This window comes from Capsicum annuum, chromosome 9, assembly GCF_002878395.1.
Source record: "Capsicum annuum cultivar UCD-10X-F1 chromosome 9, UCD10Xv1.1, whole genome shotgun sequence".
NCBI lineage: Eukaryota > Viridiplantae > Streptophyta > Magnoliopsida > Solanales > Solanaceae > Capsicum > Capsicum annuum.
Window position 1 is genome coordinate 85668959 of NC_061119.1, and position 144179 is coordinate 85813137.

General features: G+C 33.0%; 1 pseudogene; it reads right to left on the bottom strand.

Annotated features, from left to right (window-relative positions):
* Nucleotides 1-27509: 27509 nt before the first annotated feature.
* LOC107841347 lies at nt 27510-103065 on the bottom strand (annotated as a pseudogene).
* Between the last annotated feature and the right edge of the window lie 41114 nt (nt 103066-144179).

The window sequence follows — 144179 nt, forward strand, 5'->3', positions numbered from 1 at the left end:
TCCTTCTTTGTATCTGTGGTTGAGGGCCCACATTTGTGAAGAAGGGTGAGTGCGCCAGATATCAGCTATGCACCAACTGAATCCAAGGCTAAAAAGTTTCTGAACGGACGCTCAGAATTCATTTAGGACCCTAAAAATTTAAACCATATATGCTACTAGGATATTTTTTATGTTTCAAAATCACTGACATCGTTGGCATTATAAAAAGAGGTTGTTTACAATAAATTTCCCTGTGAACCCCTTTAGGCTTATTTCTTCTAGTTTTCATTACAAGGGTCAAAATGCAAAATAAATGATAGATAACCAAACTAATTACTTTCCTAATCCAAAATTGACATTCTAAATCTAATGGAACTATCTGAATCATCATCTGATGCACAACACACAAAATGTTTACCAAAGTCAAACTCAAGGCTTTAAAAGCCTCTACAAGCCTCATACGAACCCAAATCATATCCGAATACATCGAGAATAATGCCAACGAACCCAAAACTCACAAATAGCATACATAAACTATAGGAAAGGGTAAAATGGTCAAAATGCATAAAAAGGTAAAAGCACAACTACAGTTGTTATGTTATCATCCACCACTAAAACATAAGTTCGTCTTCAAACTAAAAAGCAAATAAAGTATCAAAGTAGTGAAAAACTGGGGGTATCTATGCTCCATATCGAACTTGATCTCCCAAGTATCCTCTTCTATACGGCAATGTCTGTACTGGAGATTTACCGAATCAACACTCTTAGACCCCAATTTTCTAATCTACATGTCTAAGATAACAATAGACTATTCCTCGAATGATAAATCATGGTCTAAGAATACAGAATCCCTCAAGATCACTTGTGCATAATTTGGATGGTGTCTCTTCAACATGGAAATATGGAATACCGATAGACACCTGATTGATGGGGAGGAAAAGCTAACTTACATGCCAATTTCCATATTTTTCAAGGATCTCAAAAGGGATAATAAACCTTAGACTGAGCTTCCCTTACTTTACAAACCTAACAACACCCCTCATGGGCGAAACCTTCAATAAAACCTGATATCTAACCATGAAGAAAATGTCATTAGATCGATGGTCAGCATAACTCTTATGCCTGCTCAAGCCAGCCACTAGCCATTGCTGAATCAGTCTTACACAATCCATTAAATTTCTTAATAAATATATACCCAAAGGCCTCACCTTAAATGAGACTGGGGATCTATACCTCCGCCCATATAAAACCTTAAAAGGTACCATCTGAATGCTGAAATAATAATTGTTGTTGTAGGAAAACTCCACCAAAGGTAAGTACTAGTCCCAATGACCACCAAAATCTATAACATATGCTCAAAGCATTTCCAGCAATACTTGAATGGTCCTCTCAGACTGATCATCCATCTAAGGATGAAAAGATATGCTCAAGTCAAGTTGAGTACCCAACTTCATTGAATACCACTCCAAAACCTAGATACAAACTGAGTATCTATTAGAAATAATAGATATCAGGACACCATGTAATCGAACAATCTTTCTAGTAAAGATGTTGGGTAATTTCTCTGCATTATAATTCACTCTTAGAGGTAAAAAATCCATTTTATGGTTAATCCATCCATACTCATCCCAATAGGGTCAAACTTTCCCATAGTTGGGGTAGGTCAACTATGAATCCATTGTGACCCGCTTTTACTTCTACTCGGGAATGGGCATTCTCTGCGTCGTGCCACCTGATCGCTGGTGCTCGTGCTTCACCTACTGGTAATTCAAACACTTAGCCAAGAAATTCACAATATCCTTATTTATACCAAGCCACCAAAAATGATTTTTGGGTCATGATACATGTTAGTCACTTTTGCCTGAATGGAAAATCTATAATAATAAGCCTTCTTCGATATCAATCTAAACATTCTACTAACTCTTGGTATGCAAACTCGAACACTAATCCTCAAACACCATTGAAATTAAGAGATTCCATATTCACCTTGTACTCAATGCCTTGTTCAAAATCACTCTCAATCTATCATCATCGACCTGATGAGCTTGAATCTAATTCATCAAAGAAAACTTAGCCTCAACAAAGTCTATAACATGCCTAGGTGATAAAATATCACTCCTGACCAACTGGTTAGCTAAAAACTAAACCTCCAAGGCCAAAGGTCGCTCTCAAGTCCAGAGATGAGCTAAACTCCCCATACTAGCCGCCTTTGACTCATGGCATCTTCTACCACGTTAGCCTTGCTCGGATGATATAGAATAGTGAGATCATAGTCCTTAAGAAACTTGAGCCAATGTCATTGTCTCATATTAAGTTCTTGCCGGGTGAAGAAGTACTGTAGGCTATAATAATTGGAGAAAATCTCATATTAGACTCAATATAAGTAATGGTGTCACAACTTCAATGCAACAACAACCGTGGACAACTACAGATCATAGGTAGGGTAATTATTCTTATGAGGCTTTAATTAAAAAGAATCATAAGCAATCACCTTACCCTCTTGCATTAATACAACACCCAAGCGAACCTCAAAAGCATCACAAAACATAGAAAACCCTGCACCCTCTTTTGATAAGGCTAAAGATAGGATCCAAAGTCAACAACTTTTTAAGCTTTTGAAAGCTATCCTCAAATGCCTTTGATCATTAAAAATGATCTTCTTCTGAGTTAACTTAGTCAAAGGAGCCACAATAGAAGAGAAACCTTGCATAAAACATTGATAATAACCCGTTAAACCAATAAAGCTCTAAATTTTGATAGGAGATGTGGGTCTAGCCCATCACAAACCACAGCTACCTTAGTTGGATCGATATAATACTATCCTTGGTCACTCCATGATGTAATAAAGAAATATCCAAAACTCACACTTGGATAACCTGACATATAACTTCTCATTCACAGCCTCTAATGTATAGTCCTCAAATGTATCATATAATTGGTCTCATTCTTGGAATAAATCAAGATATCATAGATAAATACAATTTCAAAGGAATTAGTATAAGTTCAGAATAATCGATTTATCAACTCTATGAATGTTTTTGGTGCATTAGCTAACCCAAAAGACATGACCAAGAAATCATAATGACTATATCGAGTCTACCAAGTCATCTTTGGAACATCCAAAGCTCTAATCATCAACTAATGATAATTAAATCTCAAGTAAATTTTAAAAGAACACCCAGTCACCTTGAAATTGTTCAAATAAATCATCAACGCGAGAAAGAGAATAATTATTCTTGACGTTCACCTTGTTCAGTTTCAATAGTCAATACACATGTGCATAGATCCATCTTACTTCTTCACAAATAAGATAGAAACACCCAAAGGAGACACACTAGATCTAATGAATCCCATATCCAACAAATCATGCAAGTGTTTTTTCAATTCCTTCAACTTAGTTGGGGCCATCCTATAAAGAGAAATGGAGATAGGCTTGGTGCTTGGCTCAACATCAATGAAAAAATCATTATCCTATTTCAAAGGCATACTTGGTAAGTCTTAGCCAAAGACTGAACCTCCAATCCCAAAAGTTACTCCTGAGTGAAAGATAAGCTAAAGTTCTCATACCCACTACCTTCTAACTAAAGGCATCTGCTACCACATTAGCCTTACCTGAATGGTATAAAATAATTAAATCATAGTCCTTAAGCAACTCAAGCAAACCTCACTATCTTATATTAAGATCTTACTAAGTGAAGAAGTATAAAGGCTATGATTATTTGAGAAAATCTCACAATGGACTCTATACAAGTAATATCACCATAACTTCAGCACAAACACAACCACGACCAACACCAAATCTTGGGTAGGGTAATTCTTCTCATGATATTTTAATTATCAAAAAGCAAAAGCAATAACCTTACCCACCTACATCAACACACCACCCAAGGTGACTCTCAAAGTATCATAGAACATGGAACATCCCATAACCTCCTTGCCAAGGTCAAGATAGGAGCCAAAGTCAATAGCTCCTTGAGCTTTAAAAATCTCTTCACACATATATTCAACCACTAAAAAATAATTTTCGTCTAAGTCAACTTGGTCAAAGGTTCTGTAACAAAAGAGAAACCTTATACGAAGAGCTAATAATCGCCTACTAACCTAATAAAACTCTAAATCTTGGTAGGAAAAGAGGGTCTCAATCACAAATTACAACTATCTGTGTTGGATAGATCATAATACCATCCTTGGTCACTACATGGCCTAAGAAAGAAACCTAATCCAACTAAACCTTACACTTAGAGAGCTTAGCATATAGCTTCTCACCTTGCAATCTCTAAAGTGCATGCCTTAAGTATCTCAAATGGTTAATCTCATTCTTGGAATAAACCAAGATAACATCGATGAGTACAATCATAAAGGAATCAAGATAAGGTTGACGTACTCTATTAATCAACGATATGAACGCTGCTATGGCATTAGTCAGCCTAAAATACATGACTAAGAACTCATAACTCCCATACTGAGTCTGAAAAGTCATCTTTAAAATATGTAAAGTTCTATTCCTATACTGATGATAACTGAATCTCAAGTCAATCTTAGAAAACACCAAATCATCCTAAAGTAGATAAAATAAATTATCAATGCGATACTCATTCTTGATCATCACTTTGTTTAATTATCGATACTATACATATGCATATAGATCCATTATTTTTCTTCACAAACAAGACATGAGTATCCCAAGGAGATATACTCAATCTAATAAAACCTTTACACAACAAATCTTACAGCTGCTTCTTTAATTTCTTCAACTCTGCTGGGTCTATCCTATAAGGAGAAATGGAAATGAGCTTAGTTTTTGGCTCATTATTAACAGAAAAATCAATATCTTGCTTTAGAGGCATACCAGATAAATCCATAAGAACACATCCTAAAATTTTGTAACAACTCAAACATAATCCAAAGAAAGTGATAAAGCAACACTAATATATGAATATAAGCCAAATAATAAAGACACCCTTTCTGTACCATATGACGAGAACAAAAAATTAATCATATCTAGGATAATCAAGTCTTCCAAGGTGTCATTCCCCATAAAGGTCACTACATATAATTCGTACACCCAATCCACCACTAAAGAATCTCCTGCTAGGGTAGAAACATGAATATAAACTATAAGAGACTCATATGTAGCATCAAAACTAGTTTTAAATTATTTCGATACAAAAGAGAATATAGACCCACGGTCAAATAACATGGAGAAATAATGATGACAAACAAGGATAATACATATGATTAATGCATTAAAGGCCTCTATCTCAAGTTGTAACGCCCCTAATTTTTCTCAACTTGATGTCACTTAGAAACATGTTTGAGAGGCTAGCAACACAAAATTTTTCTAAGTGTGAAGAAGGGCTTAGTCGTATTTTAAGCTCCTATCTTGTGTGATGTTTAATTTGATTTTCCCAACCTAGAGGTATGAATTTTTGAGTTGATTCATGTTTGGGGGAGTGAAGGGGATGTCTTAGAGAAGTTTTGGAATTTTTGGACATCGTTAGAGTGGTGTTGGGATTTTGAAAGCAGTGGCCCGACGCGAAGTCGGCGCACCGTATTGAGTATCGCATTCGTAAAGCAGTGAACTGATGTAAAGTCAATGCGCCACATCGATAAAATAGTGGACCAATGCGATCTCGATGTATCTTATTGGGTAATGCATCAGTGCCCAGTTCGTGAATTTTTTTAAATAAACCGGCCTTGGAGAGGGTAACTTAGTCTTTTTCTCTCATCATAATTCTGCATAACACGAAATTTATGAGTATTGAGGGCTCATAACATCAGAAAACTACTCTTCCTCTCAAAACTCTAACTCTTTTCTCAAAGATCAAGAACTCACCATTAAAGCCAAGAATTTCAAGAACTACGATGTGTTTCGGGTTCCTCTCCCTCTACTAGACAAAATAAGGTACATGGGATTTTCCTAAAACTACATGGGCTGATTTAAACACTTTAAATATGATTTAAAGTTTAGAATTCATGAATTTACAAAGGAGTTTTGGAATTTACATCTCGATTGTGCATTATGGACTCTTAAATGGAATTATTGTTCTGGTCTTGAGGCCTTTCCCCCAAATTTATTTGTAATATTATATATGCATGTATGAAATTAAGATGAATATTTAATAGAGAGTATGAATATTTATGCTCTCTCTCATGGTTCAATACTTATTGATTTTTGAATGCCATGAGTTGAAGAATGTTATTTAGAAGCATGATATAAATGTTCTTAACTAGTGTTGAATGATTTAAGGTTGATTTTCAAATTGATGAGAGGGAGGTATTGCATGTTGATAAATGTTGAGTATATATATCATGAAAGAATTTCATGGTTTGCCAAAAATATATGACCACCACATGTTTGTGAAATGATTAAAAAGAATGATTTTTTTTTTGCATAGTTTGATAAATGTATTGAAGAATGAATCTTTCTTAAATTATTGGAAGCATGGTGGTCTGAACTTCATGTTTTGAAAGAGAAAATTTTGATATAATTTTATGGCTCAGGATCATGACTTGCAAGTCTTGGTATAACGATACCAAATTCAGATAATGCAATAGCAGATTTTGAACAGAGTAAAAATACAGATTTTTGCTTCAAATTTTAGAATTTGATTTCAGAATGACGTATGTTTAGAACATATTAAAAATGGACTAAAGATATGTTAGGTGGTTACCCGAAGAAGGCATGATCGATAAAAACTCATTGCCTGAAATTGTGTTTTGCCGATACGGGTATATTATTATTTTACGCTGGCGATGGCCCTGTGGCATTGTAGATTCAGATACTCCAACCCTTACGGAATAGTTAGGTTGGGGGATTGCCCGCCGAGTTAAGGGCGGATCCCATATAGCCCATGGGGTAGCAGATATGTAGGGTACACCACCTAGCTCAGAAGTAACACAAAGTATAGAACTGCATTGACAAGAAGGATTTATGATTACAAAAGAATACCCATGTGTTTTAAACTATATCATGCATGATGTTTTCATGAATTTCTCTCATCTATTTTACATATACAAATGCATTATTTTAGATTTCTCTACATACCAGTATAATTGTATTGACCCCCTTATCTTTTAGGGTCTGAGGATCAGTCTAGGGGTCATGCTAAGCCTTAGACTTATTCCGATAGAAGAGAAGTGTGTGCAATTGGTGAGCCTTTTTTATTCCAGAAGGCCTATTTCTTTTTAGTCAGTTGTGATTTAATTTAGTTTAGGTCCACTGGGGGCTTTATCCCAGATTCTGATAAGTTATTGATGTCTTATGTAGTAGAGATTTTGCAGATTGAGAAAGATGTTGTTTAGATATTGAAAAACTTATTTTTTTTGTATTGTCGAACAGATTTCAGATTTATGACCATGATTTCGTTTATTATAATTCTGCATCTTTTATTTAGTATTTGAATATTGTGTATGATTACCAGATGTAGAAGGGCGCTAGAACTCCACGATTTGGGATACTTGTCATGGCCAGAGCCCCAGCTCTGACCGTGACAAACTTGGTATCATAGCACAGTTCATGGTCCTAGGGTGTCTGTAAAATCAAGTCGTGTAGAGTATTATTTATGGATGTGTAGTGCGCCACACTTATAGATAGGAGGCTACTAGGCATTTAGGAATATTTCCTTTCTTTGTGGTTTAGTTCGTGTCGTAGAGTCTGAATGCCCTCTAATCAATGGTCTCTTTTATTTCAGAAAGTCATCATGCCTCCATGTCACTCTAATGATTATAATTCCTAAACTGAAGATGTCCGTTTGACCTACGAGATAAGGACATGTAATAGGGCTCACACTTCTAATTTTGTTGCTGCTCTGGAAGGCTTTCCTATCCATACTAGCCCAACTTGGGCACCTAGGGCTCCCCGGTCTGGGACAGATCACACCCAACCTCCCCAGAGAGAGATATTGAATGCCAAGTTCAGACAGTCGATGCATATAATTGCACAGTTGGTAGCTTCACAGGCTCGATGGTTGGAAGATGTTGAGTCTGCGTTTGTCACATCTGATGCTACATGGGCAGTTCAGTTTATGAAGATGAACCCGCCTAAGTTTACTGGTAAAAGGTATAGGAGGATCCATAAGAGTTCATAGATGAGATAGAGAAGATTTTAGAGTGATGCATGTAGATGAAGTGAAAGGGGTTGAACTAGCATCTTATCAACTAAAGGAGGAAGAAAATCAGTGGTACAATGAGTGAGAGGAATTGAGGGGTGAGAATGCTGAGCCTTCTGTGTGGGGAAAATTTGTGGAAGCCTTTCTAGAATGATTCTTTCCTTAGGAGTTAAGGGCGTCCAAGGATGAAGAGTTCGTGAAATTAAAACAAGGAAAGATAATCGTCAAACAGTACACCTTGAAGTTCAATCAACTATCTAGTTATGCTCTGGAGTTGGCAGGATATATGAGAGACTGTATGAGAAAGTTTGCATCTAGCCATTCAGATAACTTGGCGTTAGAGTGCAAAGGGTCAATGTTGAAACGAGATATGGACTTCTCCAGATTATCTATTCACATGCAACAGGTGGAGGAACAGAAAAAGAGGGTTGCTGAAGCAAGGGAGAAAGATAGGTAGGACAAGAGAGCCAGACCAGCAGACCAGAACTTTAGTCAGCATCAAGACGATAATTGGGGTAACAAGTGGCCAAAGAAAAAGTTTAAGAATAATTCTTAGCCCGCAGCCAACGCTTCCGCGCCTAGACCTCTAGTGTATTTATGGTTTTAGAATTTCCAGCCTAGCCATGGGCCGAGAGTGCAGGGTACTCAGTCTCAGGGGAGTGTAGCTCATACTCCTCGGTCGTACCCATACCGTGGGAAGTATAAGAGGAATCATCCGGGGCCATATCAGCTTGGTAATCTTGGTTGCTACTCCTGTGGCCAGCCAGGTCATATAAAAAGGGATTTCCCACTAGCGAGAGAAAATATTGGGGGTACGATGTCTCAAAAAAATTCTTCGTGCCACCACCACCTCCAAAAGACGCTGATTTTGCTACCGGGGGCGGTCGTAACTGATGGTATGCTTTGTACAATCACCAGGAGGCAGAGGCCTCACCAAATATAATCACGGGTATGTTATAAATCTTCTCCCGTGATGTATATGTGTTACTTGATCGTAGGTCTACCTTGTCTTATGTGACCCCATATGTGACAGTCGATTTTGGGTTTGAGCCTGAAATTATTGTAGAACCTTTCTCTATTTTTACTCCTGTAGGTGATCCTATTGTGTCTAGGAGGGTATATAAAAATTATATGGTATCTGTTTGTAGCTGGGGTATTATGGCTGACCTCATAGAGCTTAATATGATTTATTTTGATGCTATCTTAGGAATAGACTGGCTCTATTTGTGTTGTGCCACGCTAGATTGTAGAACTTGAAAGGTTACTTTCTCTTTTCTGAACGAACCAGTGATAGAATGGAAGGGTCATTCTTTAGCACCTAGAGGGAAATTCATCTCTTACCTTAGAGCCCGCAAACTTATATCTAAGGGTTGTTTGTATCATTTTATTCGGGTAAAATATTCTAATACTGAGAGTCTTTATCTTCAGTCTGTCCCTGTGGTTAATGAGTTCCCAGAAGTCTTTCCCGATGATCTTCCAGGGATACCACCAGATAGGGAGATAGATTTTGACATTGATTTGTCATTTGTTACTGGATACCCATCCTATTTCTATTATGCCTTATATAATGGCTCATGTTGAGTTGAAAAAGTTGAAAGAACAACTTGCAGATCTTCTTGATAAATGCTTTATTCGTCCTAGTGTTTTTCTCTGGGGTGCACCTGTATTCTTTATGTGTAAGAAAGATGGTTCCCTACGCATGTGTATAGACTATCATCAGTTAAATAAGGTCACTATAAAAAACAAGTACTCTCTTCCTAGAATTGATGATCTCTTTGACCAGTTTCAGGGTGCTAGGTGTTTTTCAAAAATAGACCTTCATTCGGGGTATCATCAGTTGAAGGTTAGGGAGGCTGACATTTCCAAAATAGCTTTTTGAGCCCGATATAGCCACTATGAGTTCTTAGTTATGTCCTTCGAATTGACTAACGTCCCTGCAGCTTTCATGGATCTAATGAATAGGGTGTTCAATCAATTTCTAGATCTTTTTGTCATAGTTTTCATTGATGACATTCTGATTTATTCTAAGAATGAGGAGGATCATTCCAATCACCTCTGAATTATCCTTCAAACCCTCAAAGATCATAAGTTGTATGCAAAATTTTCCAAGTGTGAATTTTGGATTAATTCTATTGCTTTCTTAGGGCATATTGTGTCTAGTGAGGGAATTAAGGTTGATCCTCAAAAGATTGAGGTAGTAAGGAAATGGACCAGACCCATGACTCCAATCTACATTCGAAGCTTCTTAGGTTTGGCGGGGTATTACAGAAGGTTTGTAGAGAGTTTTTCTTCCATAGCTACTCCACTTACCAAGTTGAATTAGAAAAAGGTGAAATTTGTGTGGTCTGACTCTTGTGAGAATAGCTTTGAAAAATTGAAGGGCAAGTTGACTACTGCACCTTTTTTGACCCTTCTTGAGGGCACAGAGGATTTTGTTGTGTACTGTGATGCGTCCCGAGTGGGACTTGGATGTGTACTTATGCAGCATGGTAAGGTGGTAGCTTATGCATCTTGGCAGTTGAAGGTGCACGAGCGAAACTACCCTACCCATGACTTAGAACTATCGGCTGTGGTGTTTGTACTTAAAATCTGGTGGCATTATCTTTACGAGGTGTATGTTGGTATTTTCACTAACCATAAAAGTTTACAGTATGTTTTCTCGCAGAAAGAATTAAATCTCAGGCAGAGGCGTTGGTTGGAACTGTTTAAGGATTATGACATGAGCCTGCACTATTATATGGGCAAGGCAAATATGGTGGCCGACGCCTTCAGTAGATTATCTATGGGAAGTCTTTCTCATGTTGAGAAAGGAAAAAGAGAGATGGTGAAGGATATTTACCAGCTTGCAAATCTGGAGGTGCGACTTTTGGATTTTGAAGTTAGAAGGGTAGTTGTTCATGAAATAGCTAAATCTTCGTTATGTGCAGAAGTTAAGGAGAAGCAGGCTGAGGATCCCATCTTGATACAGATTAAGAAAGATGTGGGTCAACATAAGGTGTTGTTCTTTGAAATTGGTGGTGATGGCATTTTGAGATATCATGGTAGGCTATGTGTGCCAAATATGGATGGATTGTGAGAAAGAATTCTTGACGAGGCTCACACATCAAGGTACGTTGTTCATCTAGGCTCTACTAAGATGTACCATGATCTTAAAGCTATATATTGGTGGAATAATATGAAGTGTGATGTGGCTGACTTTGTTTCTAAGTATTTGAATTGCCAACAAGTTAAAGTGGAACATTTAAAGTCAGGTGGTACTTCCCAAGAGATAGCTTTGCCTATGTGGAAGTGGGAGATGGTCAACATAGATTGCATCACGGGGCTTCCAAGGTCCTGAAACCAATATGATTCCATTTGGGTAATTATAGATTGGCTGACCAAGTCAACTCATTTTTTGCCTATGAGGACTAACTATTCGGGAGATGATTATGCCAAGCTATACATTGAAGAGATAGTCCGTTTGCATGGAGCACCTGTATCCATTATATCCGATTGAGGTACGCAATTTTCTTTGCAATTTTGGAGATCTTTTCAGAGGGGTTTAGGTACCCAAGTGAACCTAAGTACTGCATTCCACCCTCAGATGGATGGGCAAGCTGAACACACCATTCAGGCCCTTGAGGATATGCTGAGGTCTTGGGTAATTGACTTCAAAGGTAGTTGGGTAGATCACTTGCCATTGGTAGAGTTCACATATAATAATAGCTACAATGTCAATATTAAGATGACACCTTTTGAGGAACTTTATGGGAGAAGATGTAGATCACCAATTGGGTGGTATAAAGTAGGTGAAACGTGGTTGTTTGGGCCTGATCTTATTCACCAAGCAATGGAGAAGGTAAAAATCATTAGAGAATGACTCAAGACAGCTCAGAGTCATCAGAAGTCCTACGTAAATGTTAGAAGGAGAGATTTGGAATTTGAGGTTGGTGATTGGGTGTTTCTAAAAGTCTCCCATATGAAGGGAGTCATGCATTTCGGGAAGAAAAGAAAGTTGAGTCCTTGCTATATAGGACCATATCAGATTGTGAGAAGGATAGATGAAGTTGCTTATGAGTTAGAATTGTCTACAAGTCTGGGTTCTATTCATCCAGTATTTCATGTGTCCATGTTGAAAAAGTGCATTGGAGATCATTCCCTAGTTTTACCCATAAAGTAAATCCATGTGAAAGACTCCTTGTGATACGAAGAAGAACCCGTTGCTATTTTGGATCGTCAGATCCGAAAGTAGAGAAATAAGGAAATAGTTTCGATTAAGGTAAGGTGGAAAAATCAGAAAGTTGAGGAAGCTACTTGGGAGTCAGAGGGCGATATGCGTACAAGATACCCAAATCTTTTTGATCCAGTGAATGACGAAATGGAAGGTACAATGATGAAATGGAAGGTTCAATCTTTGACTTATTCATTTTGCCTTCTATTCGCTGAGATAAATTGTGCTTACCTGTGTCCTGCATCATCATTCGGGGATGAATGATCCCAAGAGGGGATAATGTAACGCCCCTAGTTTTTCTCGCAATGATGTCACCTAGAAACATGTTTAAGAGGCTAGCAACTTGAAATTTTTCTAAGTGTGAAGAAGGACTTAGTCACATTTTAAGCTCCTAATCTTGTGTGATGTTTAATTTGATTTTCCCAACCTAGAGGTATGAATTTTTGAGTTGATTCATGTTTGGGGGAGTGAAGGGGATGTCTCGGAGAAGTTTTGGAATTTTCAGACATCATTAGAGTGGTGTTGGGATTTTGAAAGCAGTGACCCAACGCGAAGTCGACACGCCACGCCGACTATCGCATCGGTGAAGCAGTGAAGCGAAGTAAAGTCAACGCTCCACATCGATGATTGCATTGATGAAATAGTGGACCAACGCGATCTCGATGCATAATATCGGGTAACACGTTGGTGCCCAGTTTGCAATTTTTTTAAATAAACCGGCCTTAGGAAGGGTAACTTAGTCTTGTTCCATCGTCATAACTCTGCATAACACAAAATTTATGAGTATTAAGGGCTCATAACATTAGAAAACTACTCTTCCTCTCAAAACCATAACTCCTTCCCCAAAGATCAAGAACTCACCATTAAAGCCAAGAATTTCAAGAACTAAGGTGTGTTTTGGGTTCCTCTCCCTCTACTAGAAAGAATAAGGTATGTGGGGTTTTTCTAAAACTACATGGGGTGGTTTAAACACTTTGAATATGATTTAAAGTTTAGAATTCATGAATCTACAAAGGGGTTTTGGAATTTACATCTTGATTGTGCATTATGGACTCTTAAATGGAATTATTGGTTTTGTTTTGAGGCCTTTCTCCCAAATTTATTTGTAATCTTATATATGTATGTATGAAATTGAGTTGAGTATTTAATTGAGAACATGACTATTTACGCTCCCTCTCATGTTGCAAAACTTCTTGATTTTTGAATGCCTTGAGTTGAAGAATGTTATTTAGAAGCATGGTATCAATGTTCTTAACTAGTGTTGAGTGATTTAAGGTTGATTTTCAAATTAAGGAGAGGGAGGTTTTGCATGTTGATAAATGTTGAGTATATATATCATGAAAGAATTGCATGGTTTGCAAAAAATATATGACCACCACATGTTTGTGAAAAGATTGAAAAAATGATATTTTTTGTATAGTTTGATAAATGTATTGAAGAATGAATCTTTCTTGAATTATTGGAAGTATGGTGGTCTGAACTTCATGTTTTGAAAGAGAAAACTGTGATATGATTTTATGGCTCAGGATCATGACTTGCAAGTCCTGATATAACGATACCAAATTCAGATAATGCCATAGCAGATTTAGAATAGATTAAAGATACAGATTTTCGCTTCAAATTTCAGAATGATGCATGTTAAGAACATATTAAAAATGGGCTTAAGAGATGTTAGGTGGTTACCCAAATAAGGCATAAGCCATAAAAACTCATTTCCCGAAAACATATTTTGCCGATATGGGTATATTATTATTGTACGCTGGCGATGGCCCTGTGGCGTACTAGATTCGGATACTCCAACCCTTGTGGCAAACTTCGATTGGGGGCTTGGCCGCCGAGTTAAGGGCGGATCCTATATAGCTCATGGGGTAGCAGATATGTAGGGTGTACCACCTAGATCAGAAGTAACACAAATTATAGAACTGCATTGACAAGAAGGTTTTATGATTACCAAAGAATGCCCTTGTGTTTTAAACTATATCATGCATGATGTTTTCATTACTTGCTCTCATCTATTTTACATATACAAATGCATTATTTTGGATTTCTCTGCGTACCAGCACAATTGTATTGACCCCCTATCTGTCAGGGTCTGAGGCTCAGTCTAGGGGTCCTGCTAAGCTGTAGACTTGTTCCGACAGAAGAGAAGTGTGTGCAGTTGGTGAGCCTTCTTTATTCTGGAAGGCCTATTTTTTTCAGTTAGTTGTGATTTAATTTGGTTTAGGTCCATTAGGGGACTTGTCCCAGATTCTGACAAGTTATTGATGTCTTATGTAATAGAGATTTCGCAGACTGAGAAAGATGTTATTTAGATGTTGAAAAACTTATTTTTTTCGTATTGTCAAAAAAATTTCAGATTTATGACCATGATTCCATTTATTATAATTCCGTATCTTTTATTTAGTATTCGAGTATTGTGCATGATTACCAGATGTAGAAGGGTGCTCGGGCCTTCACTGTTCGGAATGCTCATCACGGCTAGGGCCCTAGCTCAGGTTGAGACACAGGTCTTTCCAGTATTGCAAGCACTGACCTCGTCCACCACCAAACTATGTAACTTTTTCCCCCTACCACAAGATCTATGAGATAGGCCTTGAGAACTCCTAGAACCAATCCTGTCACTCTACGAATCACCTCTAACAATGGAAAAAGGAACGAGGCAAATCTGAATCTGAGAATCCAGCTAGGCTGGACTAAATGATCATCAAGGACTCTCCCTCGCATAATGAACTGGCTCACCATATACATAATACACCATACTACCTGACATATACTGAGAGGGCCTAGAAGAGCCAGAATGATCCCTATAACCTGAAGAACCAAAACTAGAGCCTCTACCTGCTTGACCTCATCTCTGGCTGCCTGAAACCCCAAAACTACATATCTACTATTGGTACCCTACAAAGCTACCTAAACTTGTTTGTCCTGATAATCTTGAGTGCCTCTATAGGAGAAACTTCAACCTTGAGATGCATGTCCAGTAAACTCACCCTATTAGAGGATCCTCTTAGCACCATTAGTACCCTAAAAAATCAACTCAATAAACTTAATATGCTCTATAATAAACTAGAAAGACGCTCCTGAAACCTAAACTAGGATATCAACTTATCACTCATATGATTCCTTGAATTGTAAGGCATGAACCTCTTTAGAAATGCCTTAGAAAATGATGTCCATATGATGGCAGGTTAACCCAATGGTCTTTAATTAGCAAGAGATCTCCATCATTGTTTGGCCATGTTAGTTAATTTATAAGTTATATAGGCAACACCATAAGACTCAATGGATCCAAGGTTATGCAACCTCTCCAAGCAGTCAAGAAAGAACTTATAGGGATTTTCTCGAATGGCATAGGTAAACTTAGGAGGAGCAAAGCGAATTAATCTCTCAAATATCTTTTAATCAACAGCTGACATTGATATCACCCAAAACTACATCTCCTTAGAAGTATATAGAGATTGATGTCAAAATATAGTAACCCAACTAGGTTGGGGTCGAACCCACAAGGAATATGGCATAACTATCTTTCAAACTTGTTGAAAGGCCAGGCAGTGCAGAAAAGTAAATGGACGGATTTGTTTTGAACAAAAGAAAGTAACAAAACTCGAATGCTTTTGGTTTTAAATAATCTAAAACAAACACTAGGACTGTATTCCCCTCAACTTTCTAAATCCACAAGTTTATCGTGCTTCGTTGAACTAACCCAATATCTTGCATGCAGAATGTGATAAGTTATGTATCACTAACCATCTAGTGAACGCCTTTAGTGAATTTCACTCTTTACCTTTTAAGTCTCAGAGTCTCTCCGTACTAACCCTTATCCTAGATCCTAGATTAACTATTACCATTTGAGTCTCTAGTTAATTAGATGATATGACAGAATTACAAGATTGGGGTAAATCTTAAATTACTATCATGATCTTTTTTTCCTAATCTCTACCTCTTTTTTGAATTAAGTTATGAATACAAGCAGGTTCTTAATGTTTGCAATCGCTAACAAATCTATTAAACTGGAGATGATCATAATACATGCAAGAATATTGGTTGGGAACAACGTTGCACTTCCCCTACTTTGTTATTCAATCAGGGTTCCCACAACCGTAGCTAAGAGATTTAGCCACTCATAGTTGTGAAACAATCTATGGAATTCATAAGTGAAAGCATAGAATCAATTTCACAAAAATATATGAATCAAACCCAAATTATCAAATCAATAAATAAACCAAAAACTAAGAACAAAAGAATCCCAAGATCAAAATCCAATCTTGGAATCAAAATATATGTTTATGAATAGTATGAGTGCGTAAACTTTCCCTCAAGGGCATGTCTAATACACAAATGTCATAAGGGTATTTATAGATTGCATGGAAACCCTAGAAGTCAAATCCTACACAAAAGAGGAAAACTTGGGTCAGTGGCCACCTACGGTGCCACTTACGAGTCGTAGATGGCACCTATGACCAGTAGATGGCAGGCCGTATGTAGTAGATCAAAATTGTAGCTTCTTATTCTCTGAACTTTAGTCTTCTAGAACCTATGGTAAATTACCTATGGCCAATAGGTGGTAATTGGCCATGTCACGACTCGAACTAGGGTCTAGCTATGAAGGGTATCTCAAGTCCACCGAGGACCGGAGACCACCCCCTTTTCCTAACCACACAAGGCATAGAATACCTAACAGTAGCTGAAATTCAAATATATAACAAGATAGATGATAGTAACTCAAGACAACTAATAGTGTCAATCATCATGACAACCCAATCCACAGTAATATCCAAAAGCCTCTAAACAATATCTAAAATAAATGTAAATCGGGACATGCCCCCAACCCTGATAGTGACAATGAAAATAATAATGATAATGTGAACTCTCAATTATAGTCTGTGAAAGGAAACATGAAGAAATGTCCAAGTTTGTTGGAGAATGAAAGCTTATCACTTCACCACCAACGATCGACAAACCGAGCCGATCTACCTAACACTGTGCAGGAAAGTAAAAGTATCTATAGTGCCTACATTGTGTGGGGATACAACATTCGGTGATGGTTAGTGGGCTGAGCACTAGCATGCAACTCAGGAATAGGGGACAAAATAATGCCAAGCCAGATCCAATTCAAATCCATATAAACATCATTATACATACACATAAACATATGTAATATGCCAGGGTAGGGAACAGGGTGTAGCATAAAGTAAAACTTTATTCTTGATCGTGTAGCTCAACCATAATAATAGGCACCCATGGGCTTTATGGGTTCAGCTCCCCCTACTGAAAGGGCCCCAGTGCGTGTTAGTCACACATACCAGATATAATTCACGGGAATGCTAAAGCCATCAAGGTAACTAGCCATCCCAAAATGTATATCAAGTGTGACACATGCACACAGTTATCAAGACCAAACCTCACATCGGCAAACATGGGTTTCCAGTATAAGTTATTCCAAGACCCACTCCTTCACGGCTTCACTACATAATCCTCATTAAGCCTAATTCAAAAGCAAGTTTCACATAACCCAGTTATTAACCACAAAACCAACCATTAAGGCACACCATGGGTATCGTCATACCCTTATACTTGCAAGCTTATCTCTATGCCATAACAATCACATTAAATCTTTAGGGGATCTCCTCGCCCCCTTTGTTTATTAAATCAAACCACAACCAACAAGTTCTTCAAAATCCATGTTCATTGTTTAACCTTTCTATGCAATGCAATAACATAGGTGAGTAAGTCATACCAAATGATAATCTCACAATTCAAAGCCATTTACATAAATTGGTTGAGGGAACACAATTATTTCAAAACCAATTCCAATTTTAGAGCATCAATTTAGGAAAACCATGACCCCTTAGTATATTTACTAAACCCATGCACCCCACAAGTTCAAAACCATTAGTAAAGTATAAACAATGCATAATAAATCATGGGAAAGTAATTTAAGAACCATCCATTCCAAAACCCTCAACCATGTTGAAAACCCACATTCAAAACCATCCAATTAAACCATGTAAAACACATGTTTTTCATAAATTGAGAATTAGGGAAGATTAACATGCCTGAAACAACAAGATATATGGAGAAAAATCAACCCTAGAGCCCTTGGATGACCTACTTCTTGGAAATCCTAAGTATCTTGCTTGAGAGAATTTGAGAAAAAAGGAAGAGTTTTTTTATTACATTATGAATGAGAAATAACCTCTTGGAGTGCTTTATGGACGTGGGGTTTTAATTGGGTAAGAAGGGAATTGTCCAAAGTACCCTCAACTTAAAAGCTAAAAATTATCGCCAGCCGTTACGGTTAACCTTGCGACTCGTGGGTTCACTTATGACTCGTATGGTCCCACTCGTAGTCTGAATAGTGTCCATAATCATCAACACTGACTTGCCTAAGAGTCAAACCATACAACTTATAATCAGTTATATGACTCGCACGGTCTAATCATTATCTAAACAAAAACAGTTAGGCATCACATTGGTTAGGCTACGGAAGACACCATACAACTCGTTTCGAGTCTTCATGACTCATAACCCCCTAGTCGTAGTCATTGCAGAAACTCAAAGCCAACCTACCGATCAGGCTATGATTGGGTCCCAAAGACCCGACAAGAATCCCTACGACTCATAAGGGAAGTCGTAGTCTAGGCATTAAGGATATATTTTCAAAAATTTTCAAGGACATCTGAGGAGTTACTGGCCAGTAGGTAGCCAAAAATTTCAGCTTTCAACTTTTTCTTTCGATTATGTCCCAGGACCTAGTTTCCTGCAAAATCAACTCAAAAACACATCATATCCCCCCAAATATACCTAAGTACTTGCATATTTATTGGTTTTAAGCATCAAAAGTGCTATGAAACCATAGCACATCAACATCCTCAACTTAGAATGTTTGCATGTCTGCACACAACAAAACACAATGAAATGACACAATGATGCTTAACCAAGAGAAACCTAAGATACGTATGACAGTCAATCTCAAATTTAGCTAAAATCCATTACTCTCTCCAATCTAACACTTTAAAAACCAACTGTGTGAATCTATAAGGCACAACAATGTGACACAAAGGAATCAAGCTATGGCATTACATTAGCAACAAATAAGCATGCATATGTACAAATTACACTACCCAAACTGATATGCAGCTAGCAACACAACCCAAATGCTTTCACAAAAAAGAAGTCCCACTCACTCAATATAATTATACATGTTAATGCAGAGACGATCACGAGACATTCACACTCACAAAGAAGTTCCAACAAGGTGCATGGAATACCATAAGCTTGCCCTTATTTTCTTTACCTTAGTTTTCAAATAGTTGGGTTAGGATCACTATAGGACTTTACTCGACTTATAATGTAGGCTTGGGGGATGGTATGACATATTTAGGAATTTAGTGACTAAGCCTCCTTGGCATTATACTCACTTATTTTAGGGGTCCACTTATCAACCAACCTTTTCTTATATTCCACCCTTATTTCTCTCTTTTTATTCTTTTACAACTCATTCAAGTTGGGTGTGGTTTCTTTTATTCTCTTTATTTTTCTTTTATTTTTATTTTTGTTTTTCTTTTCTGTACTTTTTTTGCTTTTACCACACCTAACCCTACTTTCTTTGTCTCTTATATATACCCTTCTTCATACCGACTTCTAATGACGCACCTTTATGATAGCCACCCTCAACTTAGGCGATTTTCCTGAGTTGAGGTTCACAATATCCAAGGAATACTAGGGATAAAATAGGTTCATTATAATACAAATAGAAAGGTGAAAGGTAAAAATAATAAAAGTAGTCTGTACAGACTCAAAATAGGGATCAAGTAATACATATTCACATTTGGAAGGTCATTTATCCTAGAAGTGGACTAATTTCAAGAACGACCTATGATCCTTTCCTAAGCGACTATCCTACAACCTAGGTAAGACTAAACAGACAAGTTCTAAATTCAACACACAAAGGAAACAAAGTAGGCATCTCACACACACAAGGTACAGGGTTGCATCACAAACTACCACTTATCCGGTTCATGTAAATATTAGCTATGATTATTATATCCCTAATCCTAATGCCATAACGAGAGTCACAATGGTCACACATATATACATATCACATAATTCAAAAATAGTTTTTTTTTGAAGGGTATCATTTTTCTCAAAAAATCAAAACAAAATACCTCAACTGCCTTAGATACTTATTTTTCTCCTAGTTAAAAAAACACAATACAATATGAAACAAAACACAATACGTCCTAAACATGCCATCTCTTCTAAAGATAAAATTTTAGGAAAAAGATACACAACAACAAAAACCCCAAGATGACATCTAGACCCACAAACAACCCCACCCCTATCAAATAAACATACATTGTTCCCAATGCATTGTGCCTCTACAAAGCAGAAGAGTTAGGAACATACCTATGGCACCTTAGGTGTGCAGATCTGACGTCAATAACACTAACATGAATGAATACAAAATTAACAAGATACCTTGGGTTGCCTTCAAAGCAGCACCTGATTTACCATCATGGGATGACTCGACTATGTTGGTTACTCAGACTTCACCAACAAGCCTATGGGCTACCTACCATACAACGCTTGATTCAATGGCATAACACGATATGGTTACCTTGATTACTCAAACTTTATCAAGGTAGCCAAAGGTTGGCCTCCAATTTTTTTTTTCCATTCTGAACTTATGAATTGTACCCCTAATTTTTTTTTCTAATCTTCTACCATGCTCCAGGGTTGTGGTATAAAAATAAAGGAACCAAGCAATAGATGTGGCATGTTGAAATTCTTGGCCCTTAAGTGAGGAATGTAATTTTGTAATTTTTGTACAATAAATTCAAGAATATAGATATTTGTTTCCTCCTCTTTTTGCATTCTTACATAAGCTCATATGGCTCGATTCATATCTTACTATCCAAACATAAAGAGGAAAAATGATTTGAATGAGGTCTAATACGTCCCAACACGTGAATTGTCGTTTTACTTACATCCTCACATAAATCTAGTGTACTATTCTAAATAGTGACAACTTCTATAAAAGTATAATCAAGTGTTGAATCCTCCAATTTTAGATCCTCAATTTGGATTATAAGAAATTTTTTAATCTCACACAAATTATAACTAAATTGTTGGGCATTACACGCATCAACCTTCACATTCAAGTATCCTTTTAAGTTGTAAATAAACAAGCCAAACCTATCAACCTTTTGATTGAAATCCTCTTTATGTTTTTCCAGGGGAGTCAACGTGTCTAGCATACTCTCATTATGCTCCCACAATATATCTATCACACTCCTACAGTAAGACACTATATCAAAAGGATAAGGATCAATAAATAAGGAGTCATCATCACTCCACACTTTCTCTTGTAAATAATTCATATCTAGAAGAGTAGCCATATATATCCAAAAATAAAACCCGAAAACTTCAACAATTTCAGCCGATCAATCCAGAACCGTATTCCCTATCAACGGCGCCAAAATTTTAATGTTGCCCAAAAGCATAGCTCCTTAGAAGTATATAACAATTGATGTCAAAATATAGTAACCCAACTAGGTTGGGTCGAACCCGCAGGGAATAGGGCATAACTATCTCTTGAACTTGTTGAACAGTCGGGCAATGCAGAAAAGTAAATGAGGGGATCTATTTTTAATAGAAGAAAGTAACAAAATTCGAATGCTTTTGGTTATAAACGATCTGAAACAAACACTAGGACTCTATTCCTCCCGACTTTATAACTTTGTAGGTTTATCGTGCTTTGTTGAACTAACCCAATATCTTGCATGCAAAATCTAATAAGTTATGTATCACTAACTGTCTTGTGAAAGCTTGTAGTGAACTTCATTCTTTTCCTTTTGAGTTTCAAATTGTCGCCTTACAAACCCTTATCCTAGATCCCATATTAACTATTACCTTTTGAGTCTCTAGTTAATTAGATGAAATGGTTGAATAATAAGATAGAGGTGAAGCTCAAATTACTATCGTGATCTTCTTTTCTTAATCTCTACCTCTCTTTTGAAGTAAGTAGTGAATATAGGCGGGTTCTTAACATTTGCAACCACTAAGAAATCTATTAAACTAAAGATGATCACAATACATGCAAGAATATTGGTTGGAAACAACATTGCATTCCCTTACTTTGTTATTCAACCAGGGTTCCTACAACCCTAGCTAAGGGATTTATCCGCTCATATTTGTGAAACAATTCATGAACTTCATAAGTGAAAGCATAGAATCAATCTCACAATAATATAGGAAGAAAACCCAAAGTATCAAATCAATAAATTAACCAAAAACTAAGAACAAAAGAATCCCAAGATCAAAATCCAATCTTAGAATCAAAATATATGTTTGTGAATAGTATGAGTGCGTAAACTTACCCCCAAGGGTATATCTTTCATAAGGGTATTTACAGATTACATGAAAATCCTAGAAATCAAATCCTAAATAAAAGAGGAAAACTTAAGTCGGTGGCCACCTATGGTGCCACTTAAGGGCAGTAGGTGGCATGCCGTAAGTAGCAGGACAAAATTACAGCTTCTTATTCTCTGAAATTCAGTCTTCTGGTACCTACGGTCTGTCACCTACAGCCAGTAGGTGGTATCTAATGTTAATAGGTGCCAAAGTAGGTAGCAGAAAATTTCAGCTTTCAACTTTTTCTTCTGGTTAGCTCTCAGGACCTAGTTTCCAGCAAAATAAACTCAAAACACATCATATCCCCCAAAATACACCTAAGTAATTGCATATTCTTTGTTTTAAGCATCGAAATTGCTTTGAAACCATAGCACATCAGACATCACAAGACTCAAAGCAATAAAAGGTACAATGAGCCTAGAAAGCAGTGAATCAACATGATGGGGTACCATAGTAGATGGTTGTACCCCCAAAGTTGGTAAAACATAAGTATGAGCCTAACTTGATGGTGGAGTATCTCCTAGAGTATGAGAAATACCAAACAAAGTTAGTGAAATACCTATCCGGGGATATCATTAAATGACCTGACAGATGAATCAGCAAGTGCTATAACATTGAGGTAGCAACTGAACTTTGGGGTATCTGATCTAGCCCCTTATCCTCTATTAGATTATCCTAATCATTATAATAACTTTTAAGATCGAAAGAGGCCGCCTTATCCCATCATCTGGCTAAAGCATCTACTCGTGCCCGACTTTTACATCTAGCTCGACCATGACCTCTACCTTGCCCCCTGACTGAGGCTCTAACAGTGGATGTTGGGTTAGAATCCTCAACATCTCTAAATATATTCCTCACCATATATGTAGAACATAATGGAAATAAAGTTTATAATATTGGGTAAGAATAACCCACACTATAAGGAATCAAACTAGAGAAGTTTTTTTGAAGATTTCTTATAGCCTTTTGAAGATAGAATCAAACATCAATATATTGATCCACGAGACTCTACTACACATTCTGCTCCTACAGTTATGAGAATGGTGAACCTAACACTCTGATACCACCTGTCACGATCCAAAATTGAGGTTTTGATGGCACCTACCTTGACTTAGTCTGGGTAGGTAAGCCGATACCCCACAATAGAACAACAAATTGAAAAGAAACAAATTAGATAAATACAAGACTTCTAAAGTAAAGTCAGGCCATAATACTCATAAATAACATAAACATCCAAGGAAATAAAACAATCCCCAAAACCTAGTATTATAAGCGTAAAAGTATCTAATACAAAACCAAAATCTAAAATACATAAATTTATCTCTGAAAGTATATAAATACAAGATAGAATAAGAGGAGGTCTAAAATATTCCCCAAACTCTGGAGCTCACTATAACTTAAATATCCATCTTTCATAACATAAGATCATTCATCGCGAGTAAAACATATACTAGGATATACACCGAAAGGGCGCATAAGTAGGAGTGAGTATGATCTACCTATACTCAGTAGGTATCATAGGTTGACAAATCAAAGTAGAAAATGAATAAGTAAAGATACTATGAGCATGTTCACTTGCATGTAGAATATTTTTCAAATGATAACTCACACCGTCTCCACTGATAATTCAATAATACAACATCTATAAAGGCAATCTACACTCGAAAATATAAGAAAGTTCAGTACAAGACAACAAACATATAGATAGAGATGCAAATGATGCAATACTTTGCAATGATGGTGGGATAATAATGATATGAACATCATATAACTCTCATATATGCCTTTTGAGCCTACTCACTTTTAGGATAGGACTATATACAATTATAACCTCAATCTCAATTATCAATACATAAATCTATAGCTGAAAGTAAATAAATACAAGATAGAATAGGTGAAGGTCTGAAATCTACCCCAAAATCTGGAGCTCACTAGTACCTCAAATATCCGCCTCTCACACTCGAAATCATACACCTAAGTCAAACTTATACAAGGATCTATACTGAAAGAGCATAGAAGTAGGAGTGTGTACAGTCGACTTGTACTTGGAATATATCATAGGCTACCTGAGCAAAGTAGAATCCTCAACAAGTATAAAATACTTTGAGAACGTCTACCAGCATATAAAAAGTACCCAAACGGTAGCTCACACTGTCTCCACTAAAGTTCTATAGTATAACATCTATAAAAGCTATCTACACTCGACAATATAAGGAAGTTAAGTACAAGACAAATACATAGGTAGAGATGTAAATGATGTAATACAATGCAATGATGGGGGATAATAATGATATGAACATCACACAACTCTCTTATATGCCTTTTTAGCCTACTCGCTCCTAAGATAGGACCATATACATTTACGATTTCAATATTAAGTATTATATATGCCTTCCGAGTATACTCACTTCTAGGATAGGACCATATATTTTCACAATCTTAAAATCAGATCTCAATCAACTTTTTTGGCTAATGATCACGACCAAGGGTTCTATAAAATATTTTATTTTCTTTTAAAAACTAGTATTTCTCAGTGTTATTTGTATCTTATGATATGTATGTATGAAATGAGGTTGTAATGCTCAAATAAAATCAGTATGAAAATGATAATCAATTCAATATATGTATAAATGAGCTCAGAATCAACTTAACATGTCAATAACTCATGATTTGCACCATTAGAATAAATAATCACATAAGACATCAATAATATCATTTCAAACCCCTCAGGTGAGCATCAATATAATGATAAAGACAAATAATGATCAAATAAGAACTATTATATCTATCCAAGCCCTTGCACAGGCATCTCAATAACAATAATGACATTTAATTCAAAAATATGACCTACAAAGTGAAATAAAGACCCTATACGGGTGTCACACTAAATATAATCTTTCAAGTCAGCAATAATATGCATATAAGCCCCCACAAGGGCAACATAATAATAATAATAATAATAATAATAATAATAATAATAATAATAATAATAACCTCAAAAATATAATTTTCCCATCTAATTTCCTAACTCATAGCATGTCTTATAAGAATGGTTAAGTATCCAGTTTAGCGTGAAGAAAGTTAAGTTATTACCTACCTTGAGAGGCCGAAATACAAGCCTAGATCCTTCACTGCGGAGCCTTTCCTTTATGAGTGGTCTCGAAACAAACTAAATCTATCAAAAATATAATTTACACATCAAAAAGGAAATAATAATATATTATATTTAATTCGAATCCAAAATTTATTCAAAAAAATAGATTTGAAATCAAAAGGAATAAATATGAAATTTTATTTTAGATACATTATCCTCATATCACAGGAATCTGTATTTGAAAATTCATGTAAAAATAAGGTTGAAAATGAAGCTCAAATTGAAGAAACTCCAATTTAAGTTTAGCCGAGTAAAAATCCCAAAAATTCAACTTGAAATCATGTTTTTAAAGTTTTATTGAAGATGGAGTCGATATAAAATGATACAAATGTGAAGTTGAAACTTACCCACAAGTTTTTGGTGAAAACCCCTAGAAATCGCGCTCCCTGAGGTCCAAAAGATGGGAAATAGATGAAAAATCGAGAGAATAGGGGTTTTGATTATCCTTGTTCCCGTTGCCTCGCGATCGTAAGAATAAAAAATTGATCGAAATTAAAAATAATCATCATGATTGAGGGCAAGGTGTCGCAAACACGATTAAAGAGAAGGTCAACCTTTCGTGAATGCGGTCCCACCGTCGCATTTGCGGTAAAGATTATTTTTCTTCTCAACGATCACGACCTAGGACCACGAATGTTAATAAGGATTTTCCTCTACACTAGATACAGTAATTTAGCTGATTCTCTAAACTGATCCTATTGATTCTTTCGGACCCCACCGAAATAAAACAGATATACTACTAGGCTATTTTTTGGCGTTTCAGACTTGATGAACTATCATGTGTTTGAAAAGAGGTTGTTTACAACAATTTATCCCCAACGACTCCATTAGGCTTATTTTGGTTAGTTCTATCTAAAGGGTCAAAATATAAAATAAAGGCTCGAAACCGGAACTAACTATACTCCTAATCCAAAATCAGCATTCTGAATCTTCTAAAAGTATCCAAATTACCATTGATACTTGAAACATGAGATGTCGATCAAAGTCAAAACTCGTAGCTTCATGAGCCTCTTAAGTCCCAAACTCACCCAAATTACTTTCAAGTGCATTAGGACATGTCAACCACCCTCACAACTCACAAATAACACATAGTAACTACGGAGAAGGAAAAAATGGTCATAACACATAAAAAAAGTGAAATTAACTATGGTTGTTACAATATTCTATCTAATTTTGCATACTTTTGTTTATAAAAGCTAAATAACATATGCACGTCAAATATCAATATACATATATAACAACACCACTCTATAACAGTTATGAAATTTTCGGACAAATATTGCCACTATAGAGAAGTTTGATAGTATTTTTCAAAGTAGAATATATTTTCATGCTTGTCCTACAAATATCCAAGAAACAAAAGTGGCGATATTTACATTCAACGTATTTGGAACAATTTAGATGAAGGTATAAAAAAGCAAACATGCATAAGAGTAAATGGTAGTTTAGAACTATTACAAGATGTATCGAGGTATAGAATGAGGAGAGGGTCCAACACCGAACATTCAATATCAAGACAAGTTCAGAATATTGATTAAGACACCACAAATACTCTTGGAAAAATAGTAGCTTACAACTATTACAAGATGGGATGGGGAGCGGACTAACTAGGATAGTGCTCCACAATCAGCTATTAGTATCAAGTCAAGTTTGGAATGTTGGCTGAGACACTACGGTAGCTCTCGAGAGTAAAAACAACATTGCAGCTGGCCTCTGATCGGTAAAATGAAAGATATTTGGAACCATCAAAGGGCTTGTAAAGCAAAGGATGATCTTCATCAACAAGTTTCTCTGGGACTTTCATGATATATCCTTCTTTAGGACTTGTGGAAAACCCCATAGACTACCTCTTTCATTTCTATTATCACTCGATGAGTAGGACAATGCAACCTATTATTTGTGAATGCCTGCAATTACATAATTACATATTAATTGAAGTTATATATACAAATAGTTTTTTTAAAAAACTGAACTATATATGTAGGTTGTTTACGCTATTTTATAGGTTATTTTAGAAGCTGGCATATGTTATTGCATGTAGCTTAACCTCATAGCTTGGAAATAGTATACATCGTCCGTGTAAAAAATTTAAGATCAATATATGTTAATTAAAAAATAGTCAGTGTACAAAACTACTATTAACGTCACTGCCACCATTAATAGTTGTTTATATGTTTTTGAATGATAGTTTTGATTTACTTACCAAATAAAAAAAGTAAGAATTGACTCAGTTTCAAGAAAATATTTTTTTATACCAAACATACCCTTAGCTTTGGAAAAATAACTTTAATTTTGATCAAAAAGGAAAATATTTTTTTAAAAATCGGCAGAATATGCAAACTAGAAAATGAAAAATTTTAAGCAATTAACTTGATAAAAATGGACTTTAAAATTTTATACATAATCAGCATAAATATTTTTTTTACATTCTCAGGCCATCCACAAATGTATACACAATTACATAATAACAACAACAAAAACAACAATATATGTAGGCATGTATACAGATAAGCCTCTTTAAAATGTGAGATTTCAAATCTTGAAAATAATATAACTTTATTTTAACAAGTAAAAATTAGTGACCTGATGACGTAAAAATTATTTACACTAACAATGTAAATTAAGAGAACTTACTTTCAACAGTCATTGTAGACATATAAAATTCAACGGATTAAATTCATACAAGATTTGGATTTAATTCACGATCATTTGGGTTAATTAATCAATCTGGGCCTTACAAATTAGTTGGTCCATTTTATCAAATTCAAGACCAAGGTCCATTACACTTTGGAGCCCAGACCCATGCCCCGTGTCAGCGTGACTTGGCGCCCACGTCAATCAAAGACCTACGAGATGACGCCACATGTATAAATAATGCGAAAATCTCATTCAAATTCAAGAACAGGTCAAAACTCGCCAAGTGTCAACGTGACATTTTGGCCAATCACCCTACAACTATGAATAGGGGGTAACATAACATGCTAAAAGGATATTCTGAAAAGAGGACTTTGACAAGCATTAGCATCGTCGGCATTGATTATCAAGTTCTTGCAAGGAGCAATTAATGGAGTTCTTCCCAGAGATTGTTCCAAAGAGACAAAACACTTTCCGACATTTCCGATGATTGAAATACGTCTTTAGGAGTCCAAATCATCCAACGATTCAACAAATATGCTACTGAAGGCCCTCAGATCATTTCTAAGTTTAGGAGATAAGAATCAAGAGAGTTATAGAATTGTACTCACAAGATTCATCAATAAAAATAACTTCTTTTTATTTTATTTATCTTTGCTTGCAGTTAATTTTCAGCACTATGAAAATTTGTTGCGAACAATTTTGTCATGCCTAGTGGAACCAGTTCTGCTCTTCATCTCTTCCTCCTGCAAATCAGAAGCTAAAAATTCAACTATTGCGATGGACTTCAGAAAAATAAATGATGTTACATGCAAGGGTTCTACTGCTGTATCTGCTAACCTCAGTCGTGTTGGACCAATTACTCACTAAAGTTCAAGGCTAGTGGCTTGGATAAATTTGAATACTTCACTTATTTGGAGGTGGCTAAAAACAACAACTCTCATGTGACGACTGCTAGGGAAAATCTTGCATCCATGTTCTTTGGCGAACTTTCTCTAACCGGATCCAACTTTGGTGAACCTAAAGATTCAACGGATTTTCCAGTTTCAACGAAGGTCAATTCCTTATTTGCTGACTCAACTGACATGGACGAGAATTTCGCAATGATGGAGAAAACTATTTAAGCCCTAAAGAAGTCAGTTAACGACAAGAATCTTCATATCGCTAAACTCATGAACAAACTGGAGGCCTATGAACCAGGAGAGTCGAGTCACGTCCCTACTTATCCACCCAGTTTCACTCCACAGGACAAAGATGTTGAGGAATTACCTGCTAAGTGTAAATTTCAGAAGAAGAAACAATCTGTTTCGGTTGCGACTTTATCTGTCCAACAATTACAAGACATGATAACAAACACCATCAGGGCTTAATATGGTAGAGCACCACAGAGTTCGTTGTATTACTCCAAGTATCACACAAGATAAATTGATTGTCTACACATGCCAACAAGCTATCAACCACCAAATTTACAATAATTTGATAGCAAAGGAAATCCGAGGCAACATATTTCCTACTTTTTCAAAACATGTAGCAACGCTGGAACACATTGCGATCTCTTGGTAAAATAATTTGTTCGTTCATTAAAGGGGAACACATTTGACTGGTATATTAACTTGGAGCATGAGTCAATTGATAGTTGGGAGTAGCTCGAGAAGGAATTTCTCAATTGATTTTATAGCACCCGACGAACTTTGAGCATGATAGAGTTAATGACACTAAGCAAATAAAGGATAAGCCTGTAATGAATTACATCAATCGATGGATATCATTGAGTTTGGACTGCAAAGACCGCATTCCTAAAATATCTATGGTAAAAATGTACATTCAAGGAATGCATTGGGTCCTCATATACATACTACAAGGAATCAAACCGCTAATATTTTAAGAGCTTGCTACACGAGCATACGACATGTAGTTAAGTATCACAAATCATGGGAAGGCATCCCCTTTTATTGACCTGATGAAAGAAAAAAAAATTCAAGAAAGGTATGACCTCAAAGACTAAAGAGTATATGTCAATGAAAGCAACTTCTATGAAGGTCACAACTAAGCAAAAGGTGAAGATAGATGAAGCCTCAAGGCAATATCCAAGAGAGGATAAACGTAGTCCAACCTTGAAAGAATTAGAACTAAGGTTTATCCATTTTCAAATTCAGATGTACCTGTGATACTGGATGAATGGCTAGTTAAGAAAATAATTGATCTTCCTGAATCAAAAAGGCCTAAGGAAATTAATAAGGTTAATGATCCCATGTACTGGAAGTATCATCGCGTTGTTGGCCACCCAATGGGAAAGTGCTTTATCTTCAAGGAGAAAATTATGACGCTGGTAAGTGAAGGAAAAATCGTCATCGACATGGATGAAATAGTAGAGGCAAATCATGCTAGTATCATTCCCAAGAAATAGGAGTGTTCAATGTTACAAACCATGTAGGTTCAATTTTTTTGCGGTTTGGGACCTGTGAGCCATTTGAAATGGATTTTCCAAGGAATACTCTTAGCTCATTGGGAAAAGACGACAAAGCCAAAGGTAATGATGATGATGGTTAGACCTTGGTCTCTCATAAAAAAAATAGACATCAGGCGGTTCTAAGAATATGACTTCCTAAGCTAAGAATCATCAAGAGTAACCTGGAGCATCTATGACCACCAAAAAGTGTTAAGTTTGATACTAGCAAGAAGATTGATGGTGCATTGTCATGGAAGGACCGAAGGCCTATTACGTTGTATGAGTTCTTTTTCGAAAAATTTCTTGAAGATAGTCAAATTAGTGCCACATATGTAATTTCCAGCATAGAGGAAGTAAAGGAAATCAAAGGAGGGCATTTTCCAATAATAACACAAAAATTTCGTGCTAATAGAGAAGTCACATCATGTTGTGTTGTAATTTCCTTCACGAATGACGATTTATTGTTAGGGTCTAAACTACATAACATACCTTTGTTTATGGCAGGGGATATTTAAGAACAACATCTCAATTGCATATTGATCGATGATGGTTCGACAATCAATATCATGCCAAAGACGGTGCTCAAAAGGCTCGGAATAACCATTGATGAATTGCCTAAAAGTAACATAATAATTTAAGGCTTCAATTAAGGAGGATAACAAGCCATAGAAAAGATTCGTGTAGGATTATCTATTGGCAACATGAAATCAAACATTTTGATTCATGTTATAGATGCCAAAACATCATACAACTTGCTTCTCAGATGCTCCTGGATGAATGAAAAAAGAGTGGTGACATCTATTTTGCATCAATGCATAAAGTATGTAAAGGATGGTGAAGTAATCAAAATGGATGTGGATATCAATACTTTCACTGAGAAGAGTCATACTTTACAGATGCAAAATTCTACTTAGATTCTTGTGAATTGGGTATGGAGAAACCAACACTATCCAACCCAACCAATGTTATTTTAAAAGAAGAGAAAGTTCAGCGAGCTGCTATCAAGATGCCTAAGGAGAGAATTGAAAAATTCTCCACTAAGCATTCATCATCTGAAGGAGACATGCAGATGAAGATGAATAAAGAACATCTAGTTTCTTGCTACATCCCTTGTGAGCGTCGAAAGGACGGACAACCCTAGATAGAAGTATGTACTCGACAAAGCCACCCTCCAAGAAGAGAAATAATCCATAAGGTATTCCAAGATTTGAACGAGGTTATTACTGTCTCAGTTATACAAGTCCCATCTATCATGCCTGAGCTTTCCAAAAGAAATACTTTGGCTCATAAGATAAAAGGTCACTTTGATGAGAAAGCCTTTATGCTGCTTGGAAAATCAGGTTATGACTTCTCCAATCTGGCAAGGCTAGTTGAGCTCAAATATGATGTCACTAGTGAGAAGATACATGGTCTTACAGAGGTGCAAATAAAGTTGAGAAAGCAAGGGCGTTACGTTTCCACTCCTAAGTTTGGCCTGGGATTCAAATAACTGGAACCTCTTCAAATTTCTACTAAGAATGGAAAGGAAACAACTTCATTACATTATGTCTCAGTCACCACAGATGGTTCCCTAAAAGTGAAAAAAAAAAACCATTGTGTTCACTAACTAGTTTTTTGGAGAGACAAAGAAGGAGCAAGAAGAAGCCATCATGACAGCCGAAGAAAGTCAATTGGAAGATTCAAACTTTGTACTGGCATCCTATAACATAATAGTGGAAGAAGGTCCATACTTTGATGTTATGGATGATGATGTTCAAGAGGCTCTACTCCAACTGGAGGAAGGCGTACAATCGACCATATATGAACTCAAAGAAATTAATCTCGACATCCTGGAAGATCCATGCCTAAAATTCATTAGTGCACTTCTTACACCACAAGAAGAAAGGAATACTTTAAGTTATTAGCTGAGTACAAAGATGTCTTTTCTTGGCCGTACCAAGAAATGCCAGGCCTTAGTCCTAGGGTAGCTATTCATCATTTGGGGATCAAAAAGGGGGCACGTCCTATAAAGTAGTCACAACGAGTGTTTCGTCCCAAGTTGGTAACACAAATTGAAGCAGAGGTCAATAAGCTTATGGAAATTGGATTTATTCGAGAAGTAAAGTACCCATCATAGATCTCAAACATTGTACTTGTGAAGAAGAAGAATGGTAAAATATGTGTCTGCGTTGATTTTTGAGACTTGAATAAGGCATATCCAAAAGATGATTTCTCGATACCGATCATAGAGCTCATGGTTGATGCGATAAATGGATATGAAGCTATGATATTTATGGATGGGTTTTCCAGATATAATCAAATTAGAATGTTTCCAAAGGATGAAGAATGCACTGCATTTCAAACTCCAAAAGGGATATATTTTTATAAGGTTATGCCTTTTGTTCTAAAGAATGTGGGTGCAATCTACCAACATGCAATGCAAAACATTTTTGATGACATGTTAAATAAAAGGGTGGAATGTTACATCGATGACTTGGTGGTAAAGAAAAAGTGCAAGGACGACCATCTTGAAGACGTTTGCATTATTTTTGATAGGTTAAGAAAATTTAACTTGAAAATAAACCCACTCAAATGTGAATTTGGGGTTACTTCGGAAAAAGTTATTGGCTTTGTTGTGCGTCATCTTGGAATTGAAGTTGATCCCACAAAGATTGATGTCATTCAAAAAATGCCTGAGCCAAAAAACTTGAGAGACCTCCGTAGTCTACACAAAAATTTGGCCTTTATTCGGAGGTTCATCTCTAACTTGGCTGGAAGATGTCAACCCTTCAACCATCTAATAAAAAAAATGCACCTTTCCACTGGGACCAATCATGTCAAAATGCTTTTGAAAGCATCAAAAGATACTTGTTGAATCGACCTGTATTAGGGCCCCAATTCCTAGAAGGCCGTTGATACTCTACATTACATCACAAGAGCGATCACTTGGAGCACTTCTTGCTCAGTGGAATGAAGATAAGAAGAAACAGGCGATGTACTATCTAAGTCAAACCTTGATAGGAGCTAAGTTAAATTATACGCCCATTGATAAGATGTGCTTAGCTTTGCTTTATACGATAAAGAAATTAAGGCATTATTTTAAAGAATACTCCATCAAGCTAATTTCTCGTGCTGATCCCGTGAAGTTTGTAATGACACGGCCAATTCTCTCAGGGCATCTAGCAAGATAGTCTATATTGTTTAACCAATATGAGATCATATACATACCTCAAAAGGCTGTGAAGGGGCAAGCATTTACCAATTTGTTTGTCAATCACACTTTGCATTTCAGATGAGTTTCCTGATAAAGATGTACTATTTACTGAAGAACTGCCGCCCTGGAAAATACTTATTGGTGGGTCTGCACATCGAGATGGTGCAGGAGCAGGCGTTGTGCTGATATCACTAAAAATATTAATCTAGCTATTCTCATTTGTTTTGGGTGAAACATGTTCCAATAATGCTGCAGAGTACCAAGCTTTAATTGTTGGCCTTGAAATGGCATCAAATATAAAGATTCCACAATTGGATATCTATGGTGATTCTAAGTTGATCAAAACCAATTTTTAGGGGGAGTTACGAGGTGAAGAAGGAAGACCTTTTACCATATCACCAATATGCCATTATTTTGCTTGAAAGGTTTAATTAGGTGTTCCTAAACGATGTCCCAAGAAAATAAAATTGCATGGTGGATGCTCTGGCTAACTTAGCCACAACACTGGCACTCGGAGATAATGGGTTAACAAAGGTACAAGTATGCCATCGATGGGTTATTCTCGGTTCTCTTGATCTTCAAATAGATGAAAACCACCATACATCTATTCGAGTTGTGGAAGAAGAATATTGGCAGAAACTACTAAATGAGTATCTCGAGCATGGAAGGCTACCTGAGGATCCATGAAAAAAAGCAGACATTAAGAGAAGGAAACCACAATTCATCATCCATGAGGGAATATTATTTCGTCGTTCTTATGAGGAATTATTCCTGCGATGTCTTAACAAAGGAGAAGCTCAACAAACAATGGAGAAAGTGTATTCTGGCATATATGTAGCACATCAATCAGGACCTTAACTTTATTTCAGCATCAAACGTATGGACTATTATTGGTCGATAATGTTGGTGGATTGTCTAGAGCATGCCAAAAGGTGTTAAGCATGTTAATTCCATGCTAATTACATCCATCGGTCTCCAGATTCTCTTCATCCAACTATAGACTCATGGCCTTTTAATTCTTGAGGACTTGATGTTGTTAGACCTCATCCAAAGTTTTTAAAAGAGCAAACGTACATCTTAGCCTCTACTGACTATTTCTCAAAATGGGTTGAAGCTGTGTCATTAAAAGAAGTGAAAAAGGAAAATGTTGTTGGTTTTATCAAGTCAAACATAATTTTCAGGTATGGCATACTAAGATGCATAGTCACGGATAATGGAATGCCCTACAATAATAAACTCATGAAGACTTTGTGAAAAAAGTACAATTTTATGCAGCACAAGTCTTCAATGTACAATGCACCTGCCAATGCTTTTAACAAGACACTTGGTAACCTATTGATGAAAGTTGTTGTAAAAAATAAAAGGGACAGGCATGAGAGGATCAGTGAAGCTTCATGGGCATATCATACAACCTTTATAACAACACCACAAATGACTCCATATTCATTGGTGTATGGCATACAGACGGTCCTTTCATTAGAACAACAAATTCCATCATTGTGAATTGTGATTCAAGAAGTGCTTACAACTGAACATAATGCTCAACTTTGTCTAACAGAGTTGGAGTTATTGGACGAGAAGAGATTAGAAATACAACAAAGGTTGGAGTGTTATCAAGCTCGACTTGCTAGAGCTTTCAAAAAAAGGGTGCAACCACGATTATTTCAATTAGGTGACTTGTTCTTAGCGGCTCAAAGACCCATAATTCTCAACAAACGCATCAGTGACGGGTTTACATCAAAATGGGATGGTTCATATATAGTAAAGAAAACTTATTCAAGTGGAACTTATAAGATTGTTGATCAAGATAGTGTAATAGTGGGTCCCATCAATGGTAAGTTTCTGAAGCAGTACTTTCCATGAAGGTTGCCGCGCTCCTTAAGGCACGAGCTTAAATTGCATGTCACTCCTGACCCGTATGAGTCTAAATTGTGAACAGCTCTCTAAAAAAGAAAAAAAAAGAAAGAAAAAAGGAGAAAATAAATTAAAAAAAATAAAAAATAAATTAACTCATCATTCCTGAACTACGTTATGACTTGATCCTCCCGAGGTACGTAGGCAGCTTAGAGTATTTTTTACTCTAAGTTTAGTTATATGAGTTAAAAAAGAGAAGAAACATGTTTAATTATTTTAGCATGACAATAACACTTTGAATTGACATAGTATCACATAAGGATAGACGTTCCTTCCCAAAGTTTACCGCGGATGTGTAAAGGTGAAAAGAGCAACAAGACAAAGCGGATTTTGACAATATATCTGTATAAATCTGTATAGGTATTCACCATTATTTTTACTTATGTGGTAGATCTTAGAGACTTCTCCACAACAAAAAATACAACTCATGATTCAAAGGCTCCTACGCCAAGTTATGAATTTTCTATCATAGCTGCTTAAAGTTGCAAAATAGGCCATCAGATTTTGAACTAGGCTGACTTTGATGATGTATTTGTATGAATCCATAGAGGTGTTAAGTGTGGTTTTTATGTAAGTTATATATCTATGAATCTACGTTTTAATGGAAAAATGGCACCTAATTCCAATACTCTTATGTCGAGATACAGAATTTATCGTGATGCTGCACAAAGCTGATAAAACTATCAAACCAAGATTAGAAGATTGGTTTTAGGGCAATATCTGGGATTATTTGGGTAAAATATGATTGTGATTCCCACATGAGATGTATCTATACGATTCTAGTTTTCAACACAAGAAACTGCACCAGATTTTGATACTCGTACATCGAGATACAGAATATCGTGACATTGCACAAAGCTGATAAAACTAGCAAACCAAGATTAGAAAATTAATTTTGGGGCAATATCTGGGACAATTTGAGTGCAATTTGATTGTGATTCCCACGTGATACGTAACTCTATGAGTCTATTTTCCAATGTAAAGAACGGCTTCTGATTTTGATGTTCCTAAGTCAAGATATGAGAATTTTTGTGAGGCTGCACAAAACATACAAAAAGTGATGAAACTGAATTGAAAGACTGATTTAGGAAGAATACCTAGGAAAATCCGGAGAACTTATGGTCATGTTTTTTACAAATATTGTAGTTACATGAGTTAGCTTGCCAGCATAATAAGAATTCCGTGATTTCCACACTCCTAGTTCGAGTTATGAATTTTTTTACTATAGCTGCTCAAAGCTGAAAAAAGTGGGCAACACGGAGTTCGAGCGAAGCTTTTTATAAAAGATTTTCACAAGTGTAAAAATATTTTGGTCATGACTTTCATATGCATTGTAGTTTTGAGAATTCCCGCTCCAATGACACAAGTGACTCATAATTTTGAATTATTCATCTCATGTCACAAATGTCAAAGCATATGAATTAGGAAGGCAAATAAAAGAACATATTGACGTGTCAAATTTTAAAAATAAACTACATAGAACGAGAGATATTAAAAGAAAAATGTTACTTTTATTGCTCCAAGAAATACTGCCACTACATCATGATAAGATTCAAAATAAAACTAAAAAGGGGAAAGAGAACATTCTTGATCAAAAAAAAAAATTAAGGGAAAAGCTTATGGCCAAGGATCTGAAGGCGACTTGTCTCAGCGATTTTCTTTAGCTTAGCAAGTTCTTTTGTTTTTATTTTTGAAAGTGGGTTGATTTTATTAAGGGAATGAATTTTATTTTCAATATTGGTGACACTTTCTTGATTTTTGGACAATTTTATTTGATGCTCTTCAATAAACAAAATGATCTTCTTCTTCATCGACGTCCAGGCTTCTAACTCTTTTTCAGCTCTCTCAAGGATTTTTTGAAACTCTTTCAGATGCTTATGCACCTTGACTTTGTTTTCATTTGCAGTATAAAGACGTTGTTGCACAACAAAAAGCAACTCCTGATAAGCATCTCTAGTTATCTTTTAGGAACTAGACAATATTGCAACATCATAATCTCCATACTTCTTTAAAAAGTCTGCATGTAGAACCTCTAAAGAAGAGAGGTCGATGACGTTAACCTCTCGAAGATCTTTAAGAATTAGAGCAACACCTTTCTCCAACTCTTTGAGGTTTTCTGAGGAATCGACAGATAATTGTACAGTACGTTCACACAAGGTAAGCTACAATCCAGAAACATAGGACAATTTTAAAGCCGAAATGGCCTTTTGTGGTTCAAAATTTGAGATATTCCATTGTAATGGTCGAACTAAATCCTTGGGGATGTTGGAAGGTCTATTATCATTTGCTTCAGCCACCATATTAGTAGTTGGAACATTTTGAAAAGATTCAACATTTTCGAACAACTTTGTCGATGGATCTTTATTTGTAGCTGGAGTCATGGCGTTATCAAGAGAAAGACTGGGACTCTTCAACATGCTTGAAGGATTCGAGCTTGTGACACAATTCTCACCAAATATGTTACGGAGATGTCCACATGACCCAACTAAAAAAAAGAGAAGTTAATATCGAGTAAAGAGGCAAGTTAGGATATTAAATAAATAATTACTATCTAATGTGCGAAATCAGTCAAGGGAATTGTTGAACCAGCGGCACCATCTTCAAAGATAGCGGTGTCAATACTTATGAAATTCAAATCAGCAAACTCACAATGTTTATCCTTAAGTCCTTATGTTTTTTCTTCAAACGCTTCCAATGTGGTTTTTGGCTAGCATTACTTTTATTTGAGGTAGAGGCGGAACTATCAATAACAACTCCATTTAGTGAAACAAGTGGTTTGGATGCATTACTACAAACTGTCACAATGTCTACTGACTTTTCAACACCTTTGTCTGATGGGCTGGAAGATTTCTTTCTTTTGTGGACAACGTCGATCACTTCGGAAGTGGAGATGGCTACTGCCTTGGGGGCTAATGAGGGGATTTTTACTCTTTTATCCATATGTGTATCCTTGCCCTTTGAATTTTTAGATTTAGGAATGACTTGGACAGATTAAGCAGGATTACTCGTTACCGCCTTGTACTTTGAAGAGTTTGGACTTCTTAAAATAATGTAGGTACTTCATCTCAACACAATCTCTTGATGGGCTTGCCACTAATCCAAGTACTCATGAGTCATAAAAGGTCCATTGTCCAACGGACGCATTGGGATGTTAAGCTTTGACGAACTTCTAAGACGAACATAAGAATCCCAAAGCTGAACCAAAGCTAGCAGCGAACTATCAAAATAATGTTTTGTCATAATGTCGGGAACGTTTTGACAAAATTCAAATTGGTGACTAAATCGATGAGGGATATAAGGCTCCATGATCAAATTATTATCATGCCTCAAAGTGACAGAACTTGAACGAAGGCCTATGAAGAAGTCACTCCAAGAATAGGACAGTTTGTTACTATCACAATTTGTACCTTTTTTCCCTGTAGCAAGGCCAAATGAGGAAGCTTCTTTACATTGACTTGTTGAAATAACTTGCGAGCATCAACAAGGTCAAATTATTTTTCCATCTTGGGTGAGTTTGGTATGATAGAAAATATTTTTCAAAAAATATTTTCCTATTTTCTCATGTTTGGTTGGAATAAAGTGTTAGGAAATTATTTTCCAAACTCACTTATTTTCCTTCATCTGATGGAAAATGACTTTCCTGACTGGTCAAGGGAAGTCATTTTATGGGAATAAGAAATTGTGGTGTCACTTCTTCCCTCCACCCCCACCCCTCTTCCCCACCCCCAACAACACTCAGCTTTCTTCATCCCAAATTTAGAAGCGTACTTCGCTGTCACTACTCACCCAATTTAGGATTTTAATCTCTCTTTTCTCCAGTGCAATTTTTGCAAGAATCTCAAGGTATGTTTCATAATTAGTAGCTTCTTCGATTTTGGTCAAAAATTTCTTCAAAAATCTCTTCTTTTGCTTGTTTGGGTTAATGATTTGAGTTTATTTTTGTTTTAAAAATGAAAATTAGGTTTAATTTTCAAATAAGATGAAGATACTGCAGTTAGTTAGAGTAGCAGCATTAGCAGCTGATAATGATAGTAAAGGAGATTATCCTTTTGTGATGTGAAAGTGAGCTATCAACTTGATTAGCAATGTCTGTTCTTTTTTTCCTTTTTTTATTTGGTATTGGAGAGTTCATAGATTTCTGCTAATTCATATTTGTGTTCTATTGAGTATGGCTTATTTACCGTGGTTTATATACTTGTATCAGTAAATCATAGGGAAAAAAGAAGAGAAGCAGTGTAGGTGGTCAAAACCAATGAAATATTTAATGTTGGAGATTCTAGCTGATGAAGTGAAGCAAAGGAATAAATCAACTAATCAGTTTAAAGCTAGCTCATTCAATCGTGTTGCGAATGCCATTAGCGAACAACTAGGAATGGATTGTTCATCTATGCATGTGTAGAATCATCTTAAAACAATAAGAAACACTTGGAGTACAATCCAAACTCTACTAAAAAAAAGTGGTCTTGGATGGGATGAAAACTTGAAGATAATAACGACCAGTCCCGAAGTCTATGTTGTCCATGTTCAGTTAAAATGTGCTTGTTAGCTTATTTTCTTGTTTTCTGGTTTGTTTTACCTGGCTCTGGTTTTGTTTATGAAATTCTTACTGGTAGATCTATTATAATTGCGAAGTGAACTTAGGTTCTTACTGTTCTTTCAAACTGAAGAGTTATATGGATTGCACAATAGATCCCCACGAACTATAGAGCCCCAGGAACTAGTTCTTCAGCCCCAACACTTCTCTCTTAAACATATCACTACATCTAAGCAAGATGAAAAGCCTTCATATGTTATTGGGAGCTAAATTTCTATTTAGTAGTACCAATGGTTTGAGAATCGGAGAATTGGATAAACTATATAACTTGTATGGATCTCTATCTATTCTAGAGTTGCATAATGTGGTTGATAGAAAGGAAACTTTGAAGGAAAATGTGAGAGAGAAGAAATACACTGAGATGTTATCATTAGAATAGAGTGTAAGTACTGCTGACAACTCATAAAATGAAAGAGAAATTGTAACGCCCAGCATTTTGGGCTACAATATAGACCATGATTCCAATGCGTTGATAATCCCGAAGCCATAAATCCTATGCCAATATGGCATATTAATTATTTGCGTAGTATGTGAATCCATTCAAGCTTGAATTAAGACCATGAAGGTCCTTCAACTCAAGGATGAGTTGAAACTATTTCGATCGATTAAGTTTTAGTGGATGTTGTAATTTGTGTCATCTTCCATTGACCATAACTCTCTGTATATGTCTAATTAGAGAGTCTACTATGTGTCAAATGATAGGTATTCGAGTTATCTTTCCAACGATACCAATTTTGCTAAAATCAGGCACCTGAGCAAGAAGTTATGGCCTTTCAAAGTAGTAGGCGGCTCCTATGTAAACATAGGCGATAGCATAGGCGGCACCTATGTAAACATAGGCGATAGCATAGGCGGCGCCTATGTAAACATAGGCGATAGCATAGACAGCGCCTATGTAAAGGTTTCAAGTGACTTAAACACTCCATTTTTGGGGCAAAATGGTCCTTTTCCACCCTTACTTAGCCCTAAACACGAAATTCAGTTCCCAAAGATCCCAAAATACACCTTCATTCTTTAAAATTGTTCAAGAACTCTCTCTAGGGTTTGAAAATAAAAACCCAAGTAACTCAAGATTCAACCGTGGGTTTTAGAAACTAATTGCATATTTGAAATCCTCTCAACGTAGGCTTCAAGAAGCACCTAATATTCATAGTAATCGAGGTACGTGGGGTTATCTAAAAATTCTCATGGGCTTTAAAAATTCATGTTTTCAAATGAAGGTTTTGAAATTATGAATATGATTATGTTTTAAATGTTTTATGATATTATTTGGCCCTTAGGCCTACTCTCAAAGTGATTTGCTATAGGTTATATATATATGCATGTATTCCGAAAAGATGTTAACTTGAGAGCATGAATGATATGAAATTTCCTCTCTTGATGTGAGTTTTTTTAAATGTTCATATGATGTAAATTATTTGAAAACATCTTGAAGAGCATGACATGAAATGTTTTGAGAATTCATATGATTTTGACTTGAAAACGAGAAGGTTATTCATGTTGAATACAATAGTTGAATGAGAAGAATGCTGTGATATTGATGGCTTGCAAGTCGGGTATGATGATATCCTACAGAGTATGACATATGATTGATTTAAACAAAGTTTGAATGCATTGATTTTCATGAGAAAGGTAGATGCTCGAAGAAGGCGTTTGAGTGAAAGAGCTCATCGCTGGAAACCGTAGTTGCAGATGTGGGTTATATGATATTGTATCCTACATGGGAGGATAATAAAATAATTGGGATATCTCACATGGGGGGTTCCCTGTGGTATACTCACATGGGGGGTATACCGGCTCCAAATCCTGGCGGTTACTTGGATTGGAGGCTTGGCCGCCGAGCACCAGAGGCGGATTCTACATAGCCGTGGAATTACAATTGTAGGGTATTCCACCTAGCTCAATCGCATTACATTGGTATTGAAAACTATTACATTATGCCCATGTGTTTTCAAATAACTTGATATGAAACTGCTTTATAATGGCTCTCACCTATATTGTGTAAAAATATTATATTTCAGTCTAGGGGTCCAGACAACCAGTAGATTTCTTTCGACAGATCGCAGAATCAAGTGGTGAGCCTTCTATATTTCGGAAGGCCTGATGTCTGCAGTTTAATTTATCATTTATTAGTTTTGGGTCTACTGGGGGCCTTGTCCCAGTTTTCAGATAGACATTTGTTTTAGTCATGTAGTAGAGATTTAGCAGACGTTATAGAGATGTTGATTGAGATTGTGGGACATTATTCCCTATTATTGCTTTCACATGACTCTTGACCATGTTTTCCGTAATGTTATTTGTCTTCCGTATTTCCTTATCATTTGAATTATGTGCATGATTACCAGACAGATAGGGGTGTTTCGGGCCTTCATGGTTCGGGATACTCATCACGGCCAGGGCCCCGGTTTAGGTCGTGACAGAAATACTTGTTGAGATACAACCAAATATAAACATGAAAGAACTCCAAATAACTGGATATAGAGGGACAAGATTTCCAAATTGGCTAGTTGATCATCGCTTCTTATACTGGTGCAATTGTCTCAAAGAAACTGCAGGGGTTGTGATTCTTTGCCAGTATTAGGACAATTTCCTTCTTTGAAATTCCTTAGTATTAGAGGGATGCATGGAATCATAGAGGTGACTAAGAATTCTGTGGTTATTCGTTGTACTTTAACTCTTTTAAGAAGCTTGAATTTTCGGAGATGCTGGAGTGAAAGCAGTGGCATGTACTAGGGAATGGAGAATTCCTTGCACTTCATGACCTTACGATTAAAGATTTCCCCAAGTTGATTAGAAAGTTGCTTGAAAATCTTTGTCGTCTGACAAGCTTGACAATTTCAGGATGCCCTGACATTGCCGAGGTCAATTAATAAGATGATTTCTGGAGGAAGTGACTTGTTTTTGGAGAGATTGGTACTTGATTAATGTGATTCTATATCGCCTGAATTTGAGTTAGTCCCGAGAGCACGTGATTTAAGAGTAGATGATTGCCAAAGCCTCACTAGTCTTTTGATTCTCGCTGGTACTGAAAATGTCAGAATTTTTGTATGTGGAAATATGGAAATACTTTCAGTGGCATGGGTGACTCCGATGATGGCACTATGTGGTTTGAGTATTGGAAACTGTGAGAAACTAAAGTCACTTCCAGAAAAGATGTAAGAACTCCTTCCATCTCTTAATGAACTGTACCTGACTTATTATCCCGAAATAGAGTCTTTTTCTGAAGAAGGATTGCCCTTCAATTTACAAGTCCTTGGGATCTACTATTGCAGGAAACTGATGAAGGGACGAAATGAGTGGCATTTATAGAGACTCCCATGTCTGAGAGAGCTAAACATCTTCCATGATGGAAGTGACGAGGAGATTCTTGCTAATGAGAATTGGGAACTGCCATGCTCTATTCAAAGTCTTCGTATATCCAAACTGAAAATGTTAAGCAGTCAGTTAGTGAGTCATACTTGTCAAGTTGATAGTTTAGTAAGTGAGATACCAATATTGATCCCTAGGTTAGCTGGTGCGAATGGAAAAATGTTAGAAGTTTTAATTGATCATTTAACAACTATGGCAGCATTTATTAATATTGCTCGGACACAACGATTACAAAAATTCTCTTTTTATTTTAGTTTTAATAACCGTTGTGTCCGAGCCATCTTGCATGTACCTCGACATAATCGTTCTTTTTTTTTCCTCGGGAATAAAATAAATAGAGTGTTATATAGAATGGAACAGGTGAAATATTTTTTTCATGTTGGACCTTACTCTCCTCTGTCAGCTTTTTTTGTGACTTCAGATTTTTATTTCAATTAGTATTAGAGTGAATTATGTAAGTAATAGTTGCTTAAATTTTAGCGTCTTGTAATATTTTGATACTCGATATTGGTATTATTCGCTATGCTTAAATTAGTTCTGACAGAATGTTGAGTTGCCTGATATACTAGTTAATTGTTTAGTACTCCCTCCATCCCATTTTCAGTGTCATCATTTCCTTTTTAGTGCATCACAAAAAAAATGTCATGTTTCCTTATTTGGTAAATTTTTAAAAATACAATTACATTTTTATCTTTATTGGACCCACTTAATTGAAAAAAAAAATAGTAGAACATTTTTTTGATAAAGGACAATTTGGTAAATATTATCAAGTCTTCCCTTATTTCTTAAACTTCGTGCCCGGTCAAATGGCGACACATAAAATGAGACGGAGGGAGTAGTATTTTACAAAAAATATTTTTTCCTCTCACCGATCAAACAACTAAAAATATTTTTTAGAAAAATATTTTCTATTCACCAACCAAACACGTTAAAATATTTTTTGGAAAATATTTTTCACCCACCAACTAAATATGAGAAAATACTCACCTATCCATCCATAAACATATTGGACGGGAAAGAGTGCATGGCTGGACCCCAAGTTTGAAGAAGTAGAGATCTCCCTAAGGCCACGATATATGCTTGCAAGAACTGGGACCGCCAAATTTTTTTTTCTCTATGAGCCATCAAACTTACGACTTTGAAGACTCTAGCATGAATACAACCATCCTTCTTGTCGGGAAGCAAAAATTTACAGAGCCAACATGCAAGGAAAGCTGCCAAATAAGTTTCATCTCTAAGTGATTCTTCCACGTCCAGCTCGACAAAAAAGGCATTCTCTTCTTTGGTTCGTGGTAAAAAATTTATGTCAATAATCCCCAACAAGTCATGATTCATCCTCGGCTTTGTCTGATTTTTTGACATCTTTGGTGAAGGCTCAACATATTTTCTTGGTCCTTAAAACCAAAAATTAGTCCAATCCAAAAAAGAGACGTCATCGATGACACCTTTTGTAAGCCGGTAGAATGCTGAAAATAAGCTTGAGCAGCTTCTAGGGAGAAAATGCTTCCCTTTGTCATCCACATTTGTCAACTCCTTAGCTGACGGAATAACTTCGTCGTAAAATGACCCATGAACATGAAGGCCTCCGATGTTTCTCAAGTCCCTTAAAGATATGGACAGATCTCCAATAAAAGTAGAAACTGTGTTGGTGGATGGACGCCAATTTTCACAGAAGGCCTGGAACACATTCTCGTTATGGTTATACGTGAACAATGAAGCAAATAAAGCATCATAAGTCTTGTTGCACTCCAAGGTCTCCTTATTGTTTACACCCAATTTTGGCTCTCTTTTTTTCCTCTAATTCTTTTACCGATGCTCTTCGGCCTTAAATAAAATTTTCAAAAATTAAATAAAAATAAGATTCGTATTTTTATCTCTATTTCTACAAATTTTTAAATAAATAGGGAATTTATTTTTCTATCATATTATAAAATATTTTAATTAAATATAATTATATATTTTAACATCAAAATAGCAAAAAATATATATCTTTTGGTAATCGCATTCACATTCTTTCTAACTTTACTTTTGGCGATATTGTGACCATATATATGTATATTTTTATCACATAAAATATATATTTTTATAAGATGTACATATATTTTTATTATATTCTTATTTTTTACATATAATTATATTCTTGTTTTACACACACACATATATATACGTATTTTTGTTAATATCAAATCGCAAAAGATATTAAATTGAACGCTTGTAAAAATTACGTTTGTAATTTATATACGTTAAATTAAAAATAATTTTAGGATAGTAGGAAGCATCGATAAAACATATTTCAGTAGAAAAGAGTATTCGAGCCGACAATAATTCAATTTCATTCTTTATTTCACCCGAGCCGAATTCTTATTTTATACATTTCAGACAAAAGACCAAAAATTGACCCAAAATCCAGTCCAATATTCACCAACCGAGCACTACCACATCATCAAAAATAGCAAAATACCCAACAAGCATAATTTAACCTGATCTGTCAATTTATTTTAATACGAAGGGTCCCAAAATTTTCAGTTATTTTATATATGTGGGAATATATAATTTATTTTATTTATTTATTTATATATTTATTTTTTTCTCCCTTCCTCTTCTCTTTAAGTTGAATTCGAACTGTCCGATCAAATCTTGAATGGATAAAAAAATAGTCGTTTTAAAATCAACCTTTCATATATTTATCCGTATATACATACGTTTTCCTTTTTATTATTTCTTTTTATTATTATTTTTAAGTGTAATCTTTTAGGGATTGTCTGATCTTTTGATCAGACGGATCAGAATCAGTCCAAAATCACCTGACTAGCACAAATTAATCTAGTCAACTATTTTTTCTCCTAATCCAAGGGTCTCAAATTGGACGGTCTGGATTTTGATCAATTTTTTCTAGACCGGTGCATTAAATAAAATAGCTCACTCATCTGCCAAAAGTAGAAATACGCGTAACTCTCTTCCCAAAGGAGCATCGACAAGTCCCCATCATTTTTTCCCCAAAATGCAACCTAAACCACTGCCTATTTCCCTCCTCTCTTCCACCTCCCCTCCACTATTACCAAAGTAGAAAAAATAAAAATTCCATAACTGGCCGCTGTCTGCCGCTATGTCTACAAAATTCGCCCACTTTTGGCTTGACCAGCCCATGAATTGCCAAATTAGAGAAAGGTGTTATGATTCAGACAGATTAAGCAAACCACTAGCAAAAGAAAATAAGAACACAGATTTATGTGGAAATCCTTGTGAGAAAAATCACAAACAGAGGTAGAGGAGTTTCATTATAATGGAGAGGAGTACAATGCAGAAACGAATTGTCTCAATGACGTATTTTTCTGAATATCCAAAACAACCCACTAAATACACTTATATGGTATGTGCATACAAATAAGTCTTAGGCCCAAAAACATAAAGGTCCATGAAGGCCTGATCCCTACTCTACCGCAGACCCCATTGAACATCACAAGCATGGATAACACCGCAAAACTTTCTGGATCAAATCAATAAAATTCAGGTCACAACTCAAACTAAAGGTTAGTCCCAAAATGATGCAAAAACCTTATTTTGATTTTGAATCTACCAGTGATGTCCTCGAAAAGTCGATTTCAAAAGATTTTTGCTTCAAATTCCCCCCTTTCTTCTCTGTCTGTTTTTTTTTATTTTGAAGTTTCAAATTCGGACTTTTTGGCTATACATATGTGTGTGTTCTTCACCCATGGAGGGAGAGAAAAAAAAAAGGAAGAAGGAAAAATCGCAAGAAAAAAAAACGAGCGAATTTAAGAGAAAACAGAGAGAATTCAAAAAAAAGGAGTGAAAATTAGGTTTGTTGGGAGCCGTAGAATTCAAAAAAAAAAAAAGCAGTAAAGTGTTTGTTCGTGGAAAATTTTATAGGTCAATCAGAAAAAGAGAAAACGGGGAGAAACCAGTAAAACAAAGGGGTCTCAAATGAACATTTACTTTCAATTTCAAGTCCAAATTTTGAGCCCATAGTTGAATTTAGTAGCTGGAATATTTAACCAAAAACTCCAATTTACTGCGCCAACAAAGGTGCGAGTCTCTTTTATCGTCTCACTTCCATTTTTGTTTTATAGTTTAGTCTAAATTCATTGGAATTTTTGTGTTGATGTCGTTGTGAATGGATGGTTGTGCGAATTTTTTAATGCCTAAACTGTCGATGACTGATCTGGACACTGGATTCGTACGCGACTGTTTTTCCATTTTTTGTTTGTGTTTTGTTGAGTCCGTGTTTTTTGATGCTTTTGTAAAGCAAATTAGTGGGTGAATATGCAAATTTTATTTAGTTGGTATTATCGATTCTAATTTTGGGAAGTGAATACGCGATATTTTGGCTTCAAAATCTGGTTACGGTGGTGTGGGGCTACTTCTTGTTTCATTCCTGTTTGTTCATTCTCACCTATTTTTGCTTTCATGGATATTTGGTTTTGTTCTGCCGGCGTCGGTTATTCTGTTCCTAATTTCATGGATAAGCATAAGTTCGATTCTGAAAGTTTGATTTTTCGTGTAAACCTATGGATGTGTAGATACGTGCAAAAGTTGTCAAATAAATTGCATCACTTGATTCGAAATATGAAATATGTCTCTTTCATATTTGAGCTTTGCGCAAAAAAAAAACAATACGTTTAGTGTTGATCTAATTCTCGGGGTATGCTTTGGTGACGTGTTTGAGAAGTTTCGTATTTGAAATAATTGTCAAATAAATGTATGCGATGACTACACATGAAGTTGTTAAGGTTCAAAAGTTCACAAAAAGGGAAACTAGAAAGCCTATGGTGTCAGCAATATTAACTCTCATTATCTATAATGCATTGCTATCTCACAAATTGACTCTCTTAGTCACCATCACTGATTTGCTAAGGCTTAGGCTTAAGTTTATGTAATGCTACATCCACTGAAAATGTCTTATTCTTGTAAAGTGCCTCCAGTAAGCATGTTCCATTTTAATTTCGCATCTATATTTTTTTTATTGTTGCTAATCTTTACCCTTTTTCTATTTTGCATGAACTCGGGAGTTGGGAGTTCCGCAACGGAACTCGTTTTGAGCCAACTAATTGGGTCAATTTCTATTAGGATGAGCTTTGGAATTGCAATACTTGAAACTCAAACTCCGAAATGGAGTCTAGTACCCCCCTCCCCCTTTAAGCCATTCTCCACTAATTTACTTTAATATTATATTTTTAGAATGACAATTAACTTTATGTTCATTATTACTTTGTTTGAGATATCTTTATTAATTTATTGTTTTATAATTTCCTTATGTACTGATCTTTTAAATGAGATATTATTGTCATATTTTTACGATTAACTCCTAAGTAGTCTATAGAAGTGACCTTTTTAAAAAGATTAGTGAATCTTAAGTTTAGAAAATTATTTATTCAAGTCATCTTGCTTTAAAAAGACTAGTTAATAAATGGACGTAGTAATTTCTACCTTTATTTTTAGAAAAAAAATGAAATTTCTGAATCAAATCTGTAAGAAAGTAAGTCGAGAAAATTGAAGGAAAGGTGTCTTTTAAGTCTTGAATGAAGGATTGGTGACATTGAACAACTTAAAGGGTCAAACAAAATTAGAAAACTTGATTAAGTTAATTGTGGACTTGATTAATATTTTCAAAACTTTCTAATCTTTTTAAAAATACAAATCAACATAGACCCCTCTCCTTTCTAAATCATGCATCTCTCTCCTTTCTCTCTCTCTTAACTCTCTCCCAACTATCAGTTCTGCAAAATTTCTTCCTTCAATCCCCGACGACTTCTAGCTCCGGCGACAAATAGCTTGGCGAGTTCCTTTTGGCTTTCAACCGTCAATCGACGTGACAAGCCGTATTCTCCGGTGACAACAACTTTGAGTTCTTCGTCGTCTCATTTCTTCTTTCACAGGTAAAAAATTATTTCTTTTTAGTTATAAAGAAACAGAGGAACTTAACTTGAGCCAACTTCTCTTCTAGTATTGGATAACAATTTCAATATTTTTGCTTAATTTGAAATGTGGACTGAATAAAATCCAAATTTTTTGCATTTCTTTTCTACTCTTTCCAGTGTGAAATATAATTTTTTGTTGTTATTGTAGTTCTTGTTGTCGAACTGTTGATTAGATTCATTGGTGATTTTTGGTCACCGTTGATGTTCTTGTTGTGTGTGTGTTGCGTTGGTGTTGCTGGGTTGATTTATTATTTTTCTTGGTAAAAATAATGTTGCAATAGATGAACCATCTGATGCAACAGATTAAACATCTGATGCAACAAATGAACCATCTGACGTAGCAGATTAAATATGCATTACAACAGATGAAACGTCTGATGCAACTGATTAAACATCTCATACAACAAATGGAAATCTAATGCAACAATAAAATCTGATGCAACTGATGAATAATCTAACAGATCATTCATCTGTTGTAACAGACGACTCTTCTATTTGGAAAAAATCTAAACAATTTTGATCTAACAAATAACTCATTTAGTAGCAGATGAGTGATCTATTTTTATTATTTTTAATGAATTAGTCATCCACTACAACCAGTTGGTTATAGGATGCAACAGATAACTTACCTGATGTAACAAATGAGTGATCTATTTTTATTATTTCCAATGGATTACTCATCCGCCGCAACAGGTTGGTTATAGGCTGCAACAGATAACCTACCTGATGTAATAAATGAGTGATCTATTTTTATTTTTTCTAACAGATTACTCATCTGGTGCAACAGATTAGTTATAGGCTGTAAAAGATAACCTACCTGGTGCAACAGATGAGTGATTTGTTTTTATTGTTTCTAATGGATTACTCATCCGCTACAACAGGTTGGTTATATGCTGCAATAGATATCCTACCTGGTGCAACAGATGTGTGGCCTATTTTTATTATTTACAATAGATTAATCATCTGTTGCAATAGGTTGGTTATATGTTGCAACAGATAACCTACCTGATGCAACAAATGAGTGACTTGTTTTTATTATTTCCAATGAATTACTCATCTGCTGAAATAGGTTGGTTATAGGCTGCAACAGATAACCTACCTGGTGCAACAAAGGAGTAATCTGTTTTTATTATTTCTAACGAATTACTCATCCGCTGCAACAGGTTGGTTATAAGCTGCAACAGATAACTTACCTGGTGCAACAAATAAGTAATCTATTTTTATTGTTTCTAACAGATTACTCATCCACTGCAACAGGTTGGTTATATGCTGCAACAGATATCCTACTTGGTGCAACAGATGTGTGGCCTATTTTTATTGTTTTCAATAAATTGATCATCTGTTGCAACAGGTTGGTTATATGTTACAACAGATATCTTACTTGGTGTAACAGATGTGCGGTTGGTTGGAACTGTTATTTTACTGTTGTACATGTTTGATTTACTGTTACCCTTTTAATGATGCATTAATTAATTATAAGCTATTTTATGTTCCTATTAATTTTAGATAATATGGCTCCCAAAAGAAAAGAAACTGAATCAAGTCCAAGTAAAGGAACAAGTGAAGCAGCTAGGCTACATCCACCACTCTATGAGCTTTCTTTACAAGCATTATCTCAATCAGAAGCTGAAGATAATGAACATGGGAAGGAAGAGTGTTTCAAAAGAGATGATCCAAATACTAATAGCCTTTCCATCGAAGAGTTGGTCAAAACCTTCAGCATTGATCATTATCCTGTGAGAATACAGTACGATGGTGCCACAGATTTAATAAGTGATTTCGTGGTTAAGTCAGCCATGGGAAAATCTTTCGATGCCATTCAGAAAAATACTTTGAGAATAAAAATTGGATGCTTATTTTAGGGACAGCTACTTTGGGTAATATCTTGATTTGTCGGAGGACAACAATGATCGTTTCTAAATGAAAATGGTATATGATCTTCTCAAGCATAGGTTTATGTATGAAAACAAAGATAAGATGGATGAGGTATGACTAAATTATTGTGGCATGCCTGTTTATTTTGGTTGGAAGGAGTTTTTCATAGTTACTGGATTAAAATGTTATCCTCCTTCTCCATCTCAAGTTATACCTATTCTAACCCAAAGAAAAAAACACCCCCACACCCATAAAAGGTAAAGGCAAGTCAAGTGATAGTGATGACCTGGTGTCCCTTGTTGGTCCAAGCTTCAAAAACATAAATTTAATCAAAGAGTTGAAAGGTAAAAGACTTTCAAAGAAGCACAAGCAATCATTGTGCTTGGTTTGGTTTGTACATAATGTTCTTTGGGCGAGAGACGTTAACAACAATATACCACTTGGTTTGATAAAGCTTTTCGAGGATCTTAAGGCATTTATCAGCTATCCTTGGGGTTATGAAAGCTACCAAATGACTGTAAAATATTTGTTGACTCCATTAACACCAAGGATAGCCAACTTATATGGCTTTCCATGGGCTTTCATGGTAAATATTTCTTTTATCATGACATGATTCATTTTTTTGTTTTTCAATAATACTTTTGATTTATTGGTGTTACTTTATAGGCTTGGGCATTTGAAGTCATTCCTTATTTAAGACAACAAGTGAACAACCAGGAAGAAGTTTCATGTCTAAGAATCCTGAGATGGTTGTCGGCCAAAATTGATAAAAATGCAAAAATTCTTTATCTCTTCAACCCTCGAAGGAAGTAGTAAGTGTAATTATAATTAAGTTTTTATTTTATTAATGCTTTTTAAAAATGATTTCATTATCATTCTAATATTTGTACTGATTTATTTTAGATTTTCTATCCGTGGATTGTTCCTACTAATCAAGAGTTGAAGATGTCATTTTTTCTTACTTTATGGTATGTGCAAACTTTATCGGACCCTAAGATCATTGATAGAATAACGGAGGAATTGTTTGGAGCAACAGCCATCACAAGAAAAATAATTTTGGAGGGTGGGCTTGTAGTTGTTGTGCTGTTAGTGGTAGTGGTAGTGGTGCTCCTCTTATAGTTTTTGAAACAACAAACCATTATGATTATGATCATACTGGTTATATGGATCTTGCCAGTTCTAGCAAATATTCTTCATGCAAATATTAAGACTGCAAGACGAAACATAATAGAGTAATTAATGCTATTAATGCATTAACTTCTTCTGTAAGAAAAATGATATCTAAGAGGAGTATTATTCCATCAAAGAGGATTTCATATCCATACACTCCACTAGTTATCAAAGTGGCTAAGAGGAGAAGGAAAGAAATTTCCAAGGCATCATCAAGCATTGAAAAAAGCAAAATTGCAACTCCTCTGTCTCTGTCTTACACCTTTGATCAATATACAAAGACAACAGGAGAGTAACATGAGCTGAAGAAGGTGAATGTATATCATCTATTCCAACAAACAAATAGACACGTCTATTTCAACAGATTATACATCTTCTAAAAATTATCAAACAGATATATACATCTATTGCAACTGTCGTATAACCTATTGCATCATATACGTTATCTATTCCAACATATGTTCGTCTATTTCAGCAAATCAAATAGGTCTTAGTACTATTTTAATTTGTACCAATAGATGAGTCATATGTTACAACAGATAGGTCATCTATTTGAAATTATCGTACAACTCTATTTTACCTATTTGAGTTTGTCCCAACAGATGATCTATCTGATACAACAGATAGATAATCTGTTTTAAATATGTTATTATTATCATTGACAATTCTGGCTTTCCAGGTGGATGTCATAGTAGAAGCTACTGCTGAACAGCATAATATCACAGTTGATAATCCCATCAACTGCTTCCATGGAAGAAGAAAAAGTGGAGCCTGTCAGTTCAGGAGAATAGAAGAATTACCCATTTGAAGGGCTTAACATCTCATACAAGGCTCCAAAAAAACTAAAAAGTTGATCAATGACTATTCAGAATAGATTGCCAATGCAGAATGGATTGTTGATGGGTTGTTAATGCATCACGCCGGTAGCTACATAAATCAGCTCTTAAAGATATTGATCTATACAATTCTTATTGTAAAAACATGACATAAACACATATAAATTATGTAGAAAATAAAATGATGGACACTACAAAGTGAACGAATCGAGTCTTGGTTTTGATATGTTTGACTTTGTTGTTGCACATTCCAAAATGAAAGATTGGTTCTAGTTGATGTCACAGCCCCAAACTTGCTGGAATGATGAGGTTTAAATCCCATACATATTACTATTAATTAATACTTTATTTAATTACATCTATGTATTAATTTTATTTTCACGTAATTTGAAATGTTTGATATGTGCAGAACATCTGAAATACCCCGTGATTTTTCCTAGCTTAAACTCGTCCCGAGAATGACAAGGAGTAGCTTCTAGAATGAGTAGTGTTTTGTCATGTAGAATTCTTTATATTTGGACTTTCCATGACATAAGAAATTTAATTAGCTTTCCAGCGATATAGAATTCACCTAAATCCGATAACTGGTAAGAAGGTATGACTATTTTAAGTTTCAGTCATAAAACACCATTATTTGAACCCTGAGCGCATCGCAGAGCAGTGTTAATTACTAATTGTCAATTTCCAGTGGCCCTCCATGATATTGGTGCATCGTGCCAAGTTTCTAGGTCCCTTCCAAGGTGGCAACACGATACCTTCGCGTCGCGCCACCAAGCATTTTCCTAGTTGGCATTTTCCAATGGCTTGGCGCATCACGCCAAGGCCAAAAATTGGAACCCTAATTTATTTTTCCAGTTTCGTTTAGGTGTTGAAAGGGGGTATTTTGTACTTTTCCCAACCCCCAATCCATCTAAATACTTGATTAAAGCCTTTTAGAAGCATTATGTGCTAAGTTTCATCAAAATTACTCTCATCCAAAACCCTAGGCTTCAATATTCATCTCCAAGAAACTCAAGATTCCATCATCCTTTTTCCAAATTGTTTCAAGACTTAAGATCCCTAGACCAAGAGCTTCAAGAATCCCCATTCAAGAGCACAAATAGCATCTTAAAAAGCAAGCTTATTCATTTAGTTCATTATCTAAGGTATGTGGGGTTCAAACAAGGACAATCCTTTCGTCCTTGTGCCAAAAAAAAACTCAATTTTTATTAAAGATTACATGATTTGCAAGTTACGGTTGTTACCCAAATATTATTATTTTGTTTATGAAATTATCATGTTATTTAAAGCTTCAAATGCAAGAGGTCTACATATATCTATGTTTAAAATCACGAGATTAATATTATGAGTTATTTTCCACTATCTTGATCGAGATTGTTGAAATCTTTTAAGATGACTGTTGAGCATGAAGTTTAAATATAATTTTGATGCATTAAAGCTGTATATTTTAAGTCCTAAGTACAAGTAATGAATTTATAAGGAGATTATGATCTCAAGTTTTTTATTGAAAAGTTTGATGAGTACTTTCAAGAGCAGAGATTGATATTTTGATCCTAAGCTAAGACAAGGAATCCACATTTTTTTTACATAGTTTGAGATTTAAAGAAGAGAAGAATAATCAGTTTCAATTATAAACCCTTATGCTATTTTAAGGTGGATTTCCTAAAAGTTTTAAGCATAAGTATGGGAGTAGTATTTCACGCTGAGTTGGGTATGATTCCAAGGTCTCATGACCCAGAACTACGTGCCACCATAGGACTAAGATTATTCCCACTTCTACGTCGATGACTAAGATTGTGATCACTCAAGTTAAGGTTCTATTCCAATGGCAAGGGTAGAAAAGCTCTCCCCAACGTGGGCAAGACGTTTGACTCCATGCCAGCTCACATGGTTTATGTTGGTTAGAAGAAACTCTCAAGCCCAAAGTCTCTAAGTCCCAAAGCTTCTAAGTTTCAAAATGAAAGAATGATAGAAAATCTTTTATAAGACTAAGTGTTATGACTCACTAGATTTACAAGTATGATTGGTTATACATGATTTTATATTTTGATATTTTGGATAATCAAGCTTATGTGAGTCATATACATCCACATGCATTTACTTTTTAATTAAGATGATGTTTACTTATGCATTACACCCCCATATACTCAGTACATCCTCAAAGTGTTGATCCACATATATGTCTATGTGCTACATTGTTTTATAATGTAGGTTCAGGTCCTCCGTATCAATAACATAAGTAGTTTCGAGCATCTTTATCTATGCTCCCACAGTTGGTGAGTCCTCATGATTTGAGGGCCTACTTCTTTATATTTCTAGCTTTTATAGTATTTGAGTTAACGTTTTTAGTTTAGTCCAAGTCAGTTGGGGGTATGTCCCAATGGCTCTCTTGTTTTTTATTAGTAGTAGAGGCTTGTCGAACTATGAGTTTATTTATAGACTTTCAGTTTTTTTTGTTCGGACCTTATCTACAGTTTATTAAGTTCAGTTTTGGTATGATACAATATTATTTCTTGATTAGATGATCTTGAAGTAAGGTTTAGACTTAGTAGTAGGCTCAAATGATTAGCTTGATGCTACTCGTATCCTTGAGTACCGTATGACGTCCCGGGATCAGATTTTGGGGTGTTACAAACTTGGTATCAGAGCCTAAGGTTTAGAGAGTCCTAGAGAGTCAGACAAGCCACGTTACATAGAGTCTTGATCATCGGTATGAAGCGCATCACATCTATAAGCAAAAGGCTATGGAGCATTTTAGGAGAATCCTCTCTTTCTTTCATAATCCATTATGCTTACAGCTGTATCTATCTGCTATTAACTCATGCTCTTTTATAACAGAATATGCCTCCTCGCAGAGCTAATGCCCATAGAAATGATAACCAACTGCCTCAGCCCACAGATTCTTTGAATGAAAATGTGTCACATGCAGAGTATTGGGTATTTTTTCTGGTGTTAGCCCAAGATGTGACTTCTAATATTCAAGGTAATCGTTAGGCTGCAGTCCCACCTCAGCAGGATGGGGATTTAGCCACAGTCACAATTCAAGACTTTATGAGAATAAGCCCACCGAACTTCTTTGGGTCAAAAGCAGGTGAGGACCCACAGTTGTATCTTGATAAGGTGAAGAAGATCACCCAAGTGATGCATGTTACTGAGGAAGAAAGTGTAGAATCTGCATCCTATAGGTTGAAGGATGTTGCTTATGATTGGGTAGTGATATAAAAGAAGAGTAGAGGGGAGAATGCAACTCCTATGACTTGGCAGACATTTCAAGATGCATTCTTAGAAAAATTCTTCCCACTTAAGATGAGGGAAGCTGAGATAGAAGAGTTCATAAACCTAAGGCAGGGCTCCATGACAGGGAAGGAGTATTGCTCAAGTTCAAACAGTTGTCTAAGTATGCCCCTGATCAGATGGCTGACCTTAGGTAAAGCATGAGTAAGTTTGTGACCGGTGTGTCTGGATTGGTAGCTAAGGAGTGTAGAACTACTATACTCAATAGAGATATGGATCTTTCTAGATTGATGATGCATGCTCAACAGATTGAGGCAAAGAAGATGAAGAGAAGAGAAAGAGTAAATAAAAGGGCTAGAACAGGGCAGTTTGAGTATGGTCAGACTAGATCCCATAGATAGAATCGCCCACAATTTTAGAACTGTCCGTCTATGCCCGCTCCATCTTCAGCTAGTGCTCCTGCACCCATAAATAGGCAAGAATAGTGAGGGTAAGTCTTCTATGTCTAGATCTTAGAATAGTGTGAGTGGTAAGACCAATTATCCTCCATGTGCTAAGTGTGATAGAACACATCCCTATAAGTGCTTGGCCGAGCAGAAGGGTTGTTTTAGTTATGCCAATTTAGGACATAGAACTAGAGAGTGTCTGTATGTTAAGAATAGAAATAGAGATATTTGTCCTCAGACTCAGGCTACCAGTGCACCAGCCCCTGTAGTTTACCCATCCCCTCCTTAGGGTTCTTCATCCAGTACCGATGGCGAACAACGCCAGAATTGGTTCTATGCTCTACCATCCCACCAGGAGCAGGAAGATTCACCAAATGTTGTTACTAGTATGCTTCGTCTTTTTCATTTTGATGTGTATTGTTGTTAGACCCCGGGTCGAGTTTCTCTTATGTGACCCCATTAGTTGCCGTGAATTTTGATATAAGTTTCAAAAAGATCCCTGAGCCTTTCTTAGTTTCTACTCTGGTAGGTGAGTCTGTTGTTGCTAAATAGATTTACAAAAAATGTCCTATCACTGTCCTTCATAAGGTCATGTTTTCAGACTTAATAGAATTAGATATGGTTGATTTTGATCTTATTCTTGATATTGATTGGCTCCATTCCTGTTATGCTTCTATAAATTGCCGCACCCAAGTAGTAAAGTTTCAGTTTCCAGATGAGGCAGTCTTTGAGTGGTCAGGTAATTTAGTATCTCCCAAGAGTCATTCCATATCTTATCTTAAGGCTAGAAGGTTGATATCCAAAGGTTGCATTTATTATCTAGTTTGAGTTAAAGACACTAAGTCTGAGACCCAAACAGTTCAGTCAGTCAATGTAGTAAATGAGTTTCCAAATGTCTTTCTAGAAGATCTCCCAGGGGTACCTCCCGATAGAGAGATAAAATTCGGTAGACCTTCTCCCTAATACTCAGCCTATTTCTATCCCTCCTTATCATATGGCTCCCGCAGAGCTTAAGGAGTTGAAAGTGAAACTCAAAGATATTTTAGATAAAGGTTTCAAAAGGCCTAGTGTTTCTCCATGGGGCACTCCCGTCCTATTCATGTGAAAGAAAGATGGTTCATTATGAATGTGCATTGACTATCGTCAGCTAAATAAGGTCACAATCAAGAATAAATACCCTCTTCCTAGAATTTATGACTTATTTGATCAATTGCAAGGTGCAAGTTATTTCTCAAAGATAGACCTTAGATCCGGGTATCATCATCTTAAGGTAAGGGAGTATGGTATTCTGAAGACAGCCTTTAGAACCCGTTATGGTCATTTTGAGTTCCTAGTCATGTCTTTTGGGCTAACCAATGCTCTAGCAACCTTCACGTACCTCATGAATTGAGTGTTCAAAGAGTATCTTGATATGTTTATCATAGTGTTCATAGACGATATCCTTGTGTACTCCCGTAGTGAGGATGGCTATGCAGATCATCTTAGAGTTGTCTTGCAAACTCTTAGGATCATTGATTGTTTGCCAAATTTAGCAAATGTGAATTTTGGCTAAGATCAGTAGCCTTTCTCGATCATATTATTTCCACCGATGGCATTAGAGTTAATCCCCAAAAGACAGAGGCCGTAAGGAATTGTCCTAGATCTATCTCTCTGTAAGATATTAGAAGTTTCTTGGGTCTAGCTAGCTATTATCACCGTTTTGTTGAAGGTTTCTCATCTATTATGTATCCTATGTCTAGATTAACCCAAAAAGAAAGTTAAGTTCCAATGATCAGATTCCTGCGAGAATAGTTTTCAGGAGTTGAAGACTCGACTCAATTTAGCCCCAGTGTTAGCATTACCTGATGGTACAAATGGCTTTGTTGTTTATTGTGATGCCTCTAGAGTTGGTTTGGATTGTGTGTTGATGTAGAGAGGTAAGGTCATAACCTATGCCTCTAGACAGTTGAAGCCTCATAAAAAGACTTACCCAACCTCTGATCTGGAATTATTTGCTGTTGTGTTTGCTTTGAAAATCTGGAGAAACTATCTATATGGTGTTCATGTTGATATGTTCATGGACCACAAAAGTTTTCAGTATGTGTTAAACCAGAAGGGGTTGAACCTTCATCAGAAAAGGTGGTTAGAGTTGCTAAAAGATTATGATATGAGTGTTTTGTATCATCCGGGCAAAGCCAATGTAGTGACAGATGCCCTTAGTAGGTTGTCTATGGGCAGTATTTCTCATGTGAATAAATATAAGAAAGAATTAGCTCGAGAAGTTCATCGTTTGGCTAGATTACATGTCGGGTTGGTTTACTCAGATGAGGGGAATGTTTGGGTTCAGAGTAGTTCCAAATCTTTCCTAGTTTTGAAAGTAAAGGAAAAGCAAGATATGGATTGTAGTTTGGTCAAACTGAAGAAGTCAGTTAAAGACCAAAAGGTAGAATTTTTCTCCCAAGGGGGAGATAGTGCGCTGAGATACCAAAGTAGATTGTGTATGCTTTGTGTTGATGATTTGAGGCAGAGAACTATGGCAGAAGCACATGGATAACGTTATTCTTACCAAGATGTACCACAATTTGCAAGAAATTTATTGGAGGAGTGGTATGAAGAAAGAAATAGAAGAGTTTGTAGCAAATAGGTTAAGGTAGAGCACCAAAGAACTGGTGGTATGTTGCAAGAGTTTAGTATCACCACTTGGAAGTAGGAAGAGGTAAATATGGATTTTGTGATTAGTTTACCCCAATCACGTCGTCATCATGATTCGATATGGGTTATTGTAGATAGATTGACTAAGTCAGCACATTTCTTGCCAGTTCACACGTCTTATACAGCTAAAGACTATGCTAAGTTGTACATTCGAGATTTAGTCAGATTGATGGAGTTCCCTTGTCTATTATCTCGAATAAGGGTACTCAGTTTACTTCCCAGTTTTGGAGAGCCTTTCAGAAGGGTTTTGGTACCTAAATCCATCTTAGTTCAACTTTCCACCCTCAGAAAGATGGTCAAGCAAAGAGGACCATCCAAACTCTCGAGGATATGTTGAGGGCGTGTGCTCTTGATTTCAAAGGTAGTTGGGATAAGCATTTTCCACTGATTGAGTTTGCTTATAATAATAGTTACCATTCTAGCATCCAGATGCCCTCGTTTGAGGATTTGTATGGGAGGAGATATAGATCACCCATAGGTTAGGTTGAAGTGGGTGAGGCCGCTTTACTTGGGCCTGCTGCAGTGTTTGAAGCTATGGAGAAAGTCAAGTTGATTAGAGGAAGATTGAAAATATCCCAGAGTCATCAGAAATCATATGCGGATGTGAGAAGGAGAGATCTTGACTTTGAAGTTGGTGATTTAGTGTATCTGAAGATTTCACCAATGAAAGGGGTAAAGATATTTGGCAAGAAGGGGAAGCTCAGTCCCCGGTATGTTGGCCCTTTCAATATTTTGAGTCGTGTTGGGAAAGTAGCTTAAGAGATTGAGTTTCCCGCAAACTTGTCAGCAGTTCATCCTGTATTCGACGTCTCTATGCTTAAGAAGTGCATCAGTGACTCCATACTGTACTTCCTTTAGAAAGTTCAGAAATTCAAAATATCCTTTCATACGAAGAGATTCCAGTTGAGATTTTAGATCATCAGATCCGTAGACAAAGGACAAAAGAAGTTCCCTTGGTCAAAGTTCTTTGGCGAAATCAGTCGGTTGAAGGCGCTACTTGGGAAGCAGAAGCAGATATGCAATCTAAGTACCCTCACCTTTTCTCCGCAAACACAGATCTAAACAAAGGTAATACTCTACCTTGATTCAGTTCCTTTCTAATTAGATATTCAGCAATATAGTTGTCCTTATGTATGTTTATGCACTCACAGAATTACTTAGAAGCTCAAAATAATTTGGATTTAGTTATTCAATTCATTTTAGTTGTGTATACTATCTTATATTCCCAGATTCCTTAGAAATTTTAGCTTAACGAGTAACATTCGAGGATGAATGTTTCTAAGGGGGAGATATTGTAATACCCCATGATTTTTCCTGGCTTAAACTCATCCCGAGAATGACAAGGAGTAGATTCTAGAATAAGTGGTGTTCTGTCATATGGAACTCTATATATTTGGACTTTCCATGATATAGGAAATTTAATTAGCTTTCCAAGAATATAAGATTTGCCTAAATCCGATAACCGGATAAGAAGTTATGGCTATTTTAAGTTCCAGTCGTAAAATATCGTCATTTAGACGCTTAGCGCGTAACGGAGCAGTGTTAATTCCTAATTGTCAATTTTCTGAGGCCTTCCGTAATATTGGCATGTCGCGCCAAGTTTCCAGGTCCCATCTAAGGTGGCAACGTGATATCTACGCGTCGCGCCACCAAGCATTTTCCCAGTTGGCATTTTCCATTGGCTTGGTCCGATAGTGGCGCGTCGCGCCAATGCCAAAAATCAAGACCCCAATTTATTTTTTCAATTTCTTTTAGGAGTTGAAGGGGGTATTTTGGACTTTTACACAATCCTCAATCCATCCAACCACTTGATTAAAGCCTTTTAGAAACATTATGTGCTAAGTTTCATCAAAATTACTCTCATCCAAAACCCTATTCTTCAACATTAATCTCCAAGAAACTCAAGATTCCACCCTCCTTTTTCCAAATTGTTTCAAGATTTAAGATTCCTAGACCAAGAACTTTAAGAATCCTCATTCAAGAGCACAAATAGCATCTCAAAAATCAAGCTTATTCATTTAGTTCATTATCTAAGATATGTGGGGTTCGAACAAGGACAATCCTTTTGTCCTTGTGCCCAAAAAAACTTGATTTTTATTAAAGATTACATGATTTGCAAGTTACGGTTGTTACCCAATTCTTATTATTTTGTTTATGAAATTATCATGTTATTTAAGGCTTCAAATGCAAGAGGTTTACATATATCTACGTTTGAAATCTTGAGATTCATATTATGAGTTATTTTCCACTATCTTGATCGAGATTGTTGAAAGCTTTTAAGATGACTGTTGAGCATGAAGTTTAAATATAATTTTGATGCATTAAAGTTGTATATTTTTATTCCTAAGTACAAGTGTTGAAATTATAAAGAGATTATGATCTCAAGTTTTTATTGACAAGTTTGATGAGTGCTTTCAAAAGAAAAGATTGATCTTTTGATCCTAAGCTAAGACAAGGAATCCACATGTTTTTACATAGTTTGAGATTCAAAGAAGAGAAGCATAATCAGTTTTAATTATAAACCTTTATGCTATTTTAAGGTGAGTGTAAGTATGGGATAAGTATTTAGCATCGATTTTGGTACGATTCCTAGTTCTCATGACCCAGAACTATGTGCCACCATAGGACTAAGATTATTCCCACTTCTACATGGATGACTAATATTGTGATCACTCAAGTTAAGATTCTATTCCGATGGCAAGGGTAGAACAGCTCTCCCCAACATGGGAAAGATGTTGGATTGTATGTCAGCTCACATGGTTTATGTCGGTTAGAAGAAACTCTCAAGCCCAAAGTCTCTAAGTCCCAAAGCTTCTAAGTTTCAAAAGAAAAGAATGATATAAAAGATTTTATAAGACTAAGTATTATGACTCACTAAATTTATAAGTATGATTGGTTATACATGATTTTATATTTTGATATTTTGGATAATCAAGCTTATACATCCACATGCATTTACTTTCTAATTATGATGATGTTTACTTATGCATTACACCCCCATATACTCAGTACATCCTCAAAGTGCTGATCCACATATATGTTTATGTGCTACATTGTATTATAATGTAGGTTCAGGTGCTCTGTATCAATAGCGTGAGTAGTTTCGAGCATCTTTATCTACGCTCCCATAGTTGGTGAGTCCTCATGATTTGAGGGCCTACTTCTTCAGATTTCCAGCTTTTATAGTATTTGAGTTATCGTTTTCAGTTTAGTCAGAGTTAGTTGGGGGTAATGTCCCAATGGATCTCTAGTTCTTTATTAGTAGTAGAGGATTGTCGGACCACGAGTTTATTTACAACTTCAGTATTTGTCATTTAGACCTTATCTACAGTTTATTCAATTCTATTTTGGTATGATACAGTACTATTTCTTGATTAGATGATCTTGAAGTAAGTTTCAGACTTAGTAGTTGGCTCAAAGAGTTAGCTTAAGGCTACTCGTTGCCTTGAGTACCGTGTGACATCATGGGATCAAATTTTGGGGTGTTACAACGTCGATATCATTTTTTACTACCTCCAAAAGAAGATCTAGTTGCAAACATAAGAACAATACAAATACATGACAGGCAATTATTTGTACAAAGTTTACATCAATAAGGCCTACGATAGGTTTTGTCAACAACATATGAAAGTTTCCCAAACTGAGGAATGCTTTATCAACATCATCAAAGGTTTCAGCATTCCAGCTGACTTACCTTGGCATTTGGTCGATGAAGTGTACATCCTAATCAATTGCGGTGATGAATTCCATTTGGTGTTGTTTGTCGTCATTCTAAAAGAGAGGCGCATTCGAGCTTATGACTCGATTTTGGGAAGGATACATTCCGCACTGTCATTGGAGATATAAAAGCTGGCCAAAATATTGCCTACTTGATATGAGTGGCTTTTTGGACCAAAAGGTTCGTACTGATTGATCGACGATTGAAGCATACCGGTATAAAATAGGTAATCCATTTGATGTAGAATATGTTGAAAGAATTGCACAACTACCTATCGGTAGCCTGTAAGAATCATGATTTAATTTCATTTCATAAATTTCACAACGCTTACATGAACTGCAAGATATGGATTATCTATTTTTTAAAAACGCAGGGATTGAGGTCTTTTTGTTGTCGCTTACGCTGAGTATTTGAGCGATGGATTACAAGTAACAAATGATGGACTTGATGCCAGATTACTCCGCAAAAGATATGCTGCTCTTTTATGGAAATACAGAAAAGTGAAAGCTCAGAAATCGTACGCCAGCGACATTAAAGATCCACGACGATCAAAGCCAAATTCTATAGCACCGAATGATGAAAAATTTGTCCATATTGAGTAGATATTTATAGCTTGAGTCTGTCAAAGCAATAAAATCTCCTTAGTAATTGTTGGCACCAAAGGTTAAATTGTTGATTTATTTGTAGAGTAGATCATTTGTACCCATAATGATTTTTTTTACATTCCATTTATTTGTTGAGTTATTTCATGTAATTTTTGAAGGCTTTGATTTATTTAATGTTGTTTGTGTATATGGAATACTAGATTCAAATATCACAATATATAATACATATATTGCAACAGACGACATATCTGTTGGAAATTATCATACAGATTTAGACATATGTTGTAGTTTGTAGGTCATCTGTTGGAAATTATCAAACATGTCTTCCTACTTTTTTTATTTATTCCAATAGATTATCTATCAGTTACAATAGATAGATAATATGTTGCAACGTATTGTATATATGCTGCAACATAGACTGAGAGACATCTGCATAATACAATAAAGAACAAACCTATTGCAACAGATAATCAATCTATTACAATAGATATATTATCTGTTACAACAGATAGACAATTTATTGCACTATAAAAAAATCAACTATCGTCAAACATAAAAAAATTGTTATGGTGTTTGTCTTTGTATATCTTCTTCTTTATACATAGTTTCCAACCATTTAGTTAGTACCCCATAAGCCCAGAGCTCTTGCCTTTTTGCCACAATGGCGTTGCACAGATCAGATATTTTTGTACCAGCCAGTAAATATTCGATGTATGCAAGCAAGTATGGTCCGCACGCGACAACGGTTTTATTTTTTTGAAGTTCCATGCCCTTGTTTCGTCCTTCAAAATCCCATGCTTTCTTCATCAAGACTTTTACTGGCAAATGATCCATCAGTTTACTCTACTTTAATAAGCTTGGGAGCAACTCCAACAATGGCTATAAGTGGATAAAAAAGCGGTGTCCTTGAAGACAGGTAAGTTGTAGTGATAAGTCTTAATCTTTCCCTCCTCGAAAAGTATCTCAACGGTGAGAAAATGTTTGATTTCCACATTCATGACTATAAGAATTCTCTTTGCCTTGGTCCAACTCTTGTCATATGGAGCCTCTTCCCTCTAACATAGTTAATCATATCTTCCTCTCATTCATACGTAGAAACTAACGTATCAAATCCCGTGCCACCGGGAGTTGATGCTATCTTACGGAGCTTATTGTACCTATTCTTGAAATTATTGTAGGAGTTGAGGTCCATTATCCTATCGACAGCATCATAAGCATCCGGGTACGCTAATTGCCTCCCCCTCATGAGGTAAAGAATTTCATCAATATACTATGATATAAGATGACAATTTTTAAATAGGTTAGTAATTATAAAGAAGAAAAACATAGTGGAAAGATGCAACGGATGGTCCATCTGTTGCAGAGGGTTCTCTAAATCAGTTTACAAATTACCCAACTAATATAACTTTTGTAATAGATGTTTAATCTGTTATAATAGAACAGCTACCAATTTTACTAGAATACCCAGTTGTTGCAAAAGACGACACATCTGTTGCATAGCTTTTTCTTCATAGAGTAGATTAGAAGGCTAGGTTAGGAAAAGTAAACCTACTCTATCCACGTACTACTGATGCATAGATGTCATACTCCTGAAGTCTTCATAGTTAAATGTATGCATAGTGTATTCTTCTACAGGTTCCTTCTTCTTGGGATACTTGGTATTTCGTAGTTCCCTCCTCTCTTTGTCATCAAGTTCCACGTATATGTCCACCATCTTTAGTGGACCCAAAACTTCAAAAACTTTTGGAGAGGGAGGAGTTACAATCTTTTTTATTTTCAAATTGGAGAGTATTTGGCTAATTTTTCTTTTTTTTATGCTAACCGCCGCTGTAGGGGTGTATTGCTCCCTCACCTTCTTGGATGGTATGACATCCCTCTTGGATTTTAATTCCTTGGCGGTTTTAGAGATAGCCTCTAGTTTTTTGAGAAGTTTATCCTATCTGGACTTGCACACATTGCATTTACAATAAGAATATGAGGGTGAAGAGGGGTGAGAGAAACCACTGTAAGGGTGGAAGGGACCGATCTATGGGCTAGAGGGACCTGGGTAAGGGGTAATTTCAAACGTATTTATTTTTGCTTGAGCATCAACATGCTCATCATCACGACTAGCAGTAGCATCAACATCAGGATAGCTTCCACCAACAACCCCCTAGAAGAAGCACCCAGATCCATTGTAGTAGGTTGGTCATAAAGATCTTCAACATTAGGCTGACCATGCCAAAATACTCTTCTTATGGTTTGTTCTCCAGCCAATTCTTTATTTATTAACTCCACTATTAGGTTCGCTATTGTATCAACGAGACCTAGAGTGATAAAAAAAAGTCATCCCCAACTCCTGCTTAGTAGACACGATCCATGGATGCACAACCTATAAAAAAAGATAGATACTTTTAAATTATATAATAATAATTTGCAGTCAGTTGGGTTACATGTTAACATAGTAAACTTATGCAACGGATGATCTATCTATCACAACAGTTGATCTGTATGTCGCAACATATTAATAAGTATATTGCATTAGATTACTCATCTATTGCATAATTTGCAGCAGATGGGTAATCTGTTGAGTCAAGTTCAGAGAACCAAAGCAATAGATGGATAATCTGTTGTGAAGCATGGATCGTCTATCACAATAGATTACCCATCTATTGCACCAATTACAGTAGACGGGTAATCTGTGTAACAGATGACCCATATGTCGCAACATATGGCACATCTGTTTCAATATATTTCTTTGAGTCAAATTATTTTAGTCGAAAGAAGATGTAATACATCATCCAGAGGGTTAAAGAGATCAGCCTCCTTAATTCTTGTGCTGCTCTTTGCAGCCAACCACCTAAGGATCCTTGGATGGGAAACCTCATCCAGGTAATCCTTGACCTGCTTTTGGAGGGGAGGAATGGCTTCAAATTCCCAAGTTAATATGTAAACAGGAAGCAAGCAAAAAAATTCATAATAATTATTCAATAAAAATTAAAAGATGAGTAAACAAATAGTGATTAAATTTATCATGAAAGCCCAAGGAAAGCCGTATAATGTGATAGTCTTTGGGAATAGCTTTGTCAGTAAATATTTTACAGTCAAGTAGTAGCTGTCATATCCTTAGGGATAATTGTTGAATTTCTCAAAATCATCTGCAAGCTTTAACAAATCATTTTCTATGACTTTGTTGACGTCTCTTGCCAATATAACAGTATGGGCAAACCAAACTAAGCATAATTGCTCCCAGTACTGCTTTGGTATGGTTTTATCCTTAAGATCTTCTATCAAATTCATAGCTTTGTAGCTACATCCAACAATGTCCAATAACCCATCTGTTTTTCCTTGCATTTGTTCATTTTGGTGGGTGGTTTCTTGGACAATGCCTTCCGTCTATTTGATGGTAGTGGTTTGGCTGTCCTGCTTGTCTTAGACCTTTTGGGGGGTGTTTTCTTGATGAGTGGTTTTTCTGGATGATAACATCTGAAGCCCGTCACTATGGCAAACTCTTTCAAGCCAAAACAAATTGGTATGCCACAGTAGTTGATCCAAATTTCATCCATCTTTTTTTCTTCCTCCTTCGATTATTTATCATCCCCCACGTACTTGATCCTATGCTTGAGAAGACCATATACCATGCTCATTTGAAAACGATTAGTATGGTCCTTAGGCAGCTCAAGAAAGTGTCCAAAGCAGCTCTTGTTAAAAAGTATGTCTATGTTTTCATTCATCATAATATTCCTAAATTCATTAAAAGGTTTCCCAAAATGAGATTTAAGTACAAGATCACTAGTTGGTTTTGCAGGGTCATCTATCGGCATCACAACTTAAAACCTGTCAATACTAATAGTTTTGATAGCCTCATGCTAGGATGTCGATCTTATTTCACATCCCATTGGTGAGGTATTATCATCTTGTTTATCTTCTTCTTCCTCCTCACTTTTATTTTCCTCACTAGCCTCTATATACCTTTTTACACCACCTTTTTCATAACTTTTCTCAGCCTCATTTTCCCCTCACTGAGATTGTTCAGGAAGTTCCTCCGAATCCATCAGTACTCTAGCTTTTTTGGTTGGGTGGTCAAAGGTTGATCTACTTTCAGTTTCTTTCTTTTGGGAGACATCTTTTAACTACAAACAATAGAAAAACAAAAAATACATTACATTTGATGTCTGCATAATTTAAAAAAAAAAACTAAGATAAATTTCAATAAATTATTATACGCCACATTACAAATAAATATTCCAACATATAACCCATCAGCTGGAATAGATGAGGAATCTGTTTGAACATTTATTTAATATCTCCCAACAGATGTTCCACCTGTTGCAACAGAGGACCACCAAGACCACCATCAACATCACTACCAATGCCACCAATATTCACACCAAGGCTGCCAAAACCGCCAGTACCACTACCAAGACCACAAATACCGGCACCACCAATAACAGCACAAACACCATCCAACTATTCCACGATAGTCAATAAAATATTATGACAAAAACTAGTGTTTTGTCGGGTTCTTCCTACGTTTTTAACATCAAAACTCAAAATTGTTAACCCATTCTTGAAGATAATACAACTAAAAGTCTTTTTTTTTTCATCATTAACTAACTAACCCTAACTTTTTGAAAAAATAATAAATATAGAACTCTTCTCAAACTCTTCTCATGCAATCCCAAAGAATCAATTGAAGTTGTAGGTCATCCTAATGTACTCATCCCTGGTTCAATCTGAATCAATTTAGGTATTGCCTCAATAATAAGTTAATACGAAACATTTTGACTTAGAGTGATAGATCGACAACTTCGACTTGGGTCGGTATGAATGCAATACCAGCATCATGCAATTGCAAAGAATCAATTGAAGTTGTAGTTCACCCTAATGTACTTATCACTGGTTCTATCAAAATCAATTTAGGTATTACCTCAATAATAAGTTAATACAAAATATTTTGACTCAGAGTGATCGATCGTCGACTCCGACTCGGGTCGGTAGGAACGCAATACCAGCATCATACAATCATAAAGAATCAATTGAAGTTATATTTCACCTTAATGTACTCATCCCTGGCTCTATATAAATCAATTTAGGTATTACCTCAATAATAAGTTAATACAAAATATTTTAACTCAGAGTGATCGATCGACGACTCCGACTCAAGTTGGTAGGAACGCAATACCAACATCATGCAAATGCAAAGAATTAATTAAAGTTGTAGTTTACCCTAATGTACTCATACCTGGTTCTATCTAAATCAATTTAGGCATTACCTCACTAATAAATTAATACGAAATATTTTGAATCAGAATGATCGATCGATGACTCCAACTCGGGTCAGTAGGAATGCAATATTAGCATCATACAATCGTAAAGAATCAATTAAAAGTATAGTTCACCTTAATGTACTTATCCCTAGTTCTATATAAATTAATTTGGGTATTACCTCAATAATAAGTTAATATCAAATGTTTCAACTCAGAGTGATCGATCGACGACTCCGACTCGGGTTGGTAGAAACACAATACTAGCATCATGCAATCACAAAGAATTAATTGAAGTTGTAGGTCACCCTAATGTACTCATCCCTGGTTCTACATAAATCAATTTAGATATTACCTCAATAATAAGTAAATACAAAATGTTTTGACTCAGAGATATCAATCGATGACTCTGACTCAGGTCCGCAGGAATACAATACCAGCATCATGCAATCGCAAAGAATCAATTAAAGTTGTAGTTCACACTAATGTACTCATCGCTGGTTCTATCAAAATCAATTTAGGTATTGCCTCAATAATAAGTTAATACAAAATATTTTGACTCAGAGTAATCGATCGACGACTCTGACTCAAGTCGGTAGAAATGTAATACCAGCATCATACAATCGCAAAGAATCAATTAAAATTGCAGTTCACCCTAATGTACGCATCCCTGGATCTATATAAATCAATTTAGATATTTCCTCAATAATTAGTTAATATGAAATGTTTCGACTTAGGGTGATCTATCGACGACTCTGACTCGGGTCGGTAGGAACGCAATACAAGCCTGATGCAATCACAAAGAATTAATTGAAGTTGTAGTTCATCCTAATGTATTCATACCTAGTTCTATCTAAATCAATTTAGGTATTACCTTAATAATAAGTTAATACAAAATATTTTGACTCAGAGTGATCGATCGACAACTCCAACTCCGGTCGGTAGGAACGAAATATCAGTATCATGCAATCAAGAAGAATCAATTGAAGTTATAGTTCACCCTAATGTACTCATCCCTATTTCTATCTAAATAAATTTAGGTATTACCTCAATAATAAGTTAATACAAAACGTTTTGACTCAGAGTGATCGATCAACGACCCTGACTCAGGTCGGTGGGAATGCAATACCAGCATCATGCAATTGTAAAGAATCAATTGAAGTTGTAGTTCACCCTAATGTACTCATCCCTGGTTCTATCTAAATCAATTTAGTTATTACCTCAATAATAAGTTAATACAAAATATTTTGACTCAGAATGATCAATGGACGACTCTAACTCGGGTTGGTAGGAATGCAATACTAGCATCATGCCATCGCAAAGAATCATTTGAAGTTGTAGTTTACCCTAATTTACTCATCCCTGGTTCTATATAAATCAATTTAGGTATTACCTCAATAATAAGTTAATTAGAAATGTTTCAACTCAGAGTGATATATCGACGACACCGACTCGGGTTGGTAGGAACTCAATACCAACATCATGCAATTGCAAAGAATCAATTGAAGTTGTAGTTCACCTTAATGTATTCATCCTTGGTTCTATCTAAATTAATTTAGGCATTACCTTAATATTAAGTTAATACAAAATGTTTCGACTCAGAGTGATACTTGTTGAAGTTGTAGTTCACCCTATGTATGACTGAGCTATTGAAAATTTTCAAACAGATATCAATATCTGTTGCAACAGATGACATGTCTGATTTAATTACCAAATAGGCATTTGCATCTGTTTTGACAGATAACTGAGCAATTGAAAATTTTCAAATAGATATTGATATTTGTTCCAACAGAATACATATCTGTTTGAATTTTTTTTTTTAAGCAATCTTCTGTCCAAAAGAAGAAGAAGAAGAAATATAGTATAATAGTACTACTGAACGTGATAAAAATTATTTCTTGGATAACTCAAAAATCTCATTGGGTAGTATAGTCTTCTCTTTTCAATGTCACCCATCTTCCTCGTGCCCCTCAAGTTATTAATAAATAATTAAATCGATGTCTAGAATTATATATCCTTCATTCCTAAATTTATTCATCTCTCATCTTTTTCTTTCTATCCTCCTTAGGGTTATCACAGTCGTCTCCTTTTTTTCTCTTTTTTTTTCATAAAGATCCTTTCAAATCTAAACTGATCCATATCTTTCCTCAACTGAAATTGTTATTTCGATCCCCTTGCTTTTGATATTGCAGGTATGGTTCACTATTGCTCTTTCACTCTTGTTTTCTTCTTTGCAAGTTATTTACATCTATTTTTTATTTAATTACCATTTACCTATATCATATTTATTTAAAAAAATTGAAGAAACTTTTAAGTCTTGAATGAACAAACCATTGTATTTATTTTAATATGCAGAAAAAGTCATCTGTTGGGAGAAATTTAAAAGCTTTATTGGCAGTATTATTTTTTTAATATATTTTATTTATTACTTTGTTATTGATGTTGTTATTAATGTTATTAGTGGGGTTAGTGTTGTTGAAACTTATGGTATGGTGTTGTTAATGGTGTTGGAATAAATGATGTTGCTTCGTTGTTGTTGATGCTGTTTTTGATGGTGTTGGAACAAATGATGTTGTTTCTTTGTTGTTGATGTTGTTTCTTTGTAGTTTATGTTGTTGTTGATGTTGCAACAGATGGAGCAACTATTGGAACAAATCAAACCACTAGCATGGTTAGTTTGACGTATTCCAACAGACTCCACATCTGTTGTAACAAACTCTACATCTATTGCAATAGACTCTATATTTGTTGCAACAGACTCCACATTTTTTGCAACAGACTCCACATCTGTTGCAACAGACTTCACATCTATTGCAACAGATGGATGATGTTTTTTCGTGCTTCTCTTGTTTGACATCAATTTTTTTCCTCTTCTTTGTAGATATAAGGAGCTAAAAGTTGATCAACTTTTGCTCGACCACGAAAGAGGCTACAGTAAAGATGGGTTTGAAGAAATAAGCTACTTACAGATGAAACTACTTCATATATGGGAGGTAGGTATTACTGATAATGTTATCGTGAAAACACATATGAGTACACTGATTTTGTGAATGTTATTTTTACCGATTAATTATTCATTATTCAAATAAGATATTTGTAATTTACAATTAAGTTTGACCGGTCCAAACTGATAAAACTAAAGGACCAGGAATATGGTTCTGATACCCTGTTAAGATTTAATGTCGGTTGTTGCTCATGTTTATATGTCTAGAATTGTAAAGGGATCAAGTTTTGGTGGCATTGTAAAGAGATTCAATAGTGATTGGACTAACTTTTAGGGTGCGTTGGACTTTGAGAGGGCCTTTGAAGCCTCCCACTACTTCAACCAAGAATGAAAATTAATATAGTTATTGCCCTAGCCTAAATTTATATGGTTGGGTTGCTCGAGGTGATGATTATATGCCAGAAGTTGCGGTAGGAGAATGCTTGCGAGAAAAAATGGGGGGTTAATGAAAGATTATATCATCTGAGAGCTAATTGAAGAGGAAACATAGGGTAGCAAGGAACTTTTACCGAATCTGACCGATGAAACTGAATTAAAACATGAGAAATCTAAATTACGTGCAAATATGAAAGTGTATCCAGTAATGAAAATTCGTTTGTTGTTTCTCTGAAAGAAAAATAATGCAGATAGATTTTTTGCTAGGGAGCTGCGACTAGGTAGCGTGGTCGGGATAATCACCCTTATAGAAAATAGTAGAACAACAAGAAGGTAGCTTTGTGGGCACCGAGGGTTGAAATGATGTACAGTAAGTTGAGAAAACTTGCACCAATAACGGCTGCAGTTAAAATAAGGAATCTAAGTGAAGGCGGCAATTTCTGAATTTTAAATTGCATCTCATGCCTTTTTGTTTGTTATTCTAATTAGGTCCACTGCTATTGACCTATTCGAAACCACAAATAAGATTATAAGGCGGATTGAGTATCATTACTTTCTTAGCAATATGGATTAATTGATTGTATTTTCTTTCCTTAGCATGCTTTCAACATATCTTGGAGAAGATCAGAGGCTTGTTGTAGTATGTGAATCTTGATAATTTTCAAGCTTGCCTCCAACTTGATGATTCAGTATTCAAGCTAGTCGTTGCCATCTTTGAGGTCATTATAGAGTTCCTAGTCTTTTGTGAGCTCGTCAATAAGGAACACTTCAAAGTTGTGGCATTGTAAAAGGCCTTCAGAAGGCATCCAGAACACTTTCTACAGAAGGCTTAAATGATACATGGAGGGTTCGTTATGTTTGTTTTATGTCAAAATATATTGATGCATACTTAAGAAGTGGTCCCAATAGTTGAACAGCTCACTTTTATCGAGTGTCGTTCAATGCATCTTGCTCAATAAACCTTCAAGGGATTTGATAGATTAATTAGCCTGGAATTACGTAACATTTGATCTTAATTCCACTAATCCTATCAAATGTTACATAACTTTAGGATCATTAATCTATCAAAACCTTTGCTTGAGTTAGTGCACAAATCAAACGAGCTCAATCTCTTAGCTTTTCTACTGATCACTCTTATCCTAAGAGCTAAGAGATTGGGCGCATTCGATTTCTGCACTAACTTGGGCAAAGGTTTTGATAGGTTAATGATCTTGGAGTTACGTAACGTTCGATAGGATTAGTGGAATTAAGATCAAACGTAACGTAATTCCAGGCTAATTAATTTATCAAATCACTTAAAGGTTTGTTGAGGAAGTTGCATTGAACAATGCTCGATAAAAGTGAGCAGTTCAACTGTTGGGACCACTGCTTGAGTGTGCATCAACATAATTTGATCTAAAATAAACATAGCGAACCCTCCATGTATCATTTAAGCCTACTGAAGAAAGAGTTATGGAAGCCTTCTGAAGGCCTTTTACAATGCTGCAACTTTGAAGAAAGTGTTCCTTATTTATGAGCTCACAAAAAACTAGGAACTCTATAATGACCTCAAAGATGGCAACGACCGATTTGAATACTGAATCAGCAAGTTGGAGGCAAGCTTGAAAATTATTGGGATTCACATACTACAGCAAGCCTCTGATCTTCTCCAAGATATGTTGAAAGCATGCTAAGGCAAGAAAACACAATAAATTAATCCATATTGCTAAGGAAGTAATGATACTCAATCTGTCTTTCAATCTTGTTTATGGCTTCGATCAGGTCAATAGCAATAGACCTAATCAGAACCACAAATAAGATGGCATGGGATGCAATTGAAAATTTAGAAATTACCTCCTTCGCTTAGATTTCTTATTTTAACTGCAACTGTTATTATAGCAAGTTTTCTTAACTTACTGTACATCATTTCAACCATCGGTGCCCATAAAGCTGCTTTTTTTATGTTTTGCTTTTTTCTATAAAGGTGATCATCCTGACCACGCTACCTAGTCGTAGCTCCCTAGAAAAGTATCCATCTGCATTATTTTTCTTTCAGAGAAACAACAGATGAGCATTCTCCTGCATCTCCTTCTGGCGTATAATCATCTTCTCAAATAACCCTTCCATATAAATTTGGGTCAGGGGAATTTCTATTGGTTTTTTGTTCTTATTTTGATGCAGTTCAGGGCTTTAAACGACTTCTCAGAGTCCAATGCGCACTTAAAGTTAAGTCCATTCGTTATTGGATCTCTGTAATGACACTAAATATTGATCCCTTCTCAAAACTTAACACGCATAAACATGAGCAACAATCTTCAGTAATTCGTAATAGGGTATCAGCTCCATCTTCATGGGGGCCCCGGCATTATCAATTTGAACCTATCAAACTAAACTGTACAATGCGTGATCTTGTTTGAATGATTAGTGCCTAATCGGTTAAAAACTGTATTCACAAAAATATTATACTTTGTGTGTGTTGTTTCGATGACTTTATCAGTAATACTTAACTCCCACACATGAAAGTGGATCCATCTATCTGCATGTAGATTTTTTTTCTCGCCCATCTATGGCTTAAATTGAATAAACAGATGACTAACCAGTTGCAACACAGATGCCACATCTGTTTAAATTATCAAACAATTATAGATATCTATTACGACAGATGGTCAATTTGTTGCAACATATGACTTATCTGTTTGAAAAATCAAACATATATATCCATCTATTGTAACAAATTGTCAATATATTGTAAATTAACATACAGATGGAATATATTTTACAACAGATTACCTGTAATACCCCAAAAAATCCAACTCAATATTAGCTCCATGCTTCAAGCTCATGCATAGTACATTATGTCTCCTTGGTAGTTTCATGATCAAGGTTGATGTGAATTAAGGTCTCAAATACGTCCTAGCTATTGTGCAAATCAAAACATTCCTTACCGATTTAATTCTTGAGAAGGATATTGGTATCATCAACTTCAAACGAGCATTTATCTCATTATACTATGAATTTTTTATCCTATGACCTACCAATGGATAGATAATTTAATAATATTTTCGTCGATACCAAATTCTCCTAAAACGAACACCTGGTGAAGAAGTTATGGATATTTTAAGTTTCTGCTGTAAGACGAATGCCATTTCGGTGCATGGCACGTCGCGCCGGAGGCCAAAATGGCACTCGTCAATTTCCAGAAAGCCTTTGTTACAGCCCTGCTTCGCACCAAGCTTCCAGGTCACAATAATTGGTATTTTACCTAGCTCCACGTCGCGCTGAGGCCCTAAATCGGAATAAATTTTGTATAGAATTCAATTTTTGTTTTAAACTCCTCAAGGGCAATATGGTAACTTCCCAAAACCCTATATATACTCTTTAAACACGGGATTGAAGCCCCAAAGCATCCCTTTACATTAATTTTATCAAAATTCACTCAAGAACAGTCAAGAACAAGTCTAGGGTTTCCATTGGGGTTTCAAGCTTAAAGCAAATTCAACCGTAGATTCCACAAATTCTTAATCTAAGGTATGCGTAGTGTTCATCTATGGATCCAATCCGTTCATAGAGCTCAAGAACCATATTTTTAAATGTTATTTTGTAAACTTTTTGTGGTGATATAAGCATGTACATGTTGATGATTGTTGTTTAAGTTTCAAAATGATATCTAAAGATGTTTTCATGAAATATATATATGGTTGTGAGTTGAAAAATATGAACTTTAGGTGGTTTGATGTGATGCAAGTATGAAATCCACCTATGCTTTAAAGAATGCATGCAAGGTGTTTGATAAAATTCCTAGGATGCTAGAAACCCATAATTACATGATTCCATGATATCTAAATGACAAGTCCATATTAGCTATACACTTCCATATGAATTTCCATGCTATTTATGTGTTGTTGTTGTGGCATGAAGCATGTGAGATAATGGAAATATGAATTATATACACGAAATGTATCCATGCTCTCCCTACCATGTTGAGATATGAATAAATACATGAATTATACTATCCCCTACTTATACTGTTATGAACTGTGGACTCTAATCTTGTGATCAAGTCATGTCATGTGTGCCAGTTTCCTTCTATCGAGTCCTAGGAGTATTCGTACCCGGAAAATATAGCTGTGTGCCTAGAGCCATTTCATATGCCATGATAAATCTCAGCCAAGCTATACTCTATAGAACTCAGTCAGTCATGTGACTCAGGAAACATTAGAAATCTCATGATCTTAGTTAACTCTCAGATAATAGTACTACTCGTCAATCAATAATGTCAGTTATTCAGTCCATGTACAACCAGTTAAATCATGTTCAGTCCCTTCAGATGGGAGTAGAAGTTAGCACCGAGTGAACCCAAGGATGGGAATTCACTTGCCAGTTCAGGGTGTGATTCTTAGCAGTCATTCTTGTGTTCCAAAACTACATAGCCAACGTAGGTTGAAACTTCTTAACCTGTCAGATTAGGGTTGATGAGGTGGCTTAACCTGCCAGTTTAGGGTCCCACCGTTCTCACTTTGAGTACCTTCCAGATAAGGGTCACTCACAACTGTCCTTACCAGTGGCGCGGTATTGACACCCCTCCAGTCGGGGTAAAGATTGGACCCCAGCTTAGCCATAATGGTATATATGGGGCATGTCGGTTAAACAACTACCTCTCACAGTTTTAGTATCAGTCTCAATAAAATAACTCAGACAGTTCTTCAGATATCAGTATACCAAGACTGTTAGATACAGTCAAATTCAGTTATAGCCCGGGACTAAGAGAGTTCTACCAGATTCAGGACTGCCAGACACAGTCTCTCATGTATCAGAACTACAGTTCCAGTCATGTATTAGCATACGATTTAGCTACCACATACTCATGATCTCAGTTACTATGTATGTATGTTTGTACTCTTACGTTCATATCAGTCAGTCAGTTAGCATTATTTATGCATATAAACCGGTTGCATTATCCTACCTCACTCGTATACTCAGTACTCCAGTTGTACTGACGCATTTTCGCTATGGTGCTTTCTTTTCATGTTACACCATAGGTCCAGATCCACGAGTTCCAGACCAGCAGTAGCTTTTAAGTCTCAGTGTTGCAGTGAGTCCTCATCCATTCGAGGATAATATGATTTGATTTATTCATTTATTACTTCAGTTCAGTTTTACGGAGTTAGTTGGAGACATGTTCCTTCAACTCCTTATTAAGACAGTACTTAGAGGCTTTCAGATTTAGTCAGATTTAGCTATCAGAATCAGTATTCATTTTTATATTTAGTTGTTTTGGGTATTCATTACCCCATGGATGTTACTATATCTCTTCAGTTGAACCTTATGGCCTATATGTTTAGGTTTTCCACGTATTATATGTATATTATGCAGTGTACAGGTACAGATATCAGTCATGGGTTAGCTTGTGGTCCCTCGACGTCATGAGCATTGTGTAGCATTCTGATTCAGAAAATCGGGGCGTTACATTACCCATCTGTTAGATTTATTTTAAAGCAATTTTATTTTTTTCTGAAATACAATAAAGATAAAATATTGTATTTAGATCCGTTTTTTTAATTCTCATAAGCTTTAAAAGTCACCAATTTTATTTTAAAAGAGGTGAACAGTCCTGGCTTTTTGACTAACCCATTCAAATTCAATCTTTTATAAATAGGTCCCTTCTTACAAGTTCATTCTACTCCACTTCTAGATATGGCTGATCCAGATTAGTACAAGGTGATTTATCTTGAGTCCTTGCGGAAACTTGAAAGGCAGATTCATGAACTCCGGAGAGAGTTGGGTGACTTCAGAGCAAGACTGAGGAGGGCCCTACTGCTGCCGAATGACGATTAGCCGATTGACAATAATACTAGTACTAATACTAATATTAATAATAATAATAGTAGTAATAATAATTAGGTTAATATTTTTTTTAGCTTATGTATTTTCTTTTTCTATATCGGATCTACCCAAGGATATGTTTTTTTATTGTATATATTTGTATATAATGGATTCAAAAATCTATGTTTGGTCAGCTTTGGATTTTTAATTCTTATTTAATATTTAATTATCATTCTGTCTATTCCTTATTCTCAACATGTCGACGGTTGGAGGTAGGAATTGAGCATTTGTGGCAACCGAGACATGACTTTTTGATTATTTAATATAAAAAATGGTTCGTAAATAAATAATAAGGATATAAATGATAAACACAATTAATAACCATAAAAGAACGATTATTTAATTTTAATAACTGATCGTGACTTTTCATCATTTTTGTTTTTAAATCTGTTTTGTAAAATTATTTATTTATGATATAATAAAAAAGTCACAACATTGGATTAATTTAGGTATATGATGATTGTTAAATAAAAGGTGAACAGTCATGACTTTTTGTATTTAACACATTCAATGTTGTTGATGAATCAAATTCCTCATCTGTTGCGACTGATGAATCAATTGTTAGAAGAAATCAAAAAAGTTGCTAAAACAGATGATCAATTTATTGCAGCGGATGGTATATCTGTTGCCACAGATCGGTTATCTGATGCAACATATACAATCTGTTGCCACAACTTAATAAAAATGGTTATTATTTTATTAAAGAAACGGTTATTGAAAAGGTGTCTTTGATTTTTTAATTGAGAAAAGGGTTGTTTAAATTTAATAACTAATTAATAATAATAAGCTGTAAAGTCATGACTTGTCACAATAATAAAAATACTCACCAGCTTGATTTAATTAAGTTATTTCTTTCACAGAAAATAATAAGAAAATAAATGATAAACACAATTTATAACCGTAAAAAAATATTATTTAATTTGAATAATTGACGTTAATATTAAATAGGCGACAAGTAGTGACTTTTCACCATTTTTATTTTTAAATTGTTTTTTTAATTGATATAATAAAAAAGTCACCAAATTTGGATTAATGATATGATGATTATTAAAAAAAAGATAGATTATATGTTGCAACAAATAGATTATCTGATGCAACAGGTTGTATATTTATTGCAACAGATGATATATCTGTTGTCACAGATGAGTTATCTGATGCAACAGATATAGAATCTGTTGTCACAACTCAATAAAAATGGTTCTTGGAAAAAACTAATTAATAATAATAAGCTGAAAAGTCATGACTTATCACAATATTGCTTAATTTAATTAAATCATAACTTTTCACAGTAATCAAAAATGTAATTAATAAATGGAGGTGAACAGTCGCACCTTTTTGCCTAACTCATTCAAATTCAATCCCCAATAAATCAATCCTTCCTTACTCAATCGTTCATTCTACTACACTCTATTTATTTATTACATCTTGTATTTCATATTACACCTTCCACCACTTTCTCTTCCCTGAATCAGGTAAGTTTTTTTTTTTTGCTGTGTGTAAATATACCCAATTTGTAGTATACGTTGTATTACATTCAAATTCATTTCTTTCCTTTTATTTTTACACTTTTGTTCAATTCATGTGTGTTCTAGATATGGTTGATCCAGTGTGGGACGTTACTTTTTTGCAAGACGTCATGAATGAACTTAGGATGCAAGTTCATGACCTGCAGTGGGAGTTGGGAGCAGTGAGAGCAAGGATGCTCTGGGAGATCCGCAAACTGAGGAGAGTCCTGCTGCTGTTGGTTGAAGTTTGATCGGCTGGCAATAATAATAATAATAATAATAATAATAATAATAATAATGATAATAATAATAATTAGATTTTTTTTCTTTTAGTCTATGTATTTTTATTTGTTTTTGTTTAGTAAAAAAATTATGTTTGATCGGCTTTGACGTTTTAATTCATATTTAATTTTCATTGTCTATTATCTTCTCAACAAACATGTCGACGATTGAATGTAAAGAATAATTTTGAATCCAGTAGCAATAGAAAGAGTTGAAACATATTGGTTATCTGTTGGGTTTGTGGCAGGAGTTGATTTATGTTGTTCCAAACAGATTACTCATCTGTTGTAATAGATAATCAGTCTGATGCAACAGATAATCAGTTGATACAATAGATTAAATTTTTGTTGTAATAGATAACTAGTCTGTTTCAACAGATAACTCGTTTGTTGCAACAGATTACCCATCTGTTTGATTCATGTTACGGGCACTATAGAACCATAAACATGAATCCAACATATGAGTCTTCTGTTGTAACAGATTACTTATTTGATGCAACATATGAGTGATCTGTTTAAATCGTGGGCACTTATATTGGATTTATGACCGAGTTCTATCCATTGTTGAAAAAAACAGCAGTAGTTGTGTACCCAGATGACAAATTCGACTAAAATTCAAACTTTTACTTACCAAAGTCACCTATGAAGTAATGCCAAAGTAGAAAGCGATGTACAAAATAAAATTTCACCTAAAAATTGGTCGATTAGCAGCAGTAATAGTAAAAACAACAACAACAATGGCTGATAAGAAGAAGATGAAGATGATAATGAAGTAGAAGATGATGATAATGAAGCAAAAGATGATGAATAAAGCAGCAACAACAATGAACAAAAATAATCGTGAAGAGGGAGAAAAAAACAATGGATGAGAAGAGAGAGAGAGAGAAATGCGCCTTTTATCCCTCTCTTTCCTGTTATATTAACTAACATTTGGATCAAAGTGTAAATTCAAAAACTTATGGGTTATTTTCAAACTTTTCCAACTTTCTTAATCTATAATAAAGTAATTGTCACCTACACTCAATTATTAAGACTTGAGTCACCTACACCTCATTTTCAAACTTTTTTGCCACCTACAGCTCAAAGCCCCAAGTAAGTCGCCCATTTTAGATTTGAATCACCAATTTTAACTTGTTAAACGAATAATGCTAACATGTTATGCTATTTTACAAACACTATTAGAGTTTTTCAAACCTCCAAGGAGATAGAAATGCAAGGTATATATATTCATCTGCTACCACGTACAAGGTACACTATTTTCGACGTTACTATAAATTTATTTTCACCATTATTATTGTTACATTACTATTTTATTAGTTGCACCATGATTGTCATCACTTTTAAACGTCGTCGATATTATTATTACCATTATTTTGATTTCTATCATTTCTACTGTTAGCTATTATTATTATTACTAGTATTATTATTATTATTATTATTATTATTATTTCGTTATTATTATTATTATTATTATTATTATTATTATTATTATTATTATTACTATCCCAATTTTGTTACACCTATGCATTAAATTATCACATTTATTTCTCGCTTATTTCCAATTTAAATCTATTTGAGTTTTACAAATTAAGTGAAATTTTACATCTTTTCATATTTTAAATATATCCATACTTACATTTGTCTTAAATAAATTACTCCGCACTTCCAAATAATTTATAAAATTTTATTTAAATATTCAACTATATGCATTTAAGGATAATAAAGCTTCTCCTTTATACTATCGCAATTACAAAAAAAAAATATTTTTTTCAATTTTTTAAATATTCATATAATATACATATACAATAATTACCTTACTTCATGTGCATGGTAGCGTCATGTTTGTTATACCTTAAATTTTCTTCTAAGTAATAAAAATAAAAAATAATAACAAAAGTTTTCTTATCACCGTTTTAAATCAAATAACGAAAATAAAAGTTTTTCCTAATATCTTTCTAAATTGAGTGTAAGGACTATCTTCGGATTGGCTCTGAGGGGTGCCTAACACCTTCTCTTTGGGTAACCAAAACCCTTACTCAGAATCTCTAAATATTTTTGAAAGACCAAAACAAAGTTTTCTACATAAAATGATTTTTCCTAATTTTCCTAAAGAGTTAGTTGGCAACTTTAAAAATGATTTTTAAAACCCAAGAGTCACGACGAATAATGCCAGCCATATGTTGTGTGTTGTTTCAACCGGTTCAAAATAGGGAGCGATACTTATTATGGGCAAGAACGTCTTCTATCCACTCCCAGTAGCCAGATGTATATCAAACCTCACCAAATCCAAATGGAGGAACACGCCAACTGCTAAGGATCCTATTGAGGATATGAGAGCCTGCAATATCAATATTTTGATAGGTAGAAGACTTCAAAAGGAGAACTTTTTCAGTCACAATTTTGCCCGAAAAGTTGTCTATGACGTCCTTAGTTTCTGTTGTTGACCATTCTATGAGATGGAGGGAAGTTTCCAGTGGCTTTCTAACAAGAGGGAAGGCATCAATCACTGGAGGATGAATTTTTAAAGTGAGGGCTTTGGCATGCGAATCTGGTTTGCTTTCCACGATCTCAAGGCAAGGGTATGGTGTTTCACGGTCATTGAAACAGGTCATTATTGGGGACCAAGAACACCCTACACCATTCCTGGGGATTAATAAAAGAATATAGATTAACCATTATGGACACACAAGTTGGGTAAAATAGGAAAACAAGAGAACCTAAAGTTGAGTGTTAAAAAAAAACTAACTATAGCAACACAGGTTAAACTTAGCCGCAAATTTTTTTAGTTGTTATTCCTTATTTCCGGTTACAATAAGCATAATTGCAAAACTTGGTTAAGTCACAACTCCTTGTTGTTACTTATTAAAAAAATGAATAACTTGCGATTGCAATTACATATTTCATATTGCAATAGTGCAAATGTAAGTGAGCAAAAGGCAACAGGCTGCTATGAAAGTTATAGCTACTTGAGAATCAGCTTGTGGATTCAATCATATCAGGCAAGGTCATAGCTACGCAACCTGGCAATCAAACATAGTTGGACACTTTTTTTTGTGGCTACCGAGTGCTTTGATGAATTTTCTCTACAAGGGAAAAATCTTATGTAGGAGTTCTAATGAAAACCTCAATTTTGTATATAAGGAAGGTTATAATAACATTCGAAGAAGAGAACTCCTGGGAATTTCAAATTTCCAGGTAGCTAAAAGCAAATTCCCATGTTTGAAAGATTTCTTTGAAAAAATTTGATTTTTTTGGAACACCAAATGAAAGTTAATATTTGTATGGTTCAAAAGTTCAATTAAATAATCTTTACTAACGTGCAAGGGGTAGTAAGTTAAGAATTTACTCAATATGGTCCTATTTCAAATCCATATGGAGGAGGCCTCAATATTATCTAGTGATTAATGACTTGAACAAATATTAAAGGTCATTTATTTCACGCTTAACCAAGAGAAGAACTTTTTCTGTGTGAAAATATGTAGCGTAAATTTTAGACCACTCACAATCGGCAGTCTATCTAAAAGGCACCGACAAGAAACAAGTACCTTTGAAGTCACAAAAATGAAAACACATTCATAGGTACTTCAAGACTCGTCGCCAAGTTTCAGCAAGCCTACACGTCAACAAGTCTCGAAGTAAGGGGCACTTGTAGACATATAAAATTTGACGGATTAAATTCATACAAAATTTAGATTTAATTCACGATCATTTGGGTTAATTAATCAATCTGGGCCTTACAAATTAGTTGGTCCATTTTATCAAATTCAAGACCAAGGTCTATTATACTTTGGAGCCCAGACCCATGCCATGTGTCAGCGTGACTTGGCGCCCACGTCAAATCGAAGACCAACAAGACGATGCCACATGTACAAATGATGCAAAAATTTCATTCAAATTCAAGAACCAGTCAAAAATTTCCAATTGTCAACGTGACATTTCGTCCAATCAGAAGCAACCAGGCCTACTCTCTATAACTATCAATAGGGGATAACATAACATGCTAAAAGGACATTCCATAAAGAGGACTTTAACAAGCATTGGCAACGTCGGCATTGACTATAAAGTTCTTGCAAGGATCAATCAACGGAGTTCTTCTTCCCAGAGATTATTCCTAAGCGACAAAACACTTTCCTACATTTTCGCCGATTGAAATACGTCTCTAGGAGTCCAAATCATCTAACAATTCAAGAAACACGCTCCTGAAATATAATACCCCACAAAATCGAGTGTCAAATTTAGCTCGTAAAGCTCCATGAAAGATCCCAAGACTTAGAAAATTTTGCTAAGTGTTCAAGATTCAACACTTAGTCTTAGTTTAGACCTCCAAACTTTGGGGATTTATTTGGTGACCTTCCCGACGTCCGTTTTACAATTTTTAAGTTGAATTACGATTGGGAAAGCTCGTAGGATATCCCGGGTGAGTTTCAGAATTTTTGGAGTAGCGTAAAGGCATGTTTGGGTGCCCAAAATAGAAGCCCCGGGCGATTAGCCCGCGCAGCCTGCTAACTCCAGTGTTTGCCCAATTTTTTCAGCATTTCAGGGTCAACTTCAAACGATCATAACTCCCAATATATAATGAAATGTGAGAGCTTCTATACATAAATGGAAATATCTTTGAGTCTTCTTTCCAATGAAATTAGTTTCATCCCATTTGGACATTTAAATAAAAAGTTATGATCAATTTACTTCAGCCTATCAGACAGTCAATTCGGGACAGATTTGACCTTAATTGTTCCTTAGGGCTATTTTGGTCATCTTCCACCCCTATATATACCCGAAACACGGGATTAAGGCTTATTTGCAGTAAAATATATTCCTCTTCTCAAAATACTTTCAAGAACTCAAGCTAGGGTTTCAATTTGAAGACCCAAATCTCATCAATTGAAGAACATAACTCCTCATTTATCTTCAGCATCAAAAGAAGGGTTTCTCTCAAGATCATAACCTATAACAAGAATCAAATCCTTCTTCAAGAATATATGATCTTCAAGTTTTTCAAACTCAAAACCCAATTTATTTTCTCTCAAAGGAACAAGAACCCTAGTCAAGGAATTAAGAACATGTCTAAGAATTTCTTCAAGAATCTTCCACCTAAGGTATGCGTAGTGTTCATCCACGGATTCCTTTCATCTGTAGGAGTCCAAGAACCATGCTTTATATACTATATTGTGATTTTCTTGTTGAGATATGATCATGTACATATTGATGGTTGTTGTCTATGCTTCAAGATATTAATTTAGGGTGATTCTCATGAAATATGTGTGCTTGTAGTTAAAACCCATGAAATTGGGTGGTTTAAGATGACTAAATTATTAAGAACACCTATACCATAAAGTTTGCATGCAAGGTGTTTGACGAAATGCCTAGAATAGGCATAATCATGTTTTCATGATTTAAGAATGCTCAATTAACAAGTCCTTACTCCATGAAAATGCTCAATTAACAAGTCCTTACTCCATGTTTTATGATTTCACGTGAATTCCATGTTGTGTGAATAAAGTTCGAATCTTTACATGTTGTTCATGATACCATGATATTTTGTGGATTCAATTGGTGGAATTGGGTTGAATTATGGTGTTATGGTGTATAAAATTGATCATTAGGCCTATGCCCTAAATAGTGCATGCAAGGTGTTTGTTAAAATGCCTAAGTGAAGAAGAATTGAGCACTTTGACCTATTTGTGATCAAAATGATGATTCCATGCCATATCCATGTGCTTAAGTTGACTCCCATGTTAAAGCTATGCCTACCATGTGTTTGATAATGCTCCTCAATGAATAAATGATGATCAAGTACCTAGTCTTCATGCTCCAAGATTTTGCCATATCTCTTAAGTTATGCAATGTCTACTTGATCAAGATGATTTCTATGCTATTAATGTGCTATGAATATGTTGTTGGCTTGTCATGATATTAGAATTGACCATGATGTTAGCTATATAAAAAGGTTATGAAAACCACATGATTTATGAATTCCCCATAGATGCTATATTATGGATTATTAATGTTGGTCAAGTACTCTTGTATCTCAAGTCATGTCAGTTTCCTTCCATCGAGTCTTGGGGGTATTCGTAACCAAAAACTATAGTTGTGTGCCTAGAGCCATGTCATATTTTCACGATACTCTCAGTTAAGCCATGTTCAATATACTTCAGTCAGCTAACAAAACTCAGTAGCATTTAGTCAGTTAACAGAATTCAGTAGTGTTCTTCTAGTCATCGAAACTCAATAAACTCAGTCCATTCAGTTCAATTAAATAGAACATTCAGTAACAGTTCAGTTAATTCTAGTATGAACTAGGAAATCAGTTCAGTATAATCAGTTCAGTGTCATTCAGTTGGGTGTAGGATTCAGCACCGAGCGAACCCAAGGATGGGAACTCACCTACTAGTAGAGGGTGTGATTCTTAGAAGTAGTCCTTGTATTCGAGAACTTTGTAGCCAGCATAGGTTGAGACATCAATACCTATCAGTTGAGGGTAGATAAGGTGGCTTAACCTGTCAGATGAGGGTTCCTACTATTCTTATTAGAGTACCTGGCAGATGAGAGTTACTCACAGCTTGTCCTTACCAGTGGTGCGGTATTGACACCCTTCCAATCAGGGCAGAGATTGGACCCCAGCTTAGCTATTATAGCGTATTTGGGGCATGTTGGTTAGATAACTACTTCCCATAATTTCAGTATCAGTCCCAGTAAAAGAACTCAAATAGTTCTTCAGGATATCAGGACTGTCAGATACAGTCAACTCAGATACAGTACGGAACTCAGCTAGTTCCATCAGATTTAGGACTGTCAGATACATTTATTCATGCTATCAGTCATCAGAACTCATGTTATCAGATATATCAGTTATCTAATTCAGTTATCATTCATGATATGTTATCAGTAAATACATGTCATCAGTATTCATACTTAGTAGTCATGTTATCACGAGCTCAGTTTCAGGACTGTTATATACGGTCAATCAAATTAGTTCTTTATAATCAGAACTATCAGAAACAATCATTCATTTATCAGTAATATAGTATCAGTCTCTCAGTATTCAGTAATACAGTATCAGTTCCTCACTTATTAGTGAATTACATATCAATATCAGTAAACTCAATCATTTAATATCTCAATATCAGTAAACTCAGTCATTCAGTATCTAAGCATCAGTAAACTCATGTTGTCAATACTCAGACTCAGTAGTCAGTATCACCACGAGTTTAGTTGTAGTTACGTATGTATGTATTCTCACGTTCATATCAATCAGCATTGTTCATGCATATAAAACCCTTTGCATTTACCCTACCTCACTCGTATACTCAGTACATTCAGTCGTACTGACGCATTCGCGCTATGGTATTTTATTTGACGCCATAGGTACAGAGGCACAAGTTTCAGAGCATCAGTAACATTACAGATTTTAGCAGTCAGTGCTCTTCTTCATTCGAGGACAATATTATTATTACTTTATTACAGTATTTCAGATTAGTTTTTCTATTCATGGAGTTAGTTGGAGACATATTCCTTCAATTCCTTATTCATTTCAGTTAGAGGCTTTCAGACTAGATGTCAGATTAGATATTCAGACTTCAGTATTTATGTTTCTTTTTGGTATTGTTATACCATGTTTTTCAGATATGTATCAGTATTGAACTTTATGGCCTTACAATTCATGTTTCCGTATATTTTATGAGATATTATGCAGTTTACAGGTACAGATATCAGTCATGGATTAGCTTGTGGTCCTTCGGAGTCATGAGCACTGTGTAGCATTTCGGTTCAAAAAATTGGGGCGTTACATGAAAGCGCTCGGATCATTTCTAAGTTTAGGAGAGAAGAATCAAGAGAGTTACAGAATTGTAATCACAAGATTCATCAATAAAAATTACTTTTTTTCTTTTATCTATCTTTGCTTGCAGTTAATTTTTAGCATTACAAAAATTTGTTGCAAACAGTCACTAACAAGAAATATGTATGAATGAGGTGATGAACATTGAACATCAATCCATTGTGCATTTTTGTCCATAATTTGGAGCCCATTTACATTTTGATCATGTTGATTTAAAATTGTTTGAAATGATTTTATCAGTATTAGGAGGTACTCCAACATTGGTCTTCTCGACTTTAGGCAATTTGTACTTGATCATGGGAAGTAAGCACTCACCTATTTTTTTTTGTTCATTTGAGTAATTTTCCAATTCCAATTTCTCAAATATCATTCTACTTATCATATCACCAAATTCTAATAATTTTTTTAAAGTAAGCACTAAATCATTGCAAATCAAACCCATATATAGATGTTGACAATAATAAGTGGAGTAATTATGAGTTTACAAGCTTGCTAAATATAGAGCACGTTCAGAAGAATAGAATTAACAAACGTCTAAAATAATCTGATAGCAAGAAGAAAAAAGGATTGCAAGAGATATTAGACACATTAACTGATAAACCATATATATATATATATATATATATAGTGGCAGATCCACCTTGTAATCAGGGGGTTCATTCGAACCCCCTTTGACGAAAAATTATACTATTTTTATGCTACTCTTTTTACACGGTCAAAAATATTTTTATGTGTATATAGTAGATGTTGAACCCCCTTTGACTAGTCCGTATATTTACTTCTAAACCCCCTCAATGGAAATTCTGGCTCCACCACTATATATATATATGCATGATTGTGGGTGACAAAATTTGTGCATGAAAGTTGTGAAGAATTTTACATTACTCATCCGATATTTAATAGTTTGGCACTTAATAATTGGCTAAATTTGTCAGATTCACAAGGAGGAGGATAATAGTTCACAAATCAACTACTTGAGGGTTAATATAATACGAATTTACAGTGACTAAAATCACAATTATCAATATTTGAGTAGTGTCAAAATCCATTGTCTAGCTTCTTCCATATCTGACTGTCGTAGTTCCCTTGAATTTGAATAAATCATTTGATGATCTCTTGAATAATAACTCCATATAGGGTTTCCATTGATATAATTATTTGTTAATTCTTGAACAATTGTAGATATTCCAATAATTCGTTTGGTTTCTATAATTAATAACCATTCTACTTTTTCCTCTTTTTTGTTCACTAAGTTTATTTACTATAAATGCTGGACTATTGTGTTTACTATTACTTTTTTGTATATATTGTTTTTCTAATAATTCATCTATATGCATTTTAAATTCTTTTAAATCATCAAAGTTATATATTAACGGTTTTTGGGTTATTATACTATTTTTATCTATTAGCTCATTTTTTATAGTAGTTTTATATTTTTCCCATCCTTTTAATGGATCTTCACTGTATAATTGTCTTAATTTTTTCTTTATTATTTCTACCTTATCTATTGAAAATATAGTTATTTCTTCTTTATTTATTGAAAATATAACTAGTTCTATTGTATCTTCAGTATTTTTTATATTTTCTAATTTTTGTGTGATTTTTTCACTTCCTTTTATCCAATCAGTTTTCTTTCTTATTTTATTAATAACTCTTTTTGCTCTTACCTTTTGTTTACATGGTGTTGTAAACCACCAGTGTGTCCTAACTATTATATGTGGGTATAATTTATCTAAAAATGGCATTCCTAAAAGTATATCTTATGATGTTAGTTCATAAAAAATGTACAAGTAGGTACGTGTTAATTTAGTTATGAGAAATATTAATTTAGTTATGAAAAATGTTAGAAATGTTAATTTAATTATTAATTATGATCTATTATTATTTATGTTGTTATTTATTTTTTAAAAATGAGAAGACCATTTAAAAATATAGAAGCTTTTAGAAAAATTAAAGAAACTTTAACTAGTTACTACCCAGAATATATGAAGTTAAATAAAACAAAAGAAAACCCCACAGATTAGCTTATTTAATTACTTTAATATCTAGCAATGAGGCAAAATTAATAATTCATTTAAAATCTAGAAGAATGAGATATATACCACCTAATTTTGATAAAATTAGATTTCGGTATCCACCAAAATATTTTAAATATTGTAAAGATGAATAATATAACAAAATTCCAAAAAATATAAAGAACTAAAACAAATAATAACTGAAAAGCGAAGAGAATTAAAAATAAGAAAAGAAAGAATATAACAGATTGTAGGAGTATGTCAAAAATCAATAAATGCACAAAAAGAAGAAATATCATATTTAGAATCACAAATAGATAGTCTACAATACATATATCAAGTAGATAAAATGAACAAAGAAGAATTTATAATAGATGAAAAAATATATGAAAACCATGAAGGATTAAAAATAAGAATAGTATTTTCCAATTTAGGAAGAAAATATAAGAAAATAGGTGAACATTTATATTTAATGTTAGAAAAAGAAGAATTAAAATTAGAAGATAAATTAACAGTTATAGTAAGAATAGCAAAAGAAAATGAAGAAATAGATAGGCAAAAAGAAATAGATCAAATAAAACAACAGACTACAAAAGAAACACGAAAAATAGAAGAAACTAAAAATAGTAAGATTGCTGAATTGGAAAAAAAATTACAAATGCTAAAAGATCTGTATGAAAAAAGACAGAAAGAAAAAGAAGAAAAGAATAAGAACAAAAATTATTAATTGAGATAAATCAATTTAAAGAAAAATTAGAAGAAGAAAATAAAGAATTAAAAACTAATGAAACAAAAATAAATGCAATAGATACTGAAGAAACAGTTAATTATGATTCGGAAGATAGTGAAACATATACAGAAATCTTAACAAATATAGAAAAATTAGAAATTAATGAAAAACAAGAAGTAATTAATAAAGGAAACTTAAAAAATATAAACACGGGAAATAAATACTCTTGATAAAGAAGACGATGAAAATATAATACCTAGTACATCAGAAATAAGAAAACCTACATATCATTATAAAGATAAGTTTTAAAAAATTTAACCTAAAAAATGAATATAACAAATGGACACCAAAATAGATAATTAATAAAAATTATAACTTCTTAGACTTAGACTGTGTAATAGATGTAGATAAAATGATACAATCATGGATAGGATATATAGAAAAACAATATTAAACAATGGTATAAATGCAATAGATACACCAGAATATATAGAAAGAAAACTAATAGGAACAGCAAAATTATGGTTTTCAAATTTAACTGAAGAAAGTAAAAAGGTATTAAGAGATGATAAAAAAATGGAAGGAACAACAGTAACTAAACTAACACCTATAGACATATTGAAAAAATATGAAATAGCTATAAGAGATGAATTTAGCAGTATGACAACAGCAAAAGAAGAACAAAATAAAGAAAAATATATAGATAGAAATTTAATGTTAAAACTAGCAATATGTAATATGTGTTATATAGATGAATATACATGCGCATTTAAAGAATACTACTATAAAGGAGCATATAATACAGAAGCAAGTAAAAAAGTGAGCATATTATATTTTAGTAAATTACCTGAACCATTTAGTTCAAAAATAATAAAGAGTTGGGATGAAGCAAAAATAGTAAATACCCTAGGAGCAAGAATAAAATTTTTACAACAATGGTATAGAAATCTATGTGAAGGACAAAGATATCAGAACATGAACATGAATAAGATATTTGAAAAACCATTTATACTAAAAATACAAAAAGACCTCTTGTTCATACCCCCACGAACTACAACATATCGAGAAAGTTTAAACCAAGATAGAAAAGCCTATAACCATATAACTCGAGCATACATAGAAAATATCCACAAAATACAAACTTATCTAAACCTTAACCCCAGAGCTACAAATATCCAAGAACCAAACACAAACTATATAACCCAAAAATTACAAGGTTACAACAAGTTAATCGCATTACCGAAAACCAACCCAAGCTTAGTTAAAACTTATTTCAGTTATGGATTATTAAATACCGTATATACCCAAGATGGAGATGAACTAACAGCTATACTGGAATTATATAGAGAATTCGCCACCTATAAGAAAATAACCAAAGGAAATCTATTTTTTTATAAAGTTTTACACTGCACCAGCAAAGATATTATATGACGAGATCAAACCAGTTATACAAGTTGTAAAAATAGGATTAACCGGAGATATGATTATACCGGAAGATATGGTTCAACAGCCAGAAATACCTAAAGTTGAGATACCTGATTTTTATGCAAATAAATGAATTATTGAATTATCTACAATTGTTCAAGAATTAGCAAATAATTATATCAATGGAAACCCTATATGGAGTTATTATTCAAGAGATCATCAAATGATTTATTCAAATTCAAGGAAACTATGACAGTCAGATATGGAAGAAGCTAGACAATGGATTTTGACACTACTCAATCCAGAAAAACAACCAACTACAAGAGCAATTAGGAAGGGATTTATTTCAGAAGAATTATTAACAAGATATTGCAAGTTAATTGGACACAAATATCCAGACCATTTATGTTCGAGATGTAATGGAGAAGATAATATTCTCCCGGAAGTTCAACTAGAATAAAAGAAGATAAGAACGCCAGCTGGAAGATATAAAGAAGATAGAAAGTAACGGAGCAATGAAAAATAAAGACAAAGAAGACAAGATAGAAAGCAACATGTGAATAGTTTTCTTGACTTTACTTTACGTAAAGATATTGTATAGCTTTACTAGGTTAGAATTTTTCGGCAAGTGCCATTATTATAGTTTTGTCTTTTTATACTTTAAGTCTAGTCTAGTTTAGCCTAAGTCTAATCCTTTTCAACTTTTGAAAAGGAAGACTTTTTTGTAAAGATATGTAGTTTACGTGTAAAACGTGTAAAGTAGGAACAATTCTTTTCCTCTTATAAATATGTAAGCCATCCGGCTAAGTTAAAGGCAAGACTTTCATGTGTTGAAAGCAAGTCTTCTCTTTTGTACACAAAAAACTTTTGAATATTTAATAAAATCAGATATATTTCTAAGGAAAAGCTATAGATGAACAAAGTCCACAATTATCAGATCTACCAGAACAGGTATATTCATTTATAATTATGAATAGCTAAATTTATAAATTCTTAACAATCATAATATGATAAAATAAGCTCATGTTAGTTACTATATAGTAGAATTATTCAAAGAATAATATGTTACAAAGTTTATTAGCAAAGAGGAAAAGGAGAAAAATCCCTAAGGACTATGCCATCCTAAAGGTGAAACCGGTGAGGCAAGAAAGTCGTGTTAGGGGAGTAGCCAGAGTAGAGACGTTGTTTAAGGGAAAAGCATCCAGACTACCATGCTAATAGTGACAGAGTAACATAATTATTTAAGAATAATCTGGTATATAGTGATCTAAGATGATCATATTTTGTTATGTATATGGTTGAAAGGAATATTTTGAAAATAGCATCATATGAAAAAGAATGACTACCTACTTATCCGATGAAATGATAGATAAATTCAAAATACTTGTTTTGTATGTACTTAAGGATATAGAAATAGTAGATATAAGAAAAATCATATGGGAAAAAATATTTGATAAATATACTATGACTAGAATAAATTACATACCACACCTACCTACCTACTCCTATATATGCCTACATGTCAAACCTACGCATCAACCATGATAAACTATTGGAAAATGGATATAAAAAATATACAATTAATAGAAAAACTAATGAAAACAAATTTAGAAGAATACATGAGAACTAAAAATATAAAATATATAGAATACCTTAACGAAAATATGGAAGAATTAAAAAGATTAAAACAAACAACTAAAGAATATTATGAAAAAACAAATGACAGATTACTTTAAAATACTTGTTTTATATATACTAAGAGATATAGAAATTATAGACATAAAGAAAATAATATGGGACAAGATATGAAATTATGAAGAAGAAGAGTTATCAAGTTCTATAGAAAACTTACACCTATATAATGAAAGTTATTGCTCATATTTAGACAGTTATTATTCAGATGGATATTATACAGATTAAAAATATTAGAATATATTAAAAGAGTTAGAGAAAAACAAAGTTGGCTATACGAAGAAATTAATTATAGAAACCAACTTAGAAGAGGGAGAAAACAATTAAAAGAAAGATTAATTTGGATAGAAAAAACATAAAACAACTAGAGTTAAAAGATAGTTTAAAATATGATTTAGACATAGAATTATTCATAGAAGAAAAAGACCAGATAATTAACGAAATAGATATCCTAGAATTTAATATCAGATATAGTACAATTAGAATAAATTATTACAAAGAAATTTGCAGTATTACAACTACTTTAGGATAAAATGATAAACTACGAATACTTAGAATATTGGAGAAAAGATATGGAGGAAATAAGATTAACAGAAATACTTATGAAAGAGAATCTACTTAACTATCTAAAAACTAGAAATATGAAACATATAGAATACCTTAAAAATAATATGGAAGAATTAATAAGGTTAAAACAAAAAGCTAAGGAATATTATAACATAACATTTCAATTAACATGATAAAACAAGTAAGTACTAGTTATCCACGCAAATTACCCAACTAGTTATCCACGTAAATTACCCCAAGTTATCCGCACCCCCTACAATTGGTATCAGAGCTACGTTATTTAAAAAATATACAATTAGGTATGTATTAATTTAGTTATGAGAAATATTAATTTAGTTATGAAAAATGTTAGAAATGTTAATTTAATTATTAATTATGATCTATTATTATTTACGTTGTTATTTATTTATTAAAAATGAGAAGACCATTTAAAAATATAGAAGCTTTTAGAAAAATTAAAGAAACTTTAACTAGTTACTACCCAGAATATATGAAGTTAAATAAAACAAAAGAAAGCCCCCACAGATTAGCTTATTTAATTACTTTAATATCTAGCAATGAGGCAAAATTAATAATCCATTTAAAATCTAGAAGAATGAGATATATGCCACCTAATTATGATAAAATCAGATTTCGGTATCCACCAAAATATTTTAAATATTGAATAATATAACAAATTCCAAAAATATAAAGAACTAAAACAAATAATATCTGAAAAGCGGAGAGAATTAAAAATAAGAAAAGAAAGACTACAATATAACGTGATTGTAGGAGTATGTCAAAAATCAATAAATGCACAAAAAGAATAAATATCATATTTAGAATCACAAATAAATAGTCTAGAATACATATATCAACATGATCTATACACCATCAAGTAGATAAAATGAACAAAGAAGAATTTATAATAGATAAAAAAAAATTGTATGAAAACCTTGAAGGATTAAAAATAAGAATAGTATTTTCCAATTTAGGAAGAAGGTATAAGAAAATAGGTGAACATTTATATTTAATGTTAGAAAAAAGAAGAATTAGATACAAAATAGAAATTACAATCATTTTTAGGATTAGTAAACCAAGTAAGAGAATATATACCAAAATTAGCAGAAAACTTAAAGTCATTACAGGAAAAAATAAAAAAGGATGTAGAGTATAATTACAACGAAGAAGATAAAAAATAAGTTCAGAAAATAAAAATACTTTGTAAAGAATTATCAAAATTACAATTCCCAGACGAAAATAAAAAATTTACATATATAGTAGAAGTAGACGCAAGCGAATATAGTTATGGAGGAGTACTTAAATATAGATATGAAAAAGAAAAATTAGAACATCATTGTAGATACTACTCAGGCACGTTTAATGAAACAGAGATAAAATGGAAAATAAATAGAAAAGAATTATGTCCATTATATAAATGTTTATTAGCACTTGAGCCATATATTGTATATAACAAGTTTATTATACGAACAGATAATACGCAGGTACGTTGGTGGTTAACAAAGAAAATACAAAATTCAGTTACAATAAAGGAAATTCGGAGACTAGTATTAAATATATAAAATTTTACATTTACAATTGAAGTAAGCAAAACTAACAAGAATGTCATTGTAGATTACTTATCAAGACAAAGCTACACAGACTGATATAATAGAAGATGATGCTTTAGAAAAGATACCCAAAACCCTAACTACGCTTTCAATGAAAGTGGACAGTATGGGTAATGAAATAGAAATAAACACAATAGATACTAAAGAAACAGATAATTATGATTCGGAAGATAGTGAAACATATACAAAAATTACTAGATGATATACTAGATATATATCTAATTGTATAGTATACATAGATGATATACTATTATATACAAAAACTAAAGAGGAACATTTAAAATTACTAGAACAATTTGCAGGTATAATAGAAAATTCAGGAATAAGTTTAAGTGAAAAGAAAGCTGAAACTATGAAAAACCAGATAGAATTTTTAGGAATACAAATAGATAAAAGTGGAGTAAAAATGCAACAACATATAGTACAAAAAATAATAAATTCAAAAGAAGAATTAAAATTAAAAGATAAATTAACAGCTATGGTAAGAATAGCAAAAGAAAACGAAGAAATAGATAGGCAAAAAGAAATATATCAATTAAAACAACAGACTACAGAAGAAATACGAAAAATAGAAGAAACTAAAAATAGTAAGATTGTTGAATTAGAAAAAAAATTACAAATGCTAAAAGATCTGTATGAAAAAAAACAGAAAGAAAAGAAGAAAAGGATAAAGAACAAAAAATTTTAATTAAGATAAATCAATTTAAAGAAAAATTAGAAGAAGAAAATAAAAAATTAAAAACTAATGAAATAGAAATAAACACAATAGATACTGAAGAAACAGATAATTATGATTCGGAAGATAGTGAAACATATACAGAAACCTTAACAAATATAGAAAAATTAGAAATTAATGAAAAACAAGAAGTAATTAATAAAGGAAACTTAGAAAATATAAACACAAAAATAAATACTCTTGATAAAGAAGATGATAAAAATATAATACCTAGTACATCAAAAATAAGAAAACCTACATATCATTATAAAATAAGTTTAAAAAATTTAATCTAAAAATGAATATAACAAATGGACACCAGAACAAATAATTAATAAAAATTATAACTTCTTAGACTTAAACTGTGTAATAGATATAGAAAACGATACAATTATGGATAGGATATATAGCAAAATTATTAGACAATGGTATAAATGCAATAGATACACCAGAATATATAGAAAGAACACCAATAGTAACAGCAAAATTATGATTTTTAAATTTAACTGAAGAAAGTAAAAAGGTATTAAGAGATGATAAAAGAAATAGAAGGAACAGTAACTAAACTAACACCTATAGACATATTGAAAAAATATGAAATAGCTATAAGAGATGAATTTAGCAGTATGACAACAGCAAAAGAAGAACAAAATAAAGAAAAAGATATAAATAGAAATTTAATGTTAAAACTAGCAATATGTAATATGTGCTATATAGATGAATATACAGGCGTATTTAATGAATACGACTATAAAGGAGCATAAAATACAGAAGAAAGTAAAGAAGTAAGAAGATTATATTTTAGTAAATTACCTGAACCATTTAGTTCAAAAATAATAAAGAGTTGGGATGAAGCAAAAATAGTAGATATCCTAGGAGCAAGAATAAAATTTTTACAACAATGGTATAGAAATCTATGTGAAAAATATAGAGAAGAAATAAAAATGGAAAAAACATTAATAAGAAATTTAGCATGTTGCAAAGATAAAATAGCACCTCAATTTGGATGTGAATAAAGATATTATAAGAAAAGAAAAAGACATAAGAAATATAAGAAATACAAAAAATTAAAATATAAATAGAAGAAACCAAGAAAAAGATATTATGTAAAAAATTATAAACATAAAAGACCATATAGGAAAAAGAAATCTATAAAAGAATGTACTTGTTATAATTGTGGAAAACTAGGACATTTAGCTAGAGATTGTAAAATGCCTAAAAACCCAAAAAAGAAACAAATATCAGAAATAAAGAAAGAAAATACAGAATCTATGCAAATAGATTATATAGATTACGAATTAGAAAGTGACGATAGTATATATGAAATTTCGGAAAATGAAACAGATAATGAAATAGATAGTAAATCAGATAAATCAAATAACTGAAGAAGATATAAAAGTGAATCAAATATCTTATTCATGTTCATGTTCTGATATCTTTGTCCACTAAATCCTTTGCTTGTACCTGCAATTGTAGATTGATAAACGTTATGGGTTTTATGGAGTGTCCCAACGTCTCCTTTTAGCTCTAGAATTTTGATGTCTTCCGATAGACATAGCTCTGCACACTGCTAAGTTATCTGATTCATAGCTTTAGACTTTAGTTTAACTTAATTAGTCTTCTTGGATATTTGTAACTCTGGGGTTAAGGTTTAGATAAGTTTGGATTTTATGGATATTTTCTATGTATGCTCGAGTTATATGGTTATAGGCTTTTCTATATTGGTTTAAAATTTCTCGATATGTGGTAGTTTGTGGGGGTATGAACGAGGAGTCTTTTTGTGTTTTTGGTATAAATGGTTTTTCAAATATCTTATTCATGTTCATGTTCTGATATCTTTATCCACTAACTCCTTTGCTTGTACCTACAATTGTAGATTGATAAACGTTATAGGTTTTATGAAGTGTCCCAACGTCTTCTATTAGCTCTGGAATTTTGATGTCTTCCGATCGACATAGCTCTGCACACTACTGAGTTATCTGATTCATAGCTTTAGACTTCAGTTTAACTTCATTCGTCTTTAGCTTTTCTATTTCATTACTCATACTGTCCACTTTCATTGAAAGTGTAGTTAGGGCTTTGAGTATCTTTTCTAAAGCATCATCTTATAGTATATCAGTCTGTGTAGCTTTGTCCTGATATGTAATATGCAATGACATTCTTGTTAGTTTTGCTTACTTCAATTGTAAATGTAAAATTTGATATATTTAACACTAGTCTCTGAATTTCCTTTGTTGTAACTGAATTTTATATTTTATTTGTTAACCACTTTGGTATATATTCTATTACTTGATTTACTAATCCTAAAAATGATTGTAATTTTTTTTGTATCTAATTCTTTTTTTGAATTTATTATTTTTTGTACTATATGTTGTTGCATTTTTCTCCACTTTTATGTATTTGTATTCCTAAAAATTCTATCTGGTTTATCATAATTTCAGCTTTCTTTTCACTTAAACTTATTTCTGATTTTTCTATTATATCTGTAAATTATTCTAATTTTAAATGTTCCTTTTTAGTTTTTGTATATAATAGTATATCATCTATGTATACTTTACAATTAGGTAGTTGTTTAAAATAACTATTCATAAAGTGTTGGTATCTACCTGGTGCATTTTTATATCCAAATGGTAACACATTCCATTTATAAAATCCTTGTGGTACTGTAAATACAGTTAACTTTTTAGATTCTTCTTCTAACTTTAAATGGTAAAATCCTAATGTACAATCAAATTTACTAAAGTAATTATATCCTTGTATTTGTCTTATTTTTAATATCTTATTTAGTATTGGATAATTATATGTCATAATTTTTACATTTAGGTTTCTATAATCAATAACCATTCTATTTTTTTCTCTTTTTTGTTCACTATGTTTATTTACTATAAATGCTGGACTATTGTGTTCACTATTACTTTTTTGTATATATTATTTTTCTAATAATTCATCTATATGCATTTTAAATTCTTTTAAATCATCAAAGTTATATGTTAACGGTTTTTGGGTTATTATATTATTTTTATCTATTAGCTCAATTTTTATAGTAGTTTTATGTTTTTCCTATCCTTTTAATGGATCTTCACTGTACAATTTTCTTAATTTTTTCTTTATTATTTCTATCTTATCTATTGAAAATATAGTCATTTCTTATTTATTTATTGAAAATATAACTAGTTCTATTGTGTCTTTAGTATTTTTTATATTTTCTAATTTTTGTGTTATTTTTTCACTTCCTTTATCCAATCGGTTTTCTTTCTTATTTTATTAATAACTCTTTTTGCTCTTACCTTTTGTTTACATGGTGCTGTAAACCACCAGTGTGTTCTAGTTATTATATGTGGGTATAATTTATCTAAAAATGGCATTCCTAAAAGCATATCTTTTGATGTTAATTCATAATTATAGATTTCTTCTATTGTTAATATTTTATACCATACTTGTATTTTTACATTTCTAGCTTTATAAGTAATTAAGCTTCCTTCGTTATTAAATCCTCTAACTACTATTGGTGTTTTTAATTTATCTCATTTACTATTTGGTAAACAGTTATATCTACATAAATTGGCTTCTGCTCCTGTATCTATCATAGGCATATAATATCTGTTGTAATATCCTTCTACTATTATCTTTATTAAGACATATATTTTCATATCATGTCAAAGTTCTTTTTATTAATAATTTTTCTTTATTATATGTTATGGTTAATTGTGTATGTTCTATATTGTATGGTTTTACTTGTTCTAACCATTTTATTCCTAATATTATGTCTTCTTTTTGTATATCTTCTTTTATTTCAAATTCTATTTTTATTTTTTTAATTCCTATTATTATTTCTTTTTCTGTTGTATCCTTAATAGTTATTAAACTTCTTAGTAGATCTGGGCATATATCACTGTTAGATTTTATTTCTTTATTTTTTACTAAATATTTTGTTATATAATTTTCTTCTTGTCCTGTATTTAGGAGTATTAAATATTTTTTTCATTTATTATTCCCGTTATATAATATTGAGTTAAATTAACTGTTGAAGTTATTTCATAGTTTGTTCTTTTTTATGATCCTGATGATTCTGATTTTTCAAAAGCTATTCTTTTTGTTGTACTTATTTTATCATTCATTATTTCTAAATATTCTTCTATATCTATGTCTTTGTAACTATAATCATTGTTATCAATTATTTTTACAAATTGTTCGAAAGAACTTTCTATTTGTATGTTATTAATTTTATTTTATTTCCGTATGTTTTGTTCTTATTACATATAGATTTTTATATCTTGCTGTAAATATTTTACTTCCTCGGGTTAGTTCTATTCCTGATATTTTCCAATATAATACTAATGATTTATCTATATTTTTATCTGTTATTGTCACTGAATAATTCACACCTATTATAAATTTAAATTTTTGGTATATTAAATTTCCTCTTATGGCGATTATTATACTTTTTTCTATAGGTTTTTATAATTCTATCATCTGCTAAATATAATTCTATTGGTGTATCTATTCCTTCTCTAAAACATGTTTTTATTAATATCTCTGTTCCTCTAAGGTGTACGTATTTTATTGGGTCTTTACTTTTTATATAGTTTATTTCTTTATTAATTATTCTTTTTGTTACTAGTGGTATACTAGCTTTTTCTTTTGCATATCTATAGTTTATTACATGTTCTTTTTGGCTTACTATATAATATTCTTCTTTTCGCCTATTAAATATGTTTTTTATTATTGGTATTTTAAATATTTTTTCTACACTTAAATCTAATTCTTTTCCTTTTATTTCGTCAAATATATTATTATCAAATATTATTTTTTAATTTATTCCTTTTTTATTTAAATATTCTTCTTTTGTTATTATTTTTTGTGTCTGAAATATGCAAACCCAGCCAACCCGTCCACCAATAGCTGGAGCCAATATTTTCCCTTATCCTTGCCCTTTCCAGTAATGGAAAATGATTAGTAGCACGAATCACTGGATTTTGAATCAAAAAGCGGCATAGGTATCAACTATCATTTTGCATGTTCAGGAGTATTCGAAAGAAAAGGAGAAGAAAAAACATATTAACTTGAAACTTATCCTTCTCGTTTATTAATAATTTTACCAGACTGAAAAATCACTAATGTTTCTTCATAGAGAATGGAAGAAAATTCACAAATAAAAGAATAGCTAAAAATTAGTAAAGGAACAATTATATAGCTAAACAGTTTGGTTAGTCAAAACTTGTTAGCTACAACAAATTTAGCGACGGATTAACGACGAAATTCATGCCTAATTTCAATTCTTTTTTGGTTGTGATTATTGACTACATACCAGAATTCAGACTCTCCCCTAGACCTAAGGACGTTGGAAAAATTCTCCACAACACCATGAGTGAGGACATTGTCAATCATCATTCTCTCTTGAAGTGGTGTTATAGGATTGTTCCTAGGGTAACCTACTATCACATTTTGTGAGTTTCCAAATGTTTCTCCAAATTGAAGTTGAAAATTTGTTTCAATTTTTCATATAGTTTCTCTTTAGGAATTTCTCCATCAAGCAAAGCTTCAAAACAACCATAGTTTTCTAAAGCATTAATTTGTGCACTTTATCTCTCACTAAATTCCATTTTTCGCTACCTTTTTGCAATTCCAATGAGTTTCTAAAGACTAAGTTGGAACCTTCAAATCCATGGCCTCTTCTACATTTCTTTTATTTTCTCCCCCCTTCCCCCCTCTTTACTGTTTATTGTGTTGTTGTGTACTTGTATGTATATACTAGGGGACGGGCCCGTGTTAGCACGGGCCGAACATCAATTATGTTTAGAGTATTTTAAAATTAAAAATAAATATTCAAAATTTAATACTAATTAGATGCTAAATTATATGAATACATAATAAGTTGGAAGACATTTTAAGTTGTTAACTATTGTATTTTATAATTTTTTTTATTATAATTTTCAAATAATATACGCTACTCTTCTTGTCCAAATTTTTGTGGTATTGATAAATAATTATAGAATTTCGAGAGTAAACCAAATATTTTATATCTTTAAAAATTTTTAAGTTGTTTATTATTGTGATTTATAGAAAAAATTTTACGGGTTTTTTAAATATATAACAAATTAAAAAAAATACAAACAAATTAAAAAAAAATACAAACAAATTAAAATGAAGGAAAAAATGAAGGCAAGGCAAAGGATTAATGAAGATGTGCCAAAGCAGGCATTTTGTCCTTTAGACTTTTTTACTTGTTAATTATTGTGATTTATAGTATTTTTTACGTATTTTTTTTAAAAATATGTAACATATTAAATTTTTTTTATAGATATTTTAAGTTGTTAACTATTATGATTTATAATACTTCTCGTGTAATTTTCAAATAATTTATATTACTCTCCTTGTCCAAACTTTTACGGCATTGATAGCCAATTATATTTTTAAATAATTTAAGTTTGTAAGTGGCACAATATTTAGATGGCCATAATAATTAATTAGAATGATATAATAAAATCATGATTGAAGCGTCGAAGTAGTCATATTTTAAGTGACAATTAATTAGAATTGATATAACAAATTACTATAAAAATTCTTGTAAAAAAAAATAAGCGGGCATCATATAAGACGTCAAGTTAATTTAAAACATCAAGAGTTAATTTATCATTTCATATCTATCTTATCTTTTTTATTAAATATTATTAATTTATTAATACTTAAATGACTTATAATAATTAATTAGGGGTGATATTTATAAAATTACGGTTGAAGTAGGTGAAACAAACATGTCATAAATGTCTATTTTATTTTTTAAATTAAATATTATTAATTTTTTAATATATAAATAACTTATAATAATTAATCAGGAGTGATATAGTAAAATCACGGTCGAAGCAACATAAATAGACATGTCAAAACCTTAAAAAAAAATTAAGTGAGTCTCCTATAAGACGTCAAGTTAATTTAAAATATCAAAAATTAATTTATCCTTTTATATCTATTTACCTTTTCAGTAAATATTATTAACTTTTTAATACTTAGATGACTTAAAATAATTAATTAGGTAATATTTAGTAAAATTATGATTAAACTGCTTTTTTATTAATATTATTAATTTTTAATATTTAAATAACTTGTAATAATTAATTCGAATGATATTTAGTAAAATTACAAAGCAGCTGAAAAAAACATGTCATAAATGTATATTTTATTTTTATATTAAATATTATTAGTTTTTAATATATAAATGACTTGTAATAATTAATTAAGATGATATAGTAAAATTACGGAGCAAGCAACCTATTGAAGCAAGCATGTCAAAACCTTCTCTTCTAATATATAGAATATACAGAGAGAAAATCAATAACAATTTTCAAATTACAATATGACTTGTGTGCAAATTAACTATTACTTCCTTCCTACATCTTTAATTACTTGTCCACTATCTCTATATACAAGCAAAACTAAAACAAGACAAGATTTCAAGTGACAACATATTAAAATAGCCACGTGACAGTTTTTAGGGAAAAAATAAAAAATATTTTAAGACAAATTTAAAAATATTGTAATAAAAATTTTGAACTGAAAGATTAAGTATTTGAATTTGAATAAATTATCCTTTTATAAGAAATTCATTACCTTAAAAATAGAAACTCATAATTAAAGAGTTCTAACAGACATCTACTATTTCAAACTTATCTCTTATAAAATTTAAATGTTATAAAATATATTTAAATATAATTTATTTACATATTAGAGAAAGATAAAAAATTATTAAAATAATAATAATAATTAATAGTAATGATAGAAGCAATAGTAGTAGTAGTACATAATAATAATAATAATAATAATAATAATAATAATAATAATAATAGATAAGAATTATATAAGATTTAAAATAAATTAATTTATTTTGTAATAAAAGGGAATAAAAGAGAACAAAAGGAAAAAAACATATGAAAATTTTAAAATAAGCTGATGCTAATATTTTAGAATCAATATCATTAATTTAAAATATTATTTTTTTATTTCATTTATTTCTATTGTATAAAACTCCTAATTGGTATCATTAATTTCATATATTTTTTTTTGCAAACTCAAAATATGTAAACTATAAGATAATCATGACATTTTAGAATCTTATCTTAGACTTATAACTGATCGTCCACTTCTCAAAATTTAAAGTTGCACTAAAAAAATAAAGATCTCAAAAAAATAATTTTTGAAAAGTAGGAGTGCTTGGGTGGAAGTGGGGGTCTTTGTATGAGAATTTTTTCTTTTAATTTAAAACAAAGTAGGAAGGAGGGGAGATTTGTGGAGTTTGGGGCGGGTGGTAGTCGGGGTAGGGAGGGGGAGGGCTGAAATAAAAAAATAATTTTTAAAAAAGAACTAGGGGTGGGGCAGAAAAAATTCTAATTTTTTTTTAATTTTTCAAAAACATACAAAAAACTTAAGGGTTGGGGTGGGGAGGGGGGAAGGTAGTTGGAAATAAAAAAAATATGATTGAACATGATTTAAACAAGACATCTTAATATAAAATTATTAATAGATTTTTTTTAATATTATTCGCACATCGCGCGAGTACGTATACTAGTTAATTTTACATACACCTTAAGAAATAACAAATAAAAGGAGTACTTAACCATATCACCTTTTGAATATAATATTTAATGTTTTGAAAATGCATTGAATAATAAAAAGTATTTAATAGAGATAAGACATTATTACAATCCCCCTCTAGAACTATAGCTAAAGTTGATACACACTTTTAATTTTACGGGAATCCTACTACCCTAAACTTAATTTTACAACATTACTATCCACCTTTTGTGGATATGGAGGTGAAAGTAGGTGGTGTGGACGTAGAATTTTTAAAATTTATTTTCACATTTTATGGAGAAATAGTATGATAGTTATATATTTTTGAATGTAATATGATTGAACATGATTTAAACAAGACATCTTAATAGAAAATTATTAATAGATTTTTTTTAATATTATTCGCACATCGCGCGGGTACGTATGCTAGTTAAGTTTACATACACCCTAAGAAACAACAAATAAAAGGAGTACTTAACTATATCACCTTTTGAATATAATATTTAATGTTTTGAAAATGCATTGAATAATAAAAAGTATTTAATAGAGATAGGACATTATTATAATCCCCCTCTAGAACTATAGCTAAACTTGATACACATTTTTAATTTTACGGGAATCCTACTACCCTAAACTTAATTTTACAACATTACTATCCACCTTTTGTGCTTATGTGATACCATTTACGCTTACGTGAAACTTTTTAGGACACACTTTAATTGTAATTTTTTTTAGGCCATGTAAGTACAAAAGGTGGACAACAACATAGTAAAATTGATTTTAGGAGGTAATAAGACCGCCATGAAGTTAAAGGTGTGTCATAGCAACTTTGGCTGTAGTTACGGAAGAGGGAGGGGGGGGGGGGAGGGGGTTTAATATTGTTTTATCTCTATTTAATAGTAGCGGTAAAATGTATAAAATATGATAAATTATTCATCGATTTTTCAAATTGGACAAGTATTGTTAGATATTTATTTTTATACGAAATAAATAAAGATAGATGGAGGGAGTAGCTTGCGGGGTATAATTACTATCAACCTGACATGATTGGTTCTATACTTTTATTTACTCCCTCTGTTCGAATTTATTTGTCATTATTTTTCTAATTTGATTTTCATTTTTACTTATCATTTTTGATAAATTAAAAAAAGACAATTTTTTTCTTATGTTTTACCCTTAGCATTAATTATTTATTCTTCAAATTATTTTTCATTAACTATTACTAAACATCAATTAATAAGGATAATATGGTAAAGTATATCGATCATTATTTTTTCTTAACAGATGTAAAGTAAAAATGTGATAAATAAATTCCAACGAAGAAAGTATTTGCAACAATTAATTAGTTCGACATTTTGAATGTTGAAGTTTCCTAATTATTGTTGTTGCATTGTTGAATTGCGTGTACGCATTCTAAATAGCTTAAAAGTGTTGGGTTCGAAATCGAGAGGGTGTCATGCGGAAGATATTAGTTGCAAACCATTGTGGTAACAATTCAGAAGACACATAAACAATACTAAAAAGCTTAATATTATTATATTATTTGGTCAATTGACCAACATATAAAACCTAATATTAAAAACATAAAAACTAATGAGAGAGAAAATCTCCTCCCAAACAAAGACTCTTTAAAGAACTATATTGTGAAAGCTATTGTGTTGTGGTATGAGAATGAGGTCTTTTATTTATAGAGTTTCAAAATCTTTCCTCCAAGAAAGAGGTTAGCCAAATATGGAAAAGAATTATATTTTTTTCTTTTAGGAAAAGTAAAAGTAACTATGGTAACTTTTATTTTCCTTCTAAGAAAAAGTAAAACTTAAATATAGTAAGAAAATCAGGGCAAAAACCCAAACAAATCTCCCATTTTTGGCTTCATTTTCTTCAAAATATTCTTGATCCTCCTTCTTCTTGTGCATGATCTTCGTTTTTCATATATGTTCTTCATATATCACTGCTGTTTGGCATGTTTAAAAATGGAACTTTTGGGGTTAAAAAATATATTAGCCCTTTTCGGATTAAAAATATTGGAGCCCTTTTGCAGGGTTAAAAGTGAGCTTTATTTTCAAATATGTGATTGCAGGATTGTCGAAAATATGATTGATAATTATCTCCACATGTAGCTTTTGGACATATATCTTCATTATCATCAAATTGGTTGCAGCTTGATTTTGAAACCGCTTTGAACCTGTTTAATCTCGTCTCACCACACCATTGGACCATTGAACCGTAAGCTCTAATACCACTTGTTGGGTTCGAAATCGAGAGATCATCATGCAGAAGCTATTAGTTACAAACCATTGTGGTGACAATTCAGAAGACACATAAACAATACTATCAAGCTTAATATTATTATATTATTTGGTCAATTGACCTACATATAAAACCTAATATTAAAAACATAAAAACTAATGAGAGAGAAAATCTCCCTCCAAACAAAGACTCTTTAAAGGACTACATTGTGGATGCTCTTGTGTTGTGGTATGAGAAGGGGTCTTCTATTTATAGAGTTCCAAAACATTTCCTCCAAGAAAGAGGTTAGCCAAATATGAAAAAAAATTATATTTTTTTATTTCAGGAAAAGTAAAAGTAATTATGGTAACTTTTATTTTCCTTCTAAGAAAAAGTAAAACTTAAATATAGTAAGAAAATCAGGGTAAAAACCCTAACAAAAAGCTGATATCTGATTCATGAGTATATGAATATTAAATACTAAAGCTCGTGTCAGCACAAGTTCAATATATATTTTTTTAATCTCAATTTTTTTGGCACAAATGAAATTTGAAAAGTCAATCAATTTTTTTAATAATCTTTAAATATTTTAAGTTGTTAATTATTAATTTATAGTACTTTGGCATAATTTTCAGATGTTATATGTTACTCTTTCTGTCCAAATTTGTGTGGTATTGATGGAATATTTTAGAAAGTCAATCAAATTTGTTATATAACTTTTTTAGATATTTTAAGCTGTTAAGTAATATTATGATTTATACGACTTTCGACGTAATTTTTGGGAAAAGGTGGATGTGGCTTTAGTGGAGGACAAGATGTGAGAAGTGAGGTTATGTTGGTTCGGGTACGTGATGAGGAAGAGTTCTGATGCTCCAGTGCGGAGGTGTGAGGCACTGGCTATGGATGATTTTAGGCAGGGGTAGAGGTAGGCCGAAGAAATATTGAAGGGAGGTGATTAGGCATGATATAGAGCAGCTATAGCTTACGGAGGACATGACCCTAGATAGGAAAGTGTGGAGGATGCGAATTATGGTAAAGGGTTAGGGGATGGGAGTGCGCTGGTTACAGTAGGGGGCGTTCTTTATTTGTGTCTAAAGTTTCTTGTTCGTGGGTTGAGTGTTGTCTATGGTTTCAGATATATAGTTTTTAGTAGTATATTGTGACTCGAGTATTATCTTGTGGCTAGCTTTGTTAGTTTATTTTGCCTGTACAAGTTTATATGCATTTATGTTTTGTGTTTTCTATATTGTTATTGGCTCTAAGCCGGAGGTTTATCGGAAACAGCCTCTCTACTTCGCCTGAGGTAGTGGTATGGTCTGCGTACACTTTACCCTCCCAAGACCCCATTAGGTGGGAATACACTGGGTATGTTGTTATTGTTGTTGTATATGACATTGATAGAATTTAAAAAATCAAACCAATTTTTTATACCTTAAATATTTTAATTTTTTAATTATTGCAATTTATATTACTTTTCATGATATTTTCAAATAATATATAACTTCCTTTATCCTAATTTATGTTGCACTGATAGAATTTCAAGTCAACCAAAATCTTTGATGTGCCTTGAAATAATTTAAATTATTAATTATTATAATTTATAATAATTTTTATTTAATTTTCAAATATATAACATATTAAAAAGAAAAAAAATAAGTATATTAAAGTGAAAAAATTATGAAATTACAATAATATGTTTGACCAAAAGCAAGACAATCGTCGGCTATCTGTTCGCTGGCGCTTCTATATAATAATAGTTTAATTACTTGAAAAGTATATTTTAATAATTTTTCCTACCAATTTTCATAACTTTTTGCAATTATTAATTGTTCCATCATTTAATTGCCCGTGTATTTTCTTCTGATATATACATTTAGGTATGAGAAGCTCGTCGTATTCTTGATAAATCTATATCAATTTTTATTAATTTGTCGTTACTCTATGTGCGAATTAGAATTTCATAACAATGTGAAGTTACCCTTATCTCTATGGATAAATTACACAAATCTCATACCTAAGAGACTATATTACCTAATATCCCTTACTTTTTTAAAATTTACATAAAATCCTCTTTTTCAACTTTACTCTTGATACATATCAAGAAAACTCCACATCGTATTTTTACTCTACCATTAACTCATTCAAGATTTTCTTCCCTAAAATATTTCTCTAATTATCAACAATTAAATCATTTTCCTTCCTAATTTTTTTTTCTCTTCCATTAATGCTTAAATCATCTTCTTTCCTAATTTTTTCTCCTCCATTAATGCATGCAATTTTTTTTTCCTCTCCTAAAATCTCTCTCATTTTAAAAAAAAAAAATCTATTGATACATATATAAATTTATTTAGTTATTCATACATGTTTATTTTTTTAATGGTGATTCATATGAATGATAAATATGATGTCATTATATGGATATTATGGTGATTCATACGATAGATACATTTTGTATGATTTTAACGAGTGATACATATGATATTAATGGGTGATACATATTATATTATGGTGATTCATATGGTAGATACAATTATTGGGTGATTCATATGATATTAATAGATGATATATATGGTATTATGGTGATTCATATGGTAGATACAATTATTTATTTCAATTATTGGGTGATTCATATATATGGTATTATGGTGGTTCATATGGTAGATACAATTGTTTATTTCAATTATTGGGAGATTCATATGATATTAATGAGTGATATATATGGTATTATGGTAATTTATATGGTAGATACAATTATTTATTTCAATTATTGGGTGATTCACATGTTATTAATGAAAGGTAATGGTGTAGTCAGTGTAGGAAACAAAAATAATAATATTTTTTTAAAAAAAGACTAAAAGCAGAATTGAAACATAATTAAAATTAAATCTAAAAAAATACTAAAATTAAAGACGAAAAAAAAAGAAAAAATACCCAAAAAACATATCTTTCATAATTAAAGACGAAAAAGAGAAACATAATTAAAACACCTTAATTAAATCTAAAATAAGGATAAAAATTAGATATCTTTCCTTAAATAAAAGAATACAATGAATAAAAGAGAATCTGTTACTTCCTTAAATAAATATTTTGTTATTTTCAAATGTATCACTTTTTTATATGTATCACCATTTTAAAAACCGGGATAAAATATAATTAACAAAATAGTCGAGATTTTATGTAATATCACTTAAAGATTAAGGAATTTATGTAAGTTACCCTGTCTTTAATCTCTAATCTCTAATCTCTAATCTCTAACCTCTAATCTATAATCTATAATCTATAATCTATATCTATAATCTATAATCTATAATGTATAATCTGTATCTATATCTATAATTTATATCTATAATCTATAATCTATATCTATATCTATAATATATTAAAGGTGTGAAAACCCTTATAAAAGTGATTCGAACTTTTTACCCTTCATTAAAATTTTATGCTTTAGACAAAATCGTCATTTTATAACCTTTCTTTAATAATTATATGATTATATTATAATATTTAAAATTAAGGAATCTTATAGGTAAAAGAAAAATATCTTTTGAAAACTTTTCCTTATAAAACACAAAAACCAACAAGTGCCCTAAAGTTTCAAAAAAGAAAAACTTAGTTTAAATTTTTGAGGGAAAAAAATAGAAAATACGTTTTGTAAAATTTTGAGGAAAAAAAATCCTTAAGTTTCCCAAAATAAAATCATAATTGTCTAAAGTATTTTTTTTTAAAAAATCTTTCTTTTTTTAAAAATAATCTTTCTTTTTTAAAGGAAAACTTTCCTTATAAATCAAAAAGTCATGCTTTTTATAAAACCTAAATAGCTATTAATTATGTTTAAATCACATTAAATTAGAATTTCTTTAAGTATTTAATTAATAATAGTTGTCTTTCTTTATTTAGATTATTTTATAAAACTTTCTTATAAATTGTGATCTTAATAGTATCTATGATTAAAAAGATAATACTACTTGTTATTTGAGGTAATTTTTTTTAAAGTAATTTAGTATTAGTATATTCTTGAAGTTTACAATAAACAAATTATCATGTATTCTTCGTAACAATTGCTAATTGAAAAAGCTTTTTTTTTTTTTTTTGTGTGTGTGTGTGTATGAAATTTGAGATATCTTATGATTGTAATAAGCAAATTATCATATATTCTTGATAACAATTGCTAATTGAGAATTTTTTTTTTTGTGAAATTTGAGATATCTTATGATTGTAGAGAAAAATACGCTTGTGATTTGAGGTAAGTTTTCTAAAGTTTCAGTATGTTCTTAATGTTTACAATCTTGATGTTTCTACGATTAAAGAGATAAATTTTTTTCTGATTTGACATAAGTTTCCTAATATTTTAATATGTTCTTGAAGTTTACAATAATAAACTATCATATATTCTTTATGGATAATTATTAATTAAGAAGTTTTTTATTTTATATTGAGAATAGTCATGATTGAAGAGATAAATTAGCTTGTGATTCGAGGTAAGTTTTCTAAGATTTTAATATATTTTTTATGTTTATAAAAATAAATTATCATGTATTTTAATTGATATTTGCTAATTGAGAAGTTTTCTTTTGTAATTTTAGTATGTTTTTGAAGTTTAAAGTAACAAATTATCTTGTATTCTCAATAAATAATTGTTGATTGAGAAGTTTCTTGTGATTTTTGTTTATATTGACTTATTTACAATTTTGATCTGATTTCTTGGATGTTAAATTCTATCACAGTAAATTGGTTAGTCATTCTAATTCTATGTGAATTTTCTTTTAAAATTTAATTATATGTAATTGTTTCAATTGTCAGTAAACAAATATCATCATTATTTTTAATATTTTTTTTAGGTACAAGCTATATTATTTAAATAAATATAAAATTTGAAGACAAAAATCTACTATAATGGCTATAATAATTGTTGGGATATATTTCTTATAGTGTCAAAGTGATTTTATAAAATTGAATTCATTGAAGCGAGGTACACGCGAAGGAGCGCGTATTCTAAATTAGTATATTAAAAGTGTGAAGGACTTTAGAAATAATGTTTAAACTTTTTGCCCTTCATTAAAAGATTTCGCTTTAGACAAAATCGTCTTTTTACTATTTTCTTTAAATTACTATTTAGTTGTTAACTTTATGTAGTTAAAATTAAGGTGTCCTAAAATATATGGTAAAAGAAAAATATACTTTTAAAAATTAAAAATTCCTACTACATATGGTGATTAAGGAGTGAAAAATATATTTTAATTAATAAATTTAAAATTTATGGTACGAGAAAATAGTAAGAGTACTAATTATGGCTCTCTACGAAAAAGACGTTTTTTCTCCCTAAAAATGAGATTTACCAAAACAAAAAAGTTAAATTTTTTTTTAAAAAAAGTTAAATTATTTTTTTCAAAAAATAGTTAAAAGGGAAAAACCTACCACAAAATCCTATAAATTAGGCTTAAAAATACTCTCACTCATAATCAAGGAAATAAATAATATCCTGTTTAAAATAGAAAAACACATAACAGATAGCTTGCTTAAAATAGAAAATCATATGTATAAAAGATCCTATGCTTCAAGGGTAATAAAGAAGAATCTGGCTTATTCTTTTAGATGGTATCTATCTTCTCTCTCTCTTTTTTTAATCTCTGTATGTGTTACAATTTGAAGTGAATCTTAAAATGCCACCTATTTTCATTGTAAACTGATAGAAAGAGAGAAATAAAGACTTTGCAATAGATCCTTGCACGTACTGTTGAGTAGGATATACTTATGAATGAAAGTAATAAACTTTGAGAATGACGAGGAGAAGGTAGGTGAAATTCTTTTAGTTGAAGAGCTAAAAGTTTGAGACCCTTTTTTCTTCTTCCTTTTGGATCATCAAATTCATTTGTGCTTTAGCTGAATCAATATATAAAAGAAGGTTATAGAAAAGGTGATGTGGCAGCTCTCTATAACCTTCATTTCTATTTATGTTTTTCTTATTTTTTTTGAGATTTTTATTCATTTTTTGTGCATAATTTATTAACTAAATGACTTTAAAAAAACTCAAAAAATAAATGTAATTAAAGCTCACATAGTAAATAATCAAGGTATTTAAGAAAAAGCAATAAAGGCCCAATGACCTCATTTCATTATGGGCAAAATTCAGAAATAGCGTACTTAGCACCTTAATATGAGATTCATAGCAATACTTTCATAATTACATATTATAGCAACTTGTATTTTGTATTTTTGCAAACTTTTACTATAAAAATACAAATACAAATATTTTTTACTGTCCATAATTAACTGATTTAAATATGGTAATATTACCTTAAATTAACTGTGAAGATTACAATCTCATTAAATCCTCATTAATCATGCGTTTTCCGTTATTTGCTAATAACCCTACTCAAATTCAAAAAACGGTTTCAGAAACGTGTTTCTTCCAAAAAATAAAATTTTTTTAATTCAAATTAAGTTGAATCCTCAATTTCGCTGTGATTGAACAATCAAATTGAAGCGTATTTTTTTGTTGTTCAATAACAGTTTGAAAAATCAGTTTCTTTTAATTCAACAATCAACATTACCTTCTTCTGGATAATATTTCAGAATTCAACTATTGGTTGTAAATTCATCCTTAACTATTGATGAAGGTATGAAATCGTTTTTTTTTATGATTATAAATTTTTTTCGAATCGTTTTTTGTTAGTTTGATCATTTTTTCTATTGATCTAATTGTGCTGATTTGTTGAAGTTTTTTCTACTGATCTTCAGTGCTGATTTCTATTAATCGTTTATGAATATTTTCTACAAAAATTTCGAGCTAAATTTAACGCAATACTAATTTGAACAGCTAGAACAAAAAATGATCTAATTCAATTTTTCAAGCAAATCTAATTCTTTTTTTTCTAGTTTTGCTTGTCAAAATTTGATAGTACAACTGTATATATGAATAGATCTTTTATATATGTTTTAGTTGTGTTCGATTAAGGAATTTCTGTATTTGGTTGTATTTAGCGTTGAACAGATACATTATCATTGTATTTAGCCTGGAATAATTTACTCTGGTTCTAAGTTAAGTGTAACAAATGTTTTGTAAATGTATTTTTTAATGATGTTGTTGGCTGATATAAACTGATAGAATAAAAAACTGATAGAATTCAGTTTTTTTTGAGCTAATGAAATTCTTTTCTTTTTGAAGTTTAGCTTGGCGAAATTTTATAGTATATCTTTATATCTGAGAAGTTCTTTTATATATGTTTTGGTTGTGTTCAATTCTGGTGGTTTTGGATTTGATTATATTTAACGTTGAACAGAGAATTTTGCTGTGTTTGTATTTTAAATTTAACAAACATTGTGTAAATGTATTTTCGATTGTAGTTGTTGTTTGTGTAACTTAGTTTAAGTTTTTTAACTGAAATTTGTATATTTGTTTATTTTGGGTTAATTCAGTTAGAAATGAGAAGCATACCAGTTCTCATGAATCACTCTGGAAGGTGGACGTACGAAAAAAACTACGAAGAATATGTCACTGATGCTATACTGTTGAGCACAACAACATCATTCGTTGAGTTGCATGATGTTTTGGCATCTCACTTAAATGTGGACTTAACCAGTAAACGTATTATAGTGGAATATCAAATCACTGGTAATGCAGGGCAAATACAAATACATAATGATATGGGTTTAAAGATATTTTTTTTGTAGAAAAATAGATACAAGACATGAATTGTCTTCCTTTATATGTAAGCATTTTGGAGAAAGTTGTAAGGAGCAGCTTTACAAGTATATTTGAATGCGTTGTTGAAAGAAGAGTTGTATGTAACAACTTGCAAACAGTGTTAAATACATCTAATGAAGGAGCTTTGGTGGTTTCTGAAAATACAACAACATTAGATGTATTTGAGATGGATACGATTCAGGTGATTATCTCAGACCCACATCACAAGCATATTGAGGAAGACCAGGTTTACTTGATCAAACTTTTTTTAAAGTCAGTCATGAAGGATTATATAATTAGGGAGAAATTTCATACACGAAGCAAAAGGTTAAGTAAGAAATGGTACGTACATTCTATATTATTTAGATTATGTTTAAAATGAGTTTGGATATGTATTTGATAATATTAAAATATGTTGGATGCAGTTATACATTGGTTTCCAAATCAGGGAACTATGATTTTTTATGTCATGCATCTGGTATGGGAGATTCTAAAATGTTTAGAATAAGGTAATTCATACCTCAACATACTTGCTCGATGAAGGACAAGGTCTATCCAAAGATGCATGCTACTAGTATGTTGATAGGTGGTATGGTTAAATAAAAATTCAAAAACCACAAACAAAAATACAGTGTGACCTAAATAAAAAATGATATGAAGGAAGAGTTTGGCATGAATTTGACATACACTTTATGTTGGAGGGCTAAGAAAAGAGGGTTAGAAGAGTTGAGGGGTAAACCATCACTATCTTATGAGAAATTACCATTCTACTTATATATTTTGAACAATACCTATCCCGAGTCACATATAAGAATGAAGAAGACGGATGAGAATGAGTTCTTGTATGTATTTATAGCTCTCCGTGCATTCATTAAAGAATTTGATCATTGTAGACCTGTCGTAGTTATTGATGGTAGTCATCTGAGAGGAATGTATATTGGGACATTATTAACTGCATGTACGATGGATGGAGCAGGTTATTATCATTTTATATTTACACTGCAGACCTGCTCGTATGTTTATATGTATTTCTGCATATCACTTGAAAATAAAAATCTCTATTTGATATATACACATCTGTATTAAAATACATATATTTCCAAAGTTTCATGAATGAAACATGTATATTTGATAATGTATGTTTGTGATGTACACTTACATTTTAGTATATGTAATTAACACTATTTCTTTGGTAAATTATACAGTTTTTGGGATATGTAGTTTTAATAAATACATATGTAGTTACTATATGTATTTATATCTGTCAGCACAAAATATATTTATAAATAAAGATCATACATTCCCTTTGGCATATGGTGTACTTGATTATGAAAATGATGCATCTTGGACTTGATTCTTTGAGAATCTAAAGGAAGCGTACGGGGAAAGACAAAACTGTGTGTTGTATCTATTTGGAATTCAAGCATCATAAAGGCTGTTGGTGATGTATACAAAGATGTTCCACATTATGCATGTATGTGCCATCTATGGGAGAATGGGAAAAACTTTACAGAAAGTCACACGATGCATTATCGGAGATCTTTTATACAATGGCCAAAGCATATTCAAAGTCAGAATTCCTCATATTAATGGAGAAGGTTGAGGCAGTTGATATTAGGGTGAAGAAATATTTGGAATTGACTGGTTATGAAAAGTAGGCTAGGTACTATGCAACAGTTCACCGAGGATGGACTTTGACTTCAAATATTTCTAAGTCAATAAATGAAGTACTTGTATCAGCTAGAGAACTGTCAATTTATGATTTTTTTAGAAGAAGTTCGACTGCTGCTTGGAAAATGGAATTACGAAAATAGGTAGGAGGCTTCATATACATTCACAACCCTCATTGAAAAATTAAATGACATACTCAAAGAGAACGAGGCTTTGTGTACTCGTATGACGGTATGATCTTTTAGATTTGCGGCACTTATACTTATGAAAACATAAGTAACAGAATTAGTTGCATCCAGTTCTAAATTAATGAAAACCCATACAACATAAAATAAAAAAACATTAAAAAACATATTGTGTATACTGCATATGTATTTTTTTATTGAAAAATCTTAACACTGCATATGTATTTAGAAGCTTAATAAATATGATGTATTCTGCATTTGTATTTTTAGTGCAAAATTAGTACGTTTACATATTTCTTTTTGATCTTTTTGATATCAGGTTATACCAGCCACAGAATATGTGTACACGGTGCATGACAAACAAAAGCACTTCATCATTTGCCTCAAGGAAAGAACGAGCTCATGTAATACATTTCAACTTGATGAGATACCATGTGCACATGCTTGTGCGGTGTTGGACAATAAGAATTTTCAGAAAGAGTCATATTATTGTGATTTGTATAAGCCAAAAACTGTGTTGAAGACATATGATGTTCCAATCTATCCTTTACCACACAAAGATGACTAGATAATTCCAGTTAACATACTTGGTGAAATAGTACTACCTCCGAAGTACAAACGCCCTTCTGGAACACCAGCAAAGAAGGATTGTGGAAAATCGGGCCGGGATATATTTAAAAAGAAGAACATCAACTCATGTAGTGGTTGTGGGGCTAAGGGTCACAATAGGCGTTCTTGTAGGAAATATAAAAAATGATACATTTGTTCTTTCGTATTATTTCTTACAACTTTGTTCTGCTTTTTTTATAAGAATGAACACATTTTTTTTTTGGGGTAAGACATTTATGCATCAGTTGATATCTGAACTCTATTAAATTTGAATACTGTATTTGTTTATCTTGCAAAATCTGAACACTATAAATGTGTTTTGAAGCTACAACTCATATGTATTTTTAACACTGTATATGTATTTTTAACTCATATGTATTTTTATCACTCATATGTACTTTTAACCCTGTAAAACTCAAAATGATATATGAACTCTGTTAAATCTTAATACTGTAATTGTATATATTGTAAAATCTGAATACTATACATTTTATGTAAACTTCATCTGTATTTTTAATGCACTGTATGAACACTACATATGTATTTTTTAGTTAAATACATATGTTGTACATTGCATTTGTATTTTTTATTTTAAAATCTAAACAACTCAAATTTACTTTGATAGTAAATGAGCAAGGATTACATACATATCGATATATATATTGATTTACCTCAAATGTATTTTGAAAGTAAATGAACACAAATTACATTATATATAATTGTAACTGCATATGTATTTGTAATGCAAAATGCCAAAACTGAAATGCACTATATATATTTCATATGAATTACATATTTTAATGTTTGTTTTCTTGAAGGTAAATAAATAAATATTAAATACATATGATGTATGTGTTTTACAAAATGTTAACACTGCATATGTATTTTTAATCTAAACACATATGATGTATACTGCATATGTATTTTTCTAACAAAATCTGAACACTGCATATGTATTTTTAAACTAAATCTCACAGCAAAAATGTGACACTGCATATGTATTTTTAAGCTAAATACATATGACTGTAACTGCATATGTATTTTAAAGGCAAAATGACAAAACTGCATATTTATTTGTGAGGTAAATCTCACTGCAACAAATAAAATTGAACACTATGATAAAATATTTAGTACAAAATTATTGAAAACATATTCAAAGTAAATGAGTAAATGAATTACTTTCATGCAGTTCAAAATAAGTATATTTGAAACACTTTAAAACAAAAATTTAGTTTGTACAATTAGAACCTACATCCATACACCAGTTTGTCAACTATCCAATGTAATAAATTCATCAACCATCATACATCTAAAACTTTAGTTACACTAGTTATTCTGCTTTGCCTAACAGGCCTTAAGAGTGCTTCGAAGTCACTATGAGCATTTTCTTCTTGTTTTTGCATGCCATAGTCCCACAATAGTGCAACATATCTTGTACGGAGTGCGTTGGGGTTGAACTCAATCGAAAGAACTCTTTGACCATATGAAAGACACTCTGCGTATGTAATCATATACAGACCACAGTCTCTACCAAAAAATATTAATTAATAACTAAAATATATTATGTACAAACTTACAATTTTGGTATATGTATATTAAAATACTTACAAGATTCCACTTGGTTGTTGAGGCAAATTATCTTCAAATAATACATCAAAATCTAAGGAGTCTTTATCTTTGTATCTCGGATGCTTTTGAAGATCAATACTTTTCTTTTAGTAGAAATTACAAGCTTGGAGACACAAAGGGATAATCTCAGCTAATTTCTAGATCTCAACAAGGACAACCGCATAATGATCACTTGATTCATATGAATCATATAAGAATATGCACGTCTCTGAGAAGAATAAAACTGTGAGAACCCAATGATGTTTTTCCTTTATATTGACTGGAATATAAATGTCTTCCGCTGTATGCCATGGCACTGCAGCATGCTACAAAACCCATTGATGTATTCATTAAGATGGGCCTCCTATCCTCCCGCATTCAGGTTTGGATCATCCACAGAGTAAACATCCATCACAGACCTAATTATGTTCATGAAGTTGCAATCTACTGTGCTGTATTTGTAAGAGCTGTTGGGCTCATACTTTGACTTCTTCCTTAAGTAGTAGAAGCAAACATCAATTTGCTGCAGTAATTAACACCACAAATCTTAGAACATTCAAATAATTTGTATACTAAATTAGCATGTGTATGTAATATAAAATACATATGCATCTTTTATTTTAATGTCTAAGATTTGCGTATGTATGATTTTATTTGTAAACTACACTTATATACAGAAAATGTAAGAAAAAAGTATATTCAACAGTATGTGATTTAATAGAATACTTCATATGTATATTAATATATTATGTATTTTTAACACATCATTTGTAAATTAATAAAAACATAGTAAAAATACATATATGTACCACCATATGTATTTGCAGGTAACATAATATGTATTTTAAGTAGTGTTACAACTGTAAAGGAAAAATTATTAAAATAATATACTAATCGAGTCTGTCCATGACTGATCAGCAGACCCCATAGTGTAGAATCAATTTTTATCTTCAACAGTCTCAACTCTGAAATGCATCATTGGAATAACTGATCTACCCTTCTTGTAATGATCCACTTCCCCCTTCCTATTTTTTTTCCAGTACCTGGTAAATCATGCAAACATAATAGAAATAAAAAAATAAGTTGAAACTATTCAAAAGAAATACCTTTTAGCATGACCTTTTAGAAGGTCAACAGAAATCCAGTCCATGAACTTCTTAACAATCGTCGTATCCATTATCCTATCAATCGGGTAATAAACAAATGGATGTTTCTGGGAGAATATATGTATATGCCCTACTGAGCTTCCTATATAATTACAGAATACAAAAATGTAATTAATAAAAACGTATTTACAAAACATATTATATTAAAAATATATATAACTTAGTGTACTTACCGGCTGCTGAACCAAACTTACTCGTGTATGGCGACTCCTTGAATTTGGATGGTCGCCTAATCCTTAACTTTTGTATGGGAGTTTGAAGTTCACGATTAGCTGAGGGATAAACAATGATGCTTTTACTACTGTAGAATTCAGACTAGGAATCAGCTCATCAGGGATTGTGTTTTGTGAATCAGGCCAAACTGGTTCATCCTTTTGTTCATCAATGGTTAGTTCTTGTATTTTAGGAGGTGTCATAATTTTCTTCTCTGTACCAAGATCAACCTCTTCGTGCAGCGATAATTTTGAAGTCAATCTAGTATTCTCTTTGTTTGTCTTCAAAAAATAGAAAAAAGATTAGTTTGTTCTGTCCAATATAATCCATATTACCTCAAAAGTATGTTCATTATACATACTTGACAATGATCTTCAACAATAGACTCAAACTTTTTATCATTCAAATTTTCATTAGTAGATTCTTTTTCATGATTTACCGATGAATGTATGGTGATGATTTCTCTCCAATAGGCATTTAGACTCGGTAACATCTCACCTAGAATTATAAATTGTGAATTATACAAAGTTATTTCATCTATTTTCTCATCACTGATCTGCAAAAAAAAAATGAAAGAAAAAAGATAATTGTCCTCTAGATTATTACATCACATAAACTCAAAGTTGAATTCATTATACATACTCGATTATCATGTTGAACAACCTTCTCAGAATGTATATAATTCAAATTTATACTTCGGAGAAACTCATCAGGAATTAAATATTGAGAATCAGTTTCAACGTTTGTTTTATCTGGATGCAAATCAGTGCACCCCTTGCAAATAAGTAAAAAAAATTTAAACAACATCAAACAAAAATCTAGTTGTATATGTTTATATAGATATATATAAAATAACATATAACTGGGAAATATAAAATTACATATGTGCATTCAAATGAATAAACATATGCAAGTTAATTATTTACCCTTGTAACATCCAAATTTTCACCCAAATTCTGATCAACAATCGGACTAAATCATTGTGGTGATGTTTCGGCACCAGCATAATCCATATGTTGGAGATCAGAATCTTTATCTTCATATTGTTGCTACAAATACAAATACAAGTTCAATAAACTATTAATACTTGAGTTCACTGAATTTGTATCAATTTTTTTTCAAACTGAATATGTATATACAAACCCACTAAAAATACATATTACTATAAACAATATTCTCAAAATACATACTAATATAAAAAACTAAAAATAAACTATTTTACAGATTATAATGTTTGCAATCAACCTAAAAATACATATTCTTATAACAGAATTCTCAAAAATACATATGTACTATACATATGATGTATAATGCATTTGTATTTTTTATTGTAAAATGAGAACACTGCATATGTATTTTTAACTAAATCTCACAGCAAAAAATAAAACTGCATTAAATACAAAAATGAATCTTTTATTCTATTCAAAATTTGAAAGTTTGATTTACCTCATATGTATTTTGAAAGTAAATGAACACAGATTATGAAGTTTAACTACATGATTTTTTTCAAGTGAATGTTCAACTAACACTGTATATACTCATATATATATATATATATATATATATATATTAACATAAAAAACCAAATAATCATAATGAAACTACATTTATAAGAGCTTTTAAATACGTATTTGAAAGTTTAATATTTATCTTTGGACCGTCAAACATATTATCCGAAGTCTGAACAACATTAGGACTGAAGTGTTGTCCAGATTTATCTAAACCAACATCATCAACATTTGATTGTTCAACTTCTTTATCTGCAAACTATTCCTACAAAATATATGTATAATTATATAACGAGTTATTTGGAAAATGTGTTGTATTTGTATAAGTCAATACACTAAGAATATATATTCAAATCGGATAAGTTTTTTTAAAGAACATTGTAATAATAAAAATTTTACCTTGTTTTGTTTAATTGCTTTGAGCATCATATTGAACTTTTTTTTCACTAGTGTACGAATTCCTTTAAACTCTCGACGAACCTATTTTCATACAAAATCAATAAATAATTTTTTTTAATGTAAACAAGTATTTGACTAAAAACTTACCTCATCGCAGAATGCATCAAAACTTTCTTAGAAGTGACAAATTTTTTCTCTACAGGACTCCTGGCTTTGACACAACTTCTTCCTCTACAAAACTCTCTAGCTTTGACTGTACCAGAGAAAAATAACCCTAGTTGTTTGCTTCACTTTCTTCATTTTTGAAGGAGTTGCCTCGTGTTTGAATTGGCTTGAAAATTGGTGTTTTCACTCCAGCAACCTTTGTAGCACGAGGAACTGGTGTCCTCTTTTGGGTATGCTCGTCAACGATATTATGTGACTTTTTTCTTAATGATTTCTTCATTGTTGGGGTTGATGAATTAACCTTTTATTTCATTTTTGAATGTTCATTGATCTATTTTGGTGGTGGATCCTGGAAGTCATCATCTGAATCAACTGAACGTTCATCTTCAAGTACATCCTTCTCTGGTATTTGAAACTTTGCCAATTCCCTTTGAGTTGGCTCTATGTTCTTAAATACAACCTAGGAATATAGATAAACTATGTTAAAGTATCTGTTAAACAATCGTAAATCAAATGTATATATGTAGACTTAAAATACATATTAATACATATATATTATTAACAACAAACTTAGCCATTGTCATTAAACATAGCATACATCAAATACTCAAAATGTGGCCGAGGTGCATTTGTCTTTCAATTTAATAATCGAGGAATCCGATTATCAACCTTCGATGCAATATTTCATGGGACATTTGAACAACACTCGTAAATCCACACTTGAATAGCCAGTGGCATTCCCTGTATCAAATAAAATTTTTCACCTGCTTTCAACCTGTTGTTCAAAATTCTCGCTAGATCCTCAAATGATAAAGTACCCCATAAAAAATCCTTATATCTTCCATTGTCTACCAAATCAAAATGTACTCAGGGTATAACCACAGTATCAATATTAGATAACATAAAGAATGCAGGAAATACATAATTACAAACTTCTCAATATCCTCATCATTGTTCTCCCCCCAAATTTTCTCTGTGAATGCTAGAAATAGTTGCCTTTTCTGTATAAATTTTGTACCATTGAGATACTTCTCAACAATCTTGTTTGGTACATCCTCATCAAAAATAAAGTCGTACCTATTAAAGACACAATTCAATTCAGTAGCGATAGCAAATTTTCTAGGAGTAAAATAAAGAGAAGTGCCATTAGCCTGAATGACTATCTCAGAAGAAGAACTACCCTTTATCTCGAGCGACATAACACATCTGCACAACTGTGCTTGAACTACACAGTGCTTCTTCTTCATGAAATAACCAAAAATAATATTATCGCAAAACTTTTTATATTGTTCCTTGTTTAATATGGCATGTATACTTCCATCAATATCATTATCACTGTACGAGAACATATGAGGTGCAAATCTTGGAAGTTTTCTTACAATGAATATTTCCTCTCACAACACCTATACAAAGTAAAACTACAACTTATTAATCTGTAAAAAAATTCAAAAAACAATCACCTAAGTATCTAACCAAAATAATACATATAACATTCGTATGTATTTTGAACAGAAAAATACAAAGTCATCACTAAAGCAAAATACATATGATATCTGATGTGTATGTATAAAAATACAAATGCTACCCTATACCTTAGAATATATATTAAATCTAACAAACATACAAATGTTAAAAATAAATCAGCTCACTGCTATCCCTAAACAACAAAACACAATCAAATCAGTAAGAAAAATACATATAACATGCATATGTATTTTGATCAGAATAAAAATACAACCAATACTGAAAAATACATATCAATTATACTAAAAATACATATATCCAAATAATTCTTCATGAGTAGTTCATATAATAATATATTTTCCATATATGCAACTTATCAAATTCATCTAATATACAAAACTACAAATAAACATGGCAACTTTCCAAAAATTTACAAAAAAATACATGCTAATCAAAAAAAAATATTTAAACTATAATTTTCACATATCATCTTGCTACAATCCCTAAAAATAAATATCAGCAGAACATAAAATACATATTAACTGCTTGAAAAATACATATAATTCCCAACTTTGATAATATCTTAACTTAGAACAACGAATACATAACAATAAATAATAAAAAAATATTTACAACAAAAAAATATCTCTTCCTCAATGTCTTCTTTAGATTCATCAACAGAAGAGTTCTGAACATTGTCATCAACCTTACTTAATTCTTCAATTCCTTTGGATTTCCTTTTCTTCTCGTATTTTTTAATTTTTTGTTCTTTTGGAGAAGGAGTTTTCTTCATTCATTTTTTTTTTCAAAATTTCAGTCATCTTCATCGGGTCGTTGTGAAACTTGGACCTAATCTCCTTCGAACTCCCATATTTCTTTGACTGTATAGGATTTGAAACAACTTTAACTATATCTTTTTGAGTTAAACCAAGACTAAAAGATGGTGCATAATCAGACACCAAATTACTAGTTCGTATAACACTATTTGTTTGTGATTTTGGAGTGTGTTCAGCCGTTAGAGCATAAAAAAATTGAATTTGCTGATGTATTACAGTAGAAAAAAAAAAGAGAAACCGCTAACATGCAATAATTGAATTAAATAGTTACTTGAAATAGAAGAACACAATTCTTATCAGATAATGCAAGAATCGTGCGAAAGAAAAAGAAATTGGAAGCTGGAACTCAGTGGTAATGGCATAAAAAAAGGAAAAATATATTTTAATTTAAGGAAAGAGAAGAAAAAAGCGTGAAAAGGGGAGAATACTCACAGTAACTTCTCTTAGGCGGCAAAAGTAGGGGACCACTATTAAAATAATGCTATTGTTGCTACATAGTGTAATTTGATATAAATGTTGCTATTTTTTGTAATTTAATACTCAGGTATGCTGCTCTATGTAATTTATCCTTTCATTATCATTCCACACTGCAGCACATTATGCTAATCACAATGGCTTTTCAAATATTTTTCTATACGATTTTGTGATCAAATGTTGCTTCATCCTCATTATGTGTAATTAATGGACTTAATGTGTATTAACTTTTGATTAATTATGTTAATTTTATGTCTTTTCATACTCTATAATTTGTACTATATATAAATTGAAACTCAATCTTTTTCACATTGTAGTTTGCTTAGTTTATTTTGTTTTTAATTGAAATAATTGAAATTTTAGAATGATGTATTCTCTTTTTGTTTCAAAGTTGATTTCAGATGTGGTATGTGATAAAATTCAACAAAAACAACGAGTTGGATCAATCTGAATATGATTTATATTAACAAAAAGGTATTGAATTACATAATTTTTAGTCTTTTATATTTAATTACATAATATATATATATATATATATATATATATATATTATGTACGACATATTTGTTCTTCCAGGATTGTTCAAAAGTAATTTCATTTCAAGGTAGAATTAGGATTTGCATACACTCTATTAGTGTTCTTGATTAGCGGCTGCTACTCCAACTGAAAATTAGTTTTATGATTAGTATTCTTGAATTTGTTTGAAATTTATTACTGAATTTTGAGTGTGATTTTATTTATTGGTGTATGTTTTGAAAGAATGTGATTTGGCAAGGTGTATATATACTTATTCAAAAAGAATGTTGAATAAAATTGTACTTTTCTTTTATGTTGATTTTGTTGCCGTTTGCTAATCTCATAATTAAAATTAATATGCACTAATTTTTTTGGTCTTTGTAAATTGACAAAGATTTGTGTTATTTATAATTTATGTTAACTAATTTAAGAGAAAATTTTATTATGATATTAGTTTTGTTCTTTTATCATTTTGCAAAAGATTCAAAAAAAAGATCTTTTTGCGGGATAGTTACAATTCCCTTAAAAATTGAGAATGGCAATGGAACAAGAGAGTCGGAGAGGAAGATTGGCACAAACGTTCTTTTTTTAGTTTTCGTTTATGAATTAACAAATTCAACGGAGGGAATGGTGTAGGTGTAGCAGCCGTTGAAGACTCAAAGTCGTTAAGCATGCATTTTACTATTTTCTAATTGCAGTTGAGTTTTAATTTTTATTTAGAAAAGAATATTAAGGTAAAAATCGAAATTTAATTTCTTTAATTTGGTTAATTCAGCATAAAGTGCAAGTAAAAAAAGTACAAGCAACTTCGTTTGTTGATTTATTACACACACAAAAAAATAGTTCAATATTCAAAATATAGTAGTCAAAGTTCCAAAGTCTACCCATTTAATTTTTTACTAATAATAGGTTGTATACTTGTTAGTATCATAATAATATAAATGAAGTAGCTACATATTTTTGTATCGTATTAATTTGATATTTTATTTATAAATACACAATATTAGAAAAAAATGTAGAATGTATACTATAAATTGTACTATAATACCACAGTCACGGTATCAAAATATTTAGCTCAATATCTACCAATCATGCCAACCCCTATTGGTTAGCCCATTTGGTTGGGCGATAAATCATAGATCAAGCCACTTTTTCAAGCTCGAGATATCATCTTATCCTAGAGGTCTTATTTGGTGCAACGTGTCAAATGATGTGACACGTCAAGCCAAATAAAAAAGACAATAAGATCATTTTCCATATCAAAATGACATAACATACCTAGTAAAATTCAGTGACAAGTAAAATATGTCACATGGGCAAGTGACATGTCCCGATACATTAAGCTTCGTGATGTCACTTGAATCTGACAAGATGAAAAGAATTTGTCCTCGTCACAACTTTTTCATCTTATAACTATAAATAGGGGTCTCATAATTAAAAAAATAATATTTTAACAAGAAATCAGTGGAAGCTTGTCGATCAAAGATTATAAATTTCCTACAATCGGCAAGCCTTCAAGCATTTTCTAAAAGTTTCAAATAAGGATGGAAAAAATTAAATACTAAGACGTTAAAGATCAAATTCACTTGTTTGTGGGAGAATTATTGTTTGTGGTGGTCACCAAAGTGTTTACGATGAATCATATCAAATTCATAATCAAATCAAGATCAAATTCAATATCAAGCCAAAACTTTTTTGAATTTTACATAGTAGAATAAGGATATTCATAGAAATTATAATACTCTCAATATTTTTTTGCCTTGATTATTATCTTCTCAATACAAATTTTACTATATATAGCCGCATTTTTGTGGACAATATAATAAATATAATGTGAAAAATTAAATATAAAATTAAACCCACAGATTTTCATTACTGCCAAATATCTTTTTATCTTGATAATTCTTAATTTTCTACCCAAAGTTTTTTCAAATTTATTATTCCCTTTGTTTTAAGTTGTTTTCCTTACTTTTCTTTTTAGTTCGTTTAAAAAATAATGTTCTCTTTCTTTTTTTGATAATTCTTTAATTTTAATTTTTCATATTAAATGTTAAAGATTAGAAGATTAAAAGTATTTTGATAGATTCAACATATCTTTAATTTAAATTACAAGATTCAAGTCAAAAATCTTGTTTACTTTCATAAACTTCAGACTAAGGCTACATTTGTTTTTTTTTTTTAAGATTCAAACGTCTGAATCTGAATGCATGTCTAAATGATTAAGATGTTGTCTTTAGATCTGAAAACTGAATGATCAAGACTGTTTTTTTTTCAACATCTGAATGTACCAAAAATTTTAATTTGTATATATAATAAATAAAAAATACAATTTAAATCAAAAACTAATTATATATTAGAAAAGTGTGTAATTTAATGCAACAAAATTATTATTTGATTGAAAAAAATATTTATGTTTGTTAGTGATAATGAAGATGGTTTATAATGGTGGTTGCGGTGACAATGATTGATGTTAATGATCAGTAGTGTTAGTGGTGATAGTTGTGTAATATCCTGAACATTTCTAGCTCAGTCCAACCCTTAGTATATACTTGTAATACTTAGAAGCTGGAAAATAGCTTGTTTTGGGTAAGTTTTAGGATTTTCGAACGGGGATTGGACCACATTTGAATTGGCAAAATAGTAGCTCACTGCGATTAGGCCGCTCATGGTAAATATCACGATGAGCATTTCATCGCATCGCGATGAAGGCCATTTCAACATTTCTCAATTTCCAGAGGGTCACCACGGTTGCACCGCGTTGGATGAATCCCAAAACAGTAATTGTCACGATCCAGAGAGTCACCGCGATTCCACTGTATCGCTGTGGGTATCACAATGACCTACTCACCGCGTCATGGTGAGGCCTTAATCGGCGTTCCAGCTACGGTATTTTAAATCTCAAGGGAAATCTTTTCTTTCATCAAGCCCCCAAATCGTGTAAACAGAAGATTAATCTTGAAATTGAGCAAAATATGCTCATTGTTCATCAAATTTCTTTCCATTAAAACCATTGATCTCAAATACAAGATCAAATCTCAAGAAATCTCACCATCAATCCTCTCAAAGTTACTAACCCAGGTATGTTAGATGTTCATCCATAGGTTCCTTCCACCCATGGAGTTGAAGTATCCGGTTTAAATTGCAAAAATTATGATCCTTTCAAGTTATTTTGATTTTAGATTATGATTTCACCCATGAATCTCCATGAACTATGATTTTACACCATGTATAAATGGAATTATTGTTGTTACTCAATTCTTCACGTTTTAATATTGTCATTCATTGAATTAAATCATGATTTAGTGCTATTCATGTTGAATTCATGCTATTACTACAAGTCCTATAACATTCCCATGATTTGAATAAACTATGAACTACAAACGTTTGATAAAATGCCTACAAGAGTAAAGATTTGATAGAGGCTTGCATGTTATATCCTTTAAGCTTAAGTATCATGTTAACTATTTTTGCTTTTGAGTTCTGGGGGTATTGAATACCCAAAAACCATAGCTGTTTACTTAGTCTCATCTCAGTATCTTCAGGACAACTTCAGAATATATTATGAGCATTACTAGACCAGTCAGTTAAACTCAGAACAGTTTAACATCCAGTGTCATTCAGTTGGGAGTAGGATTTAGCACCGATCGAGTGCAGGGATGATGGCTCCCCCATAAAATAGGCAGAGTCATTAGTAGTAGTCCCTGTACTCCAGAACTACGTAGCTAGTATAGGATATGAGAAGTCTTCCATCAGTTTAGGCTTGACTTTCTCACAGGGGTCACTCGTAAAATCAGGCTTGACATTCTTAATCCTTCGGGACAATGCAGTACACCATTTTAGTGGATCCACACAGCCAGTGTTATTACCCATGGTATGGTACTAACACCCTTTCAACTGGGGTTACAGGTTAGACCCCACTTAGCTCCGATTAAGGCATGTCGATTAGATGATACCTCCCACAGTCTCAGCTACAGTTTTAGTCCAATAATTAGTTCAGACACTCAGTCTCAATGTTGTTTGACCAAAGCTTACAGATATCAGTTATTTTAGTAGCTCAGTTTACAAATTTTATTCAGTTTATGTTACATGCTTGGTCATACATCCTCAGTATTTACAGATTTTACATATTCTTAGTAACTCCAGATGTCATGTATTCTATTCAATACCTTATGATATACATACATATTTAGATGATTATTTATCTATGTTCATGAACTATGCATATTATCCTACTTCATTTATCATACCAGTACATTCAAAGTACTGATCACATACTTTTTCTTTTGCACTATGATGTATCATATCATAGGTTTGGACGCCCGGTTCCCGGATTGCGCTTAGACTTCTCAGGCTCACAGTAGTAGTAGTGGTGAGTCCTCATATTTCGAGGACAGATTATTTTGTTTCATGCTTTCAGTTTAGTAGCTAGTTGGGGCTAGTTCCATCAACTCGTATTCAGTTAAGTTTAGAGGCTTTTGGACATGTTAGTTAGTTATTCAGTTCATCAGTATTTTATTAGATTCAAATATTTGCTTTCTTCAGATTCATATTTTAGTACTGATTCAGTTGATAAAACCTTATGGAATCAGTTGTTCTTCCGCATTTATTATGTTATTATTCAGCGGTCACAGCAGGTACTAACTCATTGGTTAGCTTGTGGTCCCTTTGGACTATAAGCACCGTGTGATGCCCAGGGTGTACTATTGGGGTGTTACAAACTTGATATCATAGCCTAAGGTTTTAAAGTGTCCTAGGAAGTCTGAAAGCTGCTTCAAGTAGAGTCTTGTGCATGGGTGTGTAGCACGCCACACTTATGGGCAAGAGGCTACAAGGCGTTTAGGAAAAGTTTTCCTTCTTTCAGTATTCATGTCGTGCGACTGAGCATGAGCTCATGTTAAACTCTCTATCTAACATAATCTTTCTTCTATTTATAGAACATGCCTCCCAAAAAGAACAACGGAAGAAAAACAAGAAACCAGCCAGCACCTCCGCCCATCCAGGCAGATCCTCTGGATGAACATGTATCCCATGTAGAATTTAGAGCTGCGTTCACCACTCTAGCCAATTCCATAACATCCTAGAATGAACGACCAACTGCTATTTAGGTTAATACAGTGTCCAATATGCTGCAACTAAGATTCGGGACTTCACTCGAATGAATCCTCCTTCCTTCATGGGATCCAAGTTTGAAGAGGATCCATAGGAATTCTTAATATAGTTCAGAAAGTGACAGATATTATGGGGGTGATATTTAGTGAGAGAGTTGAGTAGGCTTCATATCAATTGCCAGATGTAGCCCATTCATGGTTTAAGTAGTGGAAAGTAGATAGGGGCGCAGATGTAGGGCCTGTAGAATGGAAAGAGTTTGCTACATCATTCTTAGACAGGTTCTTCCCCTTGGAGTTAAGGGAGGCCAAGATGTTAGAATTTATTAACTTGAGGCAGGGAAACATGAGCGTGAAGGAGTATTCCCTCAAGTTTACTCAGTTAGTTAGATATGCTCCTCATGTAGTAGCTGATAACAGGTCCAAGATGAGAAAGTTTGTGTCTGGAGTATCTGATAGTGTAGTTGAGGAGTGTAGGACTGCAATGCTGATTAGGGAAATGGACTTGTCTAGGCTGATGGTCTATGCGCAACAGATAAAGGAGCAGAAGACTAAGGATAGAGAAAGAGGGAGAGCAAGAGGGCTAGGACGGGTAGTTTTAATTTCAGCTAGCCAAGGTCCAAAGGTGGTAATCCTCAATTTCATCAGAGATCTTCAGCCCCAGCACCCTCTTCAACTAATGCCCTCGTACCCAAATTCAGAAATAATTCTCAAGATAGGGCAGCAGGCTCCAAGTCCTAGGGCAGTGTTAATAGTGCCCGTACAAATCCTCTATGTTAGAAATATAGCAGACACCATCAGGATGAGTATAGAGCAGAAAGTAATGTGTGCTTCGGATGTGGCAAGCCAGGCCACCGGGTCTGAGAGTGTTGGGGGGTTTCTCAGAAAGGTAGGGATTTACGCCAATAGGGCCAGTCCCATCAGTTGTCAGTTCCAGTCGGTCACCCGACTCAATAGAGTGCCGCTTTCAGTGCTACCAGTGGTCAGCGTCCAAACAGATTGTATGCTCTTCAGTCCCGACAAGATTAAGGAAAATTCTCTTGATGTAGTTACTGGTACATTTCAGATCTTCCATTTACATGTTTATGCGTTACTAGACCCTGGAGCTTCTTTTTTTTTTGTAACTCCATATATAGCCATCAACTTTGGAGTCTGTCCTTAAACTCTAGCAGAGCCATTTTCAGTATCTACCTCAATAGGTGTTTCCATTATCGCCCGACAGGTATATAGGAACTGTCCAGTCATAATATCTGAGAAAGTTACTTTAGTTGACCTTATAAAGTTAGAGATGACAGATTTTGATGTCATTCTCGGCATGGATTGGATCCACTCATCCTATTCCTTAGTTGATTGTAGAAATAGAATAGTTCATTTTCAGTTCCCAAATGAACTAGTCATTGAATGGAGGGGTAGTACTACAGCTCTTAGGGGTCAGTTTGTTTCGTACCTTAGAGCGAGAAGGATGGTATCCAAGAGGTGTATTTACCATCTTGTTTGAGTCAAAGACTCTAATTTAGATACTTTAACCCTTGATTCAGTTTTAGTAGTTAGGGAATTCCCATATGTGTTCCTTGAAGATCTTCCTGGAGTTTCTCCCGAAAGGGAAATCGACTTCGGAATAGACCTTCTTCTAGATACTCAGCCCATATCTTTTCTGCCATACAAGATGGCTCTAGCAGAACTCAAAGAGTTAAAAGAATAGTTACAAGATCTCCTAGATAAGGGATTCATCAGGCCCAACATCTCCCCGTGGGGTGCACTAGTTCTATTCGTGCATAAGAAAAATGGTTTTCTCAGAATGTGTATTGACTACCGTCAGTTGAACAAAATCACCATCAAGAATAGATATCTACTTCCTAGAATTAATGACTTATTTGACCAACTTTAGGGTGCCAGCTACTTTTCAAAGATAGACCTTAGATCAGGCTTTCATCAGCTCAGAGTTCGGGAATGCGACATTCCAAAAATAGCTTTCCAAACCCGATATACTCAATTTGAGTTTCTAGTCATGTCTTTTGGTCTTACTAATTCCCCAGTAGTTTTTATGGATTTAATTAATTGCGTGTTCAAGCAATACTTGGACATGTTCATTATAGTCTTTACCGATGACATTCTTGTCTACTCCCATAGCGAAAATGATCATGCAGAACATCTCTGAATAGTATTGCAGACTCTTAGGGCTCATCGATTATTCACTAAATTTCATAAGTGTGAATTCTAGCTAAGATTAGTAGCTTTCCTTGGCCATATTATTTTTGGTGATGGCATTAAAGTTGATCCTCAAAAAACTGAAACGGTGAGAAACTGGCCCAGACCCATCTCTCCATTAGATATCAGGAGTTTTTTGGGTTTTGCTGGCTATTACCATTGGTTTATTGAAGGTTTTTCATCTATTTCATACCCCATGTCCAGATTAACACAGAAGAAGGTTAAGTTTCAGTGGTCAGATTCCTGCGAGAAGAGTTTTCAGAAGTTGAATACTCGACTCACCTCAGCTCTAGTTCTCACTTTTCCAGATGGTTTAGATAGGTTTGTTGTGTACTATGATGCATCTAGAGTAGATTTGGGTTGTTTACTCATGCAGAGAGGTAAGGTCATAGCCTATGCCTCTAGATAACTTAAGCCTCATGAGAAGAATACCATAATCTTGAGCTAGTAGCTGTGGTGATTGCCTTACTATTTTGGAGGTACTATTTGTATGGGGTGGATGTTGATGTGTTCATAAATCACAAAAGCTTGAAGTATGTGTTCTCTCAAAAAGATTTGAATTTACGTCAGAGTAAGTAGTTAAAGTTATTGAAAGATTATGACATGAGTGTTCTGTATCATCCGGGCAAGGCCAATGTGGTGGTTGATGCTCTCAGTAGATTTTCTATGGGTAGTGTTGCTCATGTTGAGGATGGTAAGAAGAAATTAGCTCAGGAAGTTCATCAGCTTGCCCGACTGGTGTCCACTTAGTCGACTCAGCAGAAAGTAGTGTATGGGTGCAGGGTAGTTCAGAATCATCCCTAGTTTTTAAAGTAAAGGAAAAGCAGGATAATGATCCCAGTCTAGTTAAGTTGAAAGAATCAGTCAGAGATCAGAAAGTGGAGGTTTTCTTCCAAAGGGGGAGATGGTGTGCTGCGTTGTTAGGGTCGACTATGTGTGCCTGGTGTAGATGATTTAAGGAAATAAATTCTTACAAAAGAGCATGGTGCGCATTACTCGATTCATCTAGGGGCCACTAAGATGTACCATGATTTGCAGGAGATATATTGGTGGAGTGGCATAAAGAGGGACATTGCAGAGTTTGTAGGTAAGTGCTCTATATACCAGTAGGTTAAGATTAAGCACCAGAAACCTAGTGGGTCTATGCAGGAGTTCAGTATACCCACTTGGAAGTGGGGGAAAGTGAACATGGACTTTGTGACAAGTTTTCCTCGTACCCTTCATCAGAATGATTCTATTTGGGTTATCGTAGACAGGATGACTAAATCAGCTCATTTCTTAATAGTCCATATCTCTTATTCAGCTGAGGACTATGCCAAACTCTATCTCAGAGAGTTGGTTAGGTTGCATGGTATTTCCTTATCTATCATCTCAGATAGAGGTACCCAGTTTACCTTTCACTTCTGGAAGGCATTCCAAAAGGGCCTCGATACCCAAGTCTACCTCAGTATAGCCTTCCACCCTCAGACAGATGGTCAAGAAAAATAGACCATTTAGACTCTAGAAGATATATTAAGAGCCTATGTTGTTGATTTTAAAGGTAGTTGGGATGACCACTTGCCATTGATTGAATTTGAATATAATAACAACTATCATTCCAGTATTCAGATGGCTTCATTTGAGCCTCTTTATGGTAGGAGCTGTAGATCTCTGATTGGTTGGTTTAAAGTGGGTGAGGCCATAGTAGTAGGGCCTGACTTGGTATTTGATGCGCTCGAGAAAGTTTAATTGATTAGAGAAAGACTTAGGGCATCCCAGAGCCGATAGAAATCATATACAGACGTGAGGAAAAAGGATCTCGAGTTTGAGGTTGGTGATTTTGTGTACTTGAAAATCTCTCCCATGAAGGGAGTAAAGAGGTTCGACAAGAAAGGGAAACTTAGTCCCGATATGTCAGTCTTTTCAAAATTCTCAGCTGTTTTAAAAAGGTAGCGTATGATCTTGAATTGACTTCAGATCTAGCTTCAGTGCACCCAGTGTTCCACATTTTATTGTTGAAAGAGTGTATTGGTGACCCAGCGGTAGTTGTCCCTTTAGAAAATATGGATGTCCAGAACAACCTTTCCTATGAGAAAGTTCCAGTCAAAATTCTTGATCTTAAAGTTCGTAGACTAAGGAACAAAGAAGTTCCCTTGGTCAAAGTTCTTTGGCAGAATTAATCCGTTAAGAGAGCAACTTGGGAAGCAGAAGCAAATATGCGGACCAAGTACCCTCATCTTTTCGCTGCAGATTCAGTTCAAGGTAACTAGTTTCCTCAGATCATCTCTTTTCACTCCAAGTTTCATCTTTATATAGCCATTTATTCGATAGTTCTTGCAATTATATATTAGTTTAGTCACGCTTTCAGTTGTGTATGCCAGATATAGCCTTAGTTTTTAGCATCTCAATTTCATTAGTCTTATTCGAGGATGAATGTTCCCAAGGAAGAGATATTGTAATACCCCAAACATTTCTAGCTCAGTCCAACCCTTTGTACGTACTTGTAACACTTAGAAGCTGGAAAATAACTTATTCGGGTAAGTTTTGGGTTTTTCAAATGGTGATTGGACCATAATCGAATTGGTAAAATAGTAGCTCACCGTGATTAGGTCGCGTCGCGGTGAGTATCATGATGAGCATGTCATCGCATTGCGATGAAGGCCATTTTGGCATTTGTCAATTTCTAGAGGGTAACCGTGGTTGCACCGCATCGTGATGAACCCTAAAATAACAATTGTCATGATTCAAAGAGTCACCGTGTTTCCATCGCGTCGAGATAGGTATCGCGATGATCCACTCACCGCATTGCGGTGAGGCCTTAATCAACATTCTAAATGTGGAATTTTAAATCCCAGGGGCAATCTTGTCTTTCATAAAGCCCCTAAATCGTGTAAGCAGAAGATTAATCTTGAAATTGAGCAAAATATGCTCATTGTTCATCAAATTTCTTTCCATTAAAACCCTAGCTCTCAAATACAAGATCAAATCTCAAGAAATCTTACCATCAATCCTCTCAAATTCATTAACCCAGGCATGTTAGATGTTCATCCATAGGTTCTTTCCACCCACGGAGTCCAAGTATCCGATTTAAATTGTAAAAATTATGATCCTTTCAAGTTATTTTGATTTTAGATTATGATTTCACCCGTGAATCTCCATTAACTATGATTTTACACCATGTATAAATAGAATTATTGTTATTCAATTCTCCATATTTTAATGTTGTCATTCATTGAATTAATTCATAATTTAGTGTTATTCATATTGAATTCATGTTATTACTATAAGTCCCATAATATTCCCATGATTTGAATAAACTATGAACTACAAATGTTTGATAAAATGCCTACAAGAGTATAGATTTGATAGAGGCTTGCATGTTATGTCCTTTAAGCTTAAGTATTATGTTAACAATTTTTGCTTTTGAGTCCTGGGGGTATTGAATACCCGAAATCCATAGCTGTTTACTTAGTATCATCTCAGTATCTTCAGGATATCTTCAGAATATATTATGAGCATTACTAGATCAGTCATTTAAACTCTAAACAGTTTAGCATCCAGTGTCATTCAGTTGGGAGTAGGATTTAGCACCGAGTGAATGCAGGAATGATGGCTCCCCCGTCAGATAGGCAGAGTCATTAGTAGCAGTCCCTGTACTCCAGAACTATTTCGCCAGCGTAAGATATGAGAAGTCACCCATCAGATTAGGCTTGACATCCTTAATCCTTTGGGATAATACAGTACACTAGTTTAGTGAATCCACACATCCAGCGTTAGTACCCGTGGCATGGTACTAACATCCTTCTAACTGGGGTTACAAGTTGGACCCCAATTATCTTAGATTGGGGCATGTCATTTAGATGATACCTCCCACAGTCTTAGCTATAGTTTTAGTTTAATAATCAATTCAAACACTCAGTCTCAGTGTCGTTTGACCATAGCTTACAGATATAAGTTATTTTAGTATCTCAGTTTACAAATTTTATTCAATTCCTGTTACATGCTTAGTCATACATCCTCAGTATTTACAGATTTCACATACTAGATTTCATGCATTCTATTCAATACCTTGTGATATACATACATATTCAGACAATTATTTATCCATGTTCATGAAACCATGCATATTAGCTTATTTAGCATACCAGTACATTCAAAGTACTGATCGCATACTTTTTCTTTTGCGCTATGATGTATCATATCATAAGTTCGGATGCCCAATTCCCAGATCGCACTTAGACTTCTCAAGCTCACAGCAGTTGCAGTAGTGAGTCCTCATATTTCAAGGACAAATTATTTTGTTTCATGCTTTTAGTTTAGTAGTTAGTTGGAGTTAGTTGGGCCATGTCCCATAAACTCGTATTGAGTAAAGTTTAGAGGCTTTTGGACATGTCAGTTAGTTATTCAATTTATCAGTATTTTATCAAATTCAAATAGTTGTTTTCTTCAGATTCATATTTCAGTACTGATTCAGTTGATAAAATATTATGGCTAATCAGTTGTTCTTCCATATTTATTATGTTATTATTCAGTGCTCACAACAGGTACTAGCTTATGGGTTAGCTTGTGGTCCCTCGAAACTGTAACCACAATGTGACTCTCAGTGTGTACTCTCGGGGTGTTACAGGTTGGTATTTTAGTGACTATTATAATGGTGGTGGTTCATAGTGGTGGTGGTAGTTGTGATATGACATTACTTAATGTTAGTAGTTGGGGGTGTTGATTGTGATGGTTGAAAAATAAATGAATGATGGTTGACGATGTGTTAGTTCTAGTTGGAGATATTGTTAGTTATGATGGTGGAGATGATTCTTAGTAGAGATAAATTATAGCGATGATAGTGATTGAAGTGATGGTAGAGGTGACATTTCTAGTGATAATGGTGGTGGCTACCGAAGAATATATGGAGGTTGTAATGTATTAGAGCTAGTTAGTGGTGGTGCTAGTTGTGATAAATAAGTCGGTCGATAGTAGGGATTGTCCGGTAGTGGTTGATGATGGTGATGTTGTTAACAATGGTGGTGACGTTAAATATAATTAGAATAATAGTGGTAGTAGGTGTAGTAACGGTTGACAATAGTGGTTGGTAGCGATATTTGTTGTAGATGGTGGTTATGATGGTGGAGGTGGTTGGTGGTGATGGGTGGCGGTCGACATTGATGGCGGTAGCAGAGGTGGTGACTAATGATTATGAATAGAGTGGCGGTGAATATTATGCAACATCAGAATACCTCTTCAGACCTATTAAGACTTAATTCTAGATCTGAATGATTAAGACCTATTTAGACCTATTAAGAGCTAAAATCTTAATAAAAAATAAATGCACTTAATGGTATGAAGTCTGAACCATTCAGATTCAGACCTCCATTAAGTGCAAACAAATAATCCCTAAACCATAATCAGATAAAAAGAACATAAATATACACGTTAACTTACCATGTTTACACAAAGTCTCATCCTTACAAAGTAATTATAAAAATTTCAACTAATTATGTATCTTTGTTGGATGTATCAAAGAGCTAATTATGATCTCGACAGATTCAAAATCAAAAAAATATATCGAGTTAATCATGTAATCTTTACACAAAAATGTATCTTTAATAGATGTATTATGTATCTCGATAAATCTCAAATCAAAAAAGAAATTATATCGAAAGCTAATTATGTATTTTTACAAATAAAAAATGTATGTTCATCAGATGTATTATGTATCTTGACAGACTCAAAATCAGAAAATATATATCGAAAGCTAATTATGAATCTTTAGAAAGGAAAAAATATATCTCCGTTGGATGTATCAGGACCTAATTATGTATCTCGATAGATCCAAACTCGGGATTTTCAGTAATTATAAAAATATCAAAATTTTCTATAATTAAGCTTCAAATTGCCGAAATTTATGTTGTTTGCCCAAAATTTCTAAAATATTGTATAAATTAAAATCAAATAAAATAAAGTATTTACTTTCCTTAAACTCCATGTTAAATCTAAATGAGAGAAAATTTCAGTCTTCTTAAAATTTGGGTAAATTAAAATTAAATAAATAAATTGAAACAAAGAATTATTCTTCTCCAAATTAGTAGAAAAATATAGGCGGCAACCTTTCCCTCCACTTTCAATTATTTTCCCCAAACATTTAGCGCGCTAATTTAGTTTCCATTACAATTAGTTTTTTTCTGTTGCTTTGATGTATCTGTTGCATTCTCCCCAGAATCTAGTGAATTCTTGCTTCTACGCAATGTCTGGTGCGTTCAGGCTTACGAGTTTGATTAATAATTATCTTCTTAAGTTTTGACTCTTAAACAGATTCTTTTGTGTTTCTTTTCTTCTTTATATTCAAGCTTCAAAGTTTTTGGAGTAGAAACTGCGGGGTTTGGGCCACAGGCGACAAAAGAGTTTTAAAATGAGGTATAGGTAACACAAGTCTTAATAATTGAGTAGAGGTGACAATTACTTAATTATGGTTTAAGAAAGTTTTGAAAATTTTAAAATAACCCACAAGTTTTTAAATTTACACTTTGATCCAAATGTTAGTTAATATATAACGGGAAACGAAGGAAAAAAAGATGTCTTTTTCTCTCTCCTCATCCGTTGTTATTTTCTGTCTCTTCACGATATTTTTTGTTCATTGTTACTGTTGCTTTATTCATCATCTTCTGATTCATTATCATCATCTTATACTTCATTATCAACTTCATATTCTTCTTGTTGACCATTGTTGTTGTTGTTGTTATTACCCCAACTGCTGCTTTTTGACCAAATTCTTATGTCAAATTTTGTTTCGTAAATCACTTTCAACTTTGGAATTTACTTGAAAGGAGACTTTGGTTAGTCATATTATGCTTTTTAGTTAAATCTGGGTAAATGCTAGTGTGTTGTTTTTCAACAATAGTTTGCACGCAAACATGAATGCAACACAAGAGCAACCTGTTTACACAAATCCATTATCTGCGGCACCAGATAAATGTTCTGTTGTAATAGTATACTCATGTTGGATTCATGTTTAAGGGTTCTAGGTTCCCGTAATATGATTATGAATCGAATAGATGGGTATTCTGTTGCACCAGATTAGTAATCTGTTTCAACAGATAAATAATCTATTTCATCAGATTACTAATATGTTTTGAACAACAAAATACAGCTCCTGTCACACACAAAACCTAACAAATAACTCATATGTTCTTTTTATTAATACTGGAATCAAATTATTCCTTAATTGTTGACATGTCATTCGTTAAGAAATAGAAATAGACAGCACAAAAATTAAATAAGAAATAAAAAATCAAGTGCATCAAACATAATTTTTTATAAAACAAAAAAAATACGTAGATAACAAAAAAAAAGCTTAATTATTATTATCATCATTATTAACATCATTATTATTTGTATGGCCAGTCGGCCAATCTTCAAAGGGCAGCAGCAGTGCCCTCCGCAGCCTGCGGCTCTTCTGCAGCATCCTTACTCTGACGGTGGCAAAATCCCAATACAGGTCATGAACCTCCTTCTGCAGTTCCCTCGTGGCATCTCGTAAAATAGGGACATCCCACACAGGATCAACCATATCTAAAAAAATGCATAAGTTGGCAAAACACAAACGTAAACACAAAAGTAAAGAAAAGAAAGAATTCGAATGTAATGTAATGTAATGTAATACAACGTATATTTACAAAAAAATCAAGAAAAAAAATTACCAGAGACAGGAAAAAGCTATCAAGTCCTTGAAGAGAAAGTAGTTGAAGGTGTAACAAGAGCGAGGAATAAATAGTGTGTAGTAGAACGAACGATTGAGTAAGGAGGGACCTATTTATAGAGGATTGAACTTGAATGAGTTAGGCAAAAAATCACAACTGTTCACCTCCATTTATTAATGACATTCTTGATTACTGTAAAAAGTTATGACTTAATTAAATTAATCAATATTATGATAAGTCATGACTTTTCAGCTTTATTATTATTAATAATTAGTTCTTTCCAGGAATCGTTTTTTTTACACTGTTTTAGACAACAGATAATATATCTGTTGCATCAGATAAATCATCTGTTATAATAGATATATCATGATTTGCAACAAATAGATAATATGTTGCATCAGATAATATATCTGTTGCAACATATAATATATATATATTTTTTAAAAAATATATTATCTTCATGACATCCAAATTTTTTGACTTTTTAATTATATAAGTTAGTAAAGCAGATTTAAAGGCACAACTGTTCACCTCCATTTATTAATGACATTCCTGATTACTGTAAAAAGTGATGACTTAATTAAATTAATCAATATTATGATAGGTCATGACTTTTCAGTTTTATTATTATTAATAATTAGTTCTTTCCAGGAACCGATTTTTTACATCGACTTGGACAATAGATAGTATATCTGTTGCATCAGATAAATCATCTGTTACAACAAATATATCATGATTTGCAACAAATAGATAACCTATTGCATCAGATAATATATCTGTTGCAACATATAATATTTTTTTTAAAAATATATTATCTTCATGACATCCAAATTTTCTGACCTTTTAATTATATAAATTAATAAAACAGATTTAAAGGCACAACTGTTCACCTCCATTTATTAATGACATTCTTGATTACTGTAAAAAGTTATGACTTAATTAAATTAATCAATATTATGATAGGTCATGACTTTTCAGCTTGAAGCTTAGCTTTATAATTATTAAAACAATTAGTTCTTTCCAGCAATCGTTTATTTTTTACACTGAGTTGCACAACAGATTATATATCGTTGCATCAGATAAATCATTTATTACAATAGATATATCATCCGTTCCAACAAATAATTCAACTGTTGCATCATATAATATATCTGTTGCAATATATAATAGATATATCTTTTTTTTAAAAAAATTATCTTCATGACATCCAAATTTTTTGACTTTTTAATTATGTAAATTAATAAAGAAGATTTAAAAATAAGAATATTTCTGGTGAGTTTTTTACGGTTTAAATTATATTTATCATTTATTTCCTTATTCTTTCCTGTAAAAAGAAATGACTTAATTAAATCAAGCTGGTGGTGACTTAATCTTTCCGTTTCTTTAATAACCATTTTTATTAATTGAGTTATGGCAACAGATTGTATATCTGTTGCACCAGATAACCCATATGTTTCAACAGATATACCATCTGTTGCGATAAACCAACCATTTGTTTAAGGAGTATTTTTGATTTCTTCTAACTGATTCATAAGTTGCAACAGATGAGGAATTTGATGCATCAGAAGCGTTTTTTATTTTTGTTTGTTTGTTGAATGTGTTTAGACAAAAGTCACAGTCACGACTATTCATTAATTTTTTTCTTAAAAATCATATCATCATATATATATCTTAATTAAATTAATCCAATGTTGTGACTTTTTTTAAATTAAATAATCTTTCTTTTACGATTATAATATCAATTAGTTCCTTATTATTTATTAACGAACCATTTTTAGGAGAATTTCTCATCATGATCGCATCCCTAACTCCAACTGCCGACATGTTTTGAATAGGGAATAAATAGAATGATAATTAAATATTGAATAAGAATAAAAAATTTAAAATCGACCAAACCAAACCAAACATATACATGAATTTTTTTGAATCCCTTAAAAGTAGATCAGATATAAAAAAAGGGAAATACATACGCTAAATGAAAGAAAAAACATAACCTAATTATTATTATTATTATTATTATTATTATTATTATTATTATTATTATTATTACTATTATTATTGTCAACCTGAAAATTTTCATCCGGCAGCAGCAGGGCCCTCCTCAGCCTTGCTCGAAAGTCGGCCAAATCCCTCTGGAGTTTATCAAACTGCCTTTGAAATTCCTGCAAGGAATCGATATGAACCTTCTTGTACGAATCTGGATCTGATATATTAGTATTGTAAGTATAGTAGAATGAACGAGAGTGAGTGAGAGTGCGTGAGGAGGTCGGAGGGACCTATTTATAAAATGATTGAGAATTGGAAGGGACTGAACTTAGTCAAACAAAAAGCCATGACTGTTCATATCCTTTAAAAGGAAAAATTACACAAATCTCATATTTAAGACACCATATTACACAATATCCCTTAATGTTTTAAAAAATTACATAAAATCCCGGATTCATATTTACTAGTGATACATATGCTATATGTATCACTGCTTAACATATGTATCACAATTTGA